Below are 127523 nucleotides of genomic sequence, written 5' to 3' on the forward strand. Positions count from 1 at the left end.
ATAATAAATCTGTGTTAGGACGCTCCAAGGGACCATCGTCGCCAAATGTAATAAAAGATCACAGTCCAGAAGTGAAATGTAGGTTCTTTATTTGGAGCATCCTATCCACCTGCAATCTGGACATCCATATCTCTTCTCAGTCCCCAGCAAATGACTAACAACACTCCACATTTCAATGTGATGTCATGAGTGACCTCAAGCTGAGGAATAGAATCCTTTACATTCTGCCCTCCACTAAGATGCCACGAGAGACATCTACCACAACATGTCTGTTGCTAGTACCCCAAATCAATCAATTGCAGGTCCTTCAAGAGCAAAAATGTTGCAGAATAATTCAATGAATTTGTGAGGTTTTACTGCACAGCAGTTAAATGATTGGCTAAATGATTTGAGGTCAGCAGGCGCAACAACTGTAATGCAAAAGCAAACAACATTCCAGAGAAAGAATCAGGACTGTTTGTGTCCAGATTGAAACTGGAATTAAAGGAACTCTGAACACTGCACAGGTAGATATTAACACAGAGGACAAACTGCTGTTTGTATGCAAAGACATAAGCAAACATGCAGGACAGGCTTATGGAAGGTTAGCTGAAGTGGCAGAGAAATATGATGTGAATTTGGAGAAAGCACAGCCCTTAATTAAAGAGAAGTTATAGATTGGCGTTTAGTGACAAGGATATAGTGAATATGAGACCTCTTGGAATTAAATTAAAGATTAGGGGATTAATCACATACATCAAGAAATGGGGAGCATTAGATAAGTGGAAAGGTAGATAGCAAAGAAAATACATCAGAAGAAAGTGAAAACAGATGTGCATCCGGTAGGAGCAAATCAAGCTGAGGCTGATGTGAAGATGCTTCCCATGAGAGAAGTTCCAGGTGGAGGGTATGTTCAGGTACTTTGGAGTAGGAGTGCTATTTTATCGCTTACAAATAAGTACCCGAAATTGATAGAAAAAACTGTGGAATGGTACCAACAGACAGAAAGGTTTGTGAAACCTTCCAAATGTCTATGGGAAGGTTTGAGTACTGTGTTTGACTTTGTGGTTCTTAGTGACTTGGGGGCTGAGTGCAAGGTTTTTGATCATTGGCCTGAAAGTGAGCCTCCAAGAGGACCAGTGACAGGTGTGGAATCTGAAGAGGTGAGGAAAAAGTATTATGAGTATTATAAGTTAATTGGCTTCTTAAAAGACAAGGTATCTCCAAAAGACACTGGCTGAGAATTGACGAACATCTCCAGAATCTAAGGAGTCCATACCTTCCTATTATGAGATATTGTTGCAAGATTTCAAACACTAGAGTGGTACTTAAACCATGGGAACTAGAGATTTGGGTCATTTTGTGTTCAGATTTGTGCAAGGAATGAAACCAGACTTAAGTGCCATGTTACAGCAGCATTTGATTTGTTGGCAAAAACATCCGGTGGATGAGATCTTGAAGTATGCCAAATACTGCAGTGATGGATTGGAATTAAAACAGAAAAAGTTGGAAGAGAAGAAGATGGTTATGCAATTAAAAGCTGCTTGTAAAGTTCCACAGTTGGTAATGAACACTAGTGGTGTACAAGGAGTGCAACAGCAGGGAGTTCATGTTTTCCAGCCAAGAGGCAGAGAATGTAGTATTCAGGTAGACCTGAATGGTGTTGCTGTCCATGTTTTGAAAATAAATAATCCATGGCACACGTGTGGAGATTTGGGTAATTGGATGAGGGAGAGTCCTCTTAATGTGAAGAATAATCAATTGCAAAATGGAGTAATGCAGGCACAGGGTAATAATCAAGTTTAAATACAGAGAGAAACAGAGTGACCCCAAGCGCAAAATGTAGATGTGCCCAAGGACAGCAGATGCAGATACCACAGGCTCTGATGGCTCAGCAGCAGACAAATGTTTCCCGACAGAATTTAAATCAGGTTGCAAATGTAGATGTGAATCAGTTTGTTTCACAATTTCCTTTAATGGATCTTAGTGATGAGGATCTTTTCAGAGATTCTTCAATTGAATTGTTCAGATGATGAGTATTGCCTGGTAGGTGCTTCCGTAGAAGTACAGCAAAGTGGCACCAATGTAGATGCCGATGTAATGGGTCACTAGATGTAATTTCTGGTTGACACTGGGGCTACATGCTTCACTGTCCACAACAGCAGAAGCAACAAATTTACCCCTTTTAGGAAGAAAAATTCAGGTTGTAGGAGTCACAATTTCCTTTAATGGATCTTAGTGATGAGGATCTATCAGAGATTCTTCAATTGAATTGTTCAGATGACCAGCATTGCCTGGTAGGTGCTTCCTCAGAAGTACAGCAAAGTGGCACCTATGTAGATGCCGATGTAATTTCTGGTTGACACTGGGGCTACATGCTTCACTGTCCACAACAGCAGAAGCAACAAATTTACCCCTTTCAGGAAGAAAAATTCAGGTAGTAGGAGTTACAAATAAACAATTGTCCAACCCAGTAACAGAGTCTGTACCCATAAAAATAGGTTCCTTTGAGAATGAGCATCAATTTGTTGTATGCGATTCAAGTCCTTCAAGATTGCTTAGACATGACCTGCTTTAAAAGTTAAATTGTTCCATGAGCTGCACACCCTGTGGAATCGAAATCTTAAAGACTATGAACAAATTATTCAATTGTAGATCAATACCCGAGTGTCACATTGCACCCAATGTTGACATGTAATGATTTGCCAGAGGATCTGATAGATAATGTGTCACCTGAAGTTTGGGATTTTTCAGGAAAAGAGTTAGAACTCATTAAAGGAGTTGAGCCCACACAATTAACAGTGAAACCAAATGTACTGTATGTAAATATTCTCCCACATAACATGAAACCTGAGATAACAAATGTCAAAGCACTCGTGAATTAAAAGAAAACAAAGTCCATGTTCATATATGGTAAAGTCCTCTTCCAATCAATCAGGTACAATGCAGACAAGAAAAATTAACATGAATCCAGTTTATTCTTGAGGTGTGATATTCAAATGCTGGTAAGACAAACAACAGCCAACACTTGTTTCGTTTTAAGAGACAATAATCTCAATTACTTCCTCAGGGCTCAACAGAGTATTTGAGCAGAGTAATGACGACTTGAAGAGAGCTTAATTAGCTCTCCAAGTAGTCCCAAAAGCTACAGATCACGTATCGAACACTGTAGTAGTGAATCCGCATATATAAATATGGGGTGTGTGTAAATACACCTCCTGTCTCTCGAGTGACCCGGAGGACACAAAATAATTTGTCCCGGGAGCTGAATCCTACTCTCCGGTCGCTGACACGCCGGGGGGTAGGATTCACACCCCGTATTTACATATGCGGATTCACTACTACAGTGTTCAATACATGATCTGTAGCTTTTGGGACTATTTGGAGAGCTAATTAAGCTCTCACAAGAGAAAAGAAGCTGTGTATCATCCACATAAGAAATAACTTTGGCACCCAGGGATTCTGCAAGTTCAGCAAGTGGGTCAGATATATATTAAAAAGAGGCAGACTCAGCGCCGATCCCTGAGGTGTGCCTACCGCCAGACCCTGCGGCTCTGAAGAAAAAGGTGGAATCTAGATATGCTGTCTGGATCTTCCAAAAAAGAGGACAACCAGTTTAAGGCCTGACCAGAGATGCCCACTGAAGCCAGAAATGTTAAAAGGCAAGCGTGGGGGACCGTATCAAAGGTGGCCAATAAGTCCAACATATTTAACACCGCCCTGCCACCTCTTTCCACTATGCCTTTAATATGTTCACTGCAAAAAGAACAGATGATGGACGGAATGCTGAACAATGTAAACATTCACCACCAGTCACAAAGATCTGGGTTTAATCCATAGTTTTTTTGCTCACCACGCCACCCCAGTTTGGACCCATTCATATGCAAATAAGTCTTGACCCTGTTCCTCATGGGAACAGTCCAGCCCAAACTGCCAAGCCAGGTCATCCCTGGACCAGAAACAAGCATCCTAGGACCTTCTTTCAAGGTATCACCCTTCAACAGCCAGGATAGCTTGAATTCAGTGGTGCAGTGAGCACAGGATCCACGTCTGGGCATACCCTTCCCACTTATGGCTACAAATGCAAAAAGGACAGATGATCGACGGAATGCTGAACAATGAAACATTCACCCCCAGTGACAAAGATATGGGTTTAATCCATTGGTTTTTTGCTCACCACACCAGCCCAATTCGGACCCAGCCTTATACAAATCAGTCTTGACCAATGTTCCCTCTTACTGTTTTCGTCTGTGTGCGACAGTGTAACATCTCTATGCACTGCAACCAAGGATATGTGCACCAGGACACGATAATACTGTGATACAGCTTTTCCCTGACATTTATGCTGCATGAGAGGTAGAGCTATGCAAGCCTGGAAATTCATAGGGAGGGTTTAGCCAGATACGATCCTTTAGAATATCCCGCATGAAACGATAACAGCAAGTGGCATATGGCCAAGACTCTTTCAAATTAAGGATAGTTGCATTTCGTTAATAGTTGCATTTCAATTTTGTTAATAGTTGCATTTCAATTTATTTGTAGTACAATAGAGGACAGCACAGCAAATTAAGAATGCAGGGTTTGAAACTATAGGAATTGGGCAGCAGACTGCCACAACCCTAAAATATAACATCTGACTGTTTCATTACTCAGAATATGCAGCATTGGATTGTAACCCCAAGAACCATTCTTCAAAATCACACCAGGTTCCTGAGACCATACCATAACAATGGAGAATGTGGTGTACCATGAATGTACTTTCCCACCATCAGTATCTAGAAGGAGTGTTTCAACTTGTCTCCCTGATCCTATGTGCGTATGCGGTGGAGTGGAGGAGGATAAAGGCAACACTATGGTGCCATTCCAACAGTGCCAATTCAAAGGGAGTCCTTACAGTATTGCACATGTGCAGCAGTACTTTAGGTGGACTGAAACTGGTGAGGAATCTCTAAAAGGGGCATGGCAAAAGAAGTGTAACTAAGCATATGTTACAAGAGGTCATGGCTGGAAACATGTGAACCAGAATCCTGGGCTTTACAATGCAGCAACTTTAACCAGCAATTGGGTGCCTTTGGGATTTTTCTGTTACTACATCCAGGCGTAACACAACATTGGACCTGCTCCTAAAACAAGCCAGACCTATTGGCTGTGCCAAAGCATATTAGCTGTATCACACAAACGAGTAACAATGATTTTATTGAGATACTGTGAACCGATAATGTCTGCCCTTCACACCAGTGTTCTCTGCAGTCTCTCACGCTGTTAGATACTTGCATCCTTTTCTCCCTCTGCTTTCTGAAATCCTCAATACGCATATCTCACACATCATCTCTTTCCTCTTGTACACCATTTTTTCACTTTCCGCTGAACATACTTAATTTCACCTCCTCTACTTCAACATTCCTTCCCCCCCACACACCACTCACTCACTTACCTGCTGAAAGCACTGCATTTTGTTTCTTTTTGGTGGTCACATTTGGGAAGTTATGTCACTCTTCCACCCATTTTTCCCTAGTTAGTTAGCATACCTATAACCATCCCTCTCTGTGGTTTGCAGAGAGGCCAACATTGAAGGTACATGTAGTCCGAACATCTTTAGGACTCACTGACAGGCACTGGGTGATACCCTGAAACTAGTCCCAGGATGCTTGTTTCTGGTTCAGGGAGGACCTGGCCTAGCAGTTTGGGCTGGACTGTTCCCATGGGGAACAGGGCCAAGACTAATTTGCATATGGTTGGGTCCAAAGTGGAATAGCTTAGCAAGCAAACAAACTAATGGAGTAAACCCAGATCTGTGACTGGGGGTGAATGTTTGATTTGCTCTGCATTCCATCCATCATCTGTTGTTTTTGCATTTAATATGTTCACTGAACTGTAGCAAAGCTGTTTCAGTGCTTTACCTGGGTCTGAACCTGGACTGACTAGGATGTAATAGGTTATTAGATTCAAGGTACCTGGAGAGTTGTAAGTTAACATGTTTTTCCAAAATCTTGGCAAAGGCAGGAAGCAGAGAGATAGGTCTGTAGTGTGCAGTCATTCCTGGGTCAGATGGAGGCTTTTTTAAGAGTGGAAAGATTTTAGCCTGTTTCCATCTATTAGGGACCTTCTCCAAATGCAGGAATATGTTAAACAGCTGATTAACTATCAAATAATGACAGGTGCAGCTAAATTGCACACTCCTGTTGAGGTCTGAAGGGGAGCCAGATTTCAGAGCTCTTAATGTTTTTAGCGAATCTTCCAAGGAAATAGGTGCAAAGCTAGAAAGAGAAGCATCCGTGGGCAGTAAACTGGTCCATTCAATATCCTCCATGGTTGAGTCACACACTGAAATAGACTGGCCTGAATGGTTTGGATTTTGGACTGAAAGAAGGAAGCTGATTGCTCATGCCAAGTGGTCGAGGATGCATGGGAGTGCAAAGCCGCACTAGGTGCAAGAAATGTCCTAACTATGTTAAAAATGTCCTTAGACTTATTCCCTTCATCCAAGATTTTGTTTTTAAAAAAGTGAGATTTTGCAGTCTTGAAGTTCCGATAATACATTTTTTGTGCAAGTTGGCAATTAGATTTATCTAACTCAATATACGATCTCCTCCAAATCCTTTCCAGAAATTTACACTTTTTCTTTTCTATGACTAGACTGCTCGGATACCAGGTATGGAGACCTTTGCCCTGTTTAATTTAGATGAGCGGAGAGGAGCTGATTTCTCCACCGCCTCCTTGATCCAGTTCTCCTGTACCAGAACATCCACCTCAAACCAACCCTCCAAAGCAGGAATATTTGACTCCAGAAGCTGGTAGAATTTCTCCTAATTAATTTTACTAAAGGCTCTCCTAGACAGAGAGTCCTTAGTAGATGCAAGAGGGGCTTTCCCGGGACTGACCCATGAGAATCTAATCAAATAATGATACGTCCAGACTTGCAGAAGAGGCTCTTCTAAATTAGTACAGATTTAGAGAAAATGTGTTCAATTATATGAAAAGTCTTATGGGTAGGTTAAAAAATATGTTGGCAAAGGTTGAGAGATGAGATCAAATCCTGTAACTGGGCCATTTCACTGAGATGATTTGTGTCCATATGAAAATTGAAATTGCCTAGAAGCATAAAAGAGGAGTAACGAACCACAAAATCTGCAAGTGAGATCCCAAGCGATTTTAAGAATGGACCCTTTGGTCCCAGGGGTCTATAAAGGAGCGCACCAGACAAAGAAAACTGGTGAGAGAAAGAGATAGAAAATCCCAGCACTTCCGCACCTTCAAGACAACTAATTCAGAAGTCTGGCAATCAAAGCAATCCCTAAGAGTAACCACAATACCGCCACCTCGACTCAGAGGACGTTTTTTCCTAAAAATTTTGAATCCATCAGGTATAGCCAAGGTGATAATGGGATTTGATGCATCTGAGAGCCAGGTTTCTGTTACAAACAGAACATCAAGTTTGCTGTGACCTGTTTCACTAAGATCAGAAATATTATGAGTTTGCTTTTGCACAGACCTCGCGTTAGGACTGTAGAATATGATGTTTTTAGATTACTACCCTTCTGAGAAAAGGGGGGGTAACTGCATATTTAGGCAGGGGACTGCACAATAAAAGTATTTTAAGTTATGTGAACTTACATCAATTAAACCAGTCCCTAAGCAGTTAAACGTAGGTGCTAGTCTACGAGTGCTTCCTTGTTATATCAAACAGTACTGGTACCTATTGCAGAAAAATGGGCAGCATGGCTGGCACTGGTCGCTTCCGGGGCGCAGACTGGCTTGCCCAAGGTGTGTTTTCTGTGTGCATCCACTGCACCTTGATACATGGAAGGAAGTTAAAAGATTTCAGGAAGAAGTAACAGAGGAGGAACAGCAGAGTTGAATTAGAGCAGGATGTGTCAAAAGAGATGAAGATGATATTTGGCTTTCAAGTGATGTAAGAGCTGTGTTGCCAATCAGTCTGTTACCACCCATGGATAGTCATTATCATGGACTGGCTCATGTAGGTTGTGATGCAATCATTAGAACTTTTAGGCAGACAGGGTTTAACCCCAGATTCAGATTGATAGCAGAAGCCGTGTGTCACTGGTGTCTCACATTCCAGCAGATAAATGTAGGGAAAAGCACATTAGTCACACTGAGTCACATAGGTAGATCAGGAGGACCATTCAACAGAATGCAGTTGGACTTTACTGTCCTTCCTGTGTGCAATGAACTGAGATGTATCTTGGTCATTGTGTCAGTTTTCCCTTGTTGGGTTGAAGCTTACCTGACCAGGAGGAATGATAGCCTCACAGTAGCAAAGCTGTTGCTTAGAGAGATGATTCCATGTTAGGATTCCTAACTTCTCTAGAGTCAGACCGTGGGACACATTTCAACAGTAAGGCCTTAAAATTCTTATGTGTGGCATTACAAGTTGAGCAAAGACTGCAGTTACAGACCTGAGGCTTCTGGATTGTTGGAGCAAGTTAATGGAACTCTGAAGTCCAGATTGGCAAAAGTATGTGCATCGACCACATTGAAATGGCCATACTCATTGCCTCTTGTTTTGATGAGTTTGCGAAGTACTCCTGACAAAAAGACTGGTTTGTCCCCTCATGAAATCATCATGGGGAGAGACATGAGACTGCCAACCGTACCTTCAAATGCAATTGTAAAGATTACTGATGACTTGTTACTGGCTTATTGCAAAGGACTAGCTGACGTGGTTTATTCTGTGTCTTATCAGGTTGAAGAAGCTACCACACAACTGCAGCAGGAGATCTGTCATGACCTGTGCTGAGGCGACTGGGTCATGGCTAAGAAGCACATGAGGAAATTCTGCTTGGAAATGTATTGGAAGGGGCCCGAACAGGTAGTGTTGGTCACTATGACATCTGTGAAGAGTGGTGGTCTCCCCAACTGGGTACATGGGAGCCACACTCGCAAAGTTCCAGGTCCCCTAGATAATACGGACCCTAGCCCTAAAGGGTAAGTTACAGTGAGTCAGCGAGATCAGGTTAGTCAAGCTGTTGGGGATATGCAAATGGCTAATACAGCACAATTGCGGTCTGAGGGGAGTCTGAGCGAGTCAACAGCTGTGGTTGGTATAAGAGGGTCAAGATAGAATCAGTTGGCTATGTAAAGCTCAGATACTGAGAAAGGACCAGATGCTGTAGCAAGAACAAATTGTGTCAACTTTTGCAACAGAGACCATTTTTGATATTTGCTTTGCTCAAAAACAAAAAAGGATTGAAAGAGACAGTTGATATTCTGCCGCTGCATTTGCTTTTTTGCATTTTTAATTTATATATATATATTTTTTTTATTTTGGTATGAGATTAGAGAACTGATGGATTCTAATGGAAACAAAAAGCGTATGCCTAGGTACATCTGTGTAGGATTGTTAGTCATGACAGTTATGATGATTATATTATTGCTCACTGGATTAAGTTTGCCAACACCTAGTGATTTAGAAAAAGTTAAATCCACAGGTGTCCTGAGTTTTGCCAGCCCAAGAGCGAAGCAAAAGTATTTGCTTAATGTGAAAGAGTTACACGCAGATGGATCCAGAGGGTAATTTGTCTACAAATGTCTATTACAAATTATTAAATAAGTATGTGAATACCATGGAAGTTAAAGATTGTTGTGTGTGCACCTAATTGCCATCATCAGTTAGTGAAGGACTCACTTATCATAGCATTCCCTTAAACTATGTAATTTCCCGTAGCATGTTGCTAGCACTTCTATATCAGCAGGAATATTATCGATGTTATTACTCAAATTCTGAACTTGTTTTCTCAATTGCCCCAATCATGAAACATTTTAACTGCATTGCTAAAGCAAACAAGATTGACACAGTGGGACGTTTCTTTGAACCAACACTAGCGTTTGGTACAGTCTATGCCCATAGAAACAATCTGGCCTGTACTCGTACCCCAGTAGAAAAATAATTTACAGGACAAGTTGAAGATAGAAGAAGAGCAATGAAAGCTAAGATAGAAAATGGAGTAGTGCTACAAAGTTGGAGAAAATAAGAAACACACTCATTAGCAGGGAGTCAAGGATCCCTTGCCTTAGATTGGCAACACAAAGGGAAATTATGTATATATAGACCTAAATCGAAAACTGATACAATTTTTGTCAGGACTAGTGAATGTAGAAACGTTTTTGTTTAAAAGTGTAAGGACATTTTAAATTGGCTGGACAAGACCCTGCCATACCAGGTGTTTATTTCATTTGTGGGAACAACACCTATTATGAACTGCTGAATGGATGGTATGGTACATTTATCTAGGAGTAGTGGATCATTTCAATGTTACTGTCTGGGATGAGAAATCAAACATCAGAGTTAAAAGAGGTGCCAGTGCTTTAACGATAGTAGACAACATTTCTGGTGCCATAATCCCATCTGTGGGGGTCATCCTGAATGATCACAAGATAATGAAGTTGTCAACCATTGTAAATAATCTTTCTACAGATACAACAGGTGCCTTCTTGTTAGTTGACACAGAAATGTTTGTCATAAGATCAATGGTTTTACAAAATCGTCTTGCGTTAGACATTCTTCTTGAGGTAGACTGTGGGGTTTGCAAAACGTTACAAGTTCAACAGTGCTGCATCTATCTACTTGACGATAGTTAGGAGCTGAAAATTTATATTTCAAATATGACAGACCTGAAAGAGGACCTGAAAGAGTTAGAAGCAACAAGTGCCTGGGAAGTAATAGGCAGTGGTTTTTCAGCAGTTGGAAAGTGGTTTGAAAACCTAGGGGGGGAGAATTGTTGGAACTATTCTGAGACCTATAATTTATTTTAAACTTTATATATCAGTTTTAAGAAATACAAATAAAAGAAAATGAAAATCAAACAGCCATGGAAAGACGGTCCATAGAAGAAGGGCAAATTGAAAAGCAATATAACATAATACAATATCATGGTAGGACGGATCATACAGCATCAAGAAGAAATGAGGAATGGATACATTGAGTACTAGTAAGTGAATACATCAAGCAATGGTGGGGGGCAGCAGTTGCATACATCCCGGATAGCATATGTAGGACAGAGGAAAGGAAAAGAGTCAGGTCAAGGGAAAGGATGCAATCAATCTGAATCCTGGTATTCTTGCAACAGTAAGTAATCATGAGGTGGTTGCCAAATGTCTTTCGGTCTAGTCGTGGGGGGTTGGAGCGTGGCATAAATTTCACTACTGGTGTTGCAATGAGTCATGCTTTTTAACCAGTCGGAGGTAGAAGGGTGACAGCGACTGCCCCATTGAATGGCAATCTCCTGTTTTGCTAACAGCAAAGCCATGGCTGTGAATTTATGGACTCCGTGTGGTACATTCTAAATGTACCCCAGTAGAGTGAGGAGGGGGTCTGGCTCAAAGACAGTCTTAATCATTAAGGACCCCATGTGAAAATTGAGTTCCAATAACCACCCATAGCAACCCAGGACAATGTCAAATGTGCAAAGTCTGTGTCAGCTGAGCGGCACTTTGGGCAATTGGAGGATCTTGAAGGGTCTATTTTTGCTAGGGCACTGGGTGTGGTGTATGCGTGATGCAACAATTTGTAATGGAGAAGCTTATGTGTGTGGTTGAGTACTATCAGCTTGGTTTGTTGCAGCAATAATCCAAACTTTTATCAGATATGAGTTGGCCCCATTCGTGTTCCCAGGTGTCACGGAGCCTGACATCACAGGTTGGTAAAAGAGCCATACATGTGCGATATAGTTTGGACACTAGGCATACACCATAAAGAGCAGTTATAATCAAGAACAGGGGGTGAATACTTCCAGACTTAGAGGACATGAAGGTATGTGTGTACAGATAGCTCTGTGGATGCAACGGAGGACAAAATGGTCCATCAGAGTGGCATGGGCAAAACGTACATCATCAGCATGAGAAAGTACATGACTGTCCGGGAACAAGTCCCCGAATGTATGCAAAGCATGACATGACAATGTTCGCTGAACCAACCTCTCAGCCAGCAGAGGAATCCATTGGTTATTTACCAGTGGGAGAGTGGAGCAGCTTCTTCCATGCCCAACTGGTTATGGAGAGTGTCAGAATGTCATAGGAGTCCAGTGGAAGACCACGGGGAATGAGGGACAGAAGTGGAGTGGGTCGTTTTCAGGAATGACATAGGGGAGTTGGGCATCACAGTGGTACCAATAGTATGCAAATTGACATTAGGCAGACAGGTAACAAAGGTGAAAATGTGGAACCCCACTGAGACGTATATTGAAAACAGCCTTGGGTACTTTAGTTGCAGTTGGTTTCTATAAAGTGATCAAAAAGGTGAAAGAAATGAGAGCAAGGAGAGGAAAAAGAGAAGAAGAGTTTGAGATGGAGACTAGACGATGCTTATATTACAGTGATATCAAGCAGTTAGAGTCCATATGATATTACCTGGAGCAACCTCTGAAATTTTGAGCTGTCTCATTGAAAATGAGAGAGTGAAAGTTGATGTGATGGCTTACTTCGCCATAAGAAGGAGGACTGATGTAGCTGAAATTTTAGTACTGTCCCTGACGTAACAGTAATCATCTATATGTGACCATCTCTACATTTTGTTAACCAAAGTACTAATAGTTTTTTTGTAAAGTGGTACATGAAAGCCAAATAATTGTGCACTCACTGTAGGTCACTAGAAAAAGGTGCTGTGATATAGTCTTAAAACATTACGTTTAACAAATTTATCTGTGTCAATGTTGTTCTTAATCATGTTAATTAATAGTCTGCACCAAAATGACAAGAGAAATCAAGAAGGAAATGTTCAAAATGTTACATGTAAAGGTAGAAGTTTGTAGTTCTTTGCCATAGTTACATGAATGAGTTAACAGAGTTATTTAATCTAAACCTACTTTAACATGAATACTGACGAAGCTTATTAATGTTGGATTCATAATTATGGATGTTATATGTGTATTAGTTGCATAAATGAATGTGCTCTTTTAATTAACTTTGCTTAGCCTACGTGAGGCCTCGAATGACTGACTGTGCAGACAGTGTGTAGTTATTTGTTCTATTGCACTTTCGTACTTTCAGACTTCATTCTCATGAGAATGCCAGCTTGGTAATCAATGCCTGTAGGAAGTTGGCTCTGTATACACTATCTCAAAGTAAGAGATAGTGTGCAGAGAGTCCAAGGGTTCCTCTTAGAGGTTAATAGTGGCAAAATTAGATAATACTAATGCTCTATTTTGTGGTAGTGTGGTCGAGCAGTAGGCTTATCAGGGAGTAGTGTTAAGCATTTGTTGTACACACACACAGGCAATAAATGAGAACACACACTCAAAGACTTAATTCCAGGCCAATAGGTTTTTATATAGAAAAATATATTTTCTTAATTTATATTTAGAACCACAAGATTCAAACTTTAGGTAAGTACATATATTGTAAGGTACTTTACACAAGTAAGTGTAGAACTTTGATTTAAAACAGTAGTACACACAGTTTGGGTTAAAATGGCAATAAGCTATTTTAAAAGTGGACACTGCAAAAATCATCATTTCCTGGGGGTGGTAAGTATTGGTCAGTTTTTCAGGTAAGTAAAGCACTTACAAGTTCAGTCTCCTGGGCATAGGCAGCCCACCTTTGGGGGGTTCAAGGCATCCCCAAAGCCACTGCACCAGCAACACAGGGCCGGTAAGATGCAGAGGTCAAAGGAGGGCCCAAATAACATAGGCGCCTATGGAGAACAGTCTGCTAGCAGGTAAGAACCTGCGTCCTCGGGGAGCAGACCAGGGGGGTTTTGTAGAGCACTGGGGGGGACACACACAAGCACACAAAACACACCCTCAGCGGCACACAGGCGGCTGGGTACAGTGTGCAAAGTAGATGTCGGGTTTGTCATTGAAAACAATGGAGGGACTCGGGGGTCATTCTGGCGATGCACGCAGGGCAAAGGGGGGCTTCTCAGGCCAGCCACCGACTGGGCTAGGTTTGGGGCCGCCTACTGGTCACTCCTGCACTGGTAGGTGGTTCCTCTCGGTCCTGGGGACTGCAGGTGCAGTGCTTGGTCCAGGCGTCTGGTTCCTTTGTTACCAGGCAGTCGCGGTCAGGGGGAGCCTCTGGATCCTCTCTGCAGGCATCGCTGTGGGGGTGCAGGGAGGTTGACTCAGGGTGTCCACATCGTTGGAGACGCCTGGGAGTACTCTCTGTGGTGTTGGTTGTCCTCAACTCGAGCCAGGGGCGTCGGGTGCAGAGTGTGAAGACTCACACTTCTGGCGGGAAGTTAGAGTCTCTTTAAGGTTGGTTTCTTGTTGCTGTTTCTGAACAGAGCTGCTGTTGTCTGGAGCTTCTTGCTCCTTTAGGTACAGGGCAATCCTCTGAGTCCTCAGAGGTTGCTGGTCCCACTGGATGCGTCACTGTGCAGGTTCTTTGAGTCTGGAGACAGTCCGGTAGGGCTGGGGCCAAGTCAGTTGTTGTCTCTGTCGACTCTGCGGGGCTTGCAGGTCAGCAGTCCTTCTTCTTTCTTCAGGTTGCAGGAATCTGATTGCCTGGGTTCAGGGTCGCCCCTAAATACTCAATTTAGGGGGGTGTTTAGGTCTGGGGGCAGTAGCCAATGGCTACTGTCCTTGAGGGTGGCAGGGGTGTGCCAATTGTGGAAACAATGGTACATTTTTAGTGAAAGAACACTGGTGCTGGGGCCTGGTTAGCAGGGCCCAGCACACCTCTTAGTGAAGTCAGCATCAATACCAGGCAAAAAGTAGGGGCTAACTGCAACAGGGAGCCATTTTCCTACAATGCTCTATTGTTTTACACATAGTGAGCCTGAGAAACTAACCTTGAGCCCAGTACATTCAGAACTGTGGAATGGACTATGCATACATATGTTTCAACCCGCACAGATGAGCTAAGATGAAATGTTTTTTACACGTTGGTAATGAGAACTTTCGGCGATGTTGCAGTCCATGTCATATGACTGAATTCCATTGGATAGTTAACCTTCTGGTTCATATGGAGTGATGGATGGATGAATCATCTTTCACTATGAACTTTAATATATTGTTCCGTAGCTGGATTTGCAGCATTCTCTCCTTGCATTCTTCTTTGAAGAGAATTTCCCTAGTCTTCACTTCTTGCTGAAGCCCTTGGACTCTCTGAAGTACAGTACTCCCTTGCCCCTTTGAAATGCTTTGCTGAGACTTGGAGATTGTTTCCCTGACCCAGAGAAGAAGACTCTTGATTGTGCTTCTGAAATGCTGACTTAATTACTTTTTGCCATCCTTAGTCACCTGTTACCTTAAATTTCTTTCTCCAAATTCTTTTTGTCCCTTTTTATACTTTTTGCCCTTTTGCCCACATGTATTTAACCCAGCAAATGTTAAAATGGATTTACTAATTCATTGGGTTACTACATTGTAGAATTTAAACTGCTAATTGATTAACAGAATTAGACAGAGTTTATTATCACATTTTTACATTTTCTACATGCTATTATGTGTAGCATTGATTGAATGCTAAGTCTTTTTGATATTAGTTTACTTAAACTTCATAAAGGTTTGCATAGCCTGTCATAATTATGTACCTTTACAGTCTTGTCTTGAGAATTATCTATATTTCTTTAAGCTTTAATCTGTAATAAAAACACTTGCACTTTATTTCTGACTGGAGTTTTCCTTGTGTGGCCACATTGGGCATACTGTCATTCTTTTTTTTATGTATTTATTTTATTGGGTTTCAAGGCAACATCAATACAATACAAAGGGACAATCCATCCCCTAGCCCTCCCACATCATACAGCCAGTGTAAGGTTACATTATTGTTGACATTTCTAGTATCAAGCCAGAGCACAGTATTCTTCCTGTAACAATCCATCTACATGTGTCGTCTTCTTAAACTACTGCAGTCAATATGTGCTTTCTCCCCCTTAGTGCTCACATCGTTAGAATGCTACTCTCCCCCAGTATCTCGTGTGGTTCTCTCATGTAAGTATGCACATTGCTGCTGTTTCTGGATTTCCATCCTATCCCACTCCTGTCTGACACCCTTCTCAGTATATATCAACTGATGGTACACCCCACACTCTGCTTTTACCCACTGTGTATGTTCCCATGGACATTGCTTCCCGGTGGGAGATTGTTTGATCATTCAGCCTTGGTCTATGCATTTTTTTGCAATGGCTAAGCCCAGATCCAGCACCTTTTCCACATGTTTTGTGTGCTTTGTTCGTGGAACCAAGTGGAGGAGGCACAACCGTATCATGGGATGTACTTCTATATCAGTTATGCTTCTCATTGTTCTGGACACCATCCCCCAAGAGCCCCCTACAGCCGGGCATGTTCATCACATATGCACATAGGTTCCTGCAGTCATCTTTCATCTAGGGCAGTTACCCTGTTTAGCTGGATCTAACTTATGTAACCATTACGGTGTTACATAGTCCCTGTGTATGCATTTATAATGTATCAGTTTTAATCTTGGATTGTAAGTCACCTTCCAACAGTTTCTAAGGATATGGGCCCCTTCTGCCTCCTTCAGTTCCTCACCTATGTCCTCTTCCCATAATGTCTTACATTTTAGGATGCCTAATGCCATGCGTGGGGTAAGGAGGGCACACCAGTTTGCTCTCATATCCCATGTCTGGTAATACTTGGTTTATTGTGTGTGTCTCCGGCTCCTCCGGGAAGTCTGTCCATGCTCTTCAAATTGCTGCAGCTAGCCCGGCATTACACTATAAAGCATTTAGTCGTGATGTCCCATCTGTTACAGTAGCCCACGTAGCCCAGCAATCTGCTCTCTAATTATAAATCTCCCAGGCATTGTGGGCTTGTGCTGTCTCCTCATATGTGGTGGTGTGGTGGGACCTATAGCCGTGTGCCACGGCACTAGCTGTTCCAGAAAAAATGTATGTCTCCCCCTCCATCTTCATTGCTTGGTCCCAAATCATCAGTAGCGTCCTGAGTTGTTCCGGCAAGGCTAGCCTGTGTTTGCGTGTTACTAGAGGCAATGTTAATAATTGCGGGGTTTGGCTAACCTCGTCAACATTTCTTTAACAGGGTCCGTCTCCTCATCCTGGAACCATGGTATTACACATTGTAGGTGTGCCACCTTATAATACAATTTAAAATTAGGTGCCTGCAGACCACCACTGTCCAATGGGAGCCGCAGAACCTCTGAATGAATTCTTGCCCTCCCTTGTTCCCAGTCTAACAGCTTTTACAGCTCATCTAGCTTATGAAAGCAAGCATGAGGAATGCACATTGGCATGTGCTAAACCACGTAAAGTATCCTGGGTAACATTATCATCTTACTGAGTGCCATGCAGCCCACCAGTGACATAGGGAATTTGAATGATTTACATACGATTTTCGGCATGTTATCTAGTAGTAAACTCACATTGAAAGCATACTTCTCTGTTGTTTCTGTGCTGAAGTGTATTCCTAAATATTTGATAGGTGTACTCGGCTCTCTGATATTTGTTAGGGTCGGCCTTGCCGTTCCAGGCCTATGTATATGATATAGTATAGATTTATTGGCATTTAATTGAAAACCCGAGTGGAACCCCACTGTTTGTATAGTTTCATATATTGCAGGCCATGTATCCACCGGATTTCTCATTGTTAACAGTATGTCATCTGCATAAAGTGATATGACCTCCCGCTTGCCTCCCCCCAGGATCCTCATGTTTTCATGTCTAGAACGTATTATCCGGGCCAGTGGTTCAATCACCATTGCAAAGATTAGCAGCAAGAGGGGACACCCCTGCCTGGTCCCCCTCTCTATCAGCTATCCCCCAGACACCCTATGTCCCACTTTCACTCGGGCCCTCTATTGGTATATAGCAGCGATACCCATTTTAAGTATTTGAGTAATTTGCTCCCAGCCCGTATCTACACAACGTGTGTTTCATAAATGCCCAGTTTACCATATCAAATGCTTTGTGGGCATCCAAGATGGCTACCGCGCAAGTCTCCTTTGCCTTTTTTGCTTGTTCCATTATCAAGAAGGGCATTCTAATGTTAGTGGTGGTGGTGTGCCCACCCACGAATCCTCATTGATCCGTGTTTATAACCCTATCAGTGACCTTAGACAATCGGTGTGCTACGTTTTTCCCCAATATTTTCACATTCATATTAATCATCGATAGGGGATGGTTTCGCATTCTGTGGGGTCTTTACTAAGCTTGGGCAACACTACGATGATGGCCTCTCGCAGCGTTTTTTGGGAGAGTGCCCTTCTCAAGCTCTTCGTGTACATTGCTAGTAGTGGACGGCACAGTAAGTCCACATATGCATGGTAACATTTTGCATTTAGCCCACCCATACGCGGGGCTTTGCCTATGTTTCTGTGCTTGATTGCCCATCAGACTCCTCTATTGTGGTATTTAGTGCCTCCCATACCATTGCATTCACCGTAGGTATATGTGCCTCATCTAAACCAGCTGCAATCCCTGTCTCATTGTCCTGATCTGTTTGTGCGTATAACTGTGTATAGAATTCTAGGAAGCGGCACAGTATGCCTTTCTGCATGGTTAAGAATGCTCCTTGTGCATTTTTAATGGAAACTCCTGCATTTCTGCCTTGTTCCCTGTTAACTAGCCATGCTAGGAGCCTGCCTGGCTTGTCTCTCTGCTCATGCATCCTTTCAGTGTGTGTCTTGAAATCATGTTTCCCCAGCGGGTCTCTGGCTTCATCTAGTTCACCTTGCAACCTGTACCACCATTCCCACACCTTGGTCGGGTGCAGAGCCTGTCTGTCCATGTCTGCGATTTGCTGCTCAAGTGTTGTGACGGTATGTCCCAGTGCTCTTCGTACCCCATATGTTGCAGCCATGCAGTTACCCTTTATGGTGACTTTAAAAGCCTCCCAGAGTATCCCCTACTGTTCTTGTGTTGATCTTGAAAAACACCTGTATCGTCGTGCATATTTGTTGCCGGTACCCCTGATCTAACAGCATGGGGGCTGCAACCTCCACTGAGGTATAGGTGCTACATATATGTGACCTGCCATTTCCACTGCCATAGCTGCATGGTCTGATAGCGTGCAGTCTAAATATTGTGTTCTTCTACACAATGGGTTCTCGCAAACATTTTCCCAGGGGCCAAAAAGTTTGGTCTGTGACGTGTCTGGGGTCCGCATTCATGCCAGGGCAGTGGCAGTCGGGTGGGGTGGCTGGGGGGATTGGTGGCAAGGTAGATGTAGGAGAAGCAAATTATATACATCTGGTGGCTGAAATAAACAATGGGAACCCAGAAAACCTGGAACTAATCCCGGCTTACCCACTTTTCCAAATTGTGTGATCATAGGCAATTGTTTAGTCTCACTTTCCCTCCTTTTTCTGCATTATCACATTTAAGATGACCTCGAAATACATTATTCATGGTGTGCGCTGCACAAAACCTGCTTCTATGTTTGATTTATTAAAGTGTAATGTTGTTCATGTATGATAGGAACCCAGGCCACCCATAAAGAGCACATACCAAGTGACTTGTCTCTTTAATTTACTATTGGTGGTGTTCTCAGGGTAAGGGAAATAAATAATGTTTCCAAATTTATGTTTCCAAATTTATGTTTGAAAACTATCACTTTTAAATTAATACATCTCAATGCACTGATAAAATAAATTGTACTAAGGTGAGAAGGTTCTGCATGTTAACTAAATAAACTTTTTTAATTTTGAAGAGGCTGTCTTAGTTTTACACTTGTGTTGCAAGATGTCTTTAAAAATGAAGGTGTTTCTAAAGTTAAGTGCAGGAGTCCCTAGTTACTTCCTTGAAATAAATGATTGTGCGTGTATTTCATATTTGTATTGTTAGTGCAGAGTCGAGCAAACAGCTGCCCAGGGCTCCTGTTGCTCGAAGGGCCGCATGTAAAGGTCAGAGGGGCCGCATGAGGCCCGCAGGCCGTACTTTGAGTATCCATGTTCTATACTGTTCCAGTTGTTCGTGGTGTGGGAACGCATAATCTATTCTAGAAAATGTTCCCTGTGGTGATGAATAAAAGGAGTACCCCCTCTGATCCCTGTGTTGTGTCCTCCATAGTTCTATCAGATTGAGCGTGTCCATGCCCTCTGTCAGAGCTCTTGAGGACCGTCCCAGCGGTTTGGTATTATGTCTAATGCTATCCAGTTGTCTGTCTAGTACAGTCACGGTCGCCCCTCCACAGTATTTCATAGTGTGCATATGGTACGAAGATGTGTGTTAATGTCTCAAAGAAATCAGGTGTATTTACATGTTTGGAGCATATGTGTTTAATGGAATCGTGGATCTGCCTCCTTGTCTCTCATTCTTCATTCTAATCCCTTCTCTTCCATTTTCTCTCCTTCACCCATTTCTTTCTTTCGGCTGCTACAGTTCTCTCTCTTGCCAGTTATGCACTCTGGCCAAAACCACTGCCTCTGGAGAATGCTTTAAGTGAAATTATTTTTAAAACAACTATGATATCACAGCAGGCTATTTTTCTCCTCTAAAGTACAGCATATTGATCAGCTCAGAAGCTCTGCCAAGGATACCAAAGTAAAGGACATTCTGCAAGCAAGCGTAGCACAATGTGTCATTAGCCGCTCTTTAAACGTCGCTCCCTCTTGTCTTCTTCCACCCTCCTGAAAACGTGGCATTCACATAAAACCTCTGCAACGTCATCAAAACAGAATGGAAACTGTGAATATCTGTTCACCTTTCACCCTATGTGAAAGTACTATTCTATTCTGAAACCGTCCTCAGAACTCCCACAATTGCTACCATTCATTTCGAGACACAAACATGAAAGACATTTTGAAAATGGGTTTGGATTTCGTGCTGAATCACCAAAGGGTGCTAGAGATATAAGTAAACCTAAGATCCAGTCCCTGACATGCACAGACAAATGCCTTGTGCGATCGAGGTGCAGATGCCAACTCATTGATGCGTCCCATTGGCGCGTGGCAAAAGGCCGTGTGCGGAAGGGATTGGATGCCTGAGTGGTAGCCCGCGGTCAAACCACTGAGGTTCATTTTGAAAAACACTCAAAAATTAACTGAAATATTAGATGCATCGGCGGCAACCCTGGGTCCAAAAGATCATGTTCGTTTAAAAAAAAAAACAGAAATTCACTGAAACAATGTTAAAATAATTTTTCTGGTTCACTGTAACATCCCATAGGGGAAAAGAAGAAATTAACTGACAAAAGCACAGTTAAAGCAATACCAGCGGAAACGGGTTTGTGTCTGCCAAAAGAAGTAGTGCACCATACCTGTCAGTCTAAGTGTGTTCTGGGTCGGTCACTGATCACCCTCAAGATACTTAGGGGCATATTTATACTCCGTCTGCGCTGAATGTGCGTCAAACATTTTGACGCACATTCAGCGCAAACATTGCCCCGTATTTAAACTTTGACGCCCGAGCCCGCGGACGACAAAATTCCAACGTGTGTGTCATTTTTTGGATGCGGCAACCCGCCTTGCGTTAATCATATGCAAGGTAGGCGTTCCCGTCCAAAAAATGACTTAAACGGCTGTGCGTCATGTTTATGCTTTCGGGCCAAAATGACGCACGGCCAGGAGGCGGAGCCGGAAAATGACACACAGCCTGGTTTGCGTCAAAAATTAACGCCTGGATCAGGGCAGGCGTTAAAATGGGGCAAACACACCTGTATTTAATCAGAACACACAGAAGCAACAGCAGAGCAGCAGAGCAGCAACAGGGAGACATGGAGGTGATTCTAATCCAGCGTGCACGCAGACGCAGAGCCCAGCAGCAACAACAGCAGCTACAACAACACTAGCAGGGACCCCAAAGGGACCCCAAAGGCAGCGCAGAAGGCAGGAGAGGATATTCCGCACCAGAACAACCCTTCATGGCCTCAGGGAACACAACATCATCCAGAGGTACAGGTTGAACTGGCAGGCCGTTCAGCAGCTGCTGCGCAACATTGAACTGCAGTTGGCACCCACGTTGCTGACACCCGCACCATCCCAACAGAAACTAAGCTGCTTGCCGTACTTCACATGCTGGCAAGTGGCTCTTTTCAAACAACTGGTGCCCTGGTTGCCGGAATATCACAACCATCATTCTCCGCCTTTTTGCCCAAAGTACTGGATGCCATCATTGGACTTACACCCCGCCACATCTGCTTCCCTAACACAATGCAGAAGCAGCAGGAAACAAAACAGGGGTTCTACCTCATCAGTGGCTTCCCACATTTCCTTGGTGCAATCGACTGCACACATGTACGCCTTGTGCCACCTGCTGCAACTGAACACCTCTACCGCAACAGGAAGCACACACATTCCATCAACGTGCAGGCCATTGTCGATCACCAGGGATTGATCACCAACATCGTGGCTAAATATCCTGGGAGTGTCCATGACTCCTTCATCTTCCGTCACTGCACCATCAATGAACACTTCCAGGATGGACGGTATGGCAATGGACTACTTGTTGGTAAGTACAAAAACCTACTTATATACACACTGCACAGCAACCCTCTAGGACACACAACACATACACCACAACAGCAACATGTGAACAGGAACACACTGAGGTTGTGACATCGCAAGCTATGTTTCTTAGGTCACCATTGAACCTGTCACACATCTGAAATTACTGTACAGCCTAATGTTGAGACGTCAAAGATCACAACGTGTGGAGTGGGTTGCCTAAATGTCACCTTGCAAAATGTAAGTGTCCCAATGACGTTTACATGAATCCATTGCATAAGTCTAAAGGTATGGGATGTCCAGGGTACATTGATTTGAACGTGTTAACAACTCTGTCAATTTTAACCTGTGTATGGAACTATCATCTCACCCCCAGTGAAGACACAGGGACACCTGTATCACAAGTCACAATGCTAGGGAGGGCACACTGTACTGCAAATCCCAAAACATACTGCTGACAAACGGTCAGCAGGCAAACACTCATTCAGCCAAGGAAACAACACAATGCAGATGTTACATCCTACAAGCCTAGGATGCTACATTATAACACAAAAGAGTCACAGACAACACAAGACAACTACTGTCATGCAAGGTCATTTCAATAGGGCCAGCTACATCAACATGATCCCATTCATTTTCTCTTGCAGCTGATCAGGGGTATGGCATCCAGCCATGGATAATGACACCTATTGGCAACCCGAGTACTGCTGCAGAGCATGCCTACAATGACGCACATAGGAGGACACGCAGCATAGTCGAGAGGACCTTCGGCATCCTCAAGTCAAGGTTCCGGTGCCTCGACATCACTGGTGGTAGCCTCCTCTATTCCCCGGAGATGGTCTGTAAGATCATCCTAACAGGTGCAATATTGCACAACATTTGCATCAAACGGAACATTCCCCTCCTGGACCCAGAGCCACACATGCCTGAAGAGGAGGAAGAGGAGGATGCTGGCCTGCAACATTAGGGGGAACTACAGAACACGGCCGCTGGTATACGCAAGCGGCAACATATCGTCAACAATTTCTTTTAAATATAATCACCTTCACCACTTTAGTTAACTAATTTAAATAAACACCTATAATAATCACCATATCATGGTCTGGCTAATCATTTTTGCACACCTTCATCTCTACAGAATAAGAGCGTTGCCTCCTGGAGCATTGCTGAGATACTGATTAGGACACTGAAAATCCCAGAGCTAATGTGATGCCTAACATACAATGGTCACATACACACACACTGTAAATGACATCTATCATGTACATTTCTCCTTTGAAGGCCAATAGCAGAAGACCACACCTATTTCACACATTACATGTTGAAATCAAGGTCCAACACAGCATATGGCACACAACTAAGACACCATCACTCAATAAGGGGAAAACAAGCTTCATACATGAGGCAGTCGATGTGCTTTTGCATCAGTAACAGGAATGCCTGACCAGACCCTTGACAGCAGTAAGTCCAACTGCATCCAGTCTTTGCAAGGACTATCTGTGACTAGAGTTCCATAGAAGCAGAGCATAGACAGCAGAAGTGCCACTCATTTGAGCAGCATTGCACACATGACATTCCATGTACATGTCAGCCCATTTCCCAACTCCTGACACACCCATGCACCTGGTCACAACCCACCTGTCTGAAGAGGTCCCTGGAATACTAAGATGTGTACCCTGATATTACCTCCTCTACACACACAGACTAACAATAGCAATCCAGTGTGCTACACCCTTTCCTATGGTATGCCATTGTCATAGAACATCTGACTGCATGGACGTCAGGTCAACTGTCTTCTAGTTTCTAAGCCCTGTTAGCACCTGTAGATTGCTTCCCGTGTGAAAAAGTATGTTGGCCCTTAGAATGCAAATCTCACCCACAGGGCTTGTGAGAAACAGATGCAGCCCACACCTGTGATCACCTCCATGCACACCACCCATTTCAACAAGCACTGCCCCTGCTGATGCCTGGAACAGCATAGGAGTTGCCATTATGTCAAATACACCATTAAGCATTGATACTAAATAAGCCGTGTAACACAGCCCTTGGGTTCATTTGTCACCTTCAAAAACAGAGGACATACACAGTTTGACATGTCAACTGTCTAGTTCGTCCACCAAACAGTCTGAGTCAGACCACTGATTATGTAACTTGTCAAATTGCTGGATCCTGATTCACCCTGCATTCTGTCAGCCTGACTGGCATCTGTCTGTGCGTCACACTAAAGTATCCCTGTGTCTGCATATGTACCACACTTGCGTTAGCAAACCTCTCATTCATCAGGGGGTATTGGGCATGGGCTTCTTCAATGCATACACAAATACATTGTATAGCATCATCTGCCTTTTAACTGTACCATTTGAGTTAAATCCTCTGTGAAAAGCAAAATTCATGGCCCACCCCTTGTCTTGGTCTCATTTATGCATGAATGACAAAGTGTGACAGTGTCCCAGGGTCGTATGCAGGGATTGGGTACGGGGCCTTCAGCAGAACCAGCAACCTCTGATAATGTCCATGAAAAATCCACACATGTCAGGACCCTGACAGTTCACACACAGAATCACAGTGCTCACAACATATTGATGGGCCGTGTGTGGTTAATAGCTGCGAGAATAATCAGCACAAAGGCTATGATGTTCCCAGATGCAGTGGGAATTGCAGAGGCTAACCTGTGTACAAATGTTGTAATGACACCTGCCGGAACATGACACCTAAGATCATTATCTCACTCAGCACACCAAGGTTGCCCTGTTAACTGTCTCATTACACGTCTTTAGTGACAGGGTGGGACCATCCCCATGTAGGTTCACATGTCCTCATCCACTTTACTCACATTGATCAACCAAGGATACTCAGTAGATACAGGAATAACTGCCACTGACTCATGATGAGTCCTGGACCGAACTGTGACAAATTACACCCCAAACTATATACAGGATCATCATTGGACCACACACATGAACAAGACACCTATGTGCAATTGATCACTGGAACTATGTGGACACGTGCTGCCTTGTATGCTGGTCCACCACAGCCACTTGATAGTTGTGGCTCACTTCTATGGCCTCAACTGTGGTGTCATCATACATTTGAGATTCACCCTTGTCTGTCTGTGCAAACAACATGGTACCCACTTCCTCAATGCATGTGTATGACTCTCTGTGGGATTCACCAACTAGTGCCTAGGAAGCTGTTACCAAAACTCTAGGACATAGGATGTTGAAAATGTGGACCATTGACATGAACAAGCGTCTGCCATCTATCTGGTGCATGCTTTGTCACATGTGGTGTCTACGTTACCCTAAATCTTGGAAGTCCACATTACGGATGTTGCTACATGTATGACTAACACATGCCCTCTGTCAGTTCCACAATGACTTGCATCTAAGGATTGGACACATGGACGTCACATTCATACAAGCATATGTGCAATAATGCTTCATGTGATACACGCACACTTGGTCAACAAATACATTAGTTGCCAAAGCACACACTTTGAGCCAAAGGCATTTAGGTATTGTACATATGTGCGTCACATTGCTATCCTCTCCTTATGCCAAACATGCCCAATTTGTGCAACACATATATGTAGGCCACACTTATGACCATCTATTACGTCAGCCAACCGTAAAAATACTGTGAAGGGAGTAGCGGATCATGGTCCGCTGCAGTATGATGTCACACATGTGAACATACACCATCAACACCATAGTGTGTTCAATCAGCCTATTATTTCGATGCGGGCTAATTTTCACTCCTGTGCGTCAAAAAAAATTACGCAAATACAGTATTGGTGGACAAAAAATGACGCATAACGCGAAAAAGGGCGGACATTTCATACAGGAAGTGATGTAATAGGATATCCTGTTTACAGATCATGTACAGTGGGTGTACTTTCACTTTCACTTTGCAGTCTATGATTCTTCTAGACTGTGTGGCTGTGTAGAGAGTGGTGTCCTGAGATTTTGTGCTTTTTCGTCCTGTGTGCTATCTGTATTGTCACTTTGTGAAATAAATATTGTTGGTGTATACTGTACTACTGTGTTTTGTGTACATTTGTCCATTTACCTAGTGTTTTTGTTGTTTGTGGGAGTCTGTTGTGGGTAGTGGTAGTTTGGGGATAGTTGGGCTCTTTTAGTGGTTAAGTTTACTTTTCATCTGTATTTGTACCCCTACTTTACCCCTTTTCCCCTTTCTATTTCTTTAACCCCTATTCCCTTTCACATTTCTACTATGTCTGGTAGGCCACGTCTTGGCAGGATGGGTGAAGAGGAGTTGGGGGGGTTCATATGGCTTGTGTGCCATTTCTTGCCACTCATGATCGAGGCAGGGGGCAGGGTGATACAGGGGTATCAAACAGAGGCGTGCAGAATCTGGTGGGGAAAGGTGCTGCATCACCTGCAGCGTGTGTATGCCAGCCAGAGGAGTGACCACCAGCTGAAGCACCGGTGGGCTGACCTCATCACCAGGGAGCAGGATCTCTTGGACCACCTGGGAATCGTGATTGGTGGCACTGTTGGTGAGTACTAATCATGTAAATGTGCACGATTAAATGCTCTGTAGTGACATAAGAGGATTTGTACTATGTCTGCCAGCTAACTTGCTGACTGTGTGTAATGCTGGGGAAACATACAGGGATAATTGATGCACTATGGTAAGGATCACAATTGCTAGCTCTCAGGTAGCACGTGCTCAGCAAACTTACAGGATACTTTTCCATGAAGTAAATTGGTGCGGCCTTTGTGTGAGACAACCAAACAAAATAGGAGCCAATCATGTCTATATAGGGCACTTTTGACAGAGAAGTAAAGATGTACCAACATATTGGCTAACTTTGTTGACGCAATAGCTAGACTTTAGAATCACTACATGATGCAGACAATTAGTGCTGCCTTCACGTCAATTGATAATAGCAAAGTGGCTCAGATATATGTCTCATGTGAGTCTGGTGAGTGTGGAAGGAAAGCGTTCACGGAAGTACTATGAATGTTTGGGATTATTGTGTTCCTTTATCTTTTTTGGATACATGTCAGATCTGGATTTGAAAACATCCTGAAAAGGTGTAAGGTGCCCTCAGCTAACATCTTAGAATGTTTGTTGGAGTTAGTTGTGCCACATTCCAAATATGGATGGCAGTCCAAAGGTATGCACATGGTTTCACATCTCCATGGTTGGTGCAAATCACCATAGCTGGGCCACATCAATTGAATCAAATGTAACAACAGGAGGGCTTACAAAAGTCCCTGCCCCTCCCTCTGTACATTGTACCTATGTGTAATAAATGTGTCATTGCCACAAGGCATGTTTGACTGGTAATGCAGTCCTCAAGTAACCAGGCTTTGGATGTCTCTCTTGGATGCACATGATGAGACAATTACACTCCATATAATTTTCTGGTCACCAATTACGGGGCATGTTTGCAACCACATGATAGTTAGGGCCAATGTATGTGTGCAGATATGTGTGTAACTGTCACAGGAGACCCATGCTATGTACAAGTTGGCCGTGATATGTCAGATGCAGTATCATCATGTCTGAATGGCTGCCATTTCCTTATTCAGCCTACACATTGTATATGTTTATGAAATTGTTGCTCTGTGCACAGATTTTGAGGACATTTCTTCCTTCCATGCCTTACAGGTGGACCGGCACCCTACACTGTGGGAGAGGTGGCGACATTTGAGGACCCCGACTACTCCAGTAAGTGTTGATATGTCTGTTGTATGTTGTGTTTGCTGTTTATGGACTTGTGTGTGTTGAACGCATAGCAAGGTGTGATGCGTTGGGCAATCATTTCTCTTGTTCCATGAGTGGGATTTCAGTTTCTCAAATGTTTTGAGTTGGCCAATGCGTATCCAATGGTATTATCTAGGGATTGTAAGCCATTCCTCTAGGCCCCACTGTGAGTACTGGGGTTAGTCATGTGGATGACACTTGTATCAACAAGTCAGCTCCGATTTAGTCAGCCTGTCAGACCCACATTCTCCAAGATTGGTACAGCAAATTGCTTTCCAATAGACTTCTGCTTCCCTATTTACCAACGTACTTATGAAACTGTAGGTAGAACCTCCTAGCAGCATGTACTTCCACATGTAGTGCTACAAGTATGTGGAACTTGAGTGCAATGGCCTAGGTGTGCATGCAAATCATGATCATGGGTGTTCTTGCAACTCTGTGTCTGATGTAAGTCAGGCCTTACTGGAAGTATATGTTGTGTACCAAGTTCTACATTTCCTGACATGAGTGGCCCTATGATTGGTCTAGGGTTTGCTGACTCCTAATTGTTGATAGACCTTACCTGTGGTGTGTGTGTAGAGCCAAACACGTGTGGAGTTTTCTATACACTCCTCGGTGTACATGTTGTTGGAAATTGATAGTTGTTTATCCACCCCCCACCCTCAAACACGGGCATGGGTTTGTGAATGGGGTACCTAGTACTGATGCTACCAGTATGTTACACATACATGTGAATAAGTGACTGTTTGGTTGGAACCTAGTATACACACTCAGGTATGGCACTTGGTACTATACTGGCAAGTCCACTTACAACTTGCAGACCATGTGGCTTTAGTTTTGCATTCCGTACACTGACATTTGTAGCCCAGGTCTTGGCGGAGGATATGCAGTATGATTCTTAGCTGATAACTGGCAGAACTCAGATGGCAAGTCAAAGCCAGTTGTTACCCATCTTGTAGGTTATGGATGTGCTATGTGTGATGTGACCTTTGTAGGCTGGCCTGCCATGTACTTCCTCAGGGACATTCAATGATCTGTGTTGTGATATGAGCTGTTACAAGTACAGTAGATGTATTGTCTGATTAACTTCTTGTGCCATTGCACACAATGCAGTTACTAATGTAGAATATTTGCATTTGTCTTCACAGTTGCAAACATGACTCCAGACCAGGTCCGTGAATTCCAGCGCCGGGCCATGAGATACCAGCACATCCTGCTGGTGGAGTCGGGGTTCAGGAGGATGGCCCAGCGATATCGCCATGAACGGGCCTCCGGGGCATGGAGAGCCTTCCCACAGGGTGGGTCTACTTTGCCCACCACAGCCAGCACAATCACCACTTCAAGCCAGGTGGCCGCACCCACAGCTGGGACTGTTGTGCCTACATCTGCTGGACTTCCAGGCCCCAGCATTGCTACAGGTGCAGGACAGCCCACTGGGCCTGGCTCCACACACACACAGACCTCCTCCACCGGTACCCAGACTGACACAGCTCCATCTGTTGACCCTGCAGCCTTCCACAACATGTAACGGAAGATGGACCGTGTGCTGCGCAAGTTAAGCCACCTGAGCCGGGATGTACGCCACATTAACCGGCGTGTTAAGTCAATCAAGAGGACCCTCCGCAAGGCCAACCTCTAGACTGTATTTGAAATGGAAATGATTCCCTCCCCTCCCCTCCCTCCTCTTTCCTTGTTCTTATAGTTAGTGGGCTTGGGGGGCTTAGTGTTAGATTAGTATAGGCTGTTAGTTTAGTTAGTGATAGTGGGTGGGGGGTCCTGATTCTTTCTATTTTTACTTATTACGTGTGTGGGTGGGTGGGGGGCTAGGTTGGGGTTCTTGTGTGTTTAAAAAAAAAATACAAAAAAAACAACAAAAAAAATAATAAAAAATATATATTTGTTTAGGATAGTATAATATGTGTTTAGGTTAGTATGTGTTGTCTTCCATGTGTCCCGTCTCATAAGGGGGGTGGGGGGGTGGATGTTTAGAACATTTTGTTACATGTGATAAGTAAGTGTAGCTTAGGTTAGTTAGGGACAGTTGTGGGTAATGAGTAGTCAGGGTAGATTAGGGTAGGTAAGATTTTTCCCTCAGTTTCCTCTTCTGTGATTAGCATTTAATAAATATTTGGTTAACCCTTAACAGTATGTGTTAAATGGTACTTGATCCTGGGTTTGGAATCAGTGTACACAAATTTTGTACTATTACATTTGTGTCCTATGCTACAAACAAATCCCAACTGAGCTGTACGATTGGCAGCTAGCCCAGAGCTACCTTGCAAAGTGTCCACCCTTCGTTGCAACCACCAATCACAGTTAATATGGATGACAATGTGTTTCTGTTGATAAGTGTGTTTTCAAAGTCACAAACAGTGCTTCCAGACTTGGTATTGGGGGAACAGTTTTAGGTCTGACTACAGTGTGATGATCAAGGACACCCTTATAAGATGAGTTCTCATTGGCACTCTTGTATTCTTGTCTTCATGACTCTCATACGTCATTTGTGACACAGTTCAGCATGATTACCTATTTGTATGTAAACTCAGACACCTTCATTTATGAAGTTTTTGTAGTGTTTGCTTAGATTAGTGTGCACTGTTATATGTGTTGTTATTGCATGGTGACAACATTTTGCGGCCACTATTTGATGACTTAGATATCCCTTGAGGAAGCATTCTTCTGTCCAACACAGCATGATGGTGTATGGTTTCTCACTTCATCAGATCTTACCCTCAGGAAGGGCAGAGTATGATGCAATCATGGGCACTGTGCTGATTTATCTGACTACATAATATCAGGACAGTTGTATTGACAAGATACGTAAGTTATCTACTGCACAGTTGATATGTCACATTACCCAGAGACAGATTTGTTATGTAAGTGCTATTTATTGAAAAGTGCTGTAGTGCTATCTGTACATTGTCCATGATTGTGAGTCCATTATAGTGACATCTTACATTGTGATCCTACACAAGGGTTTACCGAAATGCTTTTAACATACTGGGGTTGATGTTTCAGACAGTGCAGAGGGACAGAATTTGCCAATTGAGTAGGAGAGAGACAATCACTGGGCTGGGTGACAAGATATACAGTGGTTTGCAGAACAGTTGTTGCAAGACTGGCAAGTTACAAAGCGCAGGACCTTGGTAATAGTTGGCCATGTGGCAGGGACTAGTGCTTCCGGGTACTTTTCCTTGTGAATGTGGTCTGTTCCATGTCTTCTTCTTCTGATGTGTGTGTTGCCTCCTCTGTCCTTGTTGGTGGTGGTTGTGAAGGAGCAACACACACCTCAGTGTTAGAAGACGTGGAGTCAGACATCCCGGTCACTGCTCCCTGTGAAGGTCTTAAGGGCAGTACTGCAGCAAGGAGTATCTGCTGGTTCTTGAGAATAGCAGCCACATCACGATGGTAGGCAGCCAGGTCGGCCCTGAGGGGTTCAATGTTGCATTCGTGCATGCGTTGACAGGATTGCTGTTGTCTTTTGTTGGGTCAACTGTATTACAGCTGTGCTGATTTCCTTATGGGTTTTTGCAGTTCCTGCAAGATAGATGTTAGGGCTTGCATAGCTGCTGCCTGATCTGCAGATGACATCATGCACGAACACACCCCCTCTAGGCTGGCTGACATAGTTTGCATCCCCACCCGCACCTCCTTGGCCATCTCCCGCTGTACTCCAACTACAGTTCTCTCAAAGCTGGTGCCAGTGTCGTCTGAGTCCTCAGCTGTATTGGAGCCGGCAGGTCTTACAATTGGGGTGGTGAGTGGGTCCTCTGCGATGGCTGCTTGTTCTGTGCTCCTCCTTGTGACTGAAGGTGGGGTCCGGAGGGTTTGCAAGGACCTTTTGGATAGTCTCCTGGGGAATGTTTATCGGCTCGTCATCCATGTCATCAGGGCAATCTGGGACAGGCATATCCACAGGAGATCCATCTTCCTCTACAATGAAACAGGGTGCAATTAGTGTGTCTGTTTTGTGGCATGGGTGATGTGACATGCCTGCCTTGTGATGAATTCACATTGTGATCTTGTTTCGTGTTCATTGCTCCAGTCCTTCAGATGGGCATTCTTCCAGACTTGTCGGCATTATCGCCTCTAGGTGTTGGTTTAGGCCAAATAGAGAATTGCCACCTTCTTGTCCTACTCAAGCCTCCGTCTACATCCATTCTCATGATGAGACCTTTCACTGGCTGTGGGTGTTCTGATGGCCCTGGCAGCACACTTAACAATCTGGACCTGCCCCAATCTCTGATCTTTCACATCCACTTAAATGTATTTGACATGTGGCATATCCTATGCATAGCAATGTTATGACACGGTATGGATGTTGGCATTGGTAATGTGTACTGCGGATGTTGGGGAATGTGTGTTACATTGGATTGCCCTGATAATCGTATCAGTGTCCTATTTCCTCCTCTGACTGTGCAGGTGTATTTCAGTGACCAGTTACATGTGTCCCCCCCTCAATGCTGTTGTCTGAGCAGTATGACATTTGGGATGTTGCATTGTTACCCAGGCACAGGATGGACCCTGACATATGCAGCATGGGTGTGTCCTTAGTGCTGTGTAGCTCCTATTGTTGTTTACATTGGCTGATGTTTGTGACAACTATGGGCATTGACATTTGACAGTACTGGGGCCTTTGTCTTGTTTCAGGGGATTGTTGAAGTTGTCATCCTCAACCCCCTAATTTAGGTGTGTATGATTCATGGGGAGGTTACTGCCATTGGCTACTTGAGCTGCACACAGAGCGGAGGTGGTTGTGGCAACTGTTGTCGCAGCTACATTCCAGTTGTCGGTATGGCTAGAGGTTGTTAAGAGGGCCCTAGTTAATGTAGGGGGTATGGTGGCTGACGTGTGCCGGGATGTCAGTTTGACGTTGTGCCCTTCCTTCCTGGCGTGGCTTTCCCTTTGCTCCATCGTTGGCATGACAGCATGCCCCCATGGGACTGTTGTTGGTGTAGTGTAATGGTGTGCCTCAGCTTCTGTTTGTGCAGGCCATTCCCCCATGCCGTGCCCCTTTACCCATGCCACTCCATGTATATGATGACTTCCATGCATTTTGTGGTCAGTATCCCCCCCTGCTCACAGTTGACATTATTGCATTTTAATTCCCCATGCGACTTACCCTGCATGTGAGTTGTCTCCTGGTAGTCTGCGCAGTCCTGTCCTTGAATCCTTGTGACGATCTCAGGGATGACGGCGGCGACCATCTCCTCCATGTGGTCCAGGGCCTCCTGGTGTGCTGGACTCCCACCCTCCAGTCTGCAGTGCTGCCTTCCTGTTTCTGGCCATCTTTTCCTTTTTCCTGCGCTTGCAGTCATGCCGGCGTTTCTTGCACTCGATTACTGTTCTGCGTACTTCTGCCACACTGTTGATCTTGTCGACAGTTTGTTGCCATATAGCCTCTCTCCTACTAATTGGCAACTTTGAGGTGACAAACAGTTGGTGCTGGTGTTCTGTCACCTCTTTAACCAGAATTTCCTGCTCCTCTGCACTGAAGCGACACTTTCATTTCTTCTTATAAGTGTCCTGGTTCTTGTGTGGGTCCTCCTGGCTGGTTCCTGGTCTGTTGTCATCTTCCTGGGGTCTGTAGTGGCATCTGGGTTCCATTTTCGCTCTCCTCTGGTGAAATGGCTGTGTTCGCAGGTTTTTTTGACGCTATTGCGTCAAAAAACTGCGCATATCCGGTTTGCGGAGTCGTAAATCAACCCACAGTCATTTCCGCCGCGTTAACGTCATTTTGCTTTACGACTTGACGTTGCGGTTTGCGTAAAAAATAATGACTCCCAATCCGGGGTTTAGCGCCGCCGTCCGTCAAAGTATAAATTTGACGCCCGCACGGTGCACCAAAATGGCGTTAGCTGGCGGTAATATTTTTGACGCAAAACTGCGCTGGTGCAGTTTTGTGTCAAAAAGTATAAATATGGCCCTTAAACCTCTGAGACCTCAAGGAATCTGTGACGCTTCTATCCCCACGTGTCCCCTACATTATATTGTCCTGAAGAGAACCCCGTACTTCAACTACATCTGAAACATCAACACATTTTGCATACAGTTCAATACTGGTTGCGTATAAATAGTTTATCTGTTTTGGTATATTCCAACTGTCTATATATGCTCTGGAACATATCATTTATAGTGTTTTCTACAATTTGGGATTTTAAATTTTTTATGCAGTTCCTCTTTTTGGTACACTGTGCACAACCAGTTTTGTCCATTCTTTGTACATATGTTGTATGTGTATTGCCACATGATTTTGCTTTTATAATTGTCGTTAATTTATGGTATATAATATCAGCACTTGGACTGAGGTGCGTCTTGCGGATTCACTTTTAGTGCTGGCCAAAAAACGTGTTTGACTCATCGGTAATATGTGTTGAATGAAATCCAGCTAGACTATTGGTTCTGCTGTAATACACCATAGCCCACTGGGCATTACCTTCAGACTCCCAATTGCACTGTCCACCAATAACCTGGAACCCACTAGCGTGTCCTTCAGGCATGTTCAATTATTTCTGGTTTCGGTTTATGGGCTTTGACCACATCTTAAACCCTCCCAGTGGCCTCTGAGCATGCTAAGCACTCCCTTTGGCTTCTCCTGCTACAAGGATCAAGGCCTGGGGCATGGCAGTCAGTCATAGCGCATAGAGTATGCAGGACATAGCTTTAGGCTCACTACCTTACCACATCCACACAACGCAGGCCAGTATGTGCTTTCAAACAGACCAGTGCAGCATATCAAAATATCTGCCACTTTGCAAAAAAAGGGAAAAGACTAGACACATTTGCACATATGTCTTTCGGTACATAATAAATAGATACCATACATTGTCCCTAGTTTGACTCACACTGTCTAACCTAAATGTGACTGCTAATAATCAGTATGTATTGTGTGCATTGTCTGAATAATTGGAGCCTCAAGAAAGGCAAGATTTCAAAGCAAAAAATGCATTCAAGATTGGAGAGGTAAATGGCTGTTTAACACAGTCAAAAGATGACACAGCTGAATACCTGCTAGAAACTTATTTGTTATGATCTTCTACATTTCCATATGTGTCTGGTAATTGCTAAAATATATTGGAATATCTTTGCAAAACAGACAGACAGCTCTTGTTCGACTGACAACATATCTTTTATTAGGTTCACCACACATTATGCACCAGAGACATAAGGTCGAAATAATGGAACATCATACAAGGACCAGGCCTGTCACTGCTCTTCTGTGCAAGTGGTCCTTTCAACTAAGGAAAGAGCGCTGCTAAGTCATCTACAGTGATCTACGCCTATGGTACCACGGTCTGGGTTCTAGTTCGGACAAACAATGTCACAAGAGTCTCTAGTCTCAGGTGTCACATGGAATGGGGACTTGAGGTTATTATATGAGAAGTTCAGTTGCACTTCAGTAGGATTTTGATCACTAAAAGACAAAGGTGAGCATGACTTAGACCATGTGCTCTTTGTCAATTGAAAGACAGCTTTTATGCAGTCTATACTTCTCACCTCACAGATAACGGGCAGCAACACTTCAAAGTTTGATCTCACCCTGTACTACTGTGTGTTTTAGGTGTTTTCAGGGAACTCCTTTAACAAGCTCATATTTGTATTCTATCTAAACCACCTTCATAGGCTTTCCATTTGATATCCCGCACACAGTTTTGGATTTGGTCGAAGGTTGTTTTTCTCTGTCCAAGTGGCCACTGGAATTTGCTTTATAAATAAACGTAGAGAAATGCACACAAAGAAGATGCCCAGTTCCCATAGATGTCATTTTGCAACCTCTGGCATTGCCTTTTGCAACCCCTGGCCTCAGAGGTTCCAAACAAAATGCCCAGAAAAGAAGATAAAACAGTGCTGTGGTGTGCACTGCGTACGTTCTGTAGCTCGGACTGGAAGCTGTGGCATTGAACTTTTACCACTGCAAAAGAAATAATTATGAGCAGGGGTAGCTCCTACATAGGGGCGGAGGACCGTCGCCCCCGCTTGCAGTGACAGCTGCAAACCTTTTCCCAAAGAACGATCATAAGACCTGCAAGGATGGTACATTCTGTCCACACCTAAGCTTCATTTGTGTCACTGTCTGGAAGGAACACACAAACCCCAACAGCAGAGCCATTCACATTAATGTGACCCAGGACACTGGCAGAAGGCACAAATGGTTGGGACCAGAAAACGTCAGCTTTCAAAAAGTACCATTTTCGGAATTGTGACTTAAAATCTGTCTCTACTATTAAAGAGGATTTTAATTACATTTCATTTGAGTGTAAACAGCTATCTCTAACTGCTCCCAATCTAAAGTTATCGCTTATTAAATGTAAGATGGCAACCCAGTGTTATCCTATGGGAGAGGCAGGCATTGAAGTAGTGAAAAACAACTTTGGGAGTTTTTCACAGCCAGGACATGTAACACTTAAACATACTTACTACTTTGTAGCTACAATGTACCCTGCCCTGTGAGCCTATATTGCCTAATTTAGGAGCGACTTGTTAGTATTAAAAAAGAAGGACTGGACCTGGCTAAGGGTTTATTTTGCCAGGTCGAAATGGCAGTTTAAAACTGAGCTACAGACTGCAATGACACTGAGATGTTTCAAAAGGCTACTTTAGGGTAGTGGCACCATGAGTACTGCAGATCCATGAGTAGTATTTAAGTTACAGGCCCTTGACATGGGTAGTACCATTTACTAGGAACTTACAAGTAAATTAAATGTGCCAATTAGATGTAGTCCAATGTACTATGTTTGAAGGAGAGAGCACAAACACTTTAGTAATGGTTAGCAGTGGTAAAGTGCACAGAACCCTAAAGTCAACAAACACAAAAAAGCAAAAAAGGAGGAGGGAAGTCAAAAGGTTTGGGGGAATGCCACACCAAGGATGGCAGGTCTAACAATAGACTAGAAGAGTTGATGGATGGTGGATGGCTGCTTTCCTGAAGCACATACAGCAAATAAGTTCTACTTGGCACTAGTCTTCTAACTAATGTGTCAAAACAGGTACAGGAATTCCTGTAGTTAGACCATTGGGAAAAGAAAGGTCTTCGAGCTCCCTGCTTTTTAGATAGTAACCATACCAGTAAAGAGAGTTGAGCAGTAAACTCCTGAGGCAGAATCCCATTGCCCCAAAGTAGCTGCCACCCACAGTGTAAATCTGGATGTTAGGTGGATGATGCAATTAGACGTTGCTCAGCTTAGAGGATCTTGTGGATTGCAGCAACAAACTCTTGATTTGGTGCACACTGGAAGAGTTTTAAATTTGATCCTGGCATCTGTGACATAACAAAACTTTTATATTCAGCATTGTGGCTCTGAATAATAGAAGCCTATTGTTATAGACTGAATGCTACTCCTTGTAACAATCTCTTCAGAATGAATTGTGAGTGGACCCACCCATTGACTGTAAGGTCAAACACAGATCCCTGCAGAGGTCACAATAGTTAATTGAACTTTCAGAGCCAGATCTAGATAGAGAGTTGGTGGAGGCTGAATGAGATTTCAGAGATATAGGGGGTCATTACGACCTCGGGGGTCTTTTCAAAAGACCGCCGAGGCCGCGGGAGACAGAATACTGCCTTTGCCGGCAGTATTTCTGTCTCCCTATTATGACATTTCCGCTGGGCCAGCGGACGGTAACAGTGTTACCGTCCGCTGGCCCAGCGGAAATGTCACATCAACATTGCTGCCGGCTCGTAATAGAGCCGGCGGCAATGCTGATGTGCAGCGGGTGCAGTAGCACCCGTCGCACATTTCACTGCCCGAAATTCGGGCAGTGAAATGCGCAACGGGGCTATGCCTGGGGGCACCTGCACTGCCCATGCCAGGTGCATGGGCAGTGCAGGGGCCCCCAGGGGCACCCCAAGTCCCCTTACCACCAGCCTTTCCATGGCGGTGTGTACCGCCATGGACAGGCCGGCGGTCGGGGACTCATAATCCCCAGGGCAGCGGTGCTTGCACCGCTGCCCTGGGGATTATGACTGCCAGGCGGAATCCTGGCGGGAAATTGGAGGGGCCGGCGGTATGGCCGTGGCAATTCCGCCACGGTCATAATTGCTGGCGGAACACCGCCAGCCTGTTGGCGGTGTGACCGCCAACATACCGCCGGCCGCCAGGGTCGTAATGACCCCCATAGACTCTCTTCCTTCACCCTAGAACCACGGGCCCCAGGGTTTTAGGAGACCTGAAGATGGCCTGCTGATTTCCTTTGTGGTCCCAGCTATAGTGTATTGAAATTACTGTTGGCCGTCTCTCTTTCTTTCTGGTTTACTTAACCATTTTACAGCCTCTTGTGCTCTGTACTGGCTCTCTTCCGAGTTTGCTTTTCCTTCTCTGACGAATCCTTTGTAGAGGGTGGGGATTCCCATGCCATTTCCAATGAGGCTAGATGGAGCTTCTCGAAATCCGGCTGTTATGAGTACTGACAAGGTGAAGAGGTTAGAGGGAAAGGATAGGGTGCAGGGACTCCTGCCATAACGTGTTCTAGTTGTCAAGAGACCTAGAGAACTGTTTCAGTGTAGAGATTGATCTATCAACTGTTGCTGGTGCTTGCTGTTAGTGCCTGTTGGTGTTGGGCTACTTCAGAGACTTAAACTGGCCCCTCTGGCACCGATCGCTTTCTGAGGCACTACCTGTGCAAGCAGTTCTAACATGCTCAACACTAGCCCCTTCCTTTTCTCGCTTATGAAAAAACTCAGCCCCTTCCAGATGTGAGATGGAGCTTTCCATGAAAAGGTCTTCTATTCTGCCCAATGAGCTTGCCTGAATAGGGACTCTAGCCTCTAACACAGGATAGTGAGCTCATAGAGCACAGCCCATAGTACAGTTTTGAGGGGTGTGAGGTGGGAATGTGCTGAAGCTTATTGTGAAGTTGTGAAATACAGACAGCTTTATCTCTGCTATGTTGAGCCAAATGTTTTATAGGAGTATATTTCTCTCTCTTTGATATCAGTTTCACCTGGTGTGCTTTAAGTGTCGGGGCCTTCGTTGAGTTCATTCTACCTTGCCTTCAGTTAATGCTGAATATTGCAAATGTTTCTAGAAATAAACTAGGGGTCTGTCAGAGTCACCAGATCCTTGGGGTCTGTGCACGTTCCCAACACTTCCATCACAAGACAGCTCCAATACTCTGATTAGATTTGTCACAGAGTCTAAGAGAGTCCAAGTGGGGAAAAGGGGATTAGGAAGGGAACAACTGGGAAGGAGACCTGTAGGAAGCAAAAGGCTAAAACACACAACATCAAAATTACATCTCATGAAATCAATACTAGGCCATGACTCTAAGCGTCATCATTCTGAAAACATGAGCAACCTAAGAATTAGACTTAAAATGACTAGGCTTCAAGATGACTGGATACCTGTGAGGGAATCAAGAGAGGTTAAATGAAACTTTCAAATTCAAGTACTTTCTTTTGCATGAGAATCAGGAAAACAATCTGAAATAGTTCTGAACCATCATATAAATCCTTTTTGAGAATACATACTAGGGACACACAGCATTACATCTAAAACTCTGGCCTTTTTTGTTCTCTCAAAATGTTGGGACATGAATTGCGCACATTGCAGATTTTCACATCGGTAGTAACACCATAGAAGGATTGTGCACCATGAATAACACCACATAGATTCAGGAATAAATCACACGACTTGTCAACTCCAGTATTACCAAGCAAATGCCTTAGAATGGTAGCGCACAATGAACAACATGGATTAAGCACGAGGAAAGAATTACGCGTCTTGCCGATTCGAATGCCACCATGTAACTGCCAAGGAATGGTATCGCACAATGAATTACATGAATTAAGCACGAGGAAAGAATCGCGCGTCTTGCCGATTCGAATGCCACCATGTAACTGCCAAGGAATGGTAGCGCACAATGAATAACATGAATTAAGCACGAGGGAAGAATCGCGTGTCTTGCCGATTCGAATGCCACCACGTAACGGCCAATGAATGGTAGCACACAATGAATAACATGAATTAAGCATGAGGGAAGAATCGCACGTCTTGCCGATTCGAATGCCACCACGTAAATGCCAAGAAATGGTAGCGTGCAATGAATATCAAGGGTTAAGCACTAGAAAACGAATTGCGCGTCTTGCCATTTCGAAGGCCACCATATAACTGTCAAGGAATGGTAGCGTACAATGAATATCAAGGGTTAAATCACAGGAAAAAAGAATTGCGCGTCTTGCCGATTCGAAGGCCACCATGTAATTGTCAAGAAATGGTAGAGCACAATGATTAACATGAATTAAACACGGAGAAAGAATTGCGCGTCTTGCCGATTTGAGTAACAGCATGCAAATGCCACAAACGCCCAAACGCACATTCACACGCACAAGAATAATTTGTTAATCATGCAAGAATTAGGCCCAAGAATTCGAGCGTCCTCGATAACGGAGTCGGGGGCCCAGCCCAACCTCCGTCTTACCGCCCTGAACAAGGATCAACAATGAAGAATGAAGGGCAGAGGCCTGGAAGATCAAAATAGGCCACCGGAACAGGAGCTCAGGAATTTGCTGCTGCTCTGCACCAGGACCTCTGAATAGTGAGCACGTGGAGCTGGGCTGGCTCCCTTTTATAGAGTCTTGCCCCAGCCCACAACCACACCCAGGCATGCTGCAGGGAAAACTTCTAGAAGGCCCTGGAAAGGGACCACACCCTGACACACTCTGAAAGCCTGCAGCAATACATTGCAAATGAACAGTGTTTATAAGCACCTTAAAAATAAGTCTTCAGGATTGAACTCTGCAATGCAAAAGGTTAAACAACAACATATCAGCACAATGCATAAATTACGTTATCTTGAGAGTGCTGGGTTTTTGCATTCTAGTCGCCCATAGAGCGCACACTGCCCTGGTGTTGACAGGGTCTCTCTCTCATGTCCTCACAACCCCCTCCACCCATATGGTGCCAGTCAAGCTTATCTCTGATAGTTCTTTTATCTCTGTGTCATTTAATGGGAGGAGGAGCTCAATTATTGCGAGTAACACCCTGACCTTTTGCCATTTGGCAGATGCCACATACCTGAGTCTTAGGTATCTCAATTAGTGCTTACAGACCTTCCAGCTCACATGATACCACCCTGTGTGTGACATGATATGCACAATATTGCCTCCCATCACACAGTCTCCCGGAGAGTAGCCGGTATCACAGGATATGCACACAATTAGCTTGAAACCCCTGCAAAGAACAGGTTTCCAGCAAATTGTCCTGTAGAGAGCAGGTTTCCACCTACTTACTTTGTGGTTCTTCACAGCCATTGCCCATTATGGGGTGTGAAACCTCCCCAGGACATTGACACCAGCCGCAGAAGATTTTTATTTATTTTTTTGGGAGAGGGAAGGCAGTGCACTCAAACATGCTTCAGGCTGTGCTTGGCAGGACGCCTTTCCCCTTTTCCCCCATTCAAAGCCCACCCCCTCCTCACATGGTGAAAGTTTTTCATAATTTGGCAGCTCTGTGCTTAGCTACTTCTCCCTTAACTCCTTTGGTGCATCAGATGGCCAGGAGTAGTGTCTACATCAGATGGCTCCCGGCCGTGCTGCTCACAACTCAGGAAACCCCTCTGGTGCAGGCACCAGAGGGATTCCCTGCTCAAGTAACAGCCTCAGGAGCTGGGGAAAAAGCTTCCCCAGCACCTGACGCTGTTTTTATGTTTTTAGCGAATTGACAATCAGAGTGCATGGTGTGCTGATGTCATTTCACTGAAAACAAAAGTGAAATGAGCCAATGACTGGCTAGGTACTTGCGAGGCTATACCCGCCCCGACCACCTAGGCAGAAGGGAGAGGTATCATTGGAGAAGGGGAGAATCTCCCCTTTCCAATAGTACCCTTCACCAATAGATCTCTGCTTGGGGATCGCCGCAGAAGGGCAATCCCCAAGGAGGGATTCACCACTAGACACCAGGGAGAGGGAGGGAGGGGGCTTTTGGGCAAGAGCCTTTGTTTCCCCTTTATTTATTTTGCTCAAATTAAGTCTTTCTGCTCACTAAGAACCAGGGATTATTTTTGTAGTCATGTGAGGGTGGGGCTGCTAAGAATGGGCATTGTAATGTCCCCACCCCTCCCCAAAAAAATGGGCACAGCCTTTCTCTATCCCCTGGGGGGCTGATGGGGTAATGAACTCTGCCCCACTTCTGTGGCTAGGTCTAGCGCCATCGACATGAATGGATCCAACCGAGGTCAACAGGAGTCGTCACAAAAGAGCTGCCATTGTCCTTGGTTTGATCTGTTTCTGTTGCGCCACTTGGCCCAGCCACATAAGTGGGGAACCAGTTTCATTGGCACAGGTGGAGTAATGCTGGGTGGTAGAAATGTTGTAGATTCCAGCAGATTTTGGAAATTTCCATCACAGAAATGTTAGGAAAATGTGTGATTTCCAGCAAACTTTGAGGTTTGCAGGGCACAGTAGGCAAAAAAACTGAATGGGATCCATGCAAGTCATGCCATTCTGGATTCCCCTAGATGACTGGTTTTTAAAAATGTACAGGTTGGCAAGGTTTCACTGGGTGCCAGCTGTGCTAGGGTCCAAATTCTAAAGCTACCCACATCGGAAAATGAGGGTCAGTTTCGGTGGAAAAATGCACTGCATCCATGTTACATTTTGGGCCATTTCCTGCTGCGGGTACTAGGTCTAATCACGCAAGTGAGGTCCCATTTTTATCGGGAGACCTATGGGAGCATAGAATAGTAGAACATTTGTTATTATCAATTGGATTTTGCTGCATTTATGCCTTTTAAATGTAAGCCAGTGTGTAGGAAAGATGACATTTTGAAAAATACCCTCCAAATCATACACTAGTACAGGTACCTACAAATTCAAAGATGTAGAAATAACCACTGCACCTAAACTCTATATCTTGTGCCCATTTCAGAAATACATAAGTTTCCTTCATACCCATTTTTCACTCTGCCTATTTACGAATTGGTCTATACTTGGTACTCAATGAAAAACCATTTTACAGTGCAGCTCAGTTGTTTGCTCTGTGTACCTTGGGTTCTTGGAGAGCTTATAAACCAGTGCTTAATTTGTGGGGGGGGTTTCGGTCTGGAACACCAGCACTTATTTTTGAGGGCCAGCACTTATTTTTCTGCTTTAAGCATTTACTGCGAGCAAAAGACACATGGGAAAGACATGAGGAAGAGGAAGAGAAAAACGAAAAAGCTTCACAAAGGGGAAAAACAGAAAGCTGCAAGAGTGAGCTAAAGAGCGGCTTTAAATGGATTGAAGCGGCCCGACATGGCTTCAGGATTACGCTACCTCAGTATTCAGTGCTGGCAGATTTAATTGCAGCAGCCGCATGTTTAAGAGAAGGGCTTTGGGCACCGGCATGTTTTAATTTACAAATTAAGCACTGCTACAAACCCTATATATCCCCGCAACCAGAAGCGGCAAGCAGAAGTATTAATATATTGCTTTTGTCAATCTGGCATTGAGACAAAATTTACGGATGAAAATGTCACACAAGCCCATTTTTGCCCTACTCATTTTCAATATTTCTTTTTTTCAACAGTTATTTTCCCTTAGGAAAACCTTGAGGGATCTACACATATGACCCCATGCTGAATTCAGAATTGTGTCTACGTTTCAGAGATCTGTAGCTTTTATGGGTCACCCATGGGTTTCACACTAGTTTCCACCAAAAAATTAAAGGTAGATTGGGAGCACAAAAAATGGGAAAAATACACTATCTCTTAGAAAAATGCTAATACTGTGGTACAAAGTTAGGTTTTTTGATTCAGCTCTGCATGTTTCTGAAAGCTGGGAAGTTGGTGACTTTAGTACATGAAACGGTTTGTGGATGCCATTTTTAGGGAAAAACAGACACGAATATCTGAAGCACTTTTTCTTAAAAACTCAACATTTTGCTGTATTTTGCCTAATTTTCTCAGTTACTCCTAGGGAATCAACAAACCCTGGGCTTTTTTACAGTCCCCAGGATGTTGGGGAAAAAGGACACAAATTTGGCATGGATAGATTATGTGGACAAAATGTTATGTCGCCTTAAGCGCAAACTGCCCCAAATAGCCAAAAAAGGACTCAGCACTGGGGTGGGAAGAGGGGGGGGGGGGTTCGGAGGTGGAGGGGGGCTAGAAGCACAGGGGATAAATCTGGCAAATTATTTACACCCCTGTCTTGACACCCTGTACAAGGAGGTTGAATCTGCCATCATTATTGTCCCTGCTTTAGAAACTCCTTATATTTTCACAGCATGATTTCGGATGGACGAGGCAAAATCTGCTGTTTTGAAACAACACTCTAAGGGCCATATGTACGAACACATTTTCCCATTGACACAGAATGGGAAAAACCCTTTGCTACATCTGGCCCTAAGCCTCCACGTTTTGTGCATTGGTTAGGAATGTGCTTTATTTATACATGGCTATAACATAACGGTTTAGTCATTCGTAATAAGACAAAAATACCAGCATAGATATGCTCCTCATGAAGAAAAGTGTTTGCTTCACATTCACAGGTGTGGAATGTGGTAACGCTGCTTTTGGCTGCACACGATGACACACGTGACGTGCTCTTATTTGCCCTTAAATTGACTGTACTTTTGAAGTGTGAACAAGACATAAGAAGAAAATAAATGTTTGTATTTAGAATACAGTATGTTTGATAGTAAAAAATAAATGCTAAATCAGGGGCAACTGGTCTGTAGATACACAACAAACCTCTGTAAACTGAGGGGCCAGATTGCTGCTTTTATGAGTGGGTGAAGGCAGTGGCAGCCGGTAATTTTAGGAGGGAGAGGGGCAGGCAGGAACCACACTCACACTCATTCATTCATACATGCGCGCACACGCACATCCATTCACAACACTCATCAAATATTCAAACATACACGCATTCACCAAACATTCATTTAAAAAACCACACGCACACTTACCTTCAGCTCTGCCTCGGAGGTCCCAGGAGGGTTGCGACTGCTGCCTTCCCACATTGGCTGACCCTAGGTCAGTCAACGGGTCAGCCAATGAGGGAAGGCAGCAGTCCCAACTTCGTCACAGAGTGGGATGGGTTCAGTGAGACTGCTGACCCCACCCCACTCTGTAATGAGGTGTCACTGATTGACACTCACCCTGGACGCTTCAGGGCTTAAACCTGAAGTGCCCAGGTCAGAGTCAACAGGTGATGCTTCCCCTCATCACCGAGGGGAAGGGACTTGAGGCACCTTTGCTGAGCTGAAAAGGTCACACCCATAGGAGCTGTGAGCTCTTCAGCCCAGCAAAGTTCAGCTCAGGCAGCCAGGAGTCTGCGCAAATCATGCATGTCTTGCTCCTGACTGCCTGATCTGAAAATGAAGAGTGTCTGTCAGGCTGCCCTTTGCTCTGCCTGACAGACACTCTTCATGAGAAGTAAAAGGTAGGGGGGTGGCCCCTCTGCCCTAAAGGACGGGCAGCGGCTGGGTGAAGGACAGATCAGCTGTCCAGCCTAGTAAAGAAGCTCCAACAGAACGCATTTGAGTTTCTTGTGGACATGCACATATATAACTTCACCCCACCCGGGCCGGCTTTAGGTCGGAGCGGGCACACTGGGTGCTGACCTGAAACGGTGGGGGAGGGCAATGACCTGGGGGGGGATACTGTATTTAGCAATAACTCACCATATAAAAGTACCTGCTGAAGAGATCCTTGTGTATCCCACTTCCAGGCAGCAGTATAAATGCCAACATAACTCTTGTGAATAATGTTCCTGCTGTAGAGAGATATCTGAGTTTTTTCTAGTGGCCATAGAGTAGTGCAGAGGGTTAATATGCCTGCTGCAAAGAACAGATCTATATTTTATGTGGTTAGCTGAGTGGATTAGTAAAGCCAGACTTTGCCAGTGTTTTATGACAAATGAAATGTATGTGAGAAAAGGGCTATGGCGAAATGAGGTGGGTGGTAGTGAAGGAGGTCATGGGGGGGTAACAAACAAAGATTGACGCACCGGGTGTCACAAACGCTGAAGCCTCCCCTGCCCCCAGCCCAAATACTCCTGGAGACGGTTGGACTCACATTACACTCACTTGATACGCTAATGAACTGCTTTGAACACATTTCCATCGCAGGTTTCAGTCACTGTGCACAAGCTCACTACACTTGTACAATAATAAGTCTTAGCACATCCTTGTGCCAAGAATTGTCTAGGAGTAGCACCGGCCCCACACATAAGGCTTGCTACACCAAAGATCCTCACTCCACTCACAAGCTTGCAGTCACAGGTAAATACATACGCAATACAGTGGAACGAATAACCCATCACATGAAATATGCATTCTCCATACTTACAACAATGATAGGGCAAATGAGCAATACTACATGCTAACAGTTCAATGGATGCAAACTTCATCCATTCATTCATCAAGGAAGGAGGCAGAGGTTTTAAAGATGTCACTGTTTGTCTCTCACCAACAGCTCTTAACACAATCTAAATCTAAATCCACTTTAAATCTGCAAACCTAACAAATCATCCAATCACATGGCGTGATAGCAACCAAATTCAACTTAACAGAACACACAAGAGTGCACCTAGTGCACCTATTCAAGCAAGAAAGAGAGCCACGGACCATACAGACGGTAACAACCTGCTCTCCAGCACAACATAACAGAATATGAGCACCTCCACACTTTTAATGCAAAAATGATTTATGGCTCACTAATAAATACTGCAAACACAACAAAGAACACTCCCTCTCGCGAACAATATGCCCAGTACCACTCAATCCGACTTAACAGAACACACTAACATCCCAACATCCCACATCCTTTTGCAACCAACACAGCAATATTAACATGGCGGATTGTAATGCTAAGCTCCCCATCAGTATGAACCATAGAGAGCCTTAGCAACACCTGCAAACACTGCTGGAAGAGGAAAGTTTTAACATCAAGAAAGCATCTTGCAAGCAGACTGCAGCAATGTTTACAGAACTCCCCAGACACAACAAAAACCAGACTCCCCTATAACCAAGACATCACTTTAGCGACACAGAGAGCTTTTAGTTAGATGGCATATCCTCGTGGTAAAGAAGCCTCAGTCTATTCTCAAGTGCTCCCTTTCGTCAGACAATTGGTCCCTATGCCCTCCAAATAACACAGAAGTCCAATAATATATATTATTTTAGAAACTATGAGCATAACTGGGATAGTTATCTGCCACGATCTGTATGTTATGGTCCATTTTATAGGGCAAAACTTGTAGTTGCCCTTATTTATTGCATCTTATAAATAACAATCCCCAGGCTATCATTATCTACAGGGCAGATAAATAATGATTCAACTACGCAAGATTCATCATTCGGGTAATAGTAGTTTTAAGAGCTATCTCTGGATCTTTTCTCCTGGTGGTACTCTTGGTTCTTCATGGCAAACCAGACACGTGTCTAGAGCACGCAAGCTGTACTCTATACACACATCCCACAGAATATTTCCTTACAAATTCACAACGAGCAACAGACTAGAGCTTACTTACAATTTGTATAAAATAGTTGTACCTACAAAGTAATCAGTGATCAAATTTTAATTATGAAAAACGTATGTGTTCTAAAATAAATCGTCCTTCTTTTAGCACAAAATGCCCGGTAATCTCCATCTAGTGCTCTTCACTCCACAACAGTCCGTACCGTCTTTGTGAGTGTGAAGACTACTTGAAACTAAGAATGATTGAGCGATTGTGCTGAGAAGTAAATGTTTTTTAGAACTTGATATTGAAGGCAGTCAATAAAAGATATACCAATACATTCAGGGATGTTTGAGACTACAGCAGACCATGCAGAAGGGGACTGCATCAAAATTAGAGCAATACTTATTTGAAAAATATTTTACTCGCGAATGTGTTTCCTTGCAGATAGAGCACGTTTTTGCAAAGGCCTTTGGCTAAAAGGGCAGCACCAGTGGAAAGGGGAGCCCACACAGCTATGATGGTCTTTGAAGTTATCTAAAATTTGTAGCTCATAATTTGGAACCGTTTTCTTACTCGACTATTTATTTCCTAGTTGAACTAGTCACTAAACAATTAAATAATCAACTTACCACTAAACAATTTTATAGTAAACTGGGTTTCATTATGAAGGGGGTTGTATGTCACAAATACCAGTTGAAACTTCGGCCTGAAAAATATAGATTTAAGTATAGATGGGCACTATAGTCATACTATTCTTAGCCCCACATCTATTTACGTTAACTACATCGTGATAGTCCATATTGTGAAGTCAATATTTTTGCATGTTGGTACTCCAACCACGATTGTAGTGCAACACTGTGTGAGAGGGGTTTAAAGGGCATGACTTTACCTGAGAAGTCTCTGACAATCAATCAATCAATCAATCATAGTATTTATAATGCGCGCTATGTACCCGTCAGGGTTTCGAGGCGCTGGGGGGGGGGGGGAGCGCTGCTGATTTAGCGGTCGAAGAGCCAGGTCTTGAGGAGCCTTCTGAATGCGAGGAGGTCCTGGGTCTGGCGAAGAGATGTGGGGAGAGAGTTCCAGGTCTTGGCGGCGAGGAAGGAGAAGGATCTGCCGCCAAATGTCTTGCGCTGGATTCGGGGTACGATGGCGAGGGCGAGGTTGGCGGATCGGAGTTGACGTGTTGGAGTGTAAAAGTTAAGTCTGGTGTTGAGGTAGGAGGGTCCGGTGTTGTGAAGTGCCTTGTGAGCGTGGGTCAGGAGTTTAAAGATGATCCTCTTGTCTACCGGGAGCCAGTGGAGTTCCTTTAGGTGAGGGGAGATGTGACTTCGGCGGGGTATGTCGAGGATCAGTCGGGCGGAGGCATTTTGGATACGTTGGAGTCGTCTGATGTCTTTGGTTGGGATGCCTGTGTAGAGTGCGTTGCCGTAGTCAAGTCTGCTGCTGACGAGGGCCTGGGTCACCGTCTTTCTGGTTTCTGTTGGAATCCACTTGAAGATTCTGCGGAGCATTCGAAGGGTGTTGAAACAGGAGGAGGAGACGGCGCGTTAAGTCATGGAATTCTTGTATCGTGTGTGACCTTTTGCCTAACTTATAATGCTAGATTGTATATAGTATAAGTATGCTATATTTATTATTTGTTTTCACAGGGTGTATGGAACTGGAATGTTCCATGAATTAGGGAATTTAAAAAACAGGGTATTGTAAGCTATTTTCCTTGCACATCCTCGGTTTTATGTGGCTGTATTTTTGTGTCTGTGCAGGGGGGTGGCTGTGGTAATTTCGATAAAGAGGCAATTTTATATTTGTTCCAAAATCCAGATTACCATGAGATGTAGAACGAAATCCAATCTGTTCTGTTGTTTTTTTTTTTAATTATGCTCCGGCAGCAGCACTTACACTGACATAAACTCTAACTGCCACACATCCGATTCAGTTGGGAGACTCACGATTTCTAAAGCAAAAATAGCTTATTTTCACTATTCTCTGGCCCAAAATTACTTCAATATACCTCAATTGGAAGAATAAAATCTCCCTATTTATTTTCAAACTCTCCCGCTTCCTATCTCCCAAACTCTCCCTCTTTCTGTCTCCCAAATGTTGGAGTGTTTGGGTTCAGCCTTTACACTGAGAAATGCATGCAAAATATACTTTTTGCTCCTCAGAACAGCAAATGTGTTTTTATGAAAACTCGGTTTAGAGTTGCTAAACTAGGCAATGTTTAAAAATGAAAAGACTGTTTTAAAGAATTGCATATGCACTTTAACTTCAAACTCGAACTTGCAAGTAAGGGATATTTTAGCCTGGAAAGAGTACCAGTGCTTAATTTGTAAATAAAAACGTGCTGGTGCCCAAAGCCCTCCTCTTAAACACGCGGGGCTGCAACTAAATGTGCGAACACGGAATACTGAGGTGGCGTAATTCTGAAGCCATCTCGGGCCTCTTTAATCCATTTCAAGCCACTACCTCAGTGCTTAATTTGTGCTTGCTCTTTCCGGTGATGAGCACCGGCACTTATTTTTGAGGGCAGGTGCTTATTCTTTTGCCTCAGGCATTGACTGTGAGCAAAAGACACATATGGGACAGACGGAGGAAGGGAAAAACGAAAAAGCGTCACAAAGGGAGAAAGTAGAAAGCTGCAAGAGTGGGCTGAAGGGGCAGGGAGTGGCTGATATGGATTGAAGAGGCCCAGGTGGCATTGGGATTACGCTGCCTCAGTATTCAGTGTTGACACATTTAATTGCAGCAGCTGCGTGTTTAAGAGAGGGCTTTGAGCACCTACACCTTTTTATTTACATATTAAGCACTGCACTACCTGCCCCTTTAGCTCACTCTTGCAGCTTTCTGCTTTCTCCCATTGTGACGCTTTTTCGTTTTTCTCTTCCTCCGTCTTTCCCATATGTGTTTTTTGCTTGCAGTAAATGCTTGAGGCAAAAAAAATAAGAGCCAGCTCTCAAAAATAAGTGCCGGTACCCCGCACCAGAAATCACAAGCACAAAGCACTGGAAAGTACGCCATAGTTGAAAATTATCCGTATTTTTACCAAGGACAGAAGTATTCCCCACATCAGTGCCATGTTTAGCATGCTGTATTTTTTAAATTGCATTTTTTTAGCACTTACTACCCCTGACGTTTTTTCCATGTTCGAAATTATTTTCTTTTGAGTTTTTATAAAGCGCCGCAATGCCGCCATAACACAATTGGATCAGAAAGGTCATTGCTGTGGAACAACATGCGACTCCTCTAGCCATGCAAAATCTAGCCATGCATGTGCGAGGGTGCGCCCGCCGGCGTGCCTGGTTCCCAACAGATCAAGATGGCGTCGCGCAGCCCAGAGTCTAAGGCGCGTGCGCGCTACAGACATCTGTGAGGTGTGCAGCTCCGGGGTAGGTATTGGAGGAAGAGATGCTGATGCTGATGCTGCGCACCGCTAGTCTCTGCCGCTCCATCCTTCGCATTACATCATCATCCCCTGAGCCCATTCGCAGAACCATCGCTCCTGTACCGCTGATAACAGCGTAGCCGGTGGGAGAAGAAGCGCTGCCGGCGGCTCTTCCTCGTACCGCCCAGCACTACAGCCTGGAGGCAATACTCGCCGTTTTACGGGTGGTCGCTCGTGAAGCCTTTCCCATACTCGGCCTGGGCATCCTGGTCTTGTGCGTCTGCTATTTAATTCCAAAGCCTGGAAGCAACGGCCGGAAGAGGATGGCGGAGAGTGAGGCAGAGACCCCCAGCACCCCCGGAGAGTTCGAAAGCAAGTACTTTGAGTACAACGGGGTGAGGCTGCCCCCCTTCTGCAGGGGAAAGATGGAGGAGATCGCCGATTTTACCGCCAGAGAAAAAGATATCTGGATAGTAACATATCCAAAATCAGGTAATGATGTGGGGGTGGGGTCTTATTTGCATAGGGGCATGGCCGTGTTGTGGCATATTGTTCATTCGCATTCCCTGTGATTTTTACACCCCCGCGTAGAGTTAAGAGTTCTCTCGTTTAGTACTGCCCAAGTTATGTGTGTCCTCCTCCCCTTCAGAGTTACCTGAAGTTAGTTCCCCTCATCCTCAGCATGGTAGACTCTGGAGCGTCAAACGGCTTATTCACACGCAGCCTAAGGTATAGCAATTTCTTTTTGGAGACCAGTGCACGTTTTTCACACGAGTATATTTCCACATGACAACTGTGCAGTTTCCATCTCAGATTTCCACCACCAGTATCCTCTTGGAACCACTCGGTGCATATTTGTACCTAGTAGTTGTGCCGGTAATGCCTGCTAGAGTACGGATTGCCAGCCTCGTTTGTATTTTAAATATATACCACGGTTAATCTTTATTTTTGCTCGTGCATAATTTGATAAACAGAATAAATGGCTCCTTCTCCAGTATTGATAAAATATAACGTGTTGCTTGGCACACCTCGAATGTAAACTGTTTAGTTATGTATTTGGTAAAACGTTAATACTTTAATGCGGGGAAAAGGTGCATGAATATTCACTGCATAAAGGGATTGCGTGGGAAAAAATCCCAGGTGTATTGTTTTTGCATTTACAGAGCGACTAATACCCTAAGGTAGTGCTGAAGCACATTCGCTGACTGATAGCAAACGATGTCGTATTTTGTGCTTAGTTGGAAAGGTTTGACTTATAGTGTATGCGGCCACGAGGGAAAGTTTTTGTGGCCGGAATTGTGTTTTTATCCAATAAAATGTTGCTATTCATGAGGTCGTAGGGATGGTAGGAGGCACGAGGCCTACAGTGGTTCAGAGTTATGTCATTGTTGGGTTCGGTTGTAAGGGTGTGTGTTGTGGGTGTGAGACGTGGGAAGTGTTTTGATGTAGAACTGAGTGATGTGCTCTTCTCATGTTGTGGTGATCAGGTAGCTGTGAACGCAGTCAGGGCGGGAAATGATTGGGATTCAGTCAGGTCCTGGATCCTGTAGCTGTTACTGAGCCGGTCCCAGTAAAATGCACTGAATTTGTCCCCGTGTAATTTACCAATTACATTCAGCAGCACCCGCGCACCCACACATTGTCTGCTTCCTGCTCCGAGCAGGAACCTGCGGAGGGTGATGGGAATTTCCTATTTTTACTTCCAGCTGGGCCCACACAAAGGCCTCACTTAAAGAACCATCAGCTCTTCCTTTCTTGTAGTCTCTCCCTGACCGGGAGCTACCCAGAGCCCATCTTGATGCCAGTGCAGTGGAGGGAAACATGCGAACTCAGCTTGTTACCACTTCACCAAAGCTTGTACTTTGGAGAAACTATGATTTTGAGGCAGGTTTTTGGTTTTAGTCTTTTTTCAGCTCCTGTGTATATGAGATAGGCAAGTATTTGAATAGCACTTACCATTTTTTTTTTTTTTTATTATATAGCTACTCATTCCACAGTAGGGTATTAAGGTGCCTTGCTTCTCTCTCATAAACACAGACACACACACATGCACATGCTCTCTCTCCCTGTCTCTCTTTCTCTCTCTGCTTCTGTCTCTCTCTATGGAGACAATGAATCGTACAGGCGTGTAAACAATGTACAGAAAATGTTATATAGGACAGTGATTGTTAGAAGGTGGAGTAGTCACACATGCCCATTGATAGGCATTATATTTTAAGAGTACTTGTTCTGGAGTTACACAAAGTGGGGATTAAAAACGTAGCACGCTGGTTGGGGTTATGTGTACTAATAAGACTTTAATACCACCCAAAAGAGCCCTTTTAGCAACCTTAGACTAATGTACGATTTAGTCAAAACAAAAAGGCTCTAAACCTTTAACTTGCATAACAAATGGCCTGACCCCATTGTTTGGTCTGGCCTGACCTTACAGGTGCCTGGAGACCCATTATTTCAGTTTCCCAATGGTCTGTGGCTCCACCCAGAGGAGTATTTATTTCCCTCCCACCTCATGGTATTAGCTGCTTGGTGTATCACTTTGACTCTTGACTACTTGTATTGCAGTAAATGGTGGACAATTTCCGTCTCAAAAGTATAGTGAATAATCACCGAAAAAACGAGTGAATAATGAACAGGTAGCAATTCTTTTTTTCTTTTTAATGCAGCCCGCCATTTTACTCCTTTAGTCAGGACTAATGCGTATCTTCTCCCTGCTTTCCTTCCCCACTGTCTCCCCTTATATTTCTTCTGTAATACATTTTCATTTATGTTCATTTCCCATGTATTTCTCCTTATGCATTTCCCCATTGTAATATCCATCTATTTCTTCTTCTCCATGTCTTTCTTGTTGACCCTCCATGTGTATGTAGTTTTCCCCTGTTCGTCAACGCCAATAGGTCTGTTTTTAAGGAGATACACAACTACAGATATACAGATGCTGTGTACATGTCAGTGCATTACAGCAGGAACCGCTTCCTGTTCCAGTACTTCAGTCAAAGCCGGAAGCATTCCCTTTTACCACCAGGGAATCCTTGTACACGAACCCTGGGCCGAGCACGGCTGCTCTCAAATACCATTAGGCACGTCATTGTGAGGGCAGCACATGGGCCATTGGCAGGATATTCCATATTAGGTTACTGCCTCCAGGGAGCTTCAGCCTGATTTCACTCATATTCCTCTGCTGCTGTATACTAGGAGTGCTGGAGGGCCGCAGGCCTGAGCATTTCACCCCCAGCCCATCCGCTTGGCAAGCAGATGGTTCCAGAGGTTGGACTACAAAGACAACTGAGAGATTTCAGAATGTATAGCTGATCGTCATAATGTAGAAACCTAGTAGTGCCAACATCACAGTGCACTGGCAATCTTTATTCAATCATAAAGGAAAACCTTTTGCATAATTATTGCTGTTCTTGTAGCAAAGTAGATCTGTAAACTAACTATGTCTTTATATCAAACATTTTGAACTTGCCTGGTTTCTGTGTCTCCCACACTATGTAGAATGAATGAATGAATGAATGAACAAAATGTGATACTAACTCCACTCTATATTTGAGTGGTATTTGTACGTTATATTGTTGTGGAATGTGCTTTGTAGAACAGTTGTCTATAGCCAAACGGAAAATAAATGAATAATAAGCCTTCTGCAGCCAACGCACTTCAACACATTCCTTGAATGGCATGGGAGAGACACCTTCTTTCACTTGCAACATTGTGAACAGTGCACCTGTCTCTCTGTCTATCATGTTTGGGTGCATTTATTGCAGGAAACATAAGTGATATTATTAAAAAAAACTTGAAATATAGATTTCAACATCATGCTGACAGTCCCCAAACCACTCTACATAGCTTTACCACTGTCAGGCCTACTAGTATTATGTGGCAAGCAAGATCAAATTATGTGGCAAAGTTGTCTAAATATGCAGCCAAAAACACATATTATAGCTGCACATTCCCTCACGGTATTCTCATCATTCTGCAGCCAAAGAATAGCACAAATCCACTGGCCCACACCACAATGTCTGTTGTTTTATCATACACCTATGTGTGAAAGGTAAACAAAATCTAAACATTCTAATTCGAGTACTCTTTGCTAGCAGCACTTCGAAAAAATGCCACTTCAAGTAAAAAAAAAACAACAAAAAAAACATAAAATATATAAAAAATACCTAATGGGTATTGTGTAGTGTGGTCCTATATCGTCACTTCAAGCTTCTGGTGACATTTACAATCCACTCTGCCTTCTACCTCATCGTTTATGAGGACACCAGAAACCCCGAAAGTGAAAATAATGGACCACTTTACCAGTTTCCCCATTATGTATCTTCAAGGTAAAATGTGCAATTAAGAAGGGTGAATCTATACATGTCTACAGATACATACATTCACGACTTAGGTAGTTGATATTCTGGATGTGATACTTATTTGTAGAACTATATTTAAAACACTGTCACAGCAAAGCTGATCGCCATCTAACGAAGAATATAAAGCAAGCAACATCATCAAGGATGTAGCGCCCACTTGTGGTTCTCAGCTGCCAGGTACAAAACTTTCAAAATGTAAACAGGTAAATGACCTTCTTTGGGCCAGAGTCTACGAAGCAGTCCCTTAAGAACACAAAAGACAAAAGCAATATAACATGCAGCAGAATTATTTATGAGAACAATCAACGAATGAGATGACAAAAACATTTTTTTAAGTAAAGAAAAGAATTGTAACATTGAAATGGGCTTTTTAAAATCAGTGCGTTTTTAGGGCCTGAGGTAATCAGCCTCGAACACTGCTGGAAATATTGTTTTGAAACAAGTTGGACGAAAAAGAAAGCCATTCTCATTAAATAGGATGGTCTCTGCTGCTGCAACAAGACTGGAAATGCAATTGGAAAGTATTTGTAAAGTTCTCCTAAAACTTCTTTTATTTTCTGCAGTTCAGAGTTTTAAACCATTGTGTTTGACTTTAAAGGAGCCTCCCAGTTTAGAGACAAAAACAGTTCTCTTTAGCCAGTCCTGCATCTCTAATAATCTCCAACACTAGGAAATTCTAGAATGTTCCTTTCTTTGATGCAGTTTGCTTTGGTTCTGAGATGTACTGGGACATCTTTCCCTGGATGGGTCCTTTAATTATTTAAATCCTCTGAATTGACCACAACTGGTGAATGAACATGCCCATATTTCGGTACCTTAATTTCAAGTTAGCTAAGTATGAAACTCTTTGAGAGCAGTGATCAAGTCTTTACTTCTCAAAGGACATGCTTTGCTTCTAGATAGGGCCTCACCGGTGCATAGATAATGCTCCCAAATAACTGGACGGCTTAACTGAAAGGGACCGATACCCTTGCTTCTTCAGTGTTCTTGACACTCTGACGAAAGGGACGCAAGTTCAGAAACCATTTCTTCTTTGTTTGAGCTGTTTTCCAAATGGGTTGGCCCATCACAACGGTGACTCTTGACTTCAATGGACAAAGTCTGCCCACATTGTGGCTGGAATAACTGTCCTGCAATCATGTACCGTGACCAGTAAAGGGTCTTTGCGGTTTCCCTGCTTTTGAGCGATGCTGATGAGTCGAAGATTCCAGCTGGGCTGTTCCGGACAATCCATTCCCCACTATAAAAAGGATGAGCGAGCACACTGCCTGGCATGCTACCACACAGCTAGCCTAGATGCATTGTGGTAAATGCAGTGCATGATAACACTCACTTCATTTGAAAGTCTTTAGTATTCACAATTTTTGGTGCAGCCAGTGCTGTGTATCTCAAGATGTGTTTCTGGATTGTTGTCCTTCTTCAGTAGAGAGTAAGAAGTGAACCTTAGGGGTGCTGGCAATGCTGCTCACAGTCTTCTCAGATTTAGTACCTCTCCCAGAGCATCTACTGATGGACAACAATTGCGAAACGTGTCTACAGATACACAGCTCTGGCTGCACCAAAATTGATGTATACTAAAGACGTTCAACTGAAGTGAGTGTTATCATGCACTATATTTACCACAATGCAGCTGGGCTAATTGTGGGCTGGAATGCCAGGCAGTGCACTCCCTCCTCCTTTTGTAATTGGACTCTCTGACCATCTTGACTTCACTGGGCTAAAGAGGGTTTAATTTGCTAGCGGACCAGGTTAAGTAAAGAGCATTATCACTTCCACTGCAGTGTTTGGAGAGCACCTACTCTAATGCGTTGTCACTCTGATGAACAAGCCTGGTATTTTAATGACTCTCACATTTTGCCAAAATATTGGTCCTACTCTGGCCAAGTTGAGGTCCACAATAATAATGCACCACTGGCTCCAAGGGAGCCACCACGCCATGTTTCACTCCAGTCTTGCTAGGAGTAGCACCATCTGGACTCTCCCAAGTCTCAATTGTATTAAACAAATGAATACCTCTCTTGTTTGCGCATGAAACCAAAATTCGTGAAGAAATACTAGTGCTGCTATGTCTAGATGGCAGATGTTTATTCTTTATTCTGAAAAACTGTTCTAGAACACAACCTTAGCTAACTAACACAAAGCTAATCTCAAGGCCAACTAATTATTCTATGAAAACTGAAAGATGTCTTTGGGATGTTAACATGTTGCTTTATTTAACCAGATATTACACCTACATCCCTCCTTCTGTTGTAAGATCTGCATGATGGCTTGTCATCCACATTTCCATCCGGTAAATCGTCTAAGTCAGCCATTTTTATCCTTGTCAGATTGAGCCACTTTCATTTTCAGTGCCCCAGACATCACTTGTTCTCACGATCAGAAAAGTTTCCAAACTATCAAACCAATCTCTTCTTTTACAGATTGCTTTCCAGCCTAGTGCTCCGGATATTGCACCATACATTTTGCACTTGTCTTCATTATATCTCTTTTATATGAAGTTGCTTCCTGCTGCCTTCAAACATCTTATTATCTTATCTTCTGTAAACAATATATTTTGGCTTAAGCTCAAAACAACATTATCCAGGCAGCAGAAAAGGCACAACACTTCTTTACTCTGTCTGATGGGTATATATCTGTAGTTTTTAATAGTGCTGCTCATGATGACTAGTGAGGTGCCTTGATGCTAGCCTTAATGTTCCCCCTATTCCTTCATCATCTATTCCATGCTTTCTCGTGTTAAAGGTCAAAATATATCTGACTTACCATATTCAAATTTCCCATCACTTATCATGCTCAAATTTGGTTTTAGGGCTTCCTATCCTGCAACTTCTTCGTAACAGCTATCTCTGCCCTATCCTCACTCATCAGTATTTTTCACTTCCCTTTATCAATTTATGTGAAACATAAAAGCTTTAATGTCAACCTTACTTGTTACCTGATATGATGGTACTATTTGGCCAACCTGCATACAGTTAGGGCTAGATGTACAAAGCCATTTTGCATTTCCTAATGGTCTGAATCGCTATTTCGAGCCATTAAGAAATGCAAAATTGGCTTTTCTGATGTACAAATCCCTTTAAGAAATCGCAATGTACAAGGCATTTACTAAATGCGAATTGGGCAGTTAGGAAATGCAATTACCATCGCCTTCAAATTAATAGTAACCATATGCAATTGAAAAAAAGCACCCCAAGATGCTTTGTTTTAAAGTGCAATAGAGCACACGCATGGCCTTTAGGCATATGTGTGCGCTACATGTGAACCACTATTTTTGAGATGCATCAAGGGGGGCTTCTGCCCATTCCCATTCTTAGTTTTGCATTTCCCAAATAGGAAATCGCTATTTGGGAAATGCAAAACGGGCCCATTGTCTCAAATGGCATGGGATTTCTTATTTGCGATTTCCTAATAGCGATAACTACTTTGTAGGAATCACTATTAAGAAATCACTATCTTAATACATAGCATTTTGCATTTCCTAAATAGTGATTTCTATGAAGTTGCTAATTAGGAAATGCAAAATTACATTTTAGTACATCTGGCCCATGTCTTTATCTTACAATTTTTATCGTTAGTGCTTAGCAAAGCCAATGCACAGTGCCAAAAGATAAATGTATTACTTTTGGAATATTGATTTTCCCATTCACATTTTGGATCTGGAAGGACTTGTAGTTCTACTTTCCAGATAACCTTTCTTAGCAGACAGAATGCTGAAGCTTTGTCTTGAATTGGGCATTTCTGGGTTCCTAGAAACTAGAACTTGTTCTGTGGCAGACCCCTCAGTATGGAATGACTACAAACAGAAGCAGTGTATTAAAGACTGATGGCTCATGGTTTGTCTGCTTGTGAGACATAGGGAGACCACCTCTGATACTGCCCTACTCCACCATTTGATCATGAAAATGACTCCTGGGATGGTTGCCATTTGGCCCTACATCCTGCAGAGGGTGGGCCAACATTACAGTTGGAGACCTATTAAGACCACTTGGCGAGCCTTACATATCCCTCAGACTTGTAGGTGGATGAGGGGAACGTGTGAAGATCTTACTATGTTCTCCCTCTTCTGATGCTAGTGCTGTTTGTGAGACCCTGTTGACAGTGATCTATGAGGGTACTTTGGATTGCTGGTGATGATCCGTGCTTAACACCCCTGACCACAATCAATTTGTGCATTGAATGTTGGTATTCTGGGATGCCCCCTATGGTCCATTTGGTTTCAGTTGTTGTTTTGTCGCTATGCAATTGGTAATTCATGACTGTGACACTGTTTATGAAACTCGAGATTGAAGCAAAGGAGATGATTTGCTTATGACCTCGGTGCTTCTGTTGTTTTAAGGTCTTTTCCTTCTGGCTGTGACTGATTGTTTTGTTGGTTTTGTTGGATTAACAGACACATTTTACTTTGAGGGGGTGTGAAGTTCTGTAGACTCGCTGTTGTGAAGTTTAGGATGAGAGTTGGCAGTTTATGGGAAATATTGTAGTTTTTCCTTTTTTGTTTTTTCATATGAATGAGTTTCCACCATGGATATGTGTTGAGGATCTAGTGTGTGGGATGAACACTGTTGCAGAAAGAGATAGTGGTGTGCCTTTGAAGCTCCTGACATGGAATGAAAATATCTGAACAAAGGGTGGGCTCTCAAAACCTACTGAGACAGAGGTTGCATATTGTATTTCTCCATGATACCCATTTGTTGGGAAATGAGTGCCAAGTTCTGGGCTGGAGAAAGTATCAATTATTAGTCATGGTTTGTGTCTTCTGAGAAGTCTCAATACTTGTTATAAAATTCATGCTTTGCGACAACTGTTATTCTACAGCATGCCCAGTAAGGTAACATTAAGCGCGTTTTCACCTTTACCAGGCTTTAACGTCTAATCAGATATCTCAATGAGATATCTGCTCTGGTGGATCTTGACTATTCAAGCTTAATTCCAGGAGTTCCATGAGAGTTCCATTTCTCTTTTTGACACCTCTTGAAAGTATGACCTACTAATAAGTGAATGAATTATAGTTTCCTATTTAGAGCACATATTAAGGGAGTCAATAAAGGTTCAGTGAAGTGGGAGCCCTGCAGTGAACTTGTAGGGCTGGAATTGTGGTTCCCCTGCTGCATGTATCAGTGCGTAATTTGAGCCAGTGGTTGCGAGTGTTGTTTCTCAACAAACCTCGGTCCAGTGCAAGAAAAACTCAAAAGAGGGATATAAGAGGTAAGAAAGATAAGACAGAAAACAGTGGCAAATAAAGAAATTAGGGATGAAAAAGCACCTAGAAGAGTGAGATAAAGATGCAAGGAGTGTGTGGTGGTGGATTAAAGTGGAATGAGGTGGAAGCAAGACTATGCAGCCTTGGTATTTGGCACAGCCAACTGTCAAAAGCACCCACCATTGACTTCTGAGCACATCTTTGAGCTTGGCACTTATTCTTCTGCAAATTAAGCACTTACTGAAGAGCCAACTGGCTTTGCTGTCAGAAACCCTTGATTTGGCAGCTCATCAGCCTCTGCTGCCATGTGTGTTGATAGAGGGGGCCACGCCACAATTAAGGAGGGCATCACAACTGATTTTTCCTGCCTGGCTCAGCCATGTGTTCATTGTGCACCTGGGCAGGAACAATAAACAATGCCTCAAAGTCCAGGAAGTAAACTTCCTTCTCATGAGGGCTGATGAAAGCTTTTGGGGTTGATTCTAAAAAGAAAAATTAAATGATGAGCAGCAAAAGCATTTGCCGGCCCCGTTGGCACTGAAGTGTGATAAAATAGCATGCATCAATGTGGTAGATGTATTTTCATCACAAAAATGCCCAGCAAGCAAAGTGGGGAATCTCTAAATGTGGCTGGGATCAGCCACGAGCCACGCGTAATCTCTGGGGATGGCTTGAACTGCAGAGGTAGAGAAATGTAGTTGAAAGGCTGGTATCCTAGGAGGATTTCTCTGAAAGAGCGCCTCAATGAGGATTGTGGAACCTGCTTTGGCCCAACTATCTTTAAAGCATTTCTATGCAGATCTACCTTCTTGTATATTCATCCACGATGCCTTTGCATATCCAGCCAATTCAGCTGAGGTCGTTGAGATACTGGTACCAACTGCTCCACAATTGGAGTCTGTGGTGTCCAAGCCAGTGGGTATGGAGCATTTCACTGCATCCTGCTCATTATGGATCATCTGCACCAAGGAGGCCCTATTGTCCCAAAGGACCACCAACAAGATCTTGGCCCAATATACAGATTGTGTTTATGGACAGACACGATAGGCACCATAAGGGGAGGGACCACAAGTGGTAATTTGGCTAGAGCTCCATGGAGTTCTGAGGGGCCTAAAGGTACAGAAGAGGGAGTCAGAAGTGCTCTAAGGATTTATATCTTGGCCTTCTTGAAGGCATTGATTCGCTGCAGGATTGACAAAGGCCCTGTGAACTTGGAGCACATTAGGAGCAGCTGAGGTATTGGTTCTGTGTCCGGTGACCTTAAGTGAGTGCAGCCCAAATTTTGATGTCCTTGTGCCTTCTCTTTGAACTAAGAGTGTGTAAATGGGTTGAGCCCTGCTTCGCTTAGGACCTCAACTTAGACTTGCTTGAAGATTTTGAGTGGAAAGTGTCACAGTTGCAGGAATGAATTTCTGACCAGGACTAGGCTCATGACTAGTAGTGGAAGCAAAACTTCTTCTTATATTTATTGATGTACCTTCTCACCTCCTGGTGCCAAATGGCCATCACATACATTAGAGCACTTTTGTCACCTGACTTTAATTTGTGGCAGAAGTCCAGGCACTCAAGGTATACCTTGTGTGGGGACTGCTTGCTGCAGTTGTGGAACGTCTTGAATCCTGGTATTTTTGTTGGGAACATCATCCCCTAACAGACTGTGAAGAGTTTATGGAATCATAGGAAGACCAGCAAAGGTGGGAGTGGAGAATTGGCTCCATGACGGAAGGCGTGGAAAGAAAGGAACTGACACCAGCCACAGGAGATAAGCATGATTTCATGTGTCAGTGCACAAGAACTTTGCTAGAAAATTCTCTGGATCCAGTCCGGCATCTTGGGGATGTTCTAAGGTGAGGAACCTGCAGTTAGAAATATCCATTGAAAAAGTTGCTGTCCTCGGAGACCTCTTGGATCTGGTGGTGAAGGACATTAGACAGGTGGTTGTCGCTAAAACTGGACTGTTCTGAAGATCTTAAAGGAAACATTCCAACATAGGATGTATTGTGTTGGTTAATCTGCAGAATGCTGAATGAAGGGGGAAGGTACAATATGCTGCAGCTAAAGACAAGAAGGTTACGCTTGGTAATGTGAAAGTTCTGTTCTTCCTTGATCTACACTCAGGGACTCTATCCTCTTAACGATACCAAGGGGAATTACTGCATTAGTTGGCTTCCCTGTGAGGCTAAGAGTGGATTATGAAGGAAAGTCATTTGTGTTTTGCATTTGTACTCGGCCAGGAAATTCATAGATGATCTTGCTGAAAAAGCCCCTATTTGAAGCGCACAGGGCTATACTGTTACCTTTCAAATACAGTGGTTTTAAAATGGGTTGGTATTGTTAACCATTGGAGCATTGTCTTTCTTCGGGAGGGAGTTGATGGGGGGGGGGATAGTTCAGTTTTGCTGCAAAAATGTTCTTTTTTCCCCTCTGTTTTCTACCTTCCCGTACCGTTTGGTCTGTAGGTGTATTCTGTTGTATTTCAGCACCTGATGGCATTGCATGGCTAAATATTGAATTCGTATTGACAGTGTGTGGTTTCTTCAGTTGTTATACTGATTTATTAATTCTCAGTTTTGGTGTTCCCTGTTCAATGCATTTTTGCAAGACGTCACTTCAAATAACATGATTTAATCATTCATGTGGCTTGGTATCCATTGACTGAGGACTTGGGGGCCAGGGCCTTCCATAACTTGTGAGCGGCAGGGCCCAATGCAATAGTCTAAATAAACCCCTAAATGTGCCATGCCCTATGCATTTTGAATCAATACTTTGAATAGACACCCCCACCTATCAATGAGAGACGTGTATCATTAAGTCATGTACAATTATTAAAGTGTGACAGGAATGGTTACAGTTTGTCATGTTAATTTAGTCCCAAAAAATTAACATTACTTTCATCAACATTCAAGCTTAAGGGGACACTAGCCTGTGACTCATGAGTTTCAACAGTGGGCCACAGTGTTGATTTAAATACAGTATGCTTGATGAACCAGCAGTATTTCTGTGCATTGTCTATTTCATGCCACCTTATCTTCAATTTTGTAGACTTTTTGGGATATTTCCCATTTTAAATGCATCCTGTGGCATGTGTACTTATTTAATTAGATAACCATGTTACTTTCTTTGATTTGCCAAGGATAGTGAGGGCAAGCAGTTAATGTTGGTCCTGGGAGCTAACAGAGGGTTTGTAACAGATACTGTACTACACAAATTATGACTGTAAACGTAGTCACCAGTTAGAACTATAATTCGACCGAGAGCTAGTTCCTAGAAATACTGGGTGTCGGAAAGTCCTCCTTTTTGTCCCTGTCACTCCCAAACATTTTGACTGATACTGGTGGTTACTGACTCAACTGTGTCCTAGGTGCTGTTAACCAGTCCTAGTGCCAGTGCTCTGTGTAAAACGGATTATGCAAATTAGGCTAATTATAATTGGAAGTACCAACCTACCTGTAACTCCCTAGTATATGGTAGGGCATGTAGGTTTGGGGACCCCAGTATAGATAGTACACCCATAGGTGCACTGCTGTGGTACCCAGTGTCATTTGCCTTGCTGGTTGCTTCTAAGTTAAAGTTAACCCCAACTTCGACTTTGGAATAAAAAATACTTCCAAAGTTCTAAGCTACCTTATCTTTACATATAAGTCACCCATAAGGTATGCCCTAAGTTCCCCCAGGGTTGGGTGCAGTGTAACTATAAGCAGGGGCTTTATAAAAGATGTTTTATAAGCCCTGGTGAGGGAAAAATTGCCAGATTTGTTTTACCTCATTGTAGTGAATGGGCTCCATAGGCTAACATGGAGAGACTTTCTTTTAAAATAATAAAGTCTTATTTTCAATAGGAAGGAGCTAAATATAGCAAGTGTAGTATCAAATAAAAAATTATAATAAATCCAACAACTTGCCACTGATGAATTTAATATAACTTGTACCCAGAAAAAGTTTTAGACCTCTTGCTAAAAGTTACCAACTTCAGCCATGTAGTGCCCTTCTCTGATTGGTCAGCCTCTGGGGCCCGAGCCAGGCTGCCTTGATGAGGTGTGAACTTGTGCTGAAACAAAGGAAGCATCTGGTGGGAAGAGATCTGCCTCAGCAGAAGGTAGAACAGGATGGGGGGAGAGCAGCCAAACTGGGCTTTAAAGGAGGGAAGGATATTTGGGACAGCAACTGTACCTCCCCAATTTCCTGCAGCCCTAGACAACCAGGAGCCCCCTGATTAGATTAGGAGAGGGCTTGAAAGGGGTGTATTAAGGGAAACTTAGCCACACCAGTGGATGGACTCATCCAGATCTAAACTCTAAGATTTAAATTTTGCCATCTTGGATTTTGGAGAAATGTTGCTCCTTTGGATTGATTTTTGCCACACTTCCGAGGAAGTGGTCACTCAAGAGGGTTGTGGCCTGCACATGATTGGAGAGGAGCAACCCCTGCTTGCCACCCCAGGAGCAAGGATAAATATTGCAGATCTAAACCCCACTTCAGATCCCAGCTGGAACAAGACAAAAAGAAGAAGGACTAACCTGCTGGACCCCTGGCTTGCACCTGGACAGTGCTCTCATAGGACTGCACCAGCTGCCAACTTTGGCTTCACCAAGAAAAGGACTTTGCCTGGCTTCTACTACTCCAAGAAAGGACTCCTTGTAGGCCACAGATAGAAAAGAGCTGGCTGGGCCCCTTGCCTCAAGTCCTGCAGAAAATTACCAGCTGACCAGTGACCAGTAATCATTTAAGGATTTGAACCAGGTGCAATCTGGGAGTTGGAGTCCTAACCCCCAAGGAGCAACTCAGAGCTTCTGGAAATTTGGGGTGAGTTGTGGTCACTTGAAGGACCTTTAGTTTGAGAGGTTTGGAGCAACTTTGGAAAAAAGCTATATAAGTGGACCGATCCAACGTTGTGAGTCAAGTCATTCAATGTCAACCGTGACCCAGCCTGACTTGCAGGCTTGAAAAGCCCTGGACCCTCAGACTTCCAGAAATTGACCGGGGGCTCGTGGAAAGGCAATCTGGCGGTGACCCCTCAAAACGGCTTGCTGAATAGGGTTGTCCAACGTCGGAGAAGAAAAGCTCCAGAAAAGTTTGTAAGTCCGAAGGTAAAAGTTTGACCAAGGCTTCCCGTGCATTGTATCCGAGGGGGACTCCATCGTGGTCGGCTTCAACTTTCTAACAAAGATTTCCATGTACTCGGAGAGAGACAAAAGACAGGGAGAGACAGGGAAAGAGAGAGATGGAAATATGAAACGGCATGGAGAAAGAGAGTCTGGGACAGAAAGGGAGCAACAGAGAGGTGTAGAAGGACAACAAGAAAAATCAAAAAACAGAAAGAGACACAGAAAAACAAAGAGTAACAAGGAGAAGCAGAGAAAGATGGGGAGAAAAGGGTAGAGAGACAAGGAGATAGAGAGGGTTAGACAAGGAGACACAAAGGGTGAGACAAGGAAACACAAAGAAAGACAAGAAAAGACATAACATTGGAAAGATAGAGAGATCCTAGAGAAAAACAGAGGTGGGTAGAGGCAGAGAAAGACAAAGAGAAAGAGAAAGATAAGGAGGGACACGGTGATATGGAAAGATAGGCAGGGGGAAAGAGAATGAGTGAAAGGGAGAAATATCAAAATAAATAGTAAAAGATAAGAAAAGCAAAACTAGGAGAAATGAGATGAGATACAGAGAGGGAAAGCGAGAAGCCAAAAAGAACTATAAAAAGAAAGAGAAACAGGCAGAGATGTGTAGAGATAAAGAGAGAGAGCGAGAGAGAGAAAGACAAAGAGGCAGTAAAAAACAGGAGAAATAAAAAGACAGAGATGCAGAAAAAGTTAAAGAAAGACAGACATGAGGCATAAGGGAGAGAGAAAGGATGATCAGGAGTAAGCAACAGTGAAAAAGAGAAAGACTGGAAGAGATCAAGTCAGAGAAAGATAGGGTACGGTGAGATGGAATTAGAGACAGTGAGAGAGAAAGACAGGGCAAGTCAATGAAAGTGAGAGAATGGCAGGGGAGATAGGGAGAGTGTAACAAGGTGGTCAAACAGACAGACAGTGAAAGATACAGAGTGTTGCAAAGTGATCTTTTTGTCCTGTTCATCCCCATTTTTTTGTTGCTGACTGGTGCTGATGATAACTGACTCTGACTGTGCCCTGGACTCTGTTAGCCAGACCCAGGCCAGTGCTATGTTAAAACACACACTTGTAGTAGAGTACACTAGGTATTGGGGTACCCTTTCGATTGTCCTGACAGACCCTGTAAGTCCCTAGTATATAATGGGCAAGGGTGTACAATCTGCCTATAAGCCCATATATAATAGGGCATGGAGATTAGAGGCCCAGCAGAATTTCTGCACTTGCATGTGTGTGCATTGCTGTGTGCTTCCTGTTCTTTTAAATGCAGACCTGCCTTGCAGCCTGTCTTTAAATGTTACATTCCTACCATTTGCATGACAGCCCCTGTAGGTCCCTAGTAAACAATGTGGCAAAGGGTGTGCCAACTACCTATAAGACCCTCATACATAATAGGGCATGGAAGTAGAGACCCAGCAGAATTGCTGCCCTTTGCATGTGGGCACTGCTGCAGGTTTTCTGTCATTTTAAAATGCAGCCTGACTCTGCAGACGACATTTACATGGAAATGGTGTCCCAATTCGACTTTGGTGCTGTGGGCACTTTAAATGTGATGATCTACCTTATTTTCACATATTAGGTACCCCCAGGATCTCCCCTAGGTATCCCAGGGGCGGGGTCATGTAACCATAAGCAGGGGTCTTATAAAAGAAGTTTTATAAATCCAGGTAAGGGAAAACTGATCATTTCATTTTCCCCCACTATAGATACTTGCCTTCATAAGCTATCATTGCTATATGGTATTTTCATGGTAAAAATAGTAAGGAAAAGCACAGAAAAGTAGTTCAAGGACTTAAAAGATTTGTTTTGATAAATTCAGCAATTGGACATTGGTGAATTTATCACAACTTGTACAGAAAATAAGTTATAAGGCTTTTCTTTCTGTCAGCCAAAATCCAGCCTTCTGACTGTCCCCTCTGATGGGTCAGTGCTAACAGGATTAGCAGAGCTGCTTGATTAAGTGATAAGTGGCTGTCCAGGGGAGAGCATATCTGATGAAGGGCAGATCGGGGCTACACAGGAATGCATGAGCAGGGGGAGGGGTAATAAAACATACAAACTCAAAGGAGAGCAAGACAGGAGAGAATGCCAGATCACCTAACCCCCACCTTCTGGACCCCTCAGCCAGATACTAGGCTTAAGGAAGGAATTTGCAGATGTTAGAAGGAGGAGAGCTATCGAAATGAGCCACACTGGAGGATGGTTTAGTCAGCTCTTAGTTTCAGACATCATGGATTTTGGAAAAATTGTGCTTTCTGGAGCAGGAATATGCCACACTTTACAGGAAGTGGTCATGCATCTGGGCGTAAGTCTGCATTCTATTGGTTGGGCGCCCCCCTTCCTGATGCCCAGGAGCTGGGAATAAATATGTGAGAGGTGCATAGCCTCTCAGATCTGCTGCCTAAAACTACAAGAGAAAGAAAGACTGCCCTGCTGGAATGTGGATCTGCACCCTTGGCCTGCAGTGAATTGCGCCTGCTGCACAATCTGTTACTACAGCCCTGGGGACAGTGCCATGCTTCAAGAAGGACTCAGGAATGTACTCTCTGCAGCTACAGGTTAACAGAGCTTCACCTGCTTCATCCCCAGAAAAAGTCCCCAGCCTGGAGTGCATCCAGTGGACTTTTAAGGATTTGGCCAGGTGCCTTGTGGGAATTGTGGTCCACCTTTTCAAGGACCATCTAGGAGATTCCGGACCCTTGGATTTGTGTTTTGGACCCTCTGTACCTGCAAGGAGGACTTCAGGAAACGCCTCCTGAAGATTGGAGAAGTTTGGAGAATTTTAGTAAAATTGGCGCTTTGTGTTTCTAAGCACTAGGAAGTGTTTATTCTTTTAAAAATTCATATCTCTGGTTCCAAGGACCCACCCGGAGATTCCAGACTCTTGGGTTTGTGTTTTGGACCTTTTGTACCTACAAGGAAGACTTCAGGAAACACCTCCTGAAGTTTGGAGAATTTTGGTAAAGTTGGCACTTTGTGTTTCTAAGCGCTAGAAAGTGTTTATTCTTTTAAAATTCATATCTCTGGTTCCCTACATTGGATTTTTGTCATTTTGGTGTCTATTTACTCATAAAAATATAACCTATTTTTATAAATTGGTATGGGATTTTTATTGTGTGTTGTGTCTCACTTATTTACTGTATTGGTGTTTTTGACTGCTTTACACTCTTGTCTCCTAAGTTAGGCCTGCCTGCTCGGTTATACCTACCAAGGGTTGAGCAAGGGGCTAATTTACTGGGACCTGTACTGAACCTGTATTTGGTTAAGTGGCCTTGGTGCCAGTGGTAGGTTCATAGTTACCACTGCTAGTAACCCACTTTCCAACACAGAGAGTAAGAAAAATACAGAGACAGAGAAAGACAGAGATATATAGAAAGGCATGGAGTGAGAGAGATGGAGAGACGAGGAGAGATGGATGAAAGACAGAGAGATAGAATCACAGAAAGTGTGGGACTGCTGTGAGACAGCAGACGTGGATAGGAACAAAGAGAGAGAGAACGAGAGACATATAAAAAGAGAGAAATGGAAAGGCATAGAGAGATTAATCAACATAAAAAAGAATGGTAGAGACAGAGAAGGCAGAGCTAGGGAGACAGAGAGAGAGAGAATGAAAGAAGAAGAGAGGTAGGAAAATTAAGAGATAGACATCAGAGAAAGATACACACAGATAAAGATAGCAACAGGAAACAGAAGACAAGGAGAGACAGAAAGACAAGGTGAAGGCATGGAGAGGCGTTGTAAGAAAGTCAAGGGGAGAGTGCAAAAGGAAAACAGAGAAAGGTATGGAGAAAAGTATGGATAAAGAAACACAAAGGCAGAAATAAACGCATGGATGGTGAAAGATGGAAAGGCAGGGGGAAACCAGGAGGACAGAACAAGAGACAGAACAAGAGTGACAGGGAAAGAAAGCAAGAGAAATAAAGAATATCAGAGAAAGAGGGAAAGACAAAGAAAGTCAGAAGGAAATGGGGACAAATTGTGAGAGAGTGAGAGAAGAAGATACAGAGAGAAACAAAGACAGGAAGAAAGACGCCAAGAGAAAGAGAGAGGCAGAGAAAGACATGGAAGAGACAGAGAAAGTCAGAGTCAGGGAGATGGAGTTAGACATAAGGAAGGAAAAGGAGAAAAAGAGAGAATTGTATTAAAGGAGAATCTCCACCAGTTTCAGCTCAGCAATGGTTTATTCAGGTTACAATCAACAGTACAAGGAGTAGCAGGTAGCTTCCCCCAAGTGCTCCCAGCAGCTCACATTCAGCTCCCAACTGACAAGTTTAGGATAACCATACAGATTAAACAGCATTCCCAGTTCCATCCCAGACATTGTAAGCTACCTTCAGCCAATTTTCCACAACAAAAGAAATACCACACACCTTCCCCCTAAGAACATAAACAGTACTAAAAACACAACCCCTAAGCAAAACCAATTAATAAAAGAAGGACAAAGACAACAACCATCCATGCAACTAAAGGGATTATGATAACACATCATCCTTATATCCTGCAGGCATTTGTGTGGTTCTTAGGGGAAAGGCATTGCTCTCTTGTGATTTGATAGGTGATACAATAGAGTTCTCAATCTCTTCACAAAGTAAATCATTCAGCCTTCTCAAACCCTTGCCTCACACCGCTATCTCCTTATCACACCTGTTCAAACTAAGATTGAATAACACATTACTATTCTTATTTTCTTTTCTAAAAGAAAGGGTTGAGGCAGCTTCCCACCAACCCCCACAAATTGATTTCAAACTGACTCTCCTTCCACTCTAACAGAACCCTTCGATATTTCAACAACCTTAACAGCATCTAAATATTTTGACAAACCACTATTGCCCTGCAGGAAACTTCAAGCTCACCAACAACCCTGTCCTTATGGTACGAAAAAACTGCATCCTCCTTCTTTCTGAGATGAGAATCTTCATTGCCTGCTTGTACTCCTGCAATGTTTCCCCGACCTCGTAATGTAGGTCCTATCTTGGGCTCATATTCCCCTCAACATCTCCCAAATGTTCTTTCAGCCACCATGGAGCAAGGCAAGATCCAGGTTTCCTTCCCTTTAAGAATTAGAACTGAGAATAAGTAGTCGTATACTTGAAGTGATTCGATAGGACAGGAAAGTAGCCAATGACACCTTCTTCCAATTGATCTCACCTTTGACAGCCAACTGTATTGATTCCTTTATGAAAAGGTTGAATCTCTCCCCCAGATCGTTTGTCTCTAAGTGATATATTAAAATGCACTTGTGGTTTATCCCACACCTCTTCATAAAAGCTGCAAACCTGGTGCTTCAGAATTGCTGACCGTTGGCAAACAATTGGTACACCAGTTTCTTCCCTAAGATTGTGAACCAGCACAAGATGCAACCATTACTTGTATTGTCTGTAACTTCTGTCAATCCAACAGGATCAAACATTTAGGTAACCATTTTCATCTGTCTTCCATAACATTGTGTAACAGGATTTTGGGATCCACATTTGCAGACTCACTTTTATTCTCTAACTCCACAACAATCAGGTTAACCTTACCAGCTTTGCATACCCTGCCATAGTGTCGATCCTCTTACATCAGTGACAATACTTGTTAACTGTCAGATAGAACTTCAGATTACTCATATGAGTTCTGCTTCCGCACTGGAAACGTTCCAATGAACCTTTTCTCACATTAATAGCCTTGTTTCCTATTCTTTTCATTGCTACACTGTTCTTTTTTTTTTAAATAGCACTAACTTCAACATCAACCTGTGGATCACAGATTTCTTTAACGACTTCCGAAATGCTTAATATTCTTTGCAAGTTCTACAGCTCATTAAGAGTAAAATCAGGCTTTGCCCATACCCTATCGTGTGAAAAAGACCAGATGATGGACGGAATGCTGAGCAAATCAAACATTCACCTCCAGTCAATACCTGGGTTAAATCCAATTCACCATTTTTTGCCTGCCATGCAATTCAAGTTGAACCCAGCTTTATGCAAATCAGTCTAGACCCTGCTCCCCACGGGAACAGTTCAGCATAAACTGCTAGGCCAAGTCCTCTCTGGACCATATACAAGCATCCTGGGACCTGTTTCAGGGTATGGCCGGCAAAAAAACTAGGAATTTAAGCCAGATCTGTGACTGCAGGTGAATGTTTGATTTGCTCAGCATTCCATCCATTATCTTTTCTTTTTTGCATAACCTTTCTTGAAAACTTTTACTGTTAGCCATCGTCTTGATTTGATCCCTTAAAACCTAACCATAGTTCATACTTCCAAACCGGCAATTAGCAGCTAGTGACCTAGTATGCTCTCCCCCATACCTTGTTTTCTAGAATAGAACTTAAACTGTTCCACCACCGTGTTAATTATGTGATCATGCCTGGTTTCAAATTGTTTGATAATATATTTAAATTGGTTTAACTTCCTGACGTTGGTTAATGCCGGCAATAGCATAAATTGTTTCAGCCCTTCAAGATCAAAGCAAATTTTCAAAAGAGACCGTTTTCTCTAATGAGAACATTCTTCTCCATCTAACACATCAATTTAAGCCAAAAACATGTCAAACCACACCGCCCACTTCATCGCTTGTTCCCCTGGTGTTTATTAAACAACAAGCCTTTTAATTGTACCATTTATTTTGTTTATTATTAATTGTGAATGAGACAAGAATAAATCACCACCTAACCAAGGAGTAAAATCTCGGAGAGCTACATTGTTGCAAGGTCACTTTAAAACTTTATAACAACTTTACAAAAGAAGCAGAAAATAAACGACCAGCTAACTGAGCACCTGAACTGCAGGCAAAATAGCTGGTATTTAAGGATTGTTATAAAAATAAAATAAAAAAGCACTCTTTGCACCAACCTTTTTCCCTAAAGAGAAAAATATTTTTAAGCTGATGTGTACAAAGTGCACAGTCCTTGTGCAGTCATACAAATTAAAGGGAGCCAATGGGAAAAGTAGGGAGACCTGTTGCCCCATGCTGATTGCTGTTGCGGGTAAAACAAAATGTAACTGACAATTTAGTATTTTAGCGGATGAAGCCCGCTGACCAAAAGCCCCACTGTATTTATACTATGTATGAACTTTAAAAAAAAAAACTAATCTGGTGAGGAAGCTAAAGCATTGTGCTTTGTACGAGTGAGTTTGGGACTCATACTCAATGGCAATCAGTTGTAGTAATTGCCATTCAATGAAGCCAATCAAACAGATGATTCAAGCAAGTTTATTCATGAATGGATTGGACTCAAGCCACCACAAAGCACACAGCCTAAAGATTAGCTTCAGCTTCCAATATTCTGTAAGCAAACATTCTAAAACACATAAACTGGAGTTCCTTCGCAAAATCTAATTATGTCACAAAAAAGTGCATGTACAAGGATGCAGTAAGATACTACACTGTCTGAAAGGCCAGACTTAAAATCAGTAAACTAAGACCTCAACATCAACCTAAGCATGACCATGTGGATTTTACCTATGGAGACCCATCATAGAATATTGGTAGACATAATGTATAGATTGACATTAACATTAACTCTCCCTTTCAAGGCACTCAGGATTTGCTCTGGCTGGACCTAAACGTTGATATATGTACTAAACCCCTTCTTGTTGCTTTTCTCATAGCTCCTATTCCTATCGTTATGCCAAATAGCTCCTAATGAAAAAAAACTCTTCTTATTGTGTTTTAGAGTTCACAGCATAAACCCGCTTCCTATGGCATTTGTCAAAGGGTTCACAATGTAAATTCCCACCTATAGTATTTGGCAAATTGGTTCATATTGTAAGAATCCTTCCTATTGTATTTGTAAGACTGTTCCCAATGTTAAGCCACTTTGTATATTTTTTGCATAAAGTTCCATAAATGTCTACTGGATTTAAAAAAATGCTTTTCACAGCAAATACATCGGGCCTACTGCCTTTGTCATACCTTTCTTAATAACCAGATCAGATCTTTGCATTTGAACCAAACAAAGCTACAACCTTGCTCATTGTTTTACTAACAAATTCCACCCAGGCGTATTGTATTGCATATAATCTATGCAATACAAGAACTCTCTTTCAGTGGAAGCACACAACTTCTGCTAAATAATACAGAAACGCTTATAAAATAAAAACAAAATTACATTGCAAAAAGAAAAAGAACAACAAAGGCGGGGATGAACACGTACTTGGTCCATGCTCCAAGGAAAAGCTAACAGAAGAAAGGAAGGGCAGCCTTATTTTTGCAAAGAGAGTGACAGTGAAAATAATGAATTATATTTTGTAGCGGGCTGTAGGCCCACTGAAATGTAAACAATACGCCTTGCACCACATCTCATGAGCTGTGTAGGTGAAACCTAACTATGCCACGTGGTATTAAAGTGTAACACAAGGAATTACTCGCTTAACTAACACCATGTAACAAGTGAATCTGTTAAATTGTTAATGGAATTATGTAAATGGGCATGACAGCAGAGAAAAAGCTCTGATTTTCATCCGCCATTGTTTTGTTTCTCATATGTCCTACTAAGTGGACTGTTGAATACTGTTTTTCCTACACATTTACTTTGCATAGTGACGACTACCGGCCTACCATCAAGTGAATAAACAGTAAAAATACATTCAATGTCATTCTCATTGCTTTAGCCTATTTCTTTTCAAATCATGTTCATGGCAAATGCTATCAAGAGACGTCAGTAAAGTAAATTTTGTTGGTTTGTTGTGTGGATAGATGAGTGGACACGTGGGAAGAAATCAAGGATTGGATGAATAAAAGGACGAGTGACTGCATGAATGGATAAGGGCATGGATAAATGAAAGGGTGCATGCATGAATGGGTGAGTGCACTGGTAGATGATGGCATGGATGCATGAATTGATATGTTAATGAGTTAGTATGTGTATGAATGAATAGGCCATCATCTCTTGCACGCCTATGCATCTACTTCACACTCTGTCCATCCAGTTACAAGTTCTCATCCCTCAGTGGCCACACACGCTAACACATCCTTTCTTCTTTCTATGCATATGCCTAAACTATCCATCCAAACATGCATGCATTCATCTAATTATGCATACCACCATTCACATTCCCACATCCATTGATCACCACCCATACAATTACGCATCATTGCACGTTCACTTGTGTATGCATTCGGACTTGTACAACTGCAATCTGTGATTTATTTTGTGTGTCTGCAAGTGTGGTTTGTTTGTATCTGTTCCTCTTTATGTACTGCTCACATGCAACTGCCGGTGCACCTGAATGCTTGTGTTTTGTTGGGTTTCCATTGATACCTGTGTGGGTATGTGTGCCTGCGTGTTTATTGATTTGTGTGCATTGATGTCTTTATGCATGTTGGTCTGTTTGTGTGGTTTTACTCTTCCTCTTTAGGGGACATGACTATATGGTCTGTGAGTGTGCCTGTGTGACTATGTTTGACAGCGTATGGTTGTGCATGTGTGTACAAACGTGTGTTTTTGTGTGTGCATTGGTGCTTCTCTGTCTCTTGGACTGTGTGCATATATGCCTATATATGTGCTTTTTTGGCCACTTGAAGGTATTTTGCTGTGCAGTGCGTGACACCCTGGATATTGTGTGTGTGTGTGTGTGTGCGCTGTGGGTGTTGTTTTAAAACTTCATTCAAAACTGTTTCCACTGTTACTTATATTGTATAAGCTGAATCTTTGTCTTGGTTTCAGGTACAAGTTTGCTGCAGGAAGTGGTATACCTAGTAAGCCAGGGTGCTGAGCCTGACGAGATTGGTTTGATGAACATAGATGAACAGCTTCCTGTCCTGGAGTATCCTCAGCCTGGTATAGACATCATCAAGGTAAACGTGAGCAGAATACATGTGGCATAAAAGAAACTCACTAGCTTCTTCCGACCCCTGAGAGAGACAACATTAAAGATCAGGGTCCACATGGGGACCCCACCCTGTGAGAGTGCAGCTCAACTGGTTCCCCGCCAAGGACGGGGCACCAGATCCATGACAGAGTAGTGCACGTGTTTGCAACTGTGTCAGTACACACTGCTGCACTCTGTGGCCGGGGCCTAGCCTGGTCAGTAGGATTTCAGGGTGTGAGCTTCGGATTTTCTAACAATCACACTGGCACAGAATGTTAAACTACATTACACGACATGCAGGATGCACAAGAGGGGCCTAAGTGAGAGAAAACACATTATATGAAATACCCAACATTTTGAAGTATTTCCAGAGAGAGGGAGAAAGTGTGTACATTTTTGTCTGTTTGTTTTTTAAACTCATGGCGAAATCCAACAGATACCCCTCCAGAACCGGACTGAAAGCCCCTGCACCCAACTATTCATCACAAAATACATTTATTATGGGTGTGTAACACCCCAAACTCCCCTTCCGGAAGCTATGCTACTGTCTATTGCTAACAACAAAAAGAAGGGCAAATGAATATGTAAAAAATAGGAACCTCAGTGATTGCATTTATCCTCAACAGTGGTTCTCCATGGTCTCATTTATACGCAGTATTACACATTTATGGCTATAAAAACTTTTTGTGTATTTACACACCTCTATCCATTTTTGTATGTTTTTTTCATTGTGTGATCACTGGGTACACTAAACACTTTTTTTTCTGTGTTCATTTAATATTCTTGTATGTTAGTTGATCTTCTGTACATTTGTTGAGCTGTATTATTTGTGAATAGTATTTTTGCTAATAAATGTGTATACGTGAGTTCACAGAAAATCACTGTTGTTTACCTGGCACTGATAGAGGTTGTTTTGCCTGTTCCGCCTAATACATAATGCGTGTAGTGCCTAATAATATGCTGCACACAGCACATTCAGTTTGAGATGTATTACAATGCTGTGTACATTACATAGTTTATTTGAGTGTATTTATTATGTACAGCTTATAGCAACAGTTGTAGTTTAATGGTGCAAGGATCAGAAGGAGTGAAGGAAGTGTATGGAGAGAGAAAGGACACTTTCGAGGGGAGTATGTGTGGAAGAGGGGACTTTACCAGCTGATCAGGAGTTCACTGGACATTGAGAGGGAGATTGTTCATCGGAAGCTTTTCCAGGTTGGCCTTGAAAATCTTAGACTTAGGGCACTTTTTCATCAAGGAAGCCCATCATTTCATAATGTGGCACCCACTCTGGTGAATTATTTCCTTGTTAGCCTTTTCCTTTTCCTTTTGATTACAGAGAGCTCAGTGTCTTTTTTGGACCATAGATTTCTTCCCGACTTGATCTGTGTGATATCACTGTTAGGTACTCGGGAGTTCTATGTGTGGTTGATTTCCAGATAATCAAGAGGGCGTTTGATGTAACTTGTTTGACAGCCAGTTTAGCTTGAAGGATAGGCAGATACATGCTCATGTTTTCACAGACAAAAAATGATTCCTTCGGCTCTATTTTGGACCATTTGTAGTTATGTCGGAGTGTTCAGTCGGAAACTGAGTAAAACTGGTGAGCAGTTAAATAGTCAGGCTAGGGTTATAGCTAGAATGAGTAGGATCCTTCAAGGTATGCCGAACATGGAGAAGATTTGCACATGTCATAAAGGAATTAATGAGTGTTTGCAGTTATTGCTTGAGTAAGTGGGGTAAAGGAGAGATCCAACAGGGGGTGGGAGGTTCAAGGTCTGAAAGGGGAGGGGTTTTCATGCTGAACATTAGGATGTCAGGTCTGTTTGTATTAAGGCAAAAGATGATTTTGTCCATCCAGGAATTGTGGCTAAGAAGCATGGGACAATGGTTATGGTGTAACAATTTTCTTTTGTGAGGTAAATTAGAATTTGAGTGTCATGAGAATGCCCTTGGATTTTTTTCAAAGATCTTTTTATTTAAACAAGAAAACAGGTTAACACATCACATCTCATCACTTTCCAGAATGTATAAACATGAGATAGATCGTATTTTGCTCTGGACACAGTCACCCCCTCCCCCGTCTATCCCCCAAACTAGTACTCAGCAATGCATCTTTAATGATTATGCCCAGTCTGGTTTGCCAACTGAAGGGGGGCACACAGGCCTCCTTGGTATTGATTCCATTTACCCCAATTGTTACCCCACTTGTTAGGACAGCTCCTATTCTTGTAAACTACTCTTTCCACCACCCAGCACCAGTCCATGTTTACCTTCCAGTCTCTCAGCCATGGTGCCATCTCTGCCCCCAAGAAAGCGCAATATTGCATTTGGCCAGTGTCATCCAGGTCCGGTCCGGGCACTTCAGATCAGTGTCCTCCCAGATGTTTAGCAAGCACCACTTAGCTGTAAGAGTTATTGTACTTCCACATAATCATGGAATGTATCTCTGAGTCCCAATAACATTGCGCTTCGGGGTATTCCAATAGGATGTAAAAAAAGGTGCCTCTTTGTCAACATTTTCTGCAACAGCTCTCATCAGTCGTTCTACCCTTTTTAACTAATGTAGTGCAGGCAAAATAAGGTCTGTGCAATAGTTGGAACTGCAGTAAGTGCAACCCATTTTAAATCGATATTTCTCTCGGGAAGGCCAGGGCCTCAGGCCATTTGTCATCTTCCATTACTCTCAAATCTAGGGTCCATTTATCTTGCAATTGTGTGAGGGTGCCTGGTGAGTTTTTGATCAATTTGCGATATGTGTGGGATGTTGTCTTACGTGTCATGTGGTCATCAGGTAGTCTATCCTCCAATGGGGAGGAGTCAGGCAGTTCTGCACCCTGGAAAGCGCTGTCCAGAGAGCATGTTGCACCTGCAAGTAACAGTATGTTTCTGCAGGGGACAGTTGATAATCGTGCTGCAAGTCAGTGAAGGGGATAACATATCCCTGTGACCAGAGATCACCCACCTTGGGCAGTCCAATTAGGTCCCAATTATCAAACCCTGGCAATGTTTCTAGAGTACCCAGCATCCCTGAGTCCCAAAGGTGCATGACCTGAGTCAATCTATCCTTCCATCAGAGCTTTACTAATGTGGTGTACCAGATTGTGATGGTGACTGCTGTAGGGCTTTGGAAAGTTAGGCGTTGTGGAGTAGAGTACAGGCCCGCAGGTAACCCCTGGTTGTAAGTTTAGCCGATTCATGCAAAACACCGGCTTTTCCATCGGAAGATGTACCCACTGATTGAAATGCTGAGCTGGGCTGCCCAATAGTACTTTTGAATGTCAGGGAGAGCTATTCCACTGTCATAGCATCCCCTTGTGAGTTTACTAAGTGCTATGCGTGCTGACCCCTCATCCCAGAGCAGTGTATGGAGTGTGGAGTCTACAGCCATAAAGTAGGCCACTGGGATAAGGTATGGGACGTCGTTCACTTCATAAAGGAAGCAGGGCAGAGCCATCATTTAGATTAGCGCCGCTCTGCTGAAAAATGGCAACAGCAGGGATCTCCAGTGTTTTACATCATCCTTTAGTCTTGCTAAGGGTGGCAGCAGGTTTTTTCCATAAAAGAGGTTGGTGTCAGCAGTGATAAATACCCAAGGTATTTGAGTCCCTCAGTGGCTATCCAGACTCACATCCCCAAGCAGCACTGATATTGAACCATGCAAAACGTATATTAGTGATTTCGTCCATTTAATCATGTATCCTGAGTAGCGGCCAAAGAGAGTGAGGATATGCATTATTCTGTCTAAGGAGGATTTGGATTCGGCCACATATAACAGGATATTGTCCGCATAAAGGGAAACTCTACCTTCCCACTGCTCAGTCCAGCAGTCCATAAATCAGATGATCCATCCGGATCCAAGCCGCTAGCACTAGGGCAAAGAGGAGAGGGGAGAGCGGACATCCCTGCCGGGTGCCGCGTCGCAAAGCAAAGACACAGGAGGTCCCCCCTTGACCGCAACTTGGGCAAGAGGCTCAGTGTATAGGAGTCTTACCCACCCCAAAAACTTGGGGCCAAATATCATTTTATTCAGTACTTCGGATAGGTATGGCCATTCGACTGTGTCAAAGGCCATACAGGCATTCAGCGAGAGGACTGGAGCATCCTCCCGGGTATGGTAACATATGGAAGTTTTGATCAAATGATGAACTCTTGTAATCTAAAGGTAGCATGGAAATACAGAAAAGGAACTTGCTGACGCCAGTGTACTACGATGTGCAGTGGAGTAGCAAGAGGGCGTTTGGGCCCTAATGCAAGTAAAGAAAATTAGCCATGTCATTCTTAAAAGGTGGCTATAATTAGGGTGCAATGGGCCCCTCACAAACCTGCACACCAAGACCACTGCACTAAAGATAGTTATGTCTCTGTTTACAGGCGTCTGCGTTCCTGTTTTTCCCTTTCTCCATTCCCTCTCTCCTATTAACTCTTTGTGCATTATCACTTTCCCTTCTCCCTGTCCCCTTCCACTCTATCTCTTGCCGCTGTTTTTCTTACTTGTCTTTGTCTCCTTCCTCTCTTTATTACTAATCAGTTCCTGTTAATTATAAGAGTTTGAATCCAAGAGCAGTCTTTTTTGTGAACACCGAAAACGGAATCAATTGTGTGAACGGCAGTGGATAAGTCCAATAGGGTTAGCATTGCATTGTGGCTTGTACCACGAATGGTAACAAGTTGTTTCCTGATGTTTAGTATTGCTGTATCTATGCAGTTGTGTGGTCTGAATAACATATTCCTTTATATCAGCCCCATTAACCAACCTGCACCAATATGTTAGTCATTTTCCAATACACTTGAGAACACTTTCTCAAATGTTGTGGAAGAATGGAAAGCACATCAGGGGTAATTGCATGACAGTAGTGTTCAGCTACGTCACACACAAGCGAGCCTCTATCAGGGTCACGTCCCACAAATTTTCAATTTAAGAACAATACAGTGCAATTTACTCCACTAAACTAATGTATGGTGGAGTAAATTCTACTGGTTGGTGTTCCATTGAATTTAGCACCTATTTTAGAAACTGGAGGATTCTACATTCCCTCTGTATGAAAAGTCTTTATCTTAAAACAATGACAGTGTAGATTATGCAAGGAAATCTGTACCAAGTTTAAAGTATCAACATCTCTCAGCTTATAGCCTAAAAAACATGTCTGGCCAAATAACTATTTTTGCAAATCCATTTCATGGGCCAGCCTGCACAGGAGTACCTGGTAGATCTGTCTTGGCCACACATATCCCTTATGAGCCCCATACAGTGGACGGAACAGATGGGTCTCATTGTTTCTTCCACAGGCTACAAAATAGACATGGTCAGTAGAAAACCATGTGATCAGACCAGCTAGTGACCCAGCACTGAATGTTTAGCTCCCCATTTCCACCGCTAAATCTGCACATACATATAATCTAACATATATAACTGTTAATTATGCACTACTCTGATGCGGAGCAAGATTATACTGAATATAGTTATTGTATTAGAAAAAGAACACACTAGAAAAGTAGACAAAATGCAGAGATTGCATTGTATTTATCGAAATATGCAAAAAGGAACCTATCTTAGAGCCTGTTGCTGTGAGAAGTATACTTGTAGATCTGTGCTAGACTAAGTGCAGTCATAGCCGGAACAGCCCACAGATACCCACGAGTCACCCACTGTTATCTGGGAGAATGTCCTTCTCCTAAGTCCATGGGCTGAAAATGCACCTTTCTGCCCATGAGCAGAACACCTTTTGGTGAAAACAAGAAGAATTTTTGTCCCATACATTTTATAAAAGTGATACTCTGACCCCTTCCATTTTCCTCATATGGTTGCTGTACGTGGTACACTTATTTTCTTTCCCATTTTTCAATGCTTAACGCCAGTCTTATTTATTAAACTGCATAACAGTTGCATGCCACTAAACGGTCCTGCATTCATGTTGGAAAACCAGGCTATTTAACTGTGGGGTAGAGATACTCCAGGGCTGATGGGAGCTGTGGCTGATCTCACACAAAGCTAAAAACAAGTCAGTTCATCATGCGTGAGCATGTTAGTGTGCAGAATTCCAATCAAACCACTGATATTTCAGCAAGGCCTTATTCAGAGACAATTGCATGTAGTACACAAACAGCAACACCATACAACATTACAGCTAAGTCAAATATTCCCAAAGCAATTTAGTTACAAAGAACAAAACCCAATGATCAAAATGTCACAACAATCAAGTATATGTGACAAAGGGGACATAAGTCAGAAAAATACGATTTTAGATTTTTGTAATTTCTTCCCTGATATTCTGAAAGACCCCAAAACTCTCAGAGGAATGTTGCTGCCCACCAGCCCCTCTGTCCATACAACAGACAGACACCCCTCAGCCAGGCTCTGGACACATTAGTACTTGTAGGTCCTCCTTGACCCTTGGAGCAGGTTGTTGGTGCAAAGATTCAAGGGAAGGCAGACGTCTCCTCTCCACAGTCATATAAAATACCTCCAGCAAACAGTATTTATTCACATTTCTCTTCTGTTCTGTTTGTCTCGCTCTCCAGAGTGCGATTGCAACAGGTTTTAAAGACTGAACCCATCTGTGATTGGAGAAATTCCTTAAGTGAGTCCAAGTAAATTGATTTCAGGTGCCCCACCTAACGTTAATGCATTTGAGCCCTGTTCCAGTCCCACGAGGTTGTTGTAATACAAAAATAAAATCCACAGCGCCCTGGGCTATAGTTTATCTAAAATGACAACTCTAAGCCTGCTTAGAATTTTGCCATCTCTTGCGCTCTCTCAACCCACCTTTTTCTAGTTAAGAATGGTGAAACATTTGGGCGGTAATGTAACAACCTTATAAAAGTAATCTTTGCATTGCAGATAACCAAAACCAAATGTATTCAATAGTTTTACTTCAGTTACTTACTTGTAGCAAAATTAAGCTAGTGGAAATAGCTTGTAGGCCAAACATGCTTCTTTCAGAAATGCTAATTTCACAAACCTGACCCCTAAGCCCATGTTAGCCTTTTGATAACAAGTAGGACAATTTATTTATGTATTTATTCATTTATGTGTTGAATATTATTCTGCCACACGTCTGCACCCAGCGCTTTACAATGAACATTTCATAATCTAGATATCATCAAACAATGAGAATAAACTGAAATATGCAATTTGTGATTTTCAACGCAAAAACTGCTTTAATTCCACTTTTGCAATCACAAACCCAGTCTCTTCAGACACAGGGCTGTACTTAAAGCCATGGCGTAGTCTTCGGTCTAATTCTAAGTAGAGTAAATATCTCCTCGTGATTGCCATTGATGCACGCAATGGAAACTTACATAGAGCTCAAATAATATGTATTTGCAACAATGTCTAGGGAAGGGCACATGGTGTTGGGAGCTGCGTTTCAGACCGCAACTGCCCAAAGGTCAAAATACCAGTTGGTTAGGGTCTAGAAATCAGAGCACTTCTGTGGAAACATCTAAAAAAAGCGGATTTCCTAAAACTCAATCAGATTGAACTGCTGTGCTCCAAAACTGAAGTTCTTTGTTCCGCAGAGCCACAGCACCAAGCTTTCTTTGTGGCATCACAACGTTCCCTCCCTTTTTCTCCATCTGACATCTTCACACCCTTCTCCTCTTTAAGGTTCCTCAGTGTTTTATTTATCCCAAATATAACATGGAAGCTTTCATCAACCCCTTGCCATGCCAATACAGCGAGATAACAATTGATGAACGCATAGAATCTGCCCTGTCGCCCATTCCACACAGTCAATGGCCAAATCAATTCAGTGGTACTGGGTAAAATGATTATTCTAAGAGAGTTCTAGGCTACCCTTCCTCAACATGCCCCTGCATCACTAGACAAAGTCAGTAACTTTACCACGCATTCCCATTTAACCTTCTCATATCAACTCTTGGCCACTCTTTGAACACCATGCCAATTAAAACTATAAAACAAAGCACTATTTAAAATACTACACTAGTCTTTAAGTTTACACATTGATCAACTCCTGCTCATCTTATCCAGGCAATACCTTCCCGGTGGCGGCTGCCACTGAACAGGGGTGGCAGGGCGGGATGGGATGGGATGGGAGTGGGGGTTAAAAATAAAATAATAATAACAATTAAAAAAACAATTACCTTTAAGGGGAGACGTGTTCGTCTGTGCTCCATCCTTGTCCTTTTCCTGTTCCCGGGTGCACACAGGCTCCCAGCCAATCACAACGCTGCTGTCACCAGCATGACAGCAGCTTTGTGATTGGTCCGAGCAGCCTGCTTTACCGCTCAGTTTGGGAGTGGGAGCCTGTGCATGTTCTCCAGCCAAACAGACATGCGCACTTTGTGCTGCAAAACCCTATCCTACAGCTCTCCTACAGCCCCCTCCCTCCAGCCCCGCCCCGCCTTGCCCCTTACTCCCAGGAAAAATAAAATGATAATAACGTATCGTACATTATTATCATTTTATTTTTCCTTTTTCAAAATCCAGCAGGGAGACACTCTTCCGCCTTAGTGGAGGAGCCGCCCCTGTATCCTTCTGCATGCTTGCGTGCCACCCGCATTTCTCCAAAGGCACCATCTGACTAACCACACCAAAACCACCTGTGCCTCTTTCAGAGCACAGGCCTGTGGCCTCCTACGTCCAGTGCACTGGAAATAACTTCCTGAAGAATTCCCATAAATCACTTCTCTTCCAGGGCTAGGCTGGCAGTTTCGGGTATCGTACAATGTCCTGGTTGGTCCGTGTCCTACAGAGCGTTTTTTAGAAACATAGAGCTGCTATCATCTCGCCTCAGCAGCCCCCGCACAATAGCGACTGGCTCAGCCACTCCTTTTTTTTCAGTTAGCCCGAGGTTCTAAGGTTGTGCAGGACCATCTCAACATCCTTTGAATAACAGCAATAAAACGAAATACAAACTGTGCATCTCACACATGCAGTGTGATTGACAGCACAGGCCTCAATAAGGCCCTACACTTTAATGACTTTGTACTTACACAGTCGGACCTGGCAGTTGCGTGAGTATCCGGGAGCTGTGCAAAGCCCAGAGAGTATCGAAGGCTGGCGGCCTTTATAACTGTAAGCGCAGATCTGGATTCATAATTATGGAGTGCCCACACCTCAGCTCTGTGTGTATCTCTGTAACCCAGGTGCACCCAGCTTCCATGGGGGTCACCCTCTCCTGATACTTTACTCAGTGATGTCCCTCAACATTTTCAACAGATGCAGCACTGAAGATCGGATGGGAACTGCACCTGGTGCACACATCTAAAACCTTTACAAAGAGGTGGGCACAAGCATGCCAGTCTAGAGCATAGTTACGTAGGCTGTGACTGGGCTGCTCCAAATGCCAGTGACCTGCGAGGTAATGGCTACTATGTAACATGTGCAAAACGAAAGAATCAACACAAATAACAGGTCTCTGAGTAATAGGACTTTCAAGATGACTGGTGTCAGAATTTACATTTTCACTCACTCATCTACCTACACATTGAGACCTCCAGAGAGCTCTCTGTAACCTATATGCTACTCATATCTTAACTATACTTGTTGTGTGAGTGACTAAGGTTTGCATTAGTCTGCCTTGTTGAATATGTTCTGTAGACCATGGAAGATTGCACGTGATGCCTCCTGAAAGAGAAGGGAGCTTGCTTTGCTATTGACATGTTTCACACAATTATGATATAGGTCTGACAGTTTAACAAAGGGAGAACATACATGTAAACATAAGGGACATAACCTCACGCAGCCTAGAAGACCATACAACCAGGGAACAGTAGTGCTCAGATGCTTCCTAGTGCTCCTTGTGGAACTCACTGGTGAAATATACCACAGTAGTTAGGTGAGGGCGCACCGGGATTCATCAATGTCTGTAAGTGCTTGAAGGTATAGTAATTGCATAAAAGGATTGCCTGTTTATTTCTGGAGTTTTGTGCTTCTTGTATGTTTATGTATGTTTGCAGAAAGCGTACAAAAGCCCTTCAACTCCTCTCATCCCCACTATAGTAAGTTATCTACCTCTTTTGTAGCTGTCCTTCATGTGTGAGAGAACCTTGCAAAGTTCCACCTTCTACACATCCTTTACTCATTCTTTGTGTTAGAGAAGAGTGCATTGCTGCTCTCTATGTTCTACCTTTGCTGAGTTGTGAAGCTTGGTATAAACATTCCGCTACACAAACAATTTGCATTGCAATTGCTTGAATTCATTCATGATAACAATGAAAGACTGAACTCGCACAAAATATGTGAGCATTGTTTTCTTTCAGCTTTGTGTGACACAAGTATTTTCTAACTGGACTAGATCACTTTGTAATGGTTTAAACCATGGCTGACATTAGGCTCCATGTCATGTGGAACACCTTCTGTTAGTTCTGTCATTGCGCCACACAGCAGTTTGCTTGCTGGCTCAAGTTTTGAGGCCCTAATGACAGTATTAAACGCACAACTCAAAGTTCCAAAATGTTTCCACTTTTAACACCTGCTCAGAGCAGACATTAAAAGGGGCACACCATTATTCATAATGGGCCTCAATGGGCTTTGCAGGATTAGCATCAACATTTTTTACACTAATCCTGCAAAGCTCCCAACTTGCATCAACAATTTTGATGCTAGTTCCCCTAACTACTACAATGGTGCGCCGTATCTTATATACGATGCACACATGGTGGCATTAGGAGAGCACTAAGGGACGCAAGGAAAGTGGCGTTGCACTGGGTCGCAGCACCACTTTTTTTAAAATCAGGACCTAAGTGTCTGGGCAAGGCCATCAGCAGCTCTAAAAAGAGCCCTACTAGGGGCCTGCTTTGGCTTTAGAGACAAACCATAAACCAGTAAATCAGGCAATTAATGTCATTAAAATATGATAAAGGCTATTGGATGAAAATATATATATTTTTCAACATTTCTCCTCAATGTTTTAATTAATTACCTATTATTACATCACTGAAATGAGTGACATTGATTGTAAGTAATACATTGTTTTAAAAATGAGACCTTCGACAATACTACCATGCCCTGAGAACTTCACCACAGGAAACCCAAAATGTGTCAGTTTGTCAAGTTGTATTTTTATTCAGCCTATGATGTTATTAAATGTGAAGCAAGACTATTTTAAAATAACTAAATGTAGAGGAGGTGTTTGTAAGATGCTAAATTACTGTAATATGCTTTCAATCAGTGTGATTAAGGAACATGAGGCATAGAGAAGTAAAGCGGTCGGCCTTGGATCACATCATATGGTCAAGTGGGGAAGTCCAGCAGTGCATTTTGTGTAGTTCAGAGACTGTAGGATTACATCCCTCTCTCTTCCGTTTAACACCATAGTTCAGTGCTTTGTGTTCAGGGATTCAGTTATTGTTACTAAAGTAGTTGCAGTATATGAAGTTCAGTGAAACATATAACATTTTACATCACACTGACTATGCACACATATGTACATGCGCGTAGTCATACGATCTAAAGGTGTGCTTTTCTGTTTGAACGATTCCACAGACAGTGAAGATCAAAAACAGTGACAATCATGCTTTTTTGAAATCATACTGCGCCTTGCAAGTGCCTCCTTGAAGAACAGAATGATTTTAAGAGAAGCTCAGCCCCCTCAATGACTGCAATTAAATAATTAACAAAACAAAGAGGTCATAGAGCCCCCACAGAGTTAGCTCCTCAGGTTAAAGCACTTCAAGGAGGCTTAGGTGATGTGCAGCTGATGCCCCCATAAAACTGTGGAATAGAGGGTGATCTGAAGGTCAAAATATTGCCTATTGAGGTTTTTGCTTTCATTCAAGTCCCAATCTGTCAAGACATGATTTTAAGTAAACTACTTATTTTGTTTTGCATCTGTTACTCATCTGTACTTTGGACATGTTGAGTGGTGATCTTCCAATTACCAATAACAAAGATGCATAGGTACACTTTCATACCATGTAGATGTGGTATTATGTTTGCCCCTAGGTTAGCAGACCAATCTGGTCCATATGATTAGCTTCAGAATGATGGAGTGCCTGTAATACTTAGCACTTCAGAATGAAAAATAGGAAAGGGAAGATGGAGAGAGGATCCCACATGGGAGGGATTGGGAGAGGAAAGTGTAGGGAGCGACAGCAGGAAAGAGCGTGTGCGCGCGTTTTTGTTTGTGTGTAAAAATAAACTCAACATATCACACAGTCTGTGTGCCCTGTCTACTACACACTGCATGCAATATAGGTAAGTCACTCCTCTGGCAGGCCTTTTAGCCCTAAGGCAGGGTGCACTATACTGTATGTGAGGACATAGTTGCATGAGCAATATGCCCCTACTATGTCCTTGCCAAACCTAGGACATAGTAAGTGAACAGAGCAGCCATTTTAAATGCATGTGCTGGACTCTGGTCTGTACGAGTTTCACAGCTACATGATGGCCACTCTGAACCCTGGGTTGTTTGGTATCAAACAACTCAGAATTATAAATCCAAACTGGTACCAGTATTGGATTTATTGCAAAATGTACCCAGGGGCCACCTTAGAGATAACTCCTGCAATGCTAATTAACACTGGTATGGTCACTGGCCAGTCACAACCAGCCTGCCACCACCAGACAAGATTCTGGAACCCTGGGGTGAGAGCTCCTGCTCACTGGGTCCCATAACAAAGCCATTCCTGGGTGGTGGTGTCATACCCCCCTCCTCAGGAATGTGCACTGGCCTGCTGGCAAGCTTCAAAGGGCTTACTACCTTTGAAACTCAACCCACAAGCCTGCTGCTAGCAGTAGATAGCCACCCCAATACTCAATGACTGAAGTCCTACTGCACCAAGAAGAAGGTGCTAAACCCTGCCTGCAGCCCCAGGACTCACCAATCGCTGCTGAGGGGCTGTTCAAACATTGGACAGACTCTACAAACCCCCAGGGGACCTCCACTCTTCTAAAAATTGACGAAGATCTCCCTTCAGATTGAAGGCATCACTCTCCTGCAACAAAGACCAAAAGACCAGTGAAGTTCAGTTCACTGACCGGTTGTTGACCAAGGAACCAGACACCACAGCTGGATCTAATTTCACCTGACAGACTTCGAGGACAAAACCTACCAGTGTGCCAAGTTTGGTGGCACTGCAATCTCCAATGGCCGAGCCGTGCAATAGCACCAGGTACTGGTCACTCCATGTCAGACACCCAGAAGGACAGTCCCCTCCAGACTGAAAAAGGACCAGGAGGAAGCCCCAGTTGAGGGACTTCAGAAAACACCAGGACCTCACACCAGAGTGCCTCTGTTGACCTGCAAGCGACCCTCAAAGCAACCTGTCTCTTGCTTCTAAGGGCACCTTTGTGCACAGCTCCTGGCTCACCAATTCACTCTGCACCAGGTCGCCCTGTGCCCTGCACCAAAGATCTAGTTGCGCCCTGAGGGTCCCCTACCCCTTGCAACCTCGACCCTCCAAGGGGGCCTACTGGATTCACCTTGAAGTCCACCTGTGCAGTGCTTTTCCAAGTTGTCCCCAGCAGTGGCCTTGCACTGGCTCCAAAGACTTATCTGCAGCTGCTCCCACAGAAACCGGGAGGTGCCCAAACTTCTCAAGCAGGTCAACAAGGCCCACTGACGACCTCAACCTACAACCAAGAGGAGACATTGGTAAACTCATTGCCTGATTTTATATGCATTTTTAAAGTATGTCTCCATTGATTCCTATGGTGTGTAATTACGCACAGAACTGAGACATTTTCTAAATTTAGAAAATTCATAACTTAAAAAGTACTTACCCAATTTTGATGATCTTGGTCTTAAAAAATTATAAAATTCAGAAGTATTTTTGTAAATTGGTCTTGAGTTATTCTTTTGAAGGTACGGTCTCATTTATTGATATTGTGAGTACCACAAATTATTTGCCCTTCTCCACGATTAGCCTAAATGCTCAACCAAGCTACCATAAAAATTAGAGCATTAGGTGCTCTAGTTTTTACCACTGTAAACCAAAGTTTGGTTGCCCGGACTCTGCTCAGTGTGCCCAGCTTTGCACACTACATAGTGAGCCAGCCTCCTACAATCTCTGTACCTACACATCAAATTTCCAGTTAAATTCTGTGTCTTTTTCCTGCCATACACTTCCTCACTGAAACATTTCCATGAATGGCAAAAGCCTGTCAGCAGAGGTATAGACACACAGTAAACCTGTGATAGTACTGCTAGACTGCTTCCTTTCTACAATAGTTCCTCTTTTTACAATAAATCTTTCCTGACTCTTAATTTGCCTCACTTTTTGTTGCACTTGTACCTCTGTTGTGCATTTCACTTCTTCCGATAGCACTTGTTTCCTTCCTGAGTCACTGTTTCCTTCTTTTTACTCTAAGACATCTACTTCACAGTATTTCCTTCCATCTTTCACTAAACCTTCTTGTCATATGTTATTCTCTAACTTTCTTTATTTCTTGCACACCACAATTCTATCTTTTACCTATTAATCGTGATCTCCTTTTTTTGCACCCATTCTAATACTGGAAATTAGAGAATCGTTTCTGTCCACCTCATGATACTATATTTTGTTGCCCCCATTGTTTCCCCTCCTCAACTTCGATGCTTCCTATCCAACCACTGGTGCCTGCCTGTTTTACAAGTGATGCTGCAAAATGTCCATTTACCTTTCAGTAATGCTTGTTCCGGGAAGTCAATTGGTGTTTGCTACAAGCAAGAGACCATATATAAAGTTAATCTCAGAACTCCAAGAAAATTATCTAACCTCCGTTAGAAGAGTTTGCAGCACTTTCAAGACAAATGTTCAATTGGCAATGAGGGCTATGACAGCATTTTGAATCAGAATTTCTAAATCCAGACTGGCAAAACTAGGGTATACTTAGACTCAGATGGCATAGATGTTGGCAAGGTGAAATCTGCTGGCCTGCATTTTAAGGCAAACCAGGGTGCAAGACCTTGGACTCTACTGCAGGGTAATATTGTAACTGTACATAGCAGTATAAAGCACTACATAGAGAGCATTAGGAGCCACAGAACCAATAACCATTTATTGAGTGGAAGATATTTCGGTCTGCTGCAGTGCTTTCTGCGAGAAGCACATGGGAGGTGTCCTTTACTTTGCAAAAATAGAGGCGACTCTCCTGGATTAGGCTCAAACGCCAAGTGCCACTGCCACAATAATGCAATCATGCAGAGTCTATAAAGCATGTATCTCCCCCATTTATGGATTTGAATATTTAGCAGTGTAGCAAATAGTTGCCATTTTGTAGGTTACTTTGCCTGCATCGCAACCAGGAACCACTCGCTGAAGAAAGGCTTCCTTTGGTGGTTAGCTTTGGTGTAAGAGGTAGTAGATATGGACATTCTCATGCCTGATGCCGGCAAGTGAACTGAGAAACAGAAGGTGGCTTGCAGAGGCGAAAGACTGACCATACCAAGAACCAATTAAGAGAGAACACAAAAGAACTGTCTTGATGAGCAGTAATTATATACATGGAACTGAACCGCTGTACTGAACAGCATAACTTTCTGCAGAGGGCAAGTGAACTTTGTTGCCTCATTATTCATTGAACAACTTTTGTTGGAATTCATATGGTGTTAGAAAAAATAAAACACTTCAATCATAATGTTACGGAGAATATGTTACAGTTCTGCACCATATAAACACTAATCTTAACCATCACCTAGCATGCTGTTAGAGGCAGAAACTGAGTAAGCCCCTTGTTTGAAGTTAGAAATTGGCATTGTAAAAGTGATTAAAATATGCGCTCATTTGGCATTCAAATTAGTGGTCCTTTTAGCAGCCCTAAAGGATGTTAAACAGGTAATTGTATTTGAAGAATACCAGTCGTTACCTTTGTTATTTTTTAGACATCAGGCTGCCACTCTAAAAGGTAGCTTGAATCAGTCAAGTGATCTTTCAGCCTCTGGAAGATGTGCAAGCAGTGTTTGAGGCATAGAATCTGAAGCAGATGAGACTTTCAAGTAGAGTTGTGTATCATCAGCGTATTGGTGAAAATTGATGCTCTTATTTGTGAGGACAGCACCAAAGCCACTAAATGTAAAGGTTGAAGATGACAGGAGACAGTACGAAACCTTGGGAGACTCCACCTGATAGTGATCTTTTGTGACCTTGAAGTGTCCATGTGAACAAACTAGTGTCAGTTGGAAGGGTGGAAGGGGAATCAGTGAAGGGAATTGACAGTGAGCCCCATTTATGACTCACAGGTGCGTATAGGGTGGGATGGCAGACTGTGGCAGCTGAGAGGTCCAGCAATATCAGGAGACAGTGCTCATTTTCATTAGTGGTCAAGACAGCATCCTCTATAATGTGTAAACTGGCAGATACCAGGCCGCAGAGTGACTTGAACCCTGACTGGTAGTTGTGCAGGAGATGGTAAGCATTGCTGTGATCTTGGAATAGACTGCTTTTTGAATGATCTTGCTGATTAATGGTGAGTGATGTGCCGATGGCTGATGAGGTCACCAGGGTCTAGTGTAGGTATCTTTAAGAGTGGGAGGATCTGGCCAGTCTTGAGAGTTTCTAGGAAGATGACTTGAGAGTGGGAGGCATTTATGATGGCAAGAGGGGTAAGGGAGCATCCCCAGAGAGAGCTCTGATGAAGTACAATCGTAAGACATCATCTTCATAAGTGGCTTTGAGGGACTTGCATATGACAGTCAGATCTGGAAGAGCTAGGACTTTGGAAGCTGATCGTTGTGGAATTCTACAGAAGGCATGTGTATGAGAGATGAACCAGGCTTGGTATTTTCTATGTGCTGTCTGATCTACCAGATTTTTCACTAAGGGAGAGGTGGTTGATATTGCTGTTTTCTGGGGATTTGGAAATAGGTGGGTACCGTAGGGGGTTGATGCAGTGCTTTATGCTCTTGAACAGCGTTCTGCTTCTGTTGGTGGATTATTTGATGGAAATGTTATAGTTCTTTGCACTGATGTGATGAGCTGTCTGTTTGTTGCATGGAGGGCCTTCAGTATCAAGAGGTCCTTGGGAGTTCTGTTTTCCTTCCACTTCCTTGCCTGTCTGTGAATGGGCTGTACATTGTCAGCAACGTCATTAGAGTACCTGGGTGCTAAAGACTTTAGCTTGAACTTTAGTGTTTCAGCTGGAGTAAAGGTGTTTTTATAGCTTTCCAAAAAACTGTTGAAGCTGTTTAGAAGGGTGTTGGTATTGGACATAGAGTTGATGGGGTGAGAGATACGTTTAACCATTAGGCTGTCTATTGAGAAAGATTTGAAGGATCTGAAGGTTTGGTCTTCTCTTCTGTGTTCACCTTGGTTTTTGGTAATATGCTGAGCAGGGAGATAAGGATGGGAGAGTGGTCAGTCCAGTCTAAGGGTAAGGGTAGTTTACATTAGATTGTTGGTGATGTTGAGAAGCCAATGTTGAGGATGTAGCGTTTAGAGTGTGTTGGTTGTGTGACATGCGGTACCATGTAGAGTGTATTGATGAGTTTGAAGAGGGTGTCTCTTGTTATTTTGAACTTCAATTGCCTGGAAGGTTAAAGTCACCCATGAGGGTGGCATGGGTTTGTCCTATGGTTGAGGCAGTGAGGAGACCTCAGAATTTATCAATGAAGTCCATTTTCTGTCTGGGAGGCCTGTAGATGAGATGGAATGTGGTGGTCTGAGTTTCGGAGAGAGGGAAATGGCATGTCAGCTGCTCCACGGAGTTGAGTGTTACATGATTGTCTACTGTGCAGACCCAGGAGGACTTATGGATGAAAATGATGCCTCCTTCCTTCTTAGGTGAGCTGCCCACACAATGGATGCTGTAGCGTGTGGGAAGAAGGAAATCTAGGATGTGAAGATGTGAAGGTGTACCATGTTTCTGTGATGAAGAGGACATCAAACTTATGTTAGGTAATAAGGTCTGCGATGTCTGATGTGTGGACCATTAATGAGTATGAATAGGAATGTGTGTTCTATAGTTTTAGGGTGTGTGGAAGTTAGTGGGATGTGTATAAGGTTGGTGCTATGTTTTGTGAGACTGCTGTGTGTTTCTGGGTCATCTACATCTAGGTGTGATTGTGGGGATTGGTAGAATGGGGTGCTGAGTGAGGCACATGATTATAATATTACTTTACAGCTTTCATTAGGACATGGGTGCTGTCCAAGGAACTTCCAGACCCAAACAGCCAATGTTTTTGTTTGTGTGTGCCCTTTGCTGAGGATGCCCTGACAGTGGGACACCCTGCAGAGTTCAATGACGTAGGGAGAAGTAGAAAGTGATGTATATTTCTGCACAGATGGATTATGGGAAATCCAGTGATATCACTTTTTGTGCAGAGGGATGTTGGGAAATGAAGTGGTTTTGCTTGCTGGTCTCTTTTAAAAACAGTTTTGGTGGGAAAACAGTGATGACACTTCCTTTGCAGATGGATGGTGGTAAATGCAGTAATCTCACTATCTATTGAGATCGGTGATGGGAAATCACGCTGTCTTGCTTGGCTTCTTCTTTTAAAGGCAGTGTTGGTGGAAAACCCAAGTTCTAATATTTAGGAATTAGCTTACGTTCAAAGTTTGTTTTAATCAATAAAACAAATTTAAAGTTTTCACTGTAATCCCCTAGTAAATTAAATGCCAATTTCAATTGTTTAAAATTAGTTCAATGTCAAAGTTCATTTTTATTGATAATACACTTTCAGGATAATTTTTTGTGATCAAATAGTTGATATAATTAATCCTCAACAGACAATGGAATACGGTATTCAGGTTGCAAGTTCTAGCTTTAGGAGCATTGTAACATGATTGCCTACACGACATCGTCAAACACAAAGAATGTTATACTCAGTGATCTAAAATTACTTCTGTCTTTCTGGAACGTGCAAGAGTTCAGCCTGATGGGAATCGTAGTTCACATCTAGTGCACTCACTTCGGTCTACACAACACCAGAGTTCTGTGATGACCGATGACTTTCCTTTGGCTAGTAGACACCCTTGAGCTAAAGTGGACTTCACACAGGGCCTCCACGTGCATGAACCTTATAACTCTGTAAGTGACACCTACAGCCATGCTTAACAACATAATCTTTATTTAATAGGACAGTAGTGCAGACATTTCTCACTCCATTGAATCAAGTATTAACTGTAGAAAACATTCATTGATGTCTACATAGAACCTAGGGATTATAATTATAATCAACAAAGCTCCTCACTATAATAATTCAAGTAATGATTGTTGTTTTATATTCAACAAAAATGTGTAGCAAAATAATTCCTGTGCTCCTATATCTTCTTTTTTACCATTGGTAACTTGATTTTCACTTACTCATAACAACCTAAATGGGATTCAAAGGATTCCATGCATTTTGCCAAGTTTGTTTTTTAAAAAGTTAACATGCAGTTTACTTGCTGTGGTGCTCTATATGAATTTGGTTTACTCCTTCATAATATTTCATATGTAAGATTTTTTGTTTTCCTCCTACATCCGCCGTCAAATCCAATATTTTTGAACTTAGAATTGCTTTGTACATTTAATTCAGGGAATTGTTTGTAAACAAAGGTTTCTTTGGATCTTCATAGATTTTATGTTTGTTTTAACCTTGTCTTTGCCCTTGGTGTCGTTCTGGTGTGTGTTTGTTTTAAAACTGAATTCATTTTACCTTTGGTGATTTCTGAAACATTAATATGTAAATTTATGATTTATGCATATTTCTGTCCTTTGCTATTATCCTATTTATTGTTAGAAACTAACAAAATGTATTATTTAGAAGTTTGCAGATTAAAGTTGCACACAATTTTATTTAAACAAATACCTCCAATGACATGAAATAATACATGATATGTTGCACATTTGTCATAACGGTGTGGGTTGGGAATACAGAACACAGAATATCAGAGATTTACAATATTGTGATCAGGTTATCGAGGGACAGTATATCGAGTGGTAAGTTTGTAAAGGTTTTATGTACCTAAATTCACACATACATACCTTGGTGATATAAATCTTCAATATTCATAGATGTGCAATCAAAAGTAGTAAATCTATACCTCCTTCTGTGCACTAACCTCTTCGATATTTTGTCCCTTGATATTCTGGGCATGATATTGTGATCCTTCTATAGTCTGCCATTGACATTCCTTACCGTTATAAGTGCTAACATCAAGTACCGAACAATATGCAGCTGAGAAATACCAATATTGTATATAAAGGTTTACATGATCTGACCCCAGCTCTTGAAATAGATTCTATCAATATTGTACTTGAGACACATTGAGGGTAATTTATCCTAGTTCATAACCAAAGTAACAAGGACATTTATTTATCTAGTAGCAAGATAAATGTTATGGTTTACTTATGAAATTGTTTATTTCTAATTGTATTTATTGATGAACACACATGATTATGAAGAAATTGAAACTGACGAGTACTTTTTCATTCAGTAAAATCAAAATGGCACTCATATATATATATATATATATATATATATATATATATATATATATATATATATATATATATATATATTGGCACAGTCTGAAAGTAGTAAAATGATTCTGAGAAAAAGGTTTGATAAGATGACAGGACACCAAATTGATATTTTAATGCTTAAATGCTTAAATAAATCTATGGGATGGGATGAATGTTAACCTACATCTGTGTTTCACTAAAAGGGACATATCTCAAGACATTTTACATCAAAGTCCCATAACTTGTGAAAACTGTAATCAGAAGGGCTTTTGCACAGGTAAAGGTATCTCACACCCAAGCCTGTTAATAAAGCGCACATTCTAGTGTCTGTCTAATGTCCTGATCCATCCCAGGTCAGTTCTGCAGTAACTGGGCTGCCCCAGCGGGGCACAGGAATGGTCACTCTAAACAAATAGTGTTGTTTAGTAGATGTCAGGCTAGAGGAAAGGCCAGTACACGAGGGTCAAAAACTATGAATTATTTCAGGTATTTTCTAAAGTCTTTCATAGATCGATAAATGACAACTTTGAGGACTAAGCAGCTTTAAATCCACTGCGTAGAAGGATGCCTAAAACGTTATCATTCTGCTGTTAGTCTAGATTAAAAAAACAACTTCGCACTTGTATAGCGCACTACTCACCCATTAGGGTCTGAAGGTGCTGTATGCATACCACTGTGGAACCCCTCCTGGCTTTTCCCTGTGAAGCACCCACTCCTGGACAGCCCCAGGGTGAAGACAGGCATCCAAGCACTGTGAAGGCCGTTGTGGAGATTAAGCAAGCTATTGCCCAGAGTTCCAGAGTGGGACCCATTAATTAGATTAGGCACCGAGGCGAGAGTTATCTGGTCCAAGGGAATGGAGCCCAAGACCCTCTGAGGTGGGAATTGAACCCTGGTCCTGGGCCAGCTATCTGCATTAGGGTCTGCCACTCTAACCATTGTGCCACACTTCTCCACTGAATTGAACTAAATTGAATGCAGTGCCTACTCCTTTGTTCACTTATTGAAATAATTCATAGAAGAAACCAATTAAAGCTGTAGTAGTGCACACGAATGAAAGAAATGTATAAGCTAGCAATGACGAGAAGGTTTCTTGATTTGTTTTTTTTATTCATACGTTTATTAAAACGTATTTGTAAATGACACTTTTGTTGACCATGGAATAACAACAGAATGCAGTAGAATGCGCTAGCTCTGAAATCAGATTTCCTGTAAATTGTCAGTCCTTTTAACTGCATGAAAGTAATGTGTTTCCAATTCACTTTCAATCTAGGAGCTCACATCCCCCCGCCTCATCAAGAGCCATTTACCATATAGCTTCTTGCCTTCCGACTTGCATAGCGGAGAGTCCAAGGTAAATTGTGATACTTTGACTGAGAGTGCACAGATTACTTGAGTTTTATAAAAATGTTTGAGAAACAAATCTAACTAGCTTAACGTCACTTATTCATAGGTAATATATATGGCTCGCAACCCCAAAGACCTTGTGGTGTCATATTACCAGTTTCATCGTTCCCTAAGGACCATGAGTTACCGAGGAACATTTCAAGAGTTCTGTCGAAGGTTCATGAATGATAAGTGTAAGAAAGGTCTTACCAAACTTTTTTTTGTGCACACAATTGGCTATGCAGCAAATGTCCTTGTTCGGTGTTTGTGTGAAGATGTGTGTCCAGTGATGCACTTGGCTGCAAGTCTTACTATTATTGCAATTTTGAAGTTAGTCTCCCAACCCAAGGTGTTTGAGTGATAAACAAATTTAATTCGTGGAATTGTTCAGGTTGCTTGTCAGGGCAGGTAATTAAAAAGTATCTATCCAACTGAGACTTCAATTGATGCACGTAGAATAGAATGAAATCGACAAAGTGTACTTTGATTTGCTAGTTTGTACAATTTGAATGTGTGGGTGGTGCAAGAGATACTTGCTTTATGTATGTCTCCCTTTAAAACTGTAATAGAAACGATCAGTTACAAAATGATATACACATTTGTCGGAATAAACTGTACAAATGCCCGCTATGCAGATCTTAGCACTGTTCAGACCACCACATACATGCACAGATGTTCACCACACTTATCACTGGTGCCACTAATATTTTCCATTGCTTATAGTTTCAGGAAATGCCAATTCTATCTTCTTTTCTTTCACACACATAGGAAAACGTTCAGTAATATCATCCAACGTAATCTTCAACACTGAAGACACATTAATGATTACAGAGAACATGCTTAATCCAACTAGGGTAATGGATTTCCCTATGCAACAAAAAGAAAGCTAATTGTTTGATGCTGGAAACTAAGAACAGCAAAGTTTGATTCTTTGACCCGGGAGCTTGCCGGCCCCTGGTCTTTCAGATGTAAACAATCCCTTCTTTAAAAAACTAATGTTATCGCCTCTGAATGGCTGCTTGAGAATCACATTCTTAAAATGTTGGGCTACACAAGGTTATAGCTTCCTTTTGTGGGTGCTATCGTTCCCATATTAATGTTACAGTAAGACAGCAACATTTAATGTTTATGAGGTCTGTTCTGGTTTCCCGAACCATCAGTGTTGTTGTACACGGAAGATGCTGCTGTAATACTAAGGTTTTGGCATAAAAATGCAGACAAGTTATTTTAAGTACTGGCAGCATTAGTCAAATGATTCTGCACAATCTTTTCAATTTGTCTTTGCAATAACAGTAAATTCTATAACTACTTAAATAATATAAAAACAAACATAAAGAGGTTTCGAACTGTCATGTTGCCAGTGCAACATTGGGCAAAGTTGGAAAAGCACTGCAGTTATACAAAGGGGGATATTAAACATATTATAAGTCAGTGTGCTTCTTTCAGGTTCATTTTGGTATATTGTGAAGAGGTTACATTTCAATGTAGGTAGTCTTTATCACTTGATACTGTTCTTGTCAATTCTTTTGTTTCATGTGGTTTATTCCTCTGTATTGTATGGATCAAGAGCTTTATAGATGATCCTTTATCACCGTAAATATTAATTTAGTAATCAATGCCTCCTGCTCCTAATCTCACGCACCTTTGAATCTTTTAACCTCTCTTTGTTGTTGAGTTAGTGAAATACAAAAAGAAGAAAAGTGAACAGTGAAAGTGTGATGCACGCATCCAAGAGAGGTTGAATGGCAAATGCAAATGAATGAGTGATATATAAAATTCAAGTCGGAAACCATAAAATAGGGTTAACATGCCCCGAATTTTACATCCGTAATGTTGAGAGATTCCTTAAGAAACTGAATAGATATGTAGATTTCGCCACCATATTACCCTTGATTCTGATTGGCATGTTTGTTACATGAAAGGTGACGGTCTGTGCCTACATTATTATTACAGTTGTTTGCATTTGCAAAGATTGTTTGTTATTTGCCACTATGTAAAACAAAAATCACTGGTGAATTATATCATTAAAGTTAGGGTATGGTAAAAAAGTGCATAACAATTATCTCATGTAAAAAATATTGTTTCAGGAAAAAATCTTTAAACATTGTTTTGCACGAAATTTTGCTTGCTTTGCAAAGGTGACAAAGGTGATAAATTAATCATGTTTGTTAAGTTGAAAAGTTTGCCATCTTAGCAAAGTTTGCCTAGATACTATTCTGATTTCAGGAAATGCCAGCGATTGCCCCTAAGTGGTGTTCGACAATCTAGAAGTCTGGCTATCTAGTTTCATTGGGATGCGTGTGCTGTTCAGAAAGCACTTTTATCCATGAGAATTCCATGTCAGGAAGGAGTCATTCCTTTGTGCCAAAATGCCTCCATGCATAATACATAATACTTAATCTGTCAATTTCTTCAATAGGCTATGGGGACGTCATGAGAGTTCTGGAGCAATCCAGGTGCAGATGGTGAGGGGCATGACAGAGATTTTGAAGTAGTCTATTGCAGCGTCATTGCTTATGTGCCCACTTTGGCATTAGGCACTATAGTGCAGGATTGCAATCTAGGAGAAGGTAAACAATTGTTCGAGATTTACAAAATGATCTGTGATCTCAAGCACTGGACCATCGTAGAAGGATGTTTTGGTAGCTCTGACACATATGCTACGGAAGGTCTTCAAGAGTAGACCTCTGATTTACCATCCTCCTGAATCTGTGGACTGGCATCTGAAAATGTGGTGACCCTTGCAACATGGTTGTTTGTGAATGCTTCAGCCTAAAAAATTGTCCATGGGGTATTGGCTCTTGCATAGTCTCTGAGACAGTTGCAACATGTATTTTACAAACTGCCTATCGTCATGCAGAGAATGTATCATACTCTTTATAGTTTGGAATAATATCAATAACCTAAATAGTATTTAAACAGGAAGCACAGTGAGAATTATTTTGTTTTTTACACTGGGTGGAAATGAATGAATATGGCAATCACTAAAATCTGCATACATTCCCCGGTTATGCCAGCAGCTACAATATTGGAAAATGGATTTGGACCAGTTTTACTTAAAATGTCTGTCCGATAAATTGCTATTGGTAGCAATCACAACGATTTCCACAGTAATTACCATAGGCCTAAGCTCATGTGCACGGTTTCTATAGTGTAATAAAAAGACACTATTACTTGCTATTTTACAATGCATTCTGCCCTGTGACTAACATTCATTATTTCAATTTCCCTAGGTTAGGGTTATATCTTTCCATTGCCTGTTCAATAGGGAAAATGCCTTCATGCTTGTTTCTGAGTGTAAGGCATCTCCCACTACAATCACTAGCCTAATATGAGGACTAACAGTGATAGCATTGGCATGTTATGTTGTTTCAGATGCATCATTGTAGCACCCAAGGTCAGATGTAAAGCTATCATTACTGTTGCTGTTTTTGATGCCTTCTTTTTTCTCTCTGCAGTAGGATATGGCTCATGGTTTGAACATGTGCAGGAATTCTGGGACCACCACTTGGACTCCAATGTACTCTTTCTCAAGTATGAAGATATGCACAAGGTACTGCACTGGTGACACCTCCTTGAACCCCCGTTGTTGTTTTGTGTTCTTTCTTTGAGAAATAATGTATTGTTTAATTCAACACCAAATCAAAATATGTCACAAATGCTTAATTCTTGTTGCACATCTGATGATGTCATTAAATCATTAAATCTTGAACAACTATCTTTTCTGAAAATTATCACTAGATTGAACTGGATCACCATGTATTTAATGCTCTCTAGATAAAAATAAAAATCAATACGAAATTGATTTAAAGTACTTTATGGAACGTACGCATCTAAACAGATATCTGCTGGCATTGATGCATATTTAAATTGTGTTAACAATCCTTAGAACCTTTACTTTATAACAAGTTTCAGGCTTTGTTTAATTAAAGCATTACATAAGTTCATTCTTGAAAGGTTGGATCTTTTGTGACATTCCCTAGTTCTATCCCTGTTATAAAATGTCCACATTTGACTCACATGCAACTCCAATTGTTCTATAAGTGTTTCTCTATGATGCTTCCTAGATATATTGTATCTCTTTTTAGTGTTCTGAATTCTAAAAGCTTCCAATCAACTTCTCTGCATCTGTCACTACTACCGTCTCTGCTGGTTTGTCATGCTGTTGGGATGTCCTTGGTTTTAACCGTAAAATTTAGAAATGCCCAATCAAAGTTCTAATAGTTCATAAGAGTAAGAACCAGAGGTTTAGCATATGTAGGAATGAGGATGTTTCTGTCACTATTAATGGCATGTAAAATATTTTTATATCAACTGTCACATCGCTTATTTCTATGCACATTAAGGGCCTGATTACAACTTTGGCGGAGGGCTTAATCTGTCCCAAATGTGACGGATATCCTGCCTGCTGTATTACGAGTTCCATAGGATATAATGGACTCGTAATACGGCGGGCGGGATTTCCGTCACATTTGGGACTGATTAAACCCCTCCGCCAAAGTTGTAGTCAGACCCTAAATGTTTTATTACATAATTGTGGAAGGATGTTGTGTAATGTTTTATTTAAGACAAGATATAAGTTGATTGATTAATTTGGTGATAATAGTTCATTGTCCCTAACTTTTTTACAAGTAATTTTATATCCATGAAGTACCACTGACTACTTAAATCTTATAGAACGTCTTGGCAACTTGATATGTATAGAGGGGTAACCAAGATCTGTTTTTGTGAAGTATCTAGAGAGAGTTGAGTGGGAGGGAGTAGACTTAGAATCACTGGCAATTAAAAGATTTTCTGCATAATCAGACCAATGTGTTTCTTGTGCTAATTCCTTTAATTTCAGGAGATTGATGAATTAATACTACAAACAGTTCCAGTACTAACAAGAGCAGTATTAGAGGCAGTGGCTGCCTCTCTTATGCTCTGTGATGCAAAGCAACCATTGAAGATAAAACTATATTTACATATACCTGCACTTGGAGTTGTTCATTCAGACAGATTTGCATTAAAATGTACATTTCTACATGCAGACAAATGTAAGCTTTTACATACTCTATGACTCCACCGGTAGTGGAGTCAAAAAGTATCTCCAATCTCCTACTATCTCTTTCCATGTTGTGCATTTTGTGTGCAATGTGATATTTATACTACAAGTCGATGTGTAAAATATTGATTTATTGCTAACTTTAAGATAATTCATTTTAAACCATTTTAATTGAGAATAAAAGGCCAATTACACAATATTTTTTATCATAGCAAACAAGTATCTCATAAAGCAGTTACAGTCTACAGTACTGATCAACAGAGCATACATAAAAAAGTAAACACCTAGTATTGCTCAGAGAATGCCTAGAGAACATATTCAAAAGCCAAAATGGGGATAAGGGGAGGGATGGCGAATGACCAGGACCTCCCAAACTCCAGATCGTCTGACTGGATAAGATACTGTCTCTTGCCTGGAACGCAAAATGCACCTTATCTTAACCTTTTTCCACAGAAAGAGGATCGACATCAGATAGACCCACCACTTAGGGAGATATCCTCATAATGAAAGAGAAACGAAGAGAAAGAAAAAACTAGTGCGCTGATACAAAATCCACAGACCCCGTCTTTGGGATTTCTAAAATTCCCAGTCAGCTCCGGCTGGGTGAATATAAAAATTCTTCCCTTGTGGATTGTCCTCAGTATAGAGTGGGGCCATATGAAGCCTCTGTTCTGCAATGGCCATTGGCCTTTTACCCTCCCCTCACATCGTGTCAGCAGCTGCTGTGACAGGCGCCCTTATTCCTTCTGTCCTAGCTAGAGAAGCCTTCCTTTACTTTTTTGATAGGTTCAGGTGTTCCTTGCATTCCTGTTCTGTCAAATCGTTCCCCTTTCAAGAAAGAAAATGAGAGGTGATATGGGTACTTAATATGTCCACAGAAAAGGTGTGAAGGCAACAGCAGGCATAAAAAGCTGCTATCAGACCTTTCCTAATATACAGAAATACAACAAGGGGACCATGTAACACTCCCACTGAAGTAAAAGCCTGCCAACAAATTCCCATCAGCTACAAGACAGAGGTAGAGATATACCTGCATGGTGTTGCCTTTGAAAGAAAAGATGTATGAAATTAGAATTGCATATAACATTAAAACCTAAATATGTTTTACTTTTTAATGTTGTGACCAGTCATATCCAGTATAGCTGCTTAAATGTCAAAAACATATTGTATTCACAAGTTAAAAAACCATGTGCTATAGATCATTCTCCGTAATCCATCGTCAGGGCTATAGAGCAATAAATGCACCTTCAAAAAATGCTAAATGTGCATCTTTATTTAAGTGGGCACATACACCTTCAAGAGGAATCTAAAATCCGCAGGACAAGGGTTTGAATTCCAACAGGTGCATGTCAGCCTTTCATTCTTCTGAGATTGATAAACAGTGCTGCAAAGTTTTAAATTCTGCTTAGCAAACACTGTTTAGTACATACATTATCAACAGGTTTCAAGAAAAGTTAATGTTACAACACATAACATATGTCTACCCTTGCTAGAAGAGAAACTTTCAAATGTACTGAATCAGTGAAACTGCTTTTTATATGTATCTTACATCTTCCTGATTAATTAAGTTATACTGTGTTCTGGAGAAATGGTGATCATTCACAATTTGTAATAGGTTTGGTGGAGCACTATTGTTTCATTCAAGAGCATCTTAATTGATGCATTTCAAAATCTTGGCTGTATACTGTGAGAAATTGGGGTGTTGGTTGACCTGGGTGTGAGCTCTGGTCAAGCAGCAACCACAATTCTTGTCAAGGTAAGACACATGCAAACCACAAATTAACTCATCCTCAACCCCCCAGGCAGCGCGGTACAGACCAGTCAGGCTTTACCGAGGCAAAAAACTAGTGTGGCAACAAAGAAGAGGAAGAGTATGGTTCAGACAAAACAAAGGTTTGGCTGGAACTATTTAGTATATATATTGTCGAAAAAGTCCCATCAGAGGATTAAATGAATGTACTTGAAATAGGGATCATTTGGTGGATTTGAGGATTTGTTTGTTTTGTTTCACTAGAAAACTAAAGCTTGAAAAGTTCCTTTTCATATAAAAAAATAATGAATCCAATAAAAGGAATGTTGGTGCTCAAATGAAAGCTACCCCCAGTGAATTATCACAGATTAATTTTGTGGGTATATTTAATAGTCTTATCCTATACAAATAGGTCAGAAACAACCAAAACTGATGTAGTCATTAGAGCATTCTTGGGTTCCTCCAGTGAGATGAAACTGAAATCTAAACTTATTCCATATAAGGGAGACTTCAATTTGATTGAAGTATTTAGCAAAAGTGTTATGATAGATTTGGAACAATCTACTAATAAATCCGTTGTCATAAGAAGTGTAGAGAAAGGGAGTAATTGTAGATACAGAGGATGATGTGGAAAAAGTGTGTAAGCATCTGCATGATAAAGAAACTTATACTAAACTGACATGTGAACTCACTATTGACTCTTTAGAGAAACTGACACATCTTCTAGACCCCTGGTTAGAATTACAGGTTCTAATTAAAGGTGATGTTGGCTATCTCATAAGTCAAATGCCACGGTTAGCACCCTTTTATGCACTTCAAAAAATTCAAAACTTACTAGACCACCTCTTCCTCTTCCCATTGTTGCCAGCATAGGATGCAGAGCTCAAACATTCTCCATCATTAGTGGCAACATTCTTTTATCTTTTAACTAGCACAATGCCTGGTTCATAATATTGGCATTAAGGGCAAGTGGAACAGTTTAAATTTTTGGCTTTGGTAGCAAATGCTTACTTTTTGAGTATTTTGAGTAATGTTATTGAAGTTTGTGTGTGTGTGTGTGTGTGTGTGTGTGTGTGTGTGAGAGAATGGCTGTGGGTATCACTATGCTATTGATGAGTTTTGATCTTCAAAATTAGCATCTTTTATTGTGTCCACAGGATCTTCCAACGATGGTTGAACAGTTAGTAAGATTCCTAGGAGTATCTTATGACAAAGCTCAGCTTGAGTCCACGGTAGAGCACTGTCACCAACTCATTGACCAGTGTTGCAATGCAGAGGCACTTCCAATTGGCAGGGGTAAGTGGTGTTTCTCAAGTCAAACTGAACATACTTAGTACTGTGCACTGTTCAATTAAATATTTGTTTTACATCAGTTGAAATGTTTAACTGTTCCCCTCACCGTTTCTGCTCCTCCTGTACAATCCATCAGCATTCTTCAGTAGTGGATTCCAATGCAATTATCAATCCTCGCTGCTACACTCTAGCACCATCAATCAAATGGAATTGTCCACATTTAAGTCCTGTAAAATGGGAGGAGCAAAACATTTTTTTAATGAGTGGTTCAGTGACACAATTTATACGGATGGGAAATGGAATGGACATTTTGCGAATTCTCAAACTTAGCAAATGTTTTTCCCAAGTTGCCTTGATTGACTGAATGACGATTAGTCAAAAATACCTTTCAGTGTATTTAAATTAGCTTAAAGTTCGGTCAACCTTTTAACAAACTTTGGCAACTGCTATATTTAACCAAGACAGGACTAGCAAATGTTGAATATGAAGGAAAGGTTATAGTGAGCCACCTCCAGCACTTAAAGCTTCAAGTCATTTTATCATGATTTTCAGCAGATTGGTGGAGGGAGACAATCAAAGACTTAGTTAGATGCTTTTAACTTCTATCTCTTCTACCAGTGAATCTCAGCGGAATGTTGTAAAGTGTCATGCAACAAATGTGCAAAGATAAAAACGATAAATAAACTTTGAGAAAATTGTGACAAGGCAACGCACCAACTAATAACCAGCAGTGGAAGGAAAGTGCCACATGCACATAGAAATCTGGTGCTCACAATGTTTTAAGAGCGGTTGAGGTCAGCAATATGCGTTTGATGCCCCAGCGAGGAGAGACTTATCCATTGAGAATAAAAGCTAAAAGATAATATTAGCCCTCTCCATCCTTGAGAACCTCTGGAATATGTCCGAGCCTGATAACCAATCGGTTGTAACATTATAACACAAAGAATATGTACTCTTAGTGGTACCACCCTTCTTTCATCTATGCCAGCTCACCTTGCAGCTCAAACCCAATTACACAGAAAGAGGCACAAAAAGATTAAAAGCTTCAGAACCTCACAAAGACCTATTAGGAGCAAAATTGCTTTAGTTTTCTGGTCACAAGACTGGTCACAAACAAATTTACTGGTCACAAACAAAATTAAGAATGGTCACAAACAAAATGAAATTAAGACAAAATAATGGGTGCTGTGCAACCCTTTTGTTTTTTTTAATTAATTTCTAGATTATGTTTGTATGCGCAAGTCATCCTTTCCAAACCACAACTTGTGGTTTGAAGAAGTGTTGGCGATTAGTTTAGCTGATGAATTCAGTGCACAAGCAAGCCATTTTAATTTGGGACTTGTAAAACCTAAACCCACAAACCAACATTTATCATATTATCTTCTTTGACGTTAACGTACTTTAGTTTGTCAGTTCATATCATTTAGGAAAGCTAACGTAAGTCTAATTCACAAGGACACACCTAGTAAAAAATTGTTTCATTAGTTAGTCTTGTGTAACTTAAATATCTGAAAAACAAAACATAGGTACAACATGTTGAATACGTGAATGCAACAATAAACAACTCCAGTGAGGAGTTTATTTAGTGGGAGACAGCTCCAACAGTTAAAGGAGCCTACAATCTGCCAAGTAAATACCTTTGTCTGAGGTTATTGATACTGTTATCAGCTACCATGGTTTCCAGGGGTTGGTGTCCCTGCATCCCTCCCCTTGCTCTCTATATCATAACAAAGGTTTGCATCATTAGCCAAATGCACTAGAAATAAGTCCAGTGGCTGAAATACACCATGCATTTGCCAAGAGATTGCACTTTTCATCTTTCAAGTGCAACTGAACCACAGTAGCAGGTTACATGTAGTCTGTTCATCAAAACAAAGACCAATTTAATCACAAAGACCCAATAGAAGACTAGAGTCCATGCATATATTATACCAATAAAACCAAATTGCAACAGAAAACATGTGAGAGCTACTGGCTTTACCAATGTCTTTTAGCTCCGTTGTACAGCAGCTTGGCTGTTGTTCAGCATGGCTAAACATTAGTGACTTGATGTAGAGTATAGTGGCATAGAGGAGAGTAGAGAAGAGTAGCATAGAGTGGAGTTGTTTATAGTGCTGTGGCTCGGATTCGGGTAGTGTGGCGTAGACTAGCATACAGTGGTGTGGCATACAGTAGGGTGGCGCAGAATAGAGGAGTGTATGGCAGATTGGCATAGAGTAGAGTGGAGTGGCAAAGAGTGGAGTGGAGTGGCACACTGTAGAGTATCGTACAGTAGAGTGGCATGGAGTAGAGTGGCGTTGAGTAAAGTGGCATAGAGTGGCATAGACTGATGTAGAGTATAGTGTAGCAGCACAGAGTGGAGTGGAGAAGAGTAGATGACTATAGAGTAGAGTGGCATAAAGTAGAGTGGCAAAGAGTAGAGTGGCATAAAGTGGAGTGGCATAGCGTGCCATTGTGTGGAGTGGGATGGCACATAGTGCAAATGTGTGGAGTAGCATAGAGTAGAGTGGAGTATCATAAAGAAGAGTAACGTAGTGTGGAATAGAGTGGAGTTGAGAGGCATGTTTCAAGCCCATTGAGTTGTAAACAGTACATCTTGCATCTCAGCATATGGTTTTTGCATTTTAAGTTAAATTACACACTCATCCCAATTAGAAAACAAGTAAAGTTTTTTTGTATGTATATACTTTTTATTTTTGTAGGGTAAACATTTATTTTCGGTATGATGTATTATTATTATATACAGTACAAATATGTAATGATAAAGCTACTGTTTTTGCTTTCTACCTGATGGAAATTACTGGTAGCTCTTTCTCATTACTATTGTTATGTATGCTATTTATTCATAATCTTTTCAGTTTTTACATTATACTAATAATAATACTTATTATTATTATTATTTTCATCATCATCACCATCATCATTATTAATATTGTTATTGTTGTTATTATTATTATTTACAAGGAAGCCTTTATTTGGTTTTAGTTCTTAATTTTTTTTCCTTTTAGCCCATTGATTCTTTTGCCTCGAAGATTTCACTGGGGTGATGTGAAAGCTGGGGATTCCTTTTGCTTTTCTGTTTTCTACAAAACAAAAGTGTTGCATGATTCAAACCTCAAATAAGGTGGGTGACTTTTGCAAAGTTGTAAAACATAGAATATGTTATCTTGGTACTTGGAAGGGGAAGGAATCGTCAGTGCATTTTTTATGACACTTTACATGAACAAGATCTGATTTGCAAATATATACTAAATAAGCCCTGAAGAAGTCGTTTTGGATGCAACGCAACAGCAGAATCAGAGAAGAAAAATGAAATGTTTTAAATGCAAAATGATGAATAAAGAATCTTTTTATTGTTAAATTGACCTTTTGCATTCTTGCTGACTGCTGTTATTAAGTTACAATACTTGCTGTGTGTGGTGTGTCATAATGAGATTTTGTGACAAACTATTTAACAAACTCCATTTGATAGCAAAAATCCCAACTTGGACAAATATTTTAGGTCTTTTGCCTGTTTACAAATCCACAATGAGGTTCTTCCTCAAAGGCATTTGTGCATGTAAGTTTGTCTTACGTATGCAAATTTCTGGCTTTATGAGTGCAAGATATACACAAAAGATGGTCTAAGGATTGCAAAGATAGTCTGAGGCTTGCAAAGTCCTTTACTCACCCGTAATGCCGGAGTCCAATTTTGTAATATTATGGATAAGTAAATCCCAGACTCACTTCCTACCCCTGGATTGGAATTTACTCATCCATAATATGAGCTCACTTCCTACACCTGGACTGGGATTTACTTGTCCCTCATATGGACGCACTTCCTACCCCTGGACTGGGATTTACTCATCCTTAATATGAATACACATCCTATCCCTGAACTGGGATTTACTCGTCATTAACAGTACAATTTTAGAGTAGAGGTTATTTGGCCAGTTTGAGAACACATCATATTCCTCTCCAACCCTTTCCCACACCAGAAATTCTATGAGATTTAGGGCCTCATTATAACATTGGCAGTATATACCGCCTACCGCCGCGGCGACGGCCGCCAAAAGACCGTTGCCGCGGCTACCAGCCGTCAGCCGTATTATGACCACAGCCGGATTTCTGCCAAAAGGATGGCAGAAATCCGGCTGTGGCCATGGCGGCGGATAGAGGTAAGGTGGCGCTGCTGCCACGCCAGTAGACCGCTGCTGCCTGTATCATGACCCATGATACTGTCTGTCGGTGTTCTGCTGGCGGACGCTGCTGCTGCCAGCTGCGCCCCATCCCATCTCCTGTCGAAGGACCCCCTCACAACAGGTAAGTCGGATGCTCCGACAGGGGAGTGGGGTGGGGGTGTTGTGTGTGTGTGTGTGTGGGGGTGTGTGCATGTCTGTGCATGTGTGAATGCGGGTGTGTGCTGCGTGTTGTATGTGTGTGCATGTATGGATGTGTGAGTGCGTGTATGTTGTGTTGATTGAATGTGTGTGTGTTTGTATGTATGTAAGTGTGTGTGTGGATGTGTGTGTGAATGGATGTCTGCCTGCGTGGTTGAATGTGGGAATGAGTGTGTGTATGCGTGTGTGCGTGTGTGAAAGAATGTGCATGAGTGAAGGGGGGTCTGGCGAGGGAGGGGGTGTGGGGGAATCAGGGGAGGGGGGCGGGGAAGACCCCTATCAGTGACAGGGAAGGAATTCCCTGTCACTGATAGTGCCTACCGCCATGGTTTTTGTGGCCGTAAGGAACCCACGAAAACCATGGTGGTAGGCGGGGTCATAATACCGCAGGCAGCCTAGTGACGGCCGCCGGGCTGGAGACTGAAGTCTCCAGCCCGGCGGTCGTTACCGCTGTGGCAGACGGTGTGGTAAGCCAAACCGCCAATGTCTTAATATGGGGAAAAGTACCGCCAGCCTGTTGGCAGTACTTTTCCCCATTTCATAGTACAGCTTGTTTTGTGAATTGCGGCCATTGTGCCACCTTGTACGTGTTCCCATCTCAAAAAAGCACTAAGCAAACCAGAACCTGAATGTAATGATGTGTTGCACATCATACATCAAATCAACCTTTGAGTCACTCAGTTGACCATTAAGTGGCAAGATATGAACTTAACCCAGATTCATTCAAAGATAGAATCTAAGTGTGTGGTCTATTATGAACTTAGCACACACTTGAAAAGCATGTTCTGAAGCCTTTACAGACCATGTATGGAAAATCTGAATTCTTTATTTACATATAACATTTTTATCGTAATGATGCCTAAACAATATTTGTTTTCCAATACAATATTTGGCTTGCCATTTAGCACTTATTGAGTCACGTCAGCTTCGCCTAACACACCTCTATTTTCTCTTTGTTTTTTTCAATGTATTTCTCCTGCTGGAAAGACTCTAGCTAGATAAAGGCAGAATTCTTGAGGTGTACAAAATGAAGGTGGCAACAGAATATTTGAGAGTGACTATGTATTTTCTTTTTCTTTTTTACGAATTTCAGGACGAGTTGGCCTATGGAAGGACATCTTCACTGTATCCATGAATGAGAAGTTTGATTTTGTTTATAAGCAGAAGATGGGGAAGTCTGACCTGACATTCGACTTCAGTTTGTAAAAAAAACTGCACGCATTCAGTTCCCACTCATAAGCTAAAAATGCCTTACGCATCTGTTTATTACCTGCTCACTAAAGTACAATAGCTTTTCGGTGTAACACTGTAATGAAAAAAACAAAACAAACAATAGGAATATATTGATGTTCACTGTCATAAACAGCTGCTCCACCTTTATTATTCCAGTTATTTACTTGCCTTCAAAAAATATTGCTATAAGAATATCTGCAGCTGTTTATGAATGTACAATAAACGTATACTGTATGCTTCGTATCTATATGCAAGTAGAATGTATGATTTCTCCAAAAATACGTTTTTGAATTTTTTAGTGATTGTAACTAAAGATATTATTAAACTAAAGCCAAAAAGCTAATTTAAGAAAATTCCTTAAAAGGCCAAAACTGTATATTAAAGGCATCTCAGGGCTAAGCTGCTGAAGTGGTTTTTAAACTTTTGCGACTGGAACTACAACCCCCATTGAAAGTGGTTACAAAGAGCAATGGGACGTCCTTTTATTATTGTGTAAACTCCAGCTTTATTGTCATGCTTTTTGAGTTGATTCAATTCATGGATGTAATTCTAACCATAGACGCCACTTTACATCCCCAGGATCATGGTAGTTTGTCCCCAATTTCTATATGACCAGCGAGAAAACATGGCCTTCTGTTCGACCCCATAGCGAGTCCCTGCACTCACAGGGATGGAGGCCTGCTGAAGACAGCAGACCTCCATGTCTGTGAATGCTTTTTAAATAAAGCAGTTTTTTTTTTAAATTTTGCAGCCCATTTTCCTTAAAGGAAAACGAGTTGCAAGATAAAAAAAATAACAAAACCATTTGGTTTTGGTTTTTCAGAGTAGGCAGTGGTCCATTGGACCACTGCCTGCTCTGAAAAACCCTTTTTGGCAACATTCACAAAGGGGAAGGGGTCCCCTGGGGACCCCTTCCCTTTTGCGAATGGGTTACCACCAGTGTGACACTGGTGGTAACTGCAAATTGCTTTGCGACCGCGTTCGCGGTCACAAAGCAATTTAGCCTAGCGATGCGAGTCGCAGATAGGAAGGGGACACCCCTTCCTATTTGCGAGTCGCATTCACAATTTGCGAGCCGGGTACCGACTAGCAAATTGTGAATGGGCATCGCAAACGGCATTTTGCATGGCGCAAACTACGATTTTCGCAGTTTGCACCATGCAAAATGCTTGCTACATCTGGCCCTATGTTTTTACCCCTGATGACATCACAGGTTGGACTCAAGAGCTCACGTTTAACCACTCATCAGCCTTCTGTTGCCGAGGGCTTAGGTGGTGGGCAGTGAGCGAAAAGTGCGTAAAGAGGACTTAGGGGTGTAATGCAAAATGACGGGGCCCCCGCAGAATGTGATGAGGGAACCCTGAGTCTCCCATGTATCACCAACAATCATTTGGCTTAGGCTGAGTGGGGGCCCTCTGAAGGGTTGGGGGCCCTTGGGAGGAATGGGGGCTCCCCTGCACCACCGGGGCCTGTGTTACGCCTCTTCTCTTACTGCCCTCTTCATCTTCCCTTCCTGGTTCTGCCTTCATGGCCAGTTAAACCAGGGGTAGCAAGGGCGGTGCCGCGGGTCCCAGCAGCTAAGCCAGGCATACATTTGAAACCTGTAATTGACGTCCATGAGAGAAAAACATCTGCGTTCCATTAAGAGAGGATTTGACTGCAGGCAATCGTGGGTTTTAGACAAGCATGACTTTTAAACCAATCAGTGTTACTGAAGTCAGTGGCGAAACAAAGGACCCCGCAGTCCCCGCGGTGCGGGGAGGGGAGCCCAAGCTCCAGTGAGTCCAGGAGGGCGGCCTTCCATGTACTTTGCAGGGGGGGAAGCAGGGGGGCTCAGGTTTCCTTAAGCTAGTGATTGGAGTGGGTCTGAGGGCTCGTCAATTGGAAGAACTAGCTACCGTCTGTGACAAAGACATAAAGAAGCAAGAAACGTCCTTTGGGAGCAGGCCGTTACTGGCTAAAGGCGCTCAATGGCTTTCAGTGGGTTTTAATGCATGCGACTGCAGGATAGTCACTTTTCCACGGAATAAAACAACATTTTGCACAATCAAATGCGACCCTTGCTCCGTTTTCTCCTAAGACATAGAGGGCAAAGTGGCATTGATCCACATAGGCTATTGAGCAAATTGGAGGAAACAATGAAAACACTTCCCATGGGCAGTCATCTTTCACTCATCAACAACTGATGTTGAAAAATGCTCAAAAACAGGAACACCAAAGACCACTACGATGGGAATGTTCAAGAACGCAGAACGCAGTACCCCACTTCCGTAAACAATGACCTGCTTTAGAAAAAAATTGCTTTCAAACTTCAAGTTGCATTGTGTGTGTATACTTATTTATTTTTATATAATGTAAGCCTGCGTTCAAATGTGTGACTCAATAGAACATGCTTAAAGCATGAGCACTGGCCATCGAAGAAGTATTTTGTTAATTTTCTCAATGCACTGGGTAAAATCTCTGTATTAATCGGTAAATAAAGATTATTTCTGTGCATTTGTTCCGTGGTTGCAAAGACGCACATACTGACAGCTCTCCTTTTTAGCGCATCAGATGTATTTGATGGACTTGTCTCTTTTTTACTTCTGCTGAAAGGTATCATTTTGGAGACAAAAAGCGATGGGTTATTTAGCACGGTGTGTCTTGTCAGCATTGTCCTAGTGTACGTCTGGGTGGAACTGCTTCAAGCTAAATTGTGTTCATATTTTATACATCTCCAATGGTTGCATTTCAAGCAGTACACATTATACTTCTGTGCTTGCTTGCGTATTTAATAAAGGCAGGTTCCATCCACTATGTTTCTGGATTTGTTCTTTGTAATTGAAATGCGGGAGAACCACGTGACCTCTCCGAGTGAACGTAATGGTTTTCCTGAAGCCTTTTTATTTAATGTAGTAATTTCCGGCTTTCACAAGGGACTTCTTTTTTGAGAAGTAGATTAATATTTAATGATAATGCTTTCTGTAAGCCGGTATGTGTCCGTGACATACTCATTTTGGGATTTATTGAACAATGGGGACATGGCGCAGTTAGATTTTAAACAGTTTGTGACAGCGAGTAGGATGCTAAACACATTAAGGGCCAGTGGCGTAACAAAGGCCCCCGCGGCCCCTGGGGAGTTGGGGAGGGGGGAACTGAGCTCCAGGGGCCCCCTCAGCACAGCTCCCTGGCCCCAGAGCTCATGAGTGAGTGCGGGGGGGGGAGGGAGTGGAGGAAGCCTCCATGTTCTTTGCAGGGGGTGACCCTCTAGTTTTGTTATGCCACTATTAAGGGCCAGATTTACAGTTTGTCAGATGGGTTACTCTCTCACAAATGTGATGGACATCCCGTCTGGTGTAGTAAAGTGCATTATATCCAGGGCCCCTGGAATTATGCAGCAGAACAGGCCCAAATTATGTGGTAGGATTGAGTAAATTATGCGGCAAGAAAACTGCAAAGTTTTGGTTGCACCTTACTAGTACCAGTTTAACTCCCAACTATAATAATAAACAATAAAAAGGTGACCAGTCAATCTTCCCAAAGCAATAGGAGGCCATTTTTCTTAATAGCAGTGAATCATGTATGTGCATGTTGCAAAAAGCTCTCAACAAATAAAATATTGTATGCACCTAATGCAAACAATTGTTGTGCTAAAGAAGTAGCAGTGCTGCTCTGATACACTTTTCATCAATTGAAAGAATAAGGTTCTCAGTATTGAGACACACAGGGGTCAAGTGAAGAAATGGCATGTGTGGGGCGTGGCCGAGCCCCCTCCAAGATGGCCGCAACTCATAGGAGCTCGGTAGCCGTTGAATCAAATCCCCAGAATATCCGTCAAAATATACATTCACCACACCTGGACTTGTGATGTAAGAGCTGCCAATGCAGCTAGGGCTTGAGCGGCAGACTCCCGAATGCTGAGTCCTCCCGGTAGTCAGAGTTCACCGGGGGCGGCCTAAATTAGAGCAACCGACACAGCTGCTTGAGACACAGTGCGCGTAGAAAGAGTGCAGAAGGACCTTTTTTAGCACCGCCAGTCCTACAAAGGATCCTGGTGGGGACCAGCATCAGGAAACCATCCAACCGCCCACCGTGTGGAAAATAATAAGGACTATCCTGAGATTGCGGGGGACCCAGTAGGGAGCTGCCAAAGGCAAGGAACAGACGAGAAGCGAGGTGGCCACAGCCCGTGGCTGCGCTCAGGCGGTGGAGCTGAGACTGTGAAATATGGTATTGGAGATGCTTGTGAGGACCCCATAAACTGCAGAACTGCCATCGGGCGGGTCCGGTGAGGCGGGAGCCTGGGAAACTAGGCCAGTGAAGCCCTACATGGGTGGAGCAGCAATTAAGTGAGTGACTGTGGTGGATCCACCTGTAACGGGCCGACAGGGTGGTGGCAAGGCCCTGGGAGCACCCGAAGAGAGACCCTCCAGTGAACAAAGTGGTTGCTGGAGACACAGCATGCGTAGATAGGGTGCCTTCAACTTCAGGTATAAGGCTGGTCCCGCCCGGGGACCAGACGGAGATGGGTGGCTGGAACCACCTTACCACTGTGTAAAAGTAAAAAGGACGGCCCTGGAGGCACGACTGACTCGAGCGGAGTGCAGGGTGCACCCAGCAGTCAGAGACAGGAGTGGGGTCCATGCCTCTGGTATCAGAGGCATTGGTAAGCCATTGACCAGAGCACATTTGCTGAGTGGAACACTAGGCATGTGGGACCCTCCTGGGCTGATGTAGTATTCAAGTGAGTGACTTTTGTGGACCCAACTGTGACGGGCCCACGGGGCAGCAGCAACACCCTGGGGGCATCTGCACGGAGACCCTTCGGCGAATGAATTGGGAAACAGTTGGGGCCTAGAAGCAGATAACAGGGTGTGTGTGCTACCAGCTCCCAGCACCCTGCCCTCCCATCCCTCTGGGGGAGTGGGCTTGCCTTGGCTGCTTCCCCCTTCCTTGCCCGCAGGGGCATGGGGTTGAGGGATCATATGTGATTCGAATGCTGAGCTCGAGTCGAGTTCCACGGGCCAAGCAGTGAACAGAAGCATTCCCCAGGAACCGTGAGGAACACAGTGAGGAGATCCTTGGTCGGGCCCCTTGGGGCGGTAAGGGTGGCATTCCTTCAGCATGGTCAGGAACAAGGGGCAACTCCCTCCACAGATAAATACAATGGATAAATACACTGTCCCAAGGCAGGCTGAGGAGACTATGGCCGGGGAGGATGCAGTGGGGAGACCATGCCCATACTGCAGCACACAGGCAGAGCCCTCATTGGGTGCATTAATGACTGCCATTCATGACCTCAAAGGTTTGCTGGAACTCAAATTGGACGCAGTGACAGTGGATGTCACACTTCTCCATGCAGACCTTAAGAAAGTTACTGAAAAGGTCACAACTGTTGAAACGGACATTGCTTGTCTGCAGTCCACTTCAAAGAGATTTGAGAGTCAAGTGCAATTTCTCACCAAAGAGCACAAAAGGGTTATAGCTTCGCTGGAGGACCAAGAGGGGAGGGCGAGAAGGAACAACATCAGGGTGGTGGTTGTGCCAGAGGGGGCCGAGGGGCCAAGTGTTGAACTCTTTTTGGAGGACCTTATCACCAATTCCCTTTGCCCAAAAAGACTTCCACGTTTTTATCCATAGAAAGGCGCTGGTCATTCTCTGCCACAACTGGGGGCTCCTCCGGAGCAAGGATCTTCACTTTCGAGGATAGAGACGCGATCCTAAGGGCAGCCAGATCCCAGGGTGACCTCCAATTCGAAAACACCACAAGCCAGTTCTTCCCAGACTTCATGCTTTAAGTACAGCGAGAAAGACAAAGGCCCTCATTCTGACCTTGGTGGTCTTTTCGCAAGACCGCTGAGTTACCGCCGCGGTGAAGACCGCCGACCGCGGCGGTGTGCCGCTATGCGCATTCTGACCGCTGGGAGCGTTCCGCCGGAAAACCGCCAGCAGCCACACTGGCGGTCGGCGGGAAAGTGGAGACTGGTCAACCTCCACCGCCACGCCAGCAGAACACCGCCCACAGAATTACGACCCACATTTCTGTGTGGCGGTCTTCTGTTGGCGGTCTTCTGTTGGCGGTCACGTCCCTATGGCTCCCGTCGCCTCCCGGAGGACCAACGCACAAGGTAAGTTGATCGTCCGTGAGGGGAGGGGGTGGGGGGGTGTTGTGTGATGTGGGCGTGCATGGGGGTGTGCGTGTGAGTGTGTAGAGGGGGTGTGTGAGTGCGTGTATGCGGGCGGGGGGTGCTGCTGTGTCTATGGGTAATGTGTGCTGTTCGGCAGGTGCGCATGTCGGCATGTATGTGTGCGGGTATGTGTCCCCGTTGTGTATGTGTGTGTAGGGGGGGTGTATATGTGCATGTTGGGGGTGTGTGCATGTCGGGGTACATGTATGTGCATGTCGGGGTGGGGGTGGGGAGGGGGTTCGTACCACCTCTGGGGGGTGGCAGGGGGGTGGGGGGTGTGGGGGGAGGACTCGGGTGGGTAGTGGGGGGTGGGGGAGACCCCTATCAGTGCCAGGGAAGGAATTCCCTGGCCCCGATAGTGCTTACCGCCATGGTTCGCACGGCGGTTCCCGCTCGCAAGAAACCGCGGCGGTAGGCAGGGTCATAATACCCTTGGCGGTCTTGGGACGACCGCCGGGCCGGAGTGCGCAAACTCCAGCCCCGTGGTCATGACCGCCGTGGCGGTCGGAGTGGAGAAGTAGCGGTCGGTCGCGGCGGGGACCGCCGCGGTCAGAATGCCATTTTTAATACCGCCGGTCTGTTTGCGGTCCGACCGCCGTCTCTCTGCCGACCGCCAGGGTCAGAATGAGGGCCAAAGTCTCCAAGAAGTAAAAAAAAAGCGCTGCATAAGCTTAAATACATGATGCTCTTTCTGGCGCGCTTACGAGTCATCGCAGATGGCAAGACTTGGCAATTTGCCACACCGGAGGAGGAATGGGAATGGCTTGAGGGTTCACACACCCCGGCCCGCAGGATCCAGTGAAGGGGCAGAGGTGGACCTAGCGGATAAGTAAGGGCAGACCAACTCTCAAACAAACAGGACCTTAGGCAAATGGAAGAGCACTCACCACTCCACTATTTGGCTACCCTTGTGACCACCAGGACTGGACTGCAGATGTACTCATTGCCTCATTAGGGGGTGAAGTCTGTCTTCGAGCCCCTGGCCTGATAGACGGGATGAACCTTATGTTGGCTCTGCCTGTGAAGAGTGGGTGATGGGTCCTCAAACCTTAAAAAGAGGGACTGGGTCGATGAGTGATGAACAACTTGGTCCAGGCAGGAGATGCACATAATAGATATTCTAGGAGATTTGAAGCAATTGTTCTTACTAATTGATGTTGCAGGCCGAAGGTGGTGGCGCAAGCCCACCCACAAATATATATCTATTTCTAAGGGCAACAAGCACTTTACAAGTTAGTGGGGTGGGCAGTTCAAAGCCTGCTTGGTGGTGTAGCAGGTTGGGGGGGAGTTAATTGCATGGGGACGCTGACTTGTAGTTTTTTTGTTCTACTTTGTTCTTTTGCTATTGCTTGGGTACGCAACAGCTAGCTTCACTGCCCAGATGGGAGAAGGTACACTGGAAGAGAAGGGAGGTAGAGGGCCCTCCATGTGCAGTGACATTCCTAGATGGTGAATATGGGTAGGGTAGCAGAATCAAGCACACCATAGTCCTCCAATATCTGCGCAGACACACCCCAGACTATTCCTTTTACAGGAGACACACTTGAAGGGGAATCACTAAAAAGTTCTGGTCAGGTCTAGGTATCTGTTGATAGCACATGTAGGCTACACCATAGACTCCAGGGCAGTGGGTACTATTCTAAAAAAAGCAATACCCTTTATCATAACCCACTCATGGTGGGGCCCATTGAGACAATATGTGGCGCTATCAGGAATCTGAGAGGGTCATACACTCAATATTTGCTCAGTTTATGCCCCACCCAGGCTCCAGGAACCTGTACTCACAGATATTGGTGCTCTGCTGTTGGATATGACACCGGGGCTCCTCATTCTAAGGGGTGACTTGATAGATGATCCTGAGGTAGATAGGGAATCACGAGCCAAAACTTAGGGTACCTCAGAGAGGTTGTGGGCTTTTCTTGATGCACTTGGCATGGCAGACCTGTAGAGAGAACAGAAACCTGGGGCGAGGCCCTACACTCACTACTCACTACCCCATTGTAGCTCCTGTTGGCTGGACTACCTGCTCAACATGATGGGATGTTCAGGGGGCTGCTCTCCCATGGGGTTACAATGCAGGGCCCCACACAGTCGCATACGCTGCCTGCCAGGCTGAACCCCTGGCACTTCAAGGACAAGACTTTTAGAGATAAACTGAGAGAGAGGGCCGAACAGTATTTTAAGAAGAACACAGGTTGTGATGATTCAGCCTGTGTCTTGTGGGAGGCCTTCAAAAGGGGCATGCACAGGACTTGATAGGGGGAAAGAAAAATGAGCGCAAGCTGCAGTGTCAGGCACTTGAGTGTGACATTGAAGATTTGGAGGCTCAGCATCAGTGACCGGGGGGAAGAACATTGGTCTCCAGCACCGGGTGCAGCTTAAGAGACAGGAACTGCGATAATTGGTAGAACAATATGCCTGTGCCTATGCACTAGCATCTCAGTAGCGTCTGTATGATGTGGGGGGGCAAGGGCAATAAATTGTTTGCATTGTTGGACAAACTGGACTGGGAGTAGTCATGGGCCAGGGAGATAATAAACAACGAGGGGATCCTCTGTGAGTCAAACAATGCCATTGCGGAGGCTTTCGCCACATATTACAAGGTACTGTACACCTCACTGCCCTGGGAAATTGAGCCTGATTGCACAGACCTCCTGAGGAATATTCAATTGCCAGTATTATCAGAGAGGAACAGTGTAATTTTTATAGGGAGCTGACTGAAGGAAAAGTTGCCTTGGCGTAATGAGGCTTACAGTTCGGTAAAGCAGTGGGACCTAATTGACTCCCAGCAGAGTTCCTTAAATGCATGTTGGACAAGGTGGCGAAATATATGTTGACCATATTTCAGGAGGCGTGCAAATAGAGGATACTGCCGGCAGATCAGAAGAACGCAACTAAAGTTGTGATTCCGAAAGAAGGCAGACCCCCAATGGAGTGTGCCTCTTATAGGCCCATCTCACTCCCTAACACGGAGGTCAAAGTCCTGGCAAAGATCTTGGCATAAATGCAGCAGGCGGTCATCACTAAACTGATACAGACGGATGAATCCAGCTTCATGCCATATAGGAGTATGCACCTTTATTGGAGGCACCTATATGGGGTTCTTCAAATGACAGATAATCCAAGTGGGGAACAGGCAGCACTCCTGTCCCTTGATGCCAGGATGGCCTTTGATAGTGAGGAATGGCACTACATCTTCACCACTCTTAGGAGGTTCGGGCCACAGTTCTGTGACTGGATTAGAATCCTGTATCAGGAACCACTGGCCCAGGTACAGGTCAATGCCATGCTTTCTAGGCCCTTCATCTTATGCAGGGGCACTCAGTAGATGTGCCCACTCTTCCCTATTCTATTTCCATTGGCACTTGAGTATCTGGTGGCTTGGATCCATCAGGACCCATTAGTCAGGGGTATAGGATTCGGTGGAATGTGGGAGGAGTGTATTTCCTAATACGTGGATGACTTATTACTCTACATCAACAACCCACGCTAGTCCATTGACAGAATCATGCAGATTTTCCACATCTTTGAGGAGCATTCTGGTTATCAAATCAACTGGGTAAGTCTCTGGTTTTTCTCTTCGCGGGGGCTCCCTCTGCACTGCCCCGTGATTGCACTGCACCGATCAGTAGTGGAGGCTTCATGTATCTGGGTGTGTATATCACCAGGAGTCAGGAGTACTTCCTTCAGAGAAACCTACACCTACAACTGAATAGATTCCATCTGAATGTGGAACACTGGCAGGCCCTTCCACTTTCACTTATGGGGAGGGCTGCCCTATATAAGATGATGACGCTACAAAGGTTCGTATATGTCTTCAAAATACTCCCTATAGGATACATCCAGCAGTGTTTCAACAAATAGACTGGGAAGTTAGGCTGTTGCTGTGGGACAGGAGGCAGTTCTCACATAGCACTACAAAAGTTGAAGCAGGGGTTCTACGAGGCGCAATTGGTGGTGGCGCAATTGCTGACCGTTAATGATTGGGCTTCGCGGATTAGGCAGAACCGGCGTTTCGAGTAGACAGTGATGCAATGGGAGGAAGGGCAATGAGTCTGCCTTATATACTCGTTTGAGTATGAGAGCATTGCTGGTGCACACTGGTATGTTAGTGAGTGCATGGACTGAAGCAATGTGCTATTTGGGATGGGGTTCTACCCTGACTGCCCGGACCCCACTATGGTGTAGTGATATACTGAGGGAGCTTGGGCCCTGATTGGAGGTGGTAGCTCCTGGGTATAGATCACATGGGTGATATTTGGAGGGAACAGGCGGTGGTGACATTCAGTGACATTTGACGTCCTCAGGCAGGAGTATGACATGGCAGACGCTGAATGCTTCAAATATATGCAATAGAAGCATGCCCTGAACTGGCATATGTAGGAGGACGACCAGCTGCCAGAGTCAGCCCCTCTACAAGACCGCCTCCTCTCCGCCCCACTGGAGAGGAAGGCCATCTCTGTGATCTATGAGAACCTGATGAATAATTCCCCTGACCCATTGACAGCCCTTCGCCCCACATGGGAGGCAGATGTGGGGACGTTGGATGATGAGGACTGGGTGGAGGCGAAGCAGAGCCCTAGGTTGGTGGCGATACGGGCTTGGTTCAGGCTGGTCCAATTGCAGATTTTGCACAGGGCCTACTATTTCAGAGTGGTCCTATGCAAGATGGGCAGGGGTGACACCTCGCTATGTCTGAGGCAGTGCGGACAGGTAGGCACCTTTTATCATATACTATGGACCTGCCCTGTGGTGCAGGGTTTTTGGTGGAAAGTCTCGGAGGTTGCGACCTGGGTGCTTGGGCATGAGGTGCCTTTGAGCCCCAAACTGCTCTTCTTGAATATAGCAGGGGAGGAAACATGCCCAAAGTATCAGAGACTACGGCTAGTGATGGTGGCAATGGTAGCCAAACGCAACATAGTGTGTGCTTGGGGAGTAGGGACACCAGCCAGTATACAGGAATGGAAGTCAGACGTGGACTGGTGTTGGGGGGCTGAAAGAGTAATCTACCAAAGCAGGGGATGCCCCAAAAAGTTGGATAAAGTCTGGGGAGGGCAGAGTACATGCAGGGTGATGAGTGATCAATCGGGAAGGTACACAAGGGAGGATGGGGCGTTTAAGGGCTGATCAACTACAGAACCTTCCTAATGTGGCTCTTAATAGTGATATTCCACCCATGCTGAGTTGGTGTACTTATTGCAAGTTGTTTTTAAGCATGAGATGTATGCTGAATCAAATGCTGCCAATTGTTATACAGAGCAATACATGTTATATGTTGATTTATAAAAAGATTTATAAAAAAAATCTGAAAAAATATATACAAGAAATGGCATGTGTCACATATTAAGCTAGTTCTGGAGTTTTAACGAACATCACTTTGAATTCTGGGACTTGTAGTTTTCATTTTACAGTCCTAACTATGGGCTTAAAACCTTAGCATGCACAATGATGTAGGCTAAAAATCCATCACTACCCGAAGATGAAACTCATGACATGGGAGCTACTTGGTAGTATTAGAAACAAAGAACTCAGTCAATTTTATTCAATGCTTTCTATTAGAGAGATACAACAAGTCGATTTCCATCTAAGGGTATTAACATATCTGTTGCAGGTTGGGACTTTCCAACCAAGGAGGTGGACCTCAGCCTTTCATACTTTGTTATTGGTAAAATGAGTATGAGTGCCACTGAGGTGGATAACAATTAGCACTGATTAGTAAGTGCTAAAAAGTAACTATGGTGTGTGTGCTATAAAAATGATATATATATATATATTTATATATATATATATATATATATATATATATATATATATATATGTATGTTCGATGGCATGTGTAGCTGCAGATACACATGCTGTGCACATCCCGCCATCTGGTGTTGGGCTCGGAGTGTTACAAGTTGTTTTTCTTCGAAGAAGTCTTTTCGAGTCACAAGACCGAGGGACTCCTCCCATTTCGACTCCATTGCGCATGGGCGTCGACTCCATCTTAGATTGTTTTTTTCCGCCATCGGGTTCGGACGTGTTCCTTTTCGCTCCATGTTTCGGGTCGGAAAGTTAGTTAGAATCTTGGAAAAAACATTGGTATTGTTTGTGTTCGGTATCGGGTTAGCTACAACAGATCGACACCGAATTTTGAAGAGCTCCGGTGGCCCTTCGGGGTTTTTCCGATCCCCCGTCGGGGCCTGGTCGGCCCGGCCACGTGTGACTTCAAGGCTGATGGAACGGACCCCATTCCGCTTCTGTCCAAAAGCCATAGCAAGTATCCGTATACGGATCAGCATCTGGTCTGTAACTTGTGCTTGTCCCCAGAGCACAAGGAAGATACTTGTGAGGCCTGTCGAGCGTTTCGGTCCAGAAAGACATTAAGAGACCGAAGAGCCAGAAGACTGCAGATGGCGTTGACGCCAACAGGACAAGAGGTTTTCGAAGAGGAAGAGGAAGCTTTCTCTATCCACGAGTCGGACTCGGAAGAGCTCGAGGCCGAAGAAATGCCGAAAACCGTGAGTAAGACGTCGAAACATAAGACTCACGAGAAGTCAACAAAAGCCCAGGGGACGCCACTGCCAACAGGCCATGGCTTAACCCAAAAAATAGGTGACCGAGCCAAGGCACCGAAAAAGGGCACGCTGGTGTCGAAGTCATCCGACTCCGGTCGAGATACCGCCACACAGCAATCTCGGACCCGAGACATCGGCTCAGAGAAATTTCGGCACCGTGACAGCGGCACCGAACAAATTCGGCACCGAGAAACCTCCACACCGAAAATTACAAAGGTTTCTTCGGAGCCTAAAAAGACATCCGAAAAAATTTCGGTTCCGAAACATCCAGCCTCGGAGCTGAAAACAGGTTCCTATATAGAGGAACAAGGATTGTCCTCCCAAATGCAAAAACATAGATTTGGAGGGGAACTTCAAGCTGTAGAGCCAGACTATACTCAAAGAAGGCTCCACATTCATCAAGACACAGGGAAGATAACCACTCTTCCCCCAATTAAAATAAAAAGAAAACTTGCCTTTCAAAAAAAGGACAAGGAGCCACAGGCAAAGGTGGCAAAGAAAACAACTCCACCACCGTCTCCACCACCATCAGTGCACACATCACCAGTAGCAACTCCACCACTGATGCACTCCCCGACTCATACTGCCATGAGTCAAGATGATCCCGATGCATGGGACCTTTACGATGCTTCAGTATCGGACAACAGCCCAGACTCGTACCCTGCCAGGCCGCCCCCTCCTGAGGACAGTACATCTTACACACAGGTGATCGCAAGGGCAGCTGCTTTCCATAACGTCACCTTGCATTCCGATCCAATTGAGGATTACTTTTTGTTTAACACGCTATCCTCCACTCATAGCCAATACCAAAGACTACCTATGCTCCCAGGAACGCTAAAACATTCAAAACAAATCTTTCAGGATCCTGTTAAAGGCCGAGCCATAACTCCAAGGGTGGAGAAAAAGTACAAGCCACCACCAACAGATCCTGTTTATGTTACAACCCAGTTAACACCGGACTCAGTAGTTGTCGGGGCAGCTCGTAAGAGAGCAAACTCTCATACCTCGGGGGACGCACCACCTCCAGACAAAGAGAGTCGCAAATTTGATGCTGCGGGCAAAAGGGTTGCAGCACAAGCAGCAAACCAATGGCGCATTGCCAATTCACAAGCACTTTTGGCAAGATATGATAGAGCTCACTGGGATGAGATGCAACATTTGATAGAACACTTACCCAAGGAGTTCCAAAAAAGAGCACAACAAGTGGTGGAAGAAGGACAAAGTATCTCTAATAATCAGATACGGTCTTCAATGGATGCAGCAGATACGGCTGCAAGGACAGTAAATACTGCAATAACAATAAGAAGGCACGCATGGCTGCGCACGTCAGGTTTCAAGCCGGAAATTCAACAAGCCGTGCTAAATATGCCATTTAATGAACAGCAGTTGTTTGGGCCGGAAGTCGACACTGCTATTGATAAACTCAAGAAAGACACTGATACGGCAAAAGCCATGGGCGCACTCTACTCCCCGCAGAGCAGAGGCACATTTCGCAAAACACCTTTTAGAGGAGGGTTTCGAGGACAACCTACAGAAACCACAACATCTCAAACAAGGCCCACTTACCAAAGACAATATCAGCGGGGAAGTTTTCGGGGGCAATATAGAGAGGGACAATTCGAAAAAAATAGAGGAAAATTCCAAAGCCCCAAAAGTCCTCAAAATAAGCAGTGACTTACAAGTCACACATCCCCATCACATAACACCTGTGGGGGGAAGACTAAGCCAATTTTACAAACATTGGGAGGAGATAACAACAGATACTTGGGTACTAGCAATTATCCAGCATGGTTATTGCATAGAATTTCGCGAATTCCCTCCAATAGTCCCACTGAAAACACACAGTATGTCAAAACAACATATAAATCTTCTAGGATTAGAAGTTCAAGCATTGCTCCAAAAAGAAGCAATAGAATTAGTACCAAAACAAGAACTAAACACAGGAGTTTACTCACTGTACTTTCTGATACCCAAAAAGGACAAAACTCTAAGACCTATGCTAGATCTCAGAATATTAAATACATACATCAAATCAGACCACTTTCACATGGTTACATTACAAGAAGTAATCCCACTGCTCAAACAACAAGACTACATGACAACACTGGATCTAAAGGATGCATATTTCCATATACCAATACATCCTTCACACAGAAAGTATCTAAGGTTTGTATTCCAAGGGATACATTACCAATTCAAAGTGTTGCCATTCGGAATAACGACTACGCCAAGAGTTTTTACAAAATGTCTAGCAGTAGTAGCTGCACATATCAGAAGGCAGCAAATACATGTGTTCCCGTACCTAGACGATTGGTTAATCAAAACCAACACGCAAATACAGTGTTCACAACACACAAATTATGTCATAGAAACTCTACACAAACTAGGGGGCATATTTATACTCAGTTTGCGCCGAATTTGCATCGTTTTTTTCGACGCAAATTCGACGCAAAACTAACTCCATATTTATACTTTGGCGTTAGACGCGTCTAGCACCAAAGTTCATGGAGTTAGCGTCATTTTTGGGCGTGAACACCTTCCTTGCGTTAATGAGATGCAAGGTAGGCGTTCCCGTCTTAAAAAATGACTCCGATGCAAATGCGTCGGATTTATACTCCCGGGCAAAAATGACGCCCGGAAGTGGGCGGGGCAAAAAACCCTGCATTTCCGCCTCTTTTTAACGCCTGGGTCAGGGCAGGTGTTAAGGGACCTGTGGGCTCAGAATAAGCCCAGAGGTGCCCTCCCATGCCCCCAGGTACACCCCCTGCCACCCTTGCCCACCCCAGGAGGACACCCAAGGATGGAGGGACCCATCCCAGGGAAGAAAAGGTAAGTTGGGGTAAGTATTTTTTTTTAAATTGTTTTGTGGCATAGGGGGGCCTGATTTGTGCCCCCCTACATGCCACTATGCCCAATGACCATGCCCAGGGGACATAAGTCCCCTGGGCATGGCCATTGGGCAAGGGGGCATGACTCCTGTCTTTGCTCAGACAGGAGTCATTTCAATGGGGGTTGGGAGTGAAAAAAAAATGGCGCAAATCGGGTTGAGGCAATTTTTTTGCCTCAGCCTGACTTGCACCATTTTTGGACGCCCATACTCCATTTTCCCCCTACGCCGGCGCTGCCTGGTGTACGTCGTTATTTTTAACGCACACCAGACGGCGCAGGAGGCTAACGCCGGCTAACGTCATTCAATAAATACGGCGCCCGCATGGTGCTTCAGAAAGGCGTTAGCCGGCGCAAATTTTTTTGACGCAAAACTGCGTTAGCGCAGTTTTGCGTCAAAAAGTATAAATATGGGCCTAGGTTTCTCAATCAATTACTCAAAGTCACTCCTTCTGCCGTGTCAAACACAGCAATACCTAGGAGCAACAATCAACACAGTAAAAGGAATTGCCACTCCAAGTCCACAAAGAGTCCAAACATTCCACAATGTAATACAAGCCATGTATCCAAACCAAAAGATACAGGTCAAATTAGTAATGAAACTCCTAGGCATGATGTCCTCATGCATAGCCATTGTCCCAAACGCAAGGTTGCACATGCGGGCCTTACAACAGTGCCTAGCATCACAGTGGTCTCAGGCACAGGGTCAACTTCTAGATCTGGTGTTGATAGACCGCCAAACATACATCTCGCTTTAATGGTGGAACAGTATAAATTTAAACCAAGGGCGGCCTTTTCAAGACCCAGTGCCACAATACGTAATAACAACAGATGCATCCATGACAGGGTGGGGAGCACACCTCAATCAGCACAGCATCCAAGGACAATGGAACATTCAGCAAAGACAGTTTCATATAAACCACTTAGAACTGTTAGCTGTGTTTCTAGCGCTGAAAGCATTTCAACCCATAATAACCCACAAATACACTCTTGTCAAAACAGACAACATGACAACAATGTATTACCTAAACAAACAGGGAGGAACACACTCGACACAGTTGTGTCTCCTAACACAAAAAATATGGCATTGGGCGATTCACAACCACATTCGCCTAATAGCACAATTTATTCCAGGGATTCAGAATCAGTTAGCAGACAATCTCTCTCGGGATCACCAACAGATCCACGAATGGGAAATTCACCCCCAAATACTGAACACTTACTTC

At 43.2% G+C, this 127523-nt stretch overlaps 1 protein-coding gene across 2 annotated transcripts; it reads left to right on the forward strand.

Annotated features, from left to right (window-relative positions):
- The first annotated feature begins 50802 nt into the window (after positions 1 to 50802).
- On the forward strand, positions 50803 to 113480 carry SULT4A1 (sulfotransferase family 4A member 1). 2 transcript variants are annotated; one of them, XR_011202264.1, is made up of 8 exons: positions 50803 to 51293; positions 75123 to 75253; positions 96873 to 96953; positions 97053 to 97179; positions 100444 to 100538; positions 104937 to 105075; positions 108081 to 108196; positions 110545 to 110633. XR_011202264.1 is itself a non-coding variant. In XM_069228292.1 (7 exons), the coding sequence occupies exons 1-7, from the start codon at positions 51125 to 51127 to the stop codon at positions 110655 to 110657; spliced, it is 855 nt and encodes a 284-aa protein (XP_069084393.1). In that variant the 5' UTR covers positions 50803 to 51124; the 3' UTR covers positions 110658 to 113480. The 2 variants fall into 2 exon arrangements, 1 of the variants encoding a protein (XP_069084393.1); XM_069228292.1 differs by lacking the exon at positions 108081 to 108196 and having other exon boundaries at positions 110545 to 113480.
- The last annotated feature ends 14043 nt before the right edge of the window (positions 113481 to 127523 follow it).

This window comes from Pleurodeles waltl, chromosome 4_1 (assembly GCF_031143425.1).
Source record: "Pleurodeles waltl isolate 20211129_DDA chromosome 4_1, aPleWal1.hap1.20221129, whole genome shotgun sequence".
Classification (NCBI taxonomy): Eukaryota; Metazoa; Chordata; class Amphibia; order Caudata; family Salamandridae; genus Pleurodeles; species Pleurodeles waltl.

Coding starts and splice junctions, on each gene's coding strand:
- SULT4A1 (XM_069228292.1), top strand. CDS start 51,125: ATGGCGGAGAGTGAGGCAGAGACCCCCAGCACCCCCGGAGAGTTCGAA. Junction 75,254..96,872: donor CTGGTATAGACATCATCAAG/GTAAACGTGAGC, acceptor CTTTCAATCTAG/GAGCTCACATCCCCCCGCCT. Junction 100,539..104,936: donor AGTATGAAGATATGCACAAG/GTACTGCACTGG, acceptor TTGTGTCCACAG/GATCTTCCAACGATGGTTGA.